At 35.8% G+C, this 144179-nt stretch overlaps 1 long non-coding RNA gene across 1 annotated transcript; it reads left to right on the top strand.

Annotated features, from left to right (window-relative positions):
* Positions 1 to 60252: 60252 nt before the first annotated feature.
* On the top strand, positions 60253 to 122332 carry LOC140509124 (uncharacterized). Its single transcript, XR_011968583.1, has 3 exons — positions 60253 to 61494; positions 108515 to 108622; positions 120607 to 122332. It is a non-coding gene; the product is annotated as an uncharacterized lncRNA (long non-coding RNA).
* Positions 122333 to 144179: the final 21847 nt, after the last annotated feature.

Raw genomic sequence — 144179 nt, 5'->3', positions numbered from 1 at the left:
TGATACCATATTTGTTTCTTAACAGCTGAAATGGATAGCCACCCCCTCTTCCAGATTTATGATACTTTAACAATCTTGAATAATTTGTCATCATCACTGACAACTACTACTCTTCCCTGGCTATTTACATCACTAATATGAGCCAGTTAAGTGCTGTAGTAGGTAGAGCTTGGAACCTGGAGTCAGAAACACCTCAGTTCAAATCCCACTGGTTGTGTGAGCATGGGCAAATCACTGAAGCTCTTAACCTCAGTTTTTTTCAACAGTCCTATTTGAAAACAAAACAAAACAAAATTCATCAATCTATAAAATGAAGATAATTAGCACCTATCTCAAAGGGTTGTTTTGAGAATCAAAATCAAGTTAAATAATGTAAACCAAGTACTTAAAATTTAAAAAAATATATATTTGTATGCACACCTCTATAGCAGCCCTGGTATCTTTCTATGTGCCAAAACAAGCCAGGATTCCTGGATATACACAACAATATGATGAAGGGTGCTGCATAAACCAAAGTCAAGAAATACTAACTGTAGGAGACATGGCCATTCCCCATATGTCCATTCTCTGTTGTATAATATTTTATCACTGCTAAGGAGATTAGTCCTTTTTGGGATATGGTCATGCAGAAGGATTGTTGAATAAGTATAGCTTTCATTTCCTACTTCAGGATCACATTGTCTTTTCCAGGTCTCTGTGGTAATGCTACTCAGAACTCATCAGATTTTGGCATATGGTTAACTCTATCTCCCAAGTCTGACATGTTTATGATTAGAAATGCAAATTCAATTTGTTCTTTCATTTGTTTCTCTGGATATCAGTTACTTCTCAGAGTGACCCTACTGAGACTGCAAATAAACATGAAATTCATTCAGCAATCTGTTAGGAAAGCTAGAATGTGTTCTATCTTTGAAAATAGACCCAATAGGAATGACTATCCCTCTGCTCTTAGGTAATCTACCACCTTATTTTCACCCCCAACCTCACCACTGATTTAATTTAGTTATTTATAGTGTTGTCCTTCATATTTGATGATGACACTGCTGATGGCTCTATCTAAGTAATGGACCTCAGTAGACTGACAGGTCAGCAGCAGTCCCTGCCAAGATGCCTGTCTGCAACACCTGTCCTCTGGATAATGACAGCAAAAACTTCTTTCAGGGTTGTCTCTCTTCAAGACCTTGCCTCTGAGCATTCTCTGCAGTATGATGTTGTTTAAGTCTATGTATCCTCCTGATTTCTTTGTGTCAATATAGCCTGTCTCTTGCTACTGTTGCCTAACCAATCAATGTTGATGTAATTTTAATCTAAATTGCTTTCCATGTATCCCTTCAGCAAATCTTTGGCACATTTAATGGGCAGTTTTCTTCCTTCATTTTTCTGTATCACAACTAGTTTGACATGCTGCTGACATTCCTGGTCATTATCATCTGACCAGGCTGGTTCACAATGGGATAGTGATGAACATACCCTAAATTTAATTCATTAAACAATATTTTACTCCAACACTGAATAGAAATTATAGTATGGAGATTTCACAGATGCAGCTCATCTGAAAATTGAGTAAAAAAGGCCAGGTCTTGAACTTTTCTGAGATATGATTGACATTATTGGTTTATAGATTTTGAGATTTTGCTAAAGCATATTTTCCTGCTAATTCTAACTGTACTTGTCATTCAAGTAATGCACCTTAGTTTTTCAACTAGTGCAGTTTTCAGTTCTTTAAATAATAGTGCAGATGAAGCAAAGCACTCTTATGAAAGTGTCAATCTCAGATATAACAAAGGGTTTACCAGTGTAAAACCTTTCCTTCAGTGGCTTTGTTCCTGCATCCTTCAGGAAGCCATGCTGACCATCCCAATTGGAAATATAAACTTGTTAGTTATTAACCTCTCTGCAAGGTAAAATTAGTATTATTTCTCCTCTCACCTGTAAGGAAGATTGACATAACACTCCACCTATTATTCATTCCATTCACATAACATTTACAAAATATTTGACATGGCAGTTCCCCATGGAGATTGGCTACTAAAGATACTAGCAATAATGAAAGAATTGAGATCACACTTTCTAGAAATATGGAGAAAGGGCAGAATTTAAAAATCTAAAAAGCATGATACTTGCCTTTCTGCTACTGAGAAGGAAATAGTTTAGACTACAAGTGTAGGCTATTGTCCATCATGGGGGAGAAATTAAAAGGATACAGAAACATCTCACCACATTCTAGGATATTGGAGAGAATGACAGTCTCCTTTAAACATGGGATAAGGGATTCAGTTTACAAAGAAATAAGAAAGAGAATCTGAAGAGGTTGAGAGAAATCTCGACCCTTCTCATGTTATTGGACAGTAGAATAACACAAAAGGGAATGAGAAGAAATATCACTAAATAATTTTAGCTAAGTGGAAAAGAAGAGAGAGATGGAACCTCAAATGAAGAACAATCTGCTTTGGTTTAAAGTAATGACTATGCATTTCCACCAGATTTTGAATCTCAGGGTGAATACTGAGGGAGAAATAGGAATGAAAGAAGTCCAGAATTACCAGATTTTAAAAACAGTATATGCTATAAAATGATAGTCACCAAAGTTTTTGGTGCCAGCTGAAAACAAAGATCAGTGGAATATACTAAATAAACAAGATCTAAAAGCAACTGAATGCAGTAATCTGGTGGTTAAACACAAGAACCCAAAATATTGAGAAATGAACTCTTTTTTGAGAACTTTAAAAAAACCCAGAAAGACGGATAGAAGAAATTTGACATTATAATTCTCCCAAAAAATACCAGCCCTGCTGTAAAATGATACTTAAATTATTTCACCCCAAACTATTTTGCAGGTCTCCTCAATGTATTTCCCAGGTTCTATTTCAATCTTTCCATGATTTTTTAAAATCTTTTTAATTTGCTTTACTGTTTCTTCTTTTAAAATATTTTATTTTGGATTAAATGTAAAAAACATTTTAGCAGGTTGTTTCTTAAGAGTTTTAGTTCCAAATTGTTTCTCTTCTTCCCTTTGCTCCCTGTCCCTGAGAAGGTACACGTTTTCATATAGAATACATAGGCAGTCACGTAAAACCTATTTCCATATTGGCTGTATTGCAAAAGACAAAGACAACCTCCCAAAAAAGAAAAATATATATATATGAAGAGGGTTACAAAAAGTATGCCTTTATTCGTATTCAGTCTCTATCAGTTGTTTCTTGGGAAGTGGATAACAAATTATTAATAAAACATGGAATTCTAGATAGATAAATATGGGTTCTGTATCTTGTATTCCAAACGTATTCAGAAAAATATCACACAACATTTCCCATTCTTCTACTTCCCTTCTTATCCAAGATTCTTTACATATTCTGAGTAAAAGATTCTCAATTTTATGGAATCAAATTACATTTTTTTATCTTTTTCAATTATGTCTACTTCTTGTTAGTCTAAGAATAAATCTATACATAGCTGTGAGAGTTATATGTTTCCCTTCTAGTGTTTAATAATATAATCTTTAAGTTTAAAGTAAAATATACTTTTAGAATGCCTTGTGGACTGTGGTATAAGGTGTTGGTATAAGTCAGATTTCTGCCACAGTACTTTCCAGCTTCCTAGCAGTTTTTATCAAATTAGTCATTTTTCCTAAATAATTTATGTTTTCCACTTCATTAAATATTGGGTTATTAAGCTGTACTTTTTCTAGTTCTCGCTTTTCAAGTCTATTCCAACGATTTATATCCATTTATCTATTTCTTAAACAATACTAGATAGTTTTCATGAATGAAGCTTAATGATATACCTTGAGATCTAGCAATGCTATTCCCACTACCTTTTCTTGTCATTCCCCTATCTCTTCACATCATTTTCTTTCATATTCTATTTATTTCCTTTATTAATGAATTTTGTTATTATTTCATCAAGTTCCCTAAAGCGTCCCCTTGGTAATTCAATTGTTATAGCACTGAAAATGTAAATTAACTGTGATACCAGTGTCATTTTAATTATTTTGGCATAGTCCATCCATGAGCACAAAAATAGTCCTGCAGGTATTAAAGTGCTTAATTTTTGTAATATGTGTTTTGTAATTGAGTCTTTTACAAGTCTTTTATCTTCTTTGCTAGATCCCGAGGTGTTCTGTCCATTTTGTAATTATTTGGAATGGGATTTCCCTTTCTCTTATTGCTTCTATAATTTTGTTATTATATAAAGGTGCTATTGTTTTTTCAGGGTTTATTTTCTTGCCTGCTATTTTGTTGAAGCTATTTACTTCTCAATCAGTATGACTATATACTATTCCCTAGGATTTCCCAAGTATACTGTCAGTCAATACAGATAATTTCTTCTTCATCTCTTTTCTAGTTATCTTCATACCTTAATAGGTTTTTCTTGTCTTACTGCTATTGCTAGCACTTCCATAACTATATAATATGAGGGGAGAGTGGATGTTCTTGCTTTGCTTTTAAATTTATTAGAACAGATTCTAATGTATTCGCATACAATATAATGCTTGTTTTTGATTTCACATACACTCTTGAATGTTATTAGAAAAATGTCCTCCGTGCCCATACTTTCTAATATTTTTAACAAAAATAATGTAGTTTTACCAACACATTTTACAGTATCCATTGAGAAAAGATCTGTTTGTGAATAGTTTGGATTTTAATGTAACAATATCGATTTTCCCCCATGTTAGCCACTCTTACATCCTTGAATCTAAATACCACTTGATTATAATGAATGTTTTCTTAGATAAACCAATAGGATTTTGTTTTAAAGTGTTGAGTTAATCTTAACTTATATTGACCTATAGTGTTTTTTTTCTGTTTTATCTTTCTCTAATTATTATTTTTGAACTATATTTGTCTCATGAAAATATCTCAGTAGGATGCTTTCTCTGTTTTTTGAGAATAATTTGTGAAGTATGGATACTAAGTTTTCTTTATTAGTTGTATTTCATATTTCTCCCTGAATTATGTTAACTAATGGTTTATTAATAAAAGGTCAATTTTATTAATTACTTCAAAGAATTGCCTTTTAGTTGTACTTATCATTTCTATGATTTTTTTTTACTTTCAATTAATTTTTACTCTATTTTTTATTATCTCCCCATATGAACTCATTTTCATTTTGTTTAAATTTTTGGCTAAATTTTTAAAATACATATTCAGTTAATCGTTTTCCCATGTTGTAAATGTATCTTTGAAATGATATGATTTTTTCCTGGTTGATTTAAATGTATTAGAGAAATTTCATTATGTTGCTTTATCACTACTATTTTATATCACAATATTTTTAACTCTTTCTCTGATCTTTTTTTTTCTTTTTTTACATACTAATCATTTAGAATTTCATTGTTAATTCTTCTTTGGGTTAATGTCTTTTCTTTGTATTGTCCATCGTCAATGACTTCTTATCGTGTTATGCTCTGTATAAAATGTATTTAGTATTTCTTAACTTTTTTTTACTTGTTTGCAATACCTTTGTCCCCTAATACTCAATTTTTTGTTGTAAATCATATGGTGCTGAAAAATTCATATGCCCTTTATTGTCTAGTGTAGTAGAATCTATATATCTTTTAACTCTAATTTCTCCAGCAATTTGTTCAGTTCCATACTTTCCCTTTTAATCTATCAGACTCATCCAAAACTGAAAAAGAGGGATATTGAAGTCCCTTTTCACTATTGTGTTATTGTTTATACCTTACATCATTTAATATTTCCTTTATAAATCTGGTTGCTAAAGCATTTGTAGTGTAACAGTTCATTACTTATATGGATTTGTTTTCTTTGGTTCTTCTCAGCACAACACAATTTCCTTATTTACTTTTAAAAATATATTTTTGCATGACATTTTTGCATTGTCAAATAGCATGATTGCAATTTCTATATTTTTTAAATAGTAGTTTCATATTTTCCTTCACTTGTTTCTAAAACAATTTTTTCAGGTTATGAGTTTTCTTTTTGCTGTTGTAAGTAAACAGAATATAACATTGCTTCAGATACCTTAACTTATTTTCAAACAAATGTATCCATATTGCCGCTGGTTCCCTTCCCTTCACTCATTGATTCCCCTCCCATTTTGCTATCCCTTTCCATTTGTAACTATTATTAATTCATTTTATTATTAATCATAAATTTATTTACTTAATTATTTTTGCCAATTAATTAGCTATGAGTTAATAATTAATATAAATTTATTATTAGTTCATTTTTTTCTGTTTTTCTATAATTATTTCTCTCCCTCTTTTTTGGTTTCTCTTTCAGTTAGTTAAACAGATTCTCCTTTTCTTTTCTCACCTTCAACTAGTCATATTTATTAGATTTGTTTGACTAATTTCATTTTTGCAGCCCTTTGCAAAGAGAATTTATCTAATTTATTCTCTTCATCATTCATCTTCCCTTTATATCTATTCTAGACCTTCTTTCTCTGATTCATGTCTGCGATTAATATCTACTCCCTCCCTATTCTCTGCATTCCTCATGCAATCACAACTTCAAATGTATCCATTTTAGTTTCTAGTTTCTCTCCCTTCCCAATCCATTTGTTGCCACTGTTTTGTCTCTACAGATTTCTTTTTCATTGTACCTTGCTATCAGGAATAAAAAATGCTATATGTGACAGAGAAGACAGGAACCCCCTTCCCTATATCCTTGTCTATGAAGCTCACCACTGACCTACAATTTCTAATTGGTTATTTTACTTTCCCACTTTCCTTAAAATTTCCCTCTTTGGGTCCATGCTTTCCCACTCCCCCAGACAAAAATTGGTCTCAGCTTTTCCAATCATTACTTCTTTTTTTCTTGCATTAAAGAGGTTTTTTTGTTTTTTGTTTTTTCATTTAAATATATTTATTTAAGTTTTCAACGTTCATTTCCATAAAATTTTGAGTTCTAAATTTTCTCCCCGTTTCTCCCCCCGACCCCTAAACGCTGATCATTCTAATTACCCCATCACCAATCTGTCCTTCCTTCTAACATCCCACCCTTCCCTTATCCCCATCTTCTCTTTTGTCTTATAGCACTAGATAAATTTCTCTACCCCATTACCTATATTTCTTATTTCCTAGTTGCAAGAACAATACTCAACAGTTGTTCCTAAAACTTTTCAGTTCCAACTTCTCTTCGTCCCTCCCTCTTCACCCATTCCCTTTGGGAAGGCAAGCAATTCAGTATAGGCCATATCTGTGTAATTTTGCAAACGACTGCCACAATAGTCATGTTGTGTAAGACTAACTATACTTCCCTCCATCCTATCCTGCCCTTGTTTCTTCTATTTTCTCTTTTGATCCTATGCCTCCCCAAGAATGCTCCCTCATCCCATTGCCCTTCTTTCCATTATCTCCCCCACCCTGCTTATCCCTTTCTCCCCCACTATCCTGTAAGATAGGTTTTCATAATAAAATGAGTGTGAATTTTATTCTTTCCTTTAGTCAAGTGTGATGACAGTAAGCTTCATCTTTTTTTCTCTCACCTCCCCTCTTTTTCCCTCCACTGACAAGTCTTTTACTTGCCTCTTTTATGAGAGATAACTTGCCCAATTCCATTTCTCCCTTTCTCCTCCCAATATGTTTCTCTCTTACTGCTTAATTTCATTATTTAAAGATATGATCCCATCCTATTCAATTCACTCTGTGCTCTCTGTTTCTCTGTCTCTCTGTCTCTGTCTCTGTCTCTGTCTCTCTGTCTCTCTGTCTCTCTGTCTCTCTCTGTCTCTCTCTGTCTCTCTCTGTCTCTCTCTCTCTCTCTCTCTGTGTGTGTGTGTGTGTGTGTGTGTGTGTGTGTGTGTGTGTGTGTAATCCCACCCACTACCCAGATACTGAAAAAAGTTTCAGGAGTTACAAATATTGTCTTTCCCTGTAGGAATATAAATAGTTCAGCTTTAGTAAATCCCTTATGTCTTCCCTTTGCTGTTTCCCTTTTCATGCTTCTCTTGATTCTTGTGTTTGAAAGTCAGATTCTCTTTTCAGCTCTGGTGTTTTTGTCAAGAATGCTTGAAAATCCTCTATTTCATTGAAAGACCATTTTTTTTCCCTGAAGTATTATACTCAGTTTTGCTGGATAGGTAATTCTTGGTTTTAGTCCTAGTTTCTTTGACTTCTGGAATATCATGTTCCATGCCCTTCAGTTCCTTAATGTAGAAGCTGCTAGATCTTGTGTTATCCTGATTGTATTTCCACAATGCTTGAGTTGTTTCTTTCTAGCTGCTTGCAGTATTTTCTCCTTGACCAGGGAACTCTGGAATTTGGCCACAATGTTCCTAGGAGTTTCTCATTTTGGATATTTTTCAGGAGGTGATAGGTGGATTCTTTCAATATTTATTTTGTCCCCTGATTTTAGAATATCAGGGCAGTTTTCCTTGATAATTTCATGAAAGATTATGACTAGGCTCTGTTTTTGTACGAGGCTTTCAAGTAGTCACATAATTTTTAAATTGTCTCTCTTGGATCTATTTTCCAGGTCAGTTGTTTTTCCAATGAGATATTTCACATTATCTTCCATTGTTTCATTCTTTTGGTTTTGTTTTGTGATTTCTTGGCTTCTCATAAAGTCATTAGTGTCTATCTGTTCCATTCTCATTTTGAAAGAACTATTTTCTTCAGTGGGTTTTTGAACCTCCTTTTCCATTTGGCTAATTCTGCTTTTAAAGCATTCTTCTCCTCATTGGCTTTTTGAACCGCTTTTGCAAATTGAGTTAGCCTATTTTTAAAGGTATTATTTTCTTCAGCATTTTTTGGGTGTCCTTTAGTAAGGTGTTGACCCGCTTTTCATGCTTTTCTTTCATCTCTCTCATTTCTCTTCCCAGTTTTTCCTCTATCCCTCTTACTTGATTTTCAAAATCCTTTTTCAGTTCTTCCATGGCCTGAGCCCATTGAATATTTATTTTGGATGTTTGGGATACAGAAGCCTTGACTTTTATGTCTTTCGCTGATGGTAAGCATTGTTCTTCCTCATGTGAAAGCATGGCATAAGATATCTGTTCACCAAGGAAGTAACCTTCCATAGTCTTATTTTTTTTCCCTTTTTTGGGCATTTTCCCCAACCACTTACTTGACTTTTGGGTCCTCTGTCAAGAGTAGGGTATACTCTGGGAATCTGTAACATCTCAGTTCCTCCAAGTTGACACAATCAAGCGTGTACTGGTCTGGATGCAGAGAGGGATTTTTGTGCCCAGAATCTTAACATTTACCTCTCCACAGCCACCTGGCCTCCAGTTCTGCCAAGTCAGCACTGGTGGCTGATTTTCAGATAAGCTGGATGAGCAGGGCCGCCATTTATTGGGAGATAAAGGCCAGCTGCCTCAGGGCCTCTACTCAGGGCTGAGGTAAGACTCAGTTCTTCAATGCCCCCAGGGGTTTTTGTGTTCCAATCATGGAGCCATCTGTAAGGGCAGCTGTGCATCCTCTGTGGCCACTGACTGCTGCTGGAGTTATGGGAAGGCTCTCCTCCCTTCCTGGCCAGCTGAAAAAACCCAGTCACTGACTTTTGGGGCCTGTGGGTTGAGGGATCTGGGAACCTGCTGCAGCTGGGACTAGGGATTCCAAGACTGGAGATTCTGTCCCCAAGAGCTCTTTGCGAGCTGCCACCCGGACAAACCTGGGCTGGACAGGGCTCTGCTGCACGTCTGGTGCAACAGACTTTTCCGTGGGCCTCTCAGGTCACCCTGGTCTAGAAATCTCCTCCATTCTGTTGTTCTCCACTTTTGCTGCTCCACAACTTGTTGAGAGTCCCTCTCTACAGGTTTTTATGGGCTGTGTGGGGAGACCCTCTGTATCTATGTCTTTCTACTGTGCCATCTTGGCTCTGTACCCCTCAATCATTACTTCTTGAGGCACAAGAAAAGATCTTTTTAAGCACCAAATCCCCAACTCTGTTCATAGAACATCTCTTTTCAGTCACAGAATACTCAGAACTATGTACCACCACCAAAACAACTACTCCTCCTTTTCCTCTACTTTTTAAAGATTAACTCCTCTGCAGCCTCTTTTTTTTTTTTCTGAAAGAATACAGGGGTTACTTTTCCTTTGTTGCTCAAAATCAATTTGGCCTGGGAACATCATATATTCCCCTTTAGTCTCATCATCACTTTCTCCCTTTCATGTTCCCTCTCATTTTGAGATATAATCACACAAAATCAATGATTCACCTGTACAAAGGGTGATTACAAGGTTCTTTTCATAATGCCCCTACCTGTTGTTACTCCACTGTTACCTCCACCTTACTGTAGCTTTCACTATTATCTCCTTGTATACATTTTAAAAGAAGTCTCTTTTGAACTCCCTGCTGTTATTCTATTGATGTTGCTGTTCTTGGCTGCTGCATTCCTTCACCCCTCCTCTATTTCTGTTACCTGAAGCATTCCAGAAATAGTCTCTTCAGGTCTGGCATTCTTTCTAATGATGTCCAAATGTCTACTTATTATTGAAAAGATCTTTTTTTTGTTTGTTTGTTTCATTTATACCTAAGTTCAGATTTGTAGTTAGGTCCCCTTAGATTGTAACCTTAGTTGAGTGCTCTTCAGGTCATATTAATTCATGAACTCATTTTCTGGTGGGTACAGAATAGTCTTGTGCTATTCAAATTCCTGGTCCTGGATATTTAAAGGGATTTTTTTTATTGTTTGCAAATTTTTTTAGTTGAATTATTGCATTTAACCACTATGTGTCTTGGAGTTTGTAGCTGTAAGCATTTTTTCCTAGGGATGATCAGTGGATTTGTTTGTTTGTGGGTTTTTTTTGTGGGTTTTTTTGCATTTAGTTCTCTGCATTCAGAAGTTCTGAGAAATATTTTAATACTATTTCTTGAATTTTGCTGTTCAGAATTTTTTTGACTCTTCATGTTCTTTTAGGACAGAGGAAGGGAACCCTATACTCTCAAAGCCACATGTGGCCTTCTAGGTGCACAAGTGGAGCACTTTGACTGAATCCAAACTTCACAGAACAAATCTCAGATTTGGATTCAGTCAAAAGGCCTCAGTTAAGAACCTACAAGGCCACATGTGACCTAAAAGACACAGGTTCTTGACCCCTCTTCTAGGAGATCTATAATCCTTATCTGATCCCTATGCATTCTGTCTTTGAGATCAGAGTGTTATACTTGAACAGAAAGAACTTTTTATTTAATGTTATTTTTTACTTCTCTTTTTCTAATTTTTCCCCATTTCTTCATACTCCCAATCAGTTGTCTTCTCTTAAGTTTCTTTGGTTAGACTTGTCATCATAGGCACAGGTTTTTATATTCTGCCAATTACTTTTGCTATGCAAGTCATAAATTCCATTCTCACAACTTCCATTTCTCTTTAGAACCACCCAAGAATAGTTTGTTGTGTCTTTCTGTTCTCCTCTGTTTTGACAGAGTCCTCTATCTCCTCAAGCGTTGTCTCATTTTCCTTTGTTTTTCAATATTTATTCACAGATTCCTGAACTTATTTACTAGGTCTAGAGGTCATATTTCCTTCTGCTTTTAAAGTTTTCTTTGCACATATATGTGATTATGCTCAAGGACTTTGGGTTTTCCCCCTTCTGATATTAATAGTCATTTCAGTGTTTTTTCTACTTGTTTTTCTCTGTTTTAACACTGTCTGATTTTCTCCCCTTCAATACCTATTTCCCTGTGGGCTTCATTTGAAAATACCTCAGCATCCTCCCACACTGGTCCATTCACAATTCACCAACACAGTTCTCTTCCCTATAAGACCTTTGGGGAGATAGAATTCACCCCCGTTGAATATTGGATTCTTTCAGGTTAGGTGGAATGCTATCCTTCACTCACTGCATACACATGATTTCCTCTTCTTTCCTTTTCCTCAGTTCACTAGCCAGGAAGTTCAGAGAGCTGTCCATTGGTACCACTGGAGCCAAGTCTGATTTCTACCTTTTGAAGTTTGTATCTCTGAGGGTCAGTAAGACGAAGGGTGTGGTGGGTGGGTGTTTCAGTTCTATTTTAAGCGCAAACATATGTGTTGCTCCTTTCCTTCTGTTCCATCACTTTCCTGCAGATATCTTTGTAGCATAGAATGCTGCCAGAGCATTGGTCACCCAGGCCCCAGCAAACATCTGCAACCTGGAGCCCAGATCTCCACGGTAATGGAAATAGAGAGTGGGCCCTGGAGCGTGGAGTTACACTTCATTGCAACCTTATGGATCTAGTGTAGCCTTGCTTAGAGTGGCATGGTAGATGGTAGGAAAGAGTTGCTGAATAGCTCAAGGTAAGTGTCAAATCATATTTCTTTTTGTTATCGTTTTTATCCTTTGTTTGAGTTCCTGGTATTCCAGACTAGGGAGATAGTTGAAGTTTCTTTTTCATTGCCACAATTTTCTTTGAGAAGCTTATGAGGCTGTGATAATCAGAAAATATGATTACTCCATCTTCTATTTAATAATTTTTTTTAAATTCTATCAAGTTATTTGTGTATATCTTCTCCTGTACTATATTGTAGCACATTGCAGAGGTCAGTGCCAGACTTGGAAGAGTTGGGTTCAAATCCATTCCTTTTTAAAAGTTTATACATAATTTATTTTCAGTTCTTTACATTCAGTTCCACAAGAATTTGAATTCAAAATTTTCTCCCCATCTCTCCCTACCCACCACCCTAGCACAGCATGCTCTCCATGCACTTGTTCCTCCAGTCTGTCCTCCCTTCTATCATCCACCCTCTTCCAACATCCTTCCCCTCTATTTTCCTGTAGGGCAGAATAGATTTCTTTACTCCATTGCTTGTATAGCTAATTTCCAGTTGCATGCTAAAACAAATTTAACATTAATTCTTAAAGCTTTGAGTTCCATATTTTCTCCTTCCCTCCCCACCCACCCTCATTGAGAAAACAAGGCATTCAACATAGGTCATACATGTGTAACAATGCAAAGCACTTCCACTATAGTTATGTTGTAAAAAAAAAAAAAAAAATCACATTTCACTCTCTCCTCTCCTGACCCTCATTTATTCCAGTTCACACCCTTGACCTGTCTTCCCACAGTAGTGTTTGCATTTTGATTATCCCTTTCCCCAACTTCCTGTTCCTTCTATTATCTTCCCTTTCCTATCCCCTTTACCCTTGTCTTCTTGCAGGGGGAAATAGATTTCTATATCCAATGAAGTGTGTGTTATTCCCTCCTTAAACTAAATCCCATGAGAGTAAGGCTGAATTATTTCCTTTCATCTCTCCCCTCTTCATCTCCCCCCTCCAGTGTAAAAGCTCTCTCTCTCCTCTTTTATGTGAGATAATTTATTACATTCTACCTCTCCCTTTCCCTTATTCCTAGTACATTCCATTCAACAGTAAATTTTATTATTTTTAGGTATTCTCCCATTATGTTAAGCTCACCCTATGCTCTCTCTCTCTCTCTCTCTCCGAGAGAGAGAGAGACATGTATATATGTACATAAACGTGTGTATGTACATATATACATACATATATACATACACATACACCCGTTATACCCATGTACATATACACACCTACGTATATAAGCATACATACCCATATACATCTACATATGTAAATCTATATCCATGTATAGATATTCCCTCTAACTACCCTAATACTGAAAAAGATCTCATGAGTTACAAATAATCTCTCCATGAAGGAATGTAAAGAGTTCAACTTTAGTGAGTTTCTTAAGGCTTCTCTTTCCTGTTTGCCTTTTTATGTTTTTCTTGATCCTTGTATTTGAAAGTCAAATTTTCTATTCAACTCTGGTGTTTTCAACAAGAGTGCCTGAAAGTTCTCTATTTCACCAAAATTTTGTTTTGCCCTGAAGTATTTTACTCAGTTTTGCTGGGTAGGTGATTCTTGGTTTTAATCCTGTATCCTTTAACCTCTGGAAAAATCATATTCCAAGTCCTTTGATCCTTTAGGGTAGAAACTACTAAATCCTGTGTTATCCTGATTTTATTTCTACAATACTTAAATTATTTCTTTCTGACTATTCGTAATATTTTCTCCTTGACCTTGGAACTCTGGAATTTGGCTACAATATTTCTAGGAGTTTTCATTTTGGGAGCTCTTTCAGGAGGTGATTGGTGAATTCTTTCCATTTGTATTTTACCCTCTGCTTCTAGAACATCTGCACAACATTTCCTTGATAATTTCTTGGAAGATGATGTCTAGATTTTTTTATGACCATGGTTGTCAAGTAGACCAAGAATTTTTATATTATCTCCCCTGAATCTATTTTCCAGGTCAGTTGGTTTTCCAATGAGATATTTCACATTGTCTTCTATTTTTTTCATTCTTTTAGTCTTATTTTGTAAATTCTTGGTTTCTCATAAAGTCATTAGGTTCCATCTGTTTCGTTCTTATTTTGAAAGAACTATTTTCTTCAGTGAGCTTTTGAATCTCCTTTTCCATTTGGCCTATTCTGCTTTTTTTTTTATTAAATTTATTTATTTAACTTTTAACATTCATTTTCACAAAATTTTGGGTTACAAATTTTCTCCCCTTTTATCCCCTCCCCCGCCCCAAACACCAAGCATTCTAATTACCCCTATGACCAATCTGCTCTCTCTTCTATCATCCCTCTCTGCCCTTGTCTCCGTCTTCTCTTTTGTCCTGTAGGGCCAGATAGCTTTCTATACCCCTTTACCTGTATTTCTTATTTCCTATTGGCAAGAACATTACTCGACAGTTGATCCTAACACTTTGAGTTCCAACTTCTTTACCTCCCTCCCTCTCCACCCCTTCCCTTGGGAAGGCAAGCAATTCAATATAGGCCAAATCTGTGTAGTTTTGCAAATGACTTCCATAATAGTTGTGTTGTATAGGACTAACTATATTTCCCTCCATCCTATCCTGTCCCCCATTACTTCTATTCTCTTTTGATCCTATCCCTCCCCATAAGTGTGGACCTCGAATTGCCTCTCCTCCCCATGCCCTCCCTTCTATCATCCCCCCCACCCTGCTTGTCCCCTTATCCCCCACTTTCCTGTATTGTGAGATAGGTTTTCCTACCAAAATGAGTGTGCATTTTATTCTTTCCTTTAGTGGAATGTGATGAGAGTAGACTTCATGTTTTTCTCTCACCTCCCCTCATTATCCCTCCACTAATGAGTCTTTTGCTTGCCTCTTTTATGAGAGATAATTTGCTCCATTCAATTTCTCCCTTTCTCCTCCCAATATATTTCTCTCTCACTGCTTGATTTCCTTTTTTTAAGATATGATCCCATCCTCTTCAATTCACTCTGTGCACTCTGTCTCTATGTATGTGTGTGTGTGTGCATGTGTGTGTGTGTACTCCCATCCAGTACCCAGATACTGAAATGTTTCAAGAGTTACAAATATTGTCTTTCCATGTAGGAATGTAAACAGTTCAGCTTTAGTAAGTCCCTTATGACTTCTCTTTGCTGTTCACCTTTTCATGGTTCTCGTCATTCTTGTGTTTGAAAGACAAATTTTCTTTTCAGCTCTGGTCTTTTCATCAAGAATACTTGAAAATCCTCTATTTCATTGAAAGACCAATTTTTCCCCTGAAGTATTATACTCAGTTTTGCTGGGTAGGTGATTCTTGGTTTTAGTCCTAGTTCCTTTGACTTCTGGAATATCCTATTCCATGCCCTTCGATCTCTCAATGTAGAGGCTGCTAGATCTTGTGTTATCCTGATTGCATTTCCACAATACTTGAATTGTTTCTTTCTAGCTGCTTGCAATAATTTCTCCTTGACCTGGGAACTCTGGAATTTGTCCACAATGTTCCTAGGAGTTTCTCTTTTTGGATCTCTTTCAGGCAGTGTTCTGTGGATTCCTTGAATATTTATTTTGCCATCTGGTTCTAGAATCTCAGGGCAGTTTTCCTTGATAATTTCATGAAAGATGATGTCTAGGCTCTTCTTTTGATCATGGCTTTCAGGTAGTCCCATAATTTTTAAATTGTCTCTCCTGGATCTATTTTCCAGGTCTGTTGTTTTTCCAATGAGATATTTCACATTATCTTCCATTTTTCCATTCTTCTGTCTTTGTTCTGTGATTTCTTGGTTTTGAAAAAAGTCAGTAGCCTCCATCTGTGCCATTCTAATTTTGAAAGAACTATTTTCTTCAGTGAGCTTTTGAATCTCCTTTTCCATTTGGCTAATTCTGCTTTTGAAAGCATTCTTCTCCTCATTGGCTTTTTGAACCTCTTTTGCCAATTGAGTTAGGCTAGTTTTCAAGGTGTTAATTTCTTCAACATTTTTTTGGTTCTCCTTTAGCAGGGAGCTGATCTGCTTTTCATGCTTTTCTTTCATCTCTCTCACTTCTCTTCCCAGTTTTTCCTCCACCTCTCTAACTTGATTTTCAAAATTCTTTTAGAGCTCTTCCATGGCCTGAGCCCATTGGGTGGGCTGGGACACAGAAGCAGCCTTGATTTCTGTGTCTTTGCCTGATGGTAAGCATTGTTCTTCCTCATCAGAAAGGAAGGGAGGAAATGCCTGTTCTCCAAGAAAGTAGCCTTCTATAGTCTTATTTCTTTTCCCTTTTCTGGGCATTTCCCAGCCAGTGACTTGACCTCTGAATATTCTCCTCACACCCACCTCGCCTCCTGATCCTCCCAGACAAAGTTTGGGGTCTGAGATTCAAATGCTGCTTCCAGCCTTAGGGCTTTTGGCGGGGGCAGGGCTGCTATTCAGTATGAGATTATGTTCAGGTGGTCAGGTCGGGGCAGGGTTGCCTCTCAGGCTCAGTTCCCTCAGGGGGTTTATGCACAGACCTTCCACAATGGATCCAGGCTCCCGCCCACTTGGGGAGCCCTGGTCTGCAGCCGCCTCTCAGCTTCTACCTCCTGGGGAGGCCTGAATTATGGGGGCACCCCACTCCCCTCTCTACCCTCCAAAGAGACTCTCTCACCGACCCCCATCACCTGTGGGTGGAGGTACTTGTGCCGCCGCTGGATACCCCGTCCCTGAAGCCTGCTTGTATCTGTATCTCTCAGTGCCACGGCCGCGGCAGTAGCATGTCTGGGCTGGGCTCCGCGTCTGCAGCGCGACGAACCTTTTGCGAGTGGTTTGCAGGTCCCTCTGTGGGTGGAGGGACCTGCGTGGCCACTGGAGATCCCGTCCCTGAACCCCGCTTGGGTCTTTTCCTCTCAGTGCCGCGGCCGCAGCAGGGCTGCAATCAGCTTCCATTCCCGTCGCCCAGTCCACAGCACGAAGGACCCCCCGCGAGAGGTTTGCAGGTCTCTCCAGAACAGAAATCTCCCTCGCTCCAATATTCCATGGCCTCTGGGTGCAGAATTCACCTTGAGTTACTTCCCTGTAGCTGTTCTATGGGTTGTGGGTTCAGAGCTATGTGTATGTGCATCTTTCTGCTCCGCCGATCCCTATTCTGCTTTTTAAAGCATTCTTCTCCTCATTGGCTTTTTAGACCTCTTTTGTCATTTGAGTTAGTCTATTTTTAAAGGTGTTATTTTCTTCAGCATTTTTTTGGGTCTCCTTTAGCAAGGTACTGAGTAGCTTTTGATGATATTCTTACATCACTCTCATTTCTCTTCCCAATTTTTCCTCCACCATTCTTACTAGATTTTCAAAATCCTTCTTGAGCTGTTCCATGGCCTGAGACCATTGCTTATTTTTTGGAGCTCTTGGATGTAGAAGCCTTGACTTTGATGTCTTCCTCTCATGTTATGCTTTGCTTTTCTTCATCCAAAAGGATGGAGAAAGATATCTGTTCACCAAGAAAGTAAGCTTATGTAGTCTTATTTTTTCCATTTTTCAGCATTTTCCCAAAAAGTTACTTGACTTTTGAGTCCTTTGTCAAGTGGAGGGCATACTTTAGGCACCTATGAGTTCTCATTTCCTCCAAGGTGCCACATTCAAGGGATAGGAGTTTACCCCTCTCCTGGTCTGAGCTCCAGTCTGGGATTAGGATACCTGCTCCAGAGCCTCTACCAGTGTCATCATGCCAGCCATCTCTCCTCCTCTCCCCAGGACTGCCACTCAGAATAGAGACTCAGATCAGCTGCTCAATTCCCCCAGGGTCTTTACGATGAGGGCTCCAAAAGTGGATACTGCTGCTGTGCCCCTGGGGCCAGGGCTGGGGCCAGAGTGAGTTTCTTTCTCACCTATGTGAAATAGCTTTCTTACTGAACTTTGAAGCTGTCGTTCATGTTTGTGGGTTGAGAAATCTTGGGATGGTAGCTGCTACCCATGATTCCATGATCTGAAGCTTACTCTAGTCCTGCCCCTGTTGTGCTGCATGGCCCAGGCTGGGCTGCACTTCACTCTGAGATCTATGCAATAGACCTTTCTTGTCGACCTTCCAGGCTTTCTTGGGCTGAAAACCTCTTTCTCTCTGTTGTTTTGCGGCTTCTGCTGCTCCATAATTTGTTTAGATCATTTCTTACAAGTATTTTATGGTCTATGGGGGTGAATCTTGACCAGGTCTGTCCTTCTACTCTGTCAGCGTGTCTCTGCCCCTCAAATCCATTCTTAGATACCTATTTGCTACACTCTGAGCAAGAAATTTTAACCTGCATAAACCTCAATGTATTCATCTTTAAAATAAGTATGACAATATTGTCCACTTTCCATTATTATCATGAGGCTCAAATGAGATAATTTGTAAAAAAAACAAAAATAAATGTTTGTATAACATTATACAATAGCATGTGAAGTCTGCATGCATATATGTAATACATTATTGGTGTATCATGTACACATGCATGTATATGGGATGTATGTAACTAATGTATTATACATATGTGCATTTATAAAATATACCAATTATATATGTACGTATAATGGGAATTTTATATGAACATGCACATATAATTTCTCCTACTGCTGCCACTTCTTCTGAAATAAGCTCCTTGAGAACGATAGCCATGTTGTTTTTACAAGTTTGTGTCTACAATGCTAAAATATTACCTTGAAACAGTAGTTGCTTATATATATTGCTATTATTGAATTATATCAAAGACAATTTCAGTCAATATTATTACATGCTATAAATGAACATGACTCACTTTAGTGCTTTAAAATGACTGTAGCACTCAAGATTGTGGAGACAAACCAGGAGGTTGCCTGAACTCTCCTCAGTTTCCCTTGGGAATAATGTTAAATTAAACTTCTAAAAGAATTCTGGAGTGACAAAATTTACAAAAAGACAGACTGAAACAATTTTCCAGCCTAAGATGACAGTGTAAATGCAAGCACCCCGACATACAGAGGAGGGCTTCTTATCACAGTTTTTAGATCTGCTTTTCTAAAAAGAAAGGCAGCTTTTGAGGGATCAACTAATACTTTAATCAAGTACATATATATCATTCACTTAGTTCAGGGGAAATATTAGCACCCTGAACTTCAAAGAAAATGCAGAAAAGTCAAAATCAGCAGACAGAGTTTTCAAATGTCTGACAGTAAGCAATACATACATCACAAATCAATCAACAGATAACTGACTGACCATACATATATAGTTACCAGAGAGGGAAGCACCCAAAAATCTGAGCTTTCAAAGCCAAGAAGCTGCTTGCTGGCTTCCCAGAGTCCCATCTGGTATACAAATCTTCTTGCAAAAACTAAGCCCCAAAGTAAAACATCATGTCAGAGTATTTACACATTTTTCAGAGTCAGTGGGCATCACCACCCTTCAGAACCTCTGCCTCATTAAGAAAAGGTGTAAGCCTTTGTACAACTCTTCCCAGACACATCAATGGGCAAGGGAGATCTTCTTTAATCATATTATTCAATCAGAGATACTTGATAATACTAAAGCAAAAAATGCATGATCAATATACTTAGAAGGTCTTCAGGAAAGCTCTGTCTCCCTTGGGTAAAACAAGAGCAGAGTCCAGTATAGGCAGTGTCTGGACAAGCCAAGAGAAGGCATTTAGCCACAGCACAAATCAGCAGTTGTGGCCACATGCATCTGGCACAGCAGGTCAGGTGTGAGGCTTCAAACCTCAGTGCAGCAGGTACAACTACGATGGACTATCACAGTGCAGTAAGCATGCCACCAGCCCCTAAGACCCCAGCACGTAAGACCAGTGAGCAGGGCACTGGCTCTCAACACATGAAGCTTATGATAGTGTCCCCTGCACTCTATTAGAGGAGACTAACTTTAAAAAAAAAAAATAAAATAAAAAAGAGCCCTGGATACAGAAAACTACTATGGTGGCTAGGTGGCAGGGAAGATCCAAACACAAATTCAGAAGGGGACAACAATGTCAAAATGCCTGGATGTGAAGCCTCAAAGGGGAATAACAATTAGTCTCAAACTCCAGAAATACTCTTGGAAGAACTTAAAAGAATTTTAAAAATCAAATAAGAGAGTTGGAAAAAATTTGGGGAAAGAAATTAGAGATATGCAAGAGAATCATGAAAAAAGAGTCAAGAGCTGGGAAAAGAACATGAAAAAATGACTGAAGAAAAAATCCCTTAAAAATAGAAATAATCAAATGGGGGGGGGGGGGGGAGTGTGGAATCCACTGAAGAAAACAAGTACTTTAAAAGTAGAATTGGCAAAATGGAAAGGAAGTATGAAAGGTAAATGAAGAAAATAATTCTTTAATTTTAGAATTAGTTAAGTAAAACCTAATGACTCTATGAGACATTAAGAATCAGTAGAATAAAATCAACAGAATAAAAAAAATGTAAAATATCTCATGGAAAATACAACCAACCTGGAAAACAGATCCAGAAGAAATGATCTAAGAACAGTCAGAGTACACAAAAGCCGTAATCCAAATTAAAATAATAAAGGCCTGGATATCATCATTCAAGAAATTATCAAGGAAAATTGACCTGATATCCTAGAATCTGAGGGTAAAATAGTCATTGAAAGGATCTAGCAATCACCACCTGAAAGACATCCCCCCAAAAAATCTTTAACCAATATTGTAGCCAAATCCCAGAACCATCAGGTCAAAGAGAAAATACTTGAAACAGCTGGAAAGACAAAAGATAAGCATTGAGGAGTCATAGTCAGGATTACAGAGGACTTAGCAGCTTCTCCACTAAAGGATTTGGAGCACTTGAAACATGATATACCAGAAGGAAAAGGACCTTGGATTGCAACCAGAAGTCAAGCACAAAAAAAAAAAAAAAATTAAGCATACATTTATCAGGGAAAAAGTTGGACAGTCAATGAAATATGGAATTTTTAAACTTTGCTAATGAAAATATCAGATTGAACAGAAATTCTGATCTTCAAATACAAGACATAAGACAGGCATAAAATGGTAAACAGGAAGGAAAAAATGTGTGTGTGTGTGTGTGTGTGTTACACAAGAAGATGAAACTGTTTACATGGCTACATGAGAAGATGATACTTGTAACTCTTAAGAATTATATCTCTAGTAGGACAGTTAAGAGGAGTATACTTGGAGGGTGTGGGTATAAGTTTACTTTGAGGTGATAAAAATTATTAAGAGGTGAAAAAAAAGGATTGTACTGGGAGAGCAGGAAAGAGGGAGACAGAATGGAGTAAATTACATTTTATTAAGAGTTGAAAAAAAGGATTGTACTGGGAGAGGAGGAAAGAGGGAGACAGAATGGAGTAAATTACATTAAATTAAGAGGCACGTAAGACCAACTAAAGTTCAGGTAAAAAGGAAGGGGCGTTCATGATTTGAACCTTACTTTCAGGAGATTTTACTAAAAGAGGGAATAGCACACTTAGTGGTATAAAGAAATACATCTTGCCCTTTAAGGAAGTACAATGGTAAGGGAAAAAGAAAAGAGGAGAGCCAATAGAGAGAACAGTATATATAGGTAGATTGCTCAGAAACAAAATATTGATGAGAAAAAAACAGGGCAAAAGCAGAGAGAAAATTATAAATGAGAGAAGAGAGGATGAAAGAAAGATACAGCTAGTAATTATAACTGTGAAAAGAGACAAACTCTTCCATAAAGCAGAATCAGATAGCAGGGCAAATCAAAATCAGAATGCTCTAATATGTTGTTTACAAGAAACACTTTTGAAACAGAGAGATACACACAGAATAAATGTAAAAGGCTAGAGAGAACATATTATACTTCAGTTGACACTGGGGAAAAAAGCAGAGGTAGCAGTCCTGATTTCAGAAAAAGCAAAAGCAAAAAGAAATCGAATTGAAAGAGATATGGAAGGAAACTACAACTTGCTAAAAAAAAGTACCAAAGAAAATGAAGCAATATCAAATACTAAATACATATGCACCAAAAGATATAGCATCCAAATTTTTAGAGAAGTTAAGTGAATTACAGGAAGAAATAGAAAACAAATCTATCTGTCTGTCTGTATTCATCCTTCTTATTCAAAGAAGACCATGACATCAGAGAAATGATGACGATTTGCATTTGACTTTGTTTTCAGTGAGGGAGGGCTGTACAAGGTCACCAACCTCACTTTCTCCTCCAGTGACCAAATATTGATCAGGTTGACTGTAGATGGCCCAGGATGCAACAGGAGACCTTGACCTTTTTAGGGTGGCATTTTCAGGTACTCATTTAGGGGAAAGTAACACCCACTGAGTTAATAGGCCTCTTTAAGAAGTAGTCAGGGAATGGCCCTTTTAATGAACAAAATAAAAAATAACTAAATCTACAGAAATTGTTACAGAAATTGATAATCACTCTAATCCAGGAGGGTCCAGATAACTGTCATTAAGTGGAGCTTGGGCAGGGACCTATTGTTGTCCAATATATGGACTTCAGAGTGCACTGGGTTTAAGATTTTAGGAAAGACAGAAAGAAAAGAAAGACAAACAGAAAAACAGACAGAAACAATCAAAACTATGGGAGTGAGGGACGTCAACTTCCCTCTGAGAAAGCTGGAGAAATCTAACTACAAAATAAACAAGAAAGAAGTTAAGGAAATGGATTGAGTTTTAGAAAAGTTTCTGGAGAAAATTGCAAGATAGAAACGAATACATACACACACACATATGTATATATATATATATATATATATATATATATATATATATATATATATATATATATATATATATATGTGTGTGTATATATATATATATATATATATATATATATATATATATATATATATATATATTCCTTAATGGTAGATGGCACCCATCTACCAGGCAAACCTGACAGTATACTACGGCATTAAAAAACTCCAATGCAGAAAGGCAGAAATGTTATATGGATCCTTTTTGGATAATGGTGCAATAAAAATTACATGTAATAAAAAGGCCAAGGAAAGACAGGCTAAAAACTAATTGGAAACTAAATAATCTCATCATAAAGACTGAGTTGGTCAAATAACAGATCAAAGAAACAATAAACAATTTCATCAAACAGACTAACAACAGAAAGACAACATACCAAACATGGGATGCAGCCAAAGTGATTCTTAGAGGAACTTTTATATCTTTAAACATTTATGTGGAGAAAATAGAGGGGGAAAAATAAGATCAAGAAATTCAGCATGCAATTAAAAAAGCTAGAAAAAAGAGCATTAAAAATTCCCAATTAAACATCAAATCAGAGGGGATGTTAATCAAATTGAAAGTTAAAAAAAAATAAAACTCCTGAACTTGTAAATAAAAGTAAGAGCTGGTAATATGAAAATAAAATAAAATAGATAAATCTTCGGTTAATTTGACTAAAAAAAAGATTGGAAAACCAAATTATCAGTTTAAAAAATGAAAAGATTGGATTCACTACCAATGAAGAGGACATTCAAGCAATATATAGCAACTATTTTGCCTAAGTGCATACAAATAAATCTGACAATCAAAGTGAAATGCATGGATATATACAAAATATAAATTTTCTAGAATAATAGAAGATGAAATAAATACTTAACCTCATTTTAGAAAATTATATTGAACAAGATATCAAAAAATCTTCAGGGTCATGTGGATTTAAACTGAATTCTATGAAACATTTAAAGAATACTTAATTCCAAAATTATATTTTTTTTGAAAAAATAGACTAAGAAGGAGTCCTACCAAATTATTTTTACGATAAAAATATGGCACTTATGCCTAATCTGGAAAGAGCCCAAACAGAGAAAGAAAATTTCCCTAATGAATATTCATGCAAAAATTTTAAATAAAAGATTGGCAAACAGATTACAGCAATTGATCACTGGCATAATACACTGTGATTTGATGGGATTTATACCAGGAATAGAGGACTGGTCAAATATTAGGAAAACTATTAGCATAATTGAACACAGTAATAATAAAACTAACAGAAATCATATGATTATCTCAATAAATGAAGATAGTTTTTCACAAAATATAGCACTGATTCCTGTTAAAAACACCACAAAGCAAAAGAATAAATGGAGCTTATCTTAAAATGACAAGTGGAAGCTATCTAAAATCATCAGCAAAGACTATCAGTAATGGGGAGTTAGAAGCTTTTCCAATAAGATCAGGGGTGAAACAAGGATGTTAGCTTTAGAAATAAAAGAAGAAAAAAAAATGAAGGGAGTAGAGTAAGCAGTGAGGAGACAAAACTATTACTCTTTACAGGTTATATGATGGCATACTTAAACAATCAAGTGGAGCTTGAAATTTTAGCACAGCTGCACGATATAAAATAAACTTACATAAATCATCAACATTTCCAACAAAGCCCACCCACAAGGGATAGAAAGTGAAATTCCATTTTAAATAATTATAGACAACATAAACTATTTGGGAGTTCTGCCAAGAAAAACCCAAGAAATATGTGAATACAATTACAAAACATTTTTCACACAAATAATGTCAGACTTAAACAATGGGAAAAAATAAATTGGTTATTGGTAGGCCAAGATAACATAATACAAATGATAAATCTGCCTAAATTTATTTACTTATTCAGTACTATACCAAACTATCAAAAATTATATAACAGAACTAGAAAAAATAATTTCAAAATTAATCTGGAAAAACAAAAGGTCAAGAATATCAAAGGAATTAATGAAAAGTAATCCCAATGAAGAAGCCTGGCCATACCAGATTTCAAACTATAATATAAAGAATCAATCATCAAAACAACTTGATAATGGCTAAGGAATAGAGTGGTGGGACAGTGGAATAGGTTGAGATTCACAAGACACAGTAGTCAATGGCTATAGTAATTTACCCTTTGATAAACCCAAAAATTCTAGTTTCTGGAATAAGAAACCTTTTCACAAACAACTGCTGGGAAAACTGAATAAGAAGATAGCAGAAAGTAGGTGTAGACCAACATCTCACACTGTATATCAACAAAACACCAAAATAGTTATATTATTTAGTCATAAAGGGTGATACAATAAGCAAATTAGTAGAGCAAGGAATAGTCAACCTGTCAGATAGAAGAAGAGAAGAATATATGAGAAAGAAAAGATAGAGAGCATTATAAAATGCAAAATAGATAATTTTGATCACATTAAAGATTTTGCACAAACAAAACTAACTCAACTGAGGTGAGAAGGAAAGCAGAACACTGCAAAACTATATTTACATCCAGTGTTTCTGATAAATGCCTCATTTCTCAAATATCTAGAGAACTGAGTCAGATTTTCATGAACAGTCATTCCCTGATTGATAAATGATCAAAGGATAAGAACAGACAGCTTTCAGATGAAGAAATTAAAGCTATCTTTAGTCACATGAAAAAGTGCTCTAAATCACTACTGATTAGAGAAATAGAAATCAAAATAACCCTAAGGTATCACACCACACCTATCAGATTTGCTAACATGACAAAATAAGAAGGGTGTAACACAAAAAGATCATAACAAAGGGAAAAGGAACTACATGTACAAAAATATCTGTAGCATCTGGTAACAAAGAATTAGAAGCTGAGGGAATGCCCACCAATTGGGAAATGGCTAAACAATTTGTAGTGTGCAAATGCAATGCTATTATTGTGCTAAAAAAAATGATGAGCACGAAGATTTCAGATAAAAGCTTCGAAAAACATGAACTGATGTGGAATAAAGTGAGGAGAAGCAGGAGAACATTGTACAATCACAACTACAGCAATATTGTGAGATAATCAACTATTGATTGACTTCGTTCTTCTCATCAATACTGTGATCCAATACAATTTCAAAAGCCTAATGATGAAAAATGCTGTCCACATCCAGGGAAAGAACTATAGAATCTAAATATAGATCAAAATATATTATTTTCACTTTTTTCTTTTTTCTTTGTTTTTTTTTTGTGACTTTTCACTTCTGTTTCTTTCACAACATGATTAATGTAGAAATATGTTTACATGATGGCAGATGTATAACCTATATCAGATCACGTGATGTCTTGATAAGAGGATGTGAGGGAGAAAGAAAAAGTTTTGGAACTTAAAATTTTATTTCAAAATGAATGATGAAAACTATTTTTACATGTAATTATAAAAATAAAATAATATTTTCAAAAAAGAATATTGTAATTGTTATCTCAAATGAGATAATAGATATCAACTGCTACTGAAACCTAAAAAACCCACAGAAAACAAAAATGAAGAAAAAAATTAAAGCTATGTTTTCACCCACATGAAATCTTTCCCTGCTGGCACACATTAAAACTCATATATAGCTTAGTGAGTAATCTTAATGAATTGAAGAAAGGAAAAACATCCCAAAATATCTATCACCTGGGAGGTGGAATACATTTGATTTGATGAGCCTTTGTAAAATTGGCTTAAGTTGTCCTTGGGAAACTGATTCAAAATTGGCTACCAGAATCATCTTCTAAGTATTCCTATATGGCAGATTTTGTGCTTTGCTGATATAGACTTAAAGAAGCCATAGTCATGTCCCCACCATCATAAAGCCTGAGAGTAATTTCATGATGGTAGTACTGTTAATTATATTCACTACAAAAGAAAAATAATAATATTTGAAACCTAGTGACCACAGTTGCCCAAAGGGCTCATGTTAACCGGTTTTGATACTGAGTGATTTTTCTTTTATTTCCTTTTTTTTGTCATTCTCTTTCTTCAATTTCCCTATCTGGAGCTAAAATCCAAGATTTCTAAAACTAAATAGTAAACTTTGTATCTAAATTTCCCCTGATGTGTAAGAATATGCATAGGCACCTGTACAGGTAGCAATGCATATGTAAAAAAATACCTTTTTTTCACCCCATAGAAAAAGAAAAAGGACAAAAAAGAACCATATAAATAGATACAGAAATATAGCACACTCAGCCTTTGGAAGGGAAAGGAACTTGAGGATTCCAGAATGGCAAATCTGACAATTTGAAGTTTCCTCTTTTTCTGGTTTTATTCAGTTACTTTTAGTTTTCAACATTCATTTACATAAGATTTTCATTTCCAAAACATTTGAGGGGGGGAGGAGCTAAGAGGGCCAAATAGAAAAAAGCACATATGCTTAGCTCTTACCCCACAGCCCACAAAATACCTGTAAAGCAGAACTCTCAACAAATTCTAGAGCAGCAAAAGCCACTGAACAATGGAGTGGAGGAGATCTCTGTCCCAGAGAGACTTGAAAGACCCACGGGAAAGGTCTGTTGCGCACCAGACACGGAGCAGGGCATAGCCCTGCCTTGGCTACGTGGCACCCAAAGGAGCGAATCTGAGCAGGCTTCTGGGATAGAATCTCCTCCTGAAAAAGACCTGAACACAGAAACTCTTAGGAACATTGTGGCCAAATTCCGGAGTTCCCAATTCAAGGAGAAAATATTGCAAGCAGATAGAAAGAAACAATTTGAGTACTGTGGAAATACAATCAGGATAACACAGGAATTCGCAGCTTCAATATTAAGGGATCGAAGGGCTTGGAATGAGATATTTCAGAAGTCAAAGGAACTGGGATTGAAACCAAGAATCACCTACCTAGCAAATCTGAGTATAATATTTCAAGGAAAAAATTGATCATTCAATGATATATATGACTTTCAATCATTCATGTTGAGGAAAAGACCAGATTTGTATAGAAAAATTTGACTTTCCAAGGCAAGAATAGAAAGAAGCATGAAATGGTAAACAGGAAAGAAAAGTCATAAAAGACTCTCTAAAGCTGAACAATTTACATTACTACAAGGAAAGAAAATATTTTTAAATCTTGAATCTTTTCTCAGTATTTGGGTATATGGAGACATTGTACATACACTCACACACACACACACACACACACACACATACACATAGATAGAAAGAGAGTACAGGGTGTGTTATATCAGAAGAGATGATATCCACACAAAAAAAGCAATAAAATAAAAAAAAAATTAAGGGGTGAAGGAGGAAAATTCTGGGAAGAGAAAGGGAGAAATGGAATGGGGCAGGCTATAACATATAAAAGAGATAAGAAAAATTTTATTCAACAGAGGAGATAAGGGAGAAGGGGAAAGGGAGGGGAAAATAAAGCTACTCTCTCCACATGTGGCTGAAGGAGGGAATAACATGCTCACTAAATTTGATATGAAAATTTATATCACACCACAGAAAAGAAGAAGAAGAGGTGACAAGCGGGGTGAGGGGATTGTTAGAAGGGAGGGCAAATGGGAGAAGGGAGTCACTAGAAATAAACACTTTCTAGAAAGGACAAGGTCAATTGAAGGGGAAAAATAAGGGTGAACAGAAGAGGACAGAGGGCAATATAATTAGTACTACACAACATGATTATTATGGAAGTCTTTTGCAAAATAACACATATTTAGTATGTATTGAATTGCTTCCCTTCTCAGTGCAGCTGGCGGGGGGGAGGGAGAGGAGTTCAAAGTATTAGAAACGAATGTTGAGAATTTTTATTGCATATAATTGGGAAATAAGAACCACAGGGAATGGGGCATAGAAATTTATCTTGCCCTACAAGAAAAGAGAGAAGATAGGGATAGGGGAAGGGTGGGGTGTGATAGAAGGGAGGGTACATTGAGGGAAGGAGTAATCAGAATACAAGGTATTAGGAAGTGGGGGGAGGAGAGTGATGGTGAGAATAATTGGACGTGTTACAAAGTGAGGTAGAAGCAATTAGTATCCAAACAATTGATTGAATTAATTACTGAGAATAAATCGATGGCATCTTTAGTTCGGGGAAAGACTTTCCTAGAGGAAGGTAGCCTGAGGTAAAATTTGGCAATGATGGAAAAGTTAAGTTTTTAATGGTAAATTTGGTTTTATGATTGCTATTTAATCAGGAACTAGAATATGTATAGAAAGGCATGTAAGTCACTTAAGACTTGCCTCAAAAGATGTTCCTTAGCCAATGTGAAAATTATAATCATATTTGAAACCTGGTGGTTGGAACTTGCTACTTTTTAGATGCTGTGGGACTGTTAAGTGACTGTTCTCCTGAGTCTAGCTCCAGATATGGGTAGCAAGAAAGACGATCTGAGCCTCCAACCCATGATGTCAGGAAACTGGTGAGATGCTGGTATGAACTGCAAAAGGTGATCTCATAGGAAGGGTGAGACAGTGGCTGTTCAGCCTGGGTTAAGGTAGGATTCTCCTGACTCAATTTCCCCACTGACACCTGGCAGACCTTAAGCCTGACTGAATGCAAGTGAATAACCTAATCCTGCCTGGAACTGACATGAAGTCGGGGAGATATTGTATCCCTGCAATGTTCCCACTCTTGGCAGCAATTTCCTATACTCAAAAGGTTTGCAAGCTTAATATCAGATATATTCAATTATAGATTATTGGTAGGAGAACATCGAAAGTTAAGTCTAAAATTAAGCTATTTGGCATAGGACTTTAGACCAAAAACAATAAGTTAGGATCCTTTAATTCTTAATAATACTGTGGAGACAATTAGGTCAAGAACTTGTGAAGTTAGCAACTTAAATATTATTTGTGTCTCAGTTGGTTAATGTTTTTAAAAAATTCTTTTGTGGTCCATATTATAAATGCTTTAAAAAGAAGTGTCACCTGACCAAAAGTTTGAATTGTTTTGTCTATTATAAACTGTGTTAAAAAATTGAAAATTTAAAAAAAAAAGATTTTCATTTCCAAATTTTCTCCCCATATTTCCCCTCTACCACTCACCCTGAGATGGGATGCATTACAATTACCCCTTCCACCAATCTGTCCTCCCTTTTATCACCCCCTCTTATCTCCTTCCCCTTAACTTTCTAGAAGCTCAAGATAGATGTTTATGCCCCATTGACTATTTATCTTACTTCCCAATTGCATGTAAAAGCTATTTTTAGCGTTTTTTTTAAACTTTGAGGTCCAAATTCTCTCCCTTTCTGCCTCCCCACCCTCCCTCAAGGAGACAGTAAGCAATTCTATATTGCTTTAACTTGTGTAGTTCTGCAAAACACCTCCACAGTAGTCATATTGTGAAAGACTATTGTCCTCCATCGTGTCTCACCCCTCAATTATTTTATTTTCTCTGTTGACCTTGTCCCTTTTAAAAAGCACTTGCTTATGACCCCCTCCCCCAGTCTGCTCTCCCTTCTGTCATCCCCCTTATACTTCCCCCCCACCACTTTCCTGGAGGGTAAGATAATTAATTGAGTGTGTATGTTATTCCCTCCTTAAGTCAAATCTGATGAGAGTAAGGTTCACTCTTCTTCTCATCTCCCCCTTCTTGCCCTCCATTGTGAAACTTTTTTCATGATTTTCTTTCATTACTATTATTTCTCTTAATAATTTTTCTTCTACTTTTTAAATGTGATTTCAAAATCCTATTTGAGCTCCTCCACGTACTGTGACTAATTCATAATTCTCTTGGAGCCTTCTATTCTTTTATTTTATTTTTAAAATTTATTTATTTATTTTTAGTTTTAAGCATTCATTTCCACAAGATTTTGAGTTCCAAATTTTCTCCCCTTCTCTCCTGTCCCTCTACAACAAGACAGCTTGCATTGTAATTTTCCCTTCCCCCAATCTGCCCTCCTTTGTGTCGTGTACTTCTGTTCCCTTATCCTCATCCTCTCTCTTTCTTGTAGGGCAAGATAGATTTCTATACCCCATTTCTATATTTCTATTTCCCAGTTTCATGCAAAAACAGTTCTCAACATTGGTTCCTAAAATTTTGAATTCCAACTTCTCTCTCTTCTTCCTTCCCCACGCATCCACACTGAGAAGGCAAGCAATTCAATACAGGTTATATATGTGTATTTATGCAAAAGACTTGCATAATAATCATATTGTGAAACACTAACTATATTTCCCTCCATTCTATCCTGCCCCCCATTGATTCCATTCTCTCTTTTGACTGTGTCCTTCCCCAAAATTATTTGTTTCTAATTACTCCCTCCTCCCATTTGGCCCCCTTTCTATCATCCCCCTATACCACACTTATCCCATTCTCCCCTACTATCCTGTAATCTAAGACAGATTTTCATACCAAACTTAGTGTGCATGTTATTCCCACCTTAACCCAAATGTGATGAGAGTAAGCTTCACTTTTTCCCCTCTCACCTCTCCCCTTTCCCCTTCATTGAGGAAGCTTTATCTTTCCTCTTTTATGACAGATAATTTGCCCCTTTCAATTTCTCCTTTTCTCCTCCCAATATATTCCTCTCTCACCCTTTAATTTTACATTTTTATATATCATCCCTTCCTGTTCAACTCACTCTGTGCCCACTGTCCACACACACACACAGACACACACTCACTCACACACACACATATATACACACATATATGTATACATGTATATCTGTATATATGTATATGCATATGTGTGTGTGTGTGTGTGTGTGTGTGTGTGTGTGTGTGTGTGTGTGTGTGTATATATATATATATATATATATATACACAATCCCACCAAGTACCCAAATACTGAGAAAATTTTCAAAAGTTACAAGTATTACCATTCCATGTAGAAATGTAAACAGTTCAACTTTAATAAGTCCCTTATGATTTCTCTTTCCTGTTTACCTTTTTATACGTCTCTTGATTCTTATGTTTGAAAGTACAATTTTCTATTCAGCTCTGGTCTTTTCATCAAGAATCCTTGAAAGTCCTCTATTTCACTGAATGGTCTTTTTCCCCCTGAAGTTTTGCTGGGTAGGGGATTCTTGGTTTTAATCCTAGTTCATTTGACGTCTGGATTATCATAATCAAAGCCTTTTGAGCCCTTAATGTAGAAGATTCTGGATCTTATGTTATTTCCACTAAACTCAAATTGTTTCTTTCTGGCTGTTTGCCACATTTTCTCCTTTACCTGGGAACTCTGGAATTTGGCTACAATATTCCTAGGAGTTATTTTTTCAAATCTCTTTCAGGAGATGATCAGTGGATTCTTTTAATATATGTTTTTCCCTGTAGTTCTAGAATATTAGAGTATATTTTCCTTGATAATTTCATGAAAGATTATGTCTAGGCTCTTTTTCTGATCATGACTTTAAGGTAGTCCCATACTTTTTAAATTTTCTTTCTGGATCTATTTTCCAAGTCAGTTGTTTTTGCAATGAGATATTTCATATCATCTTTTACTTTTTCATTCTTTTGGTTTTGTTTTGTAATTCCTTAGTTTTTCATAAAGTCATTAGCTTCCAAATATTCTATTATAATTTTTTAAGAACTATTATCTTCAGTGAGTTTTTGAACCTCCTTTTTCATTTGTCCCATTCTGCTTTTTAAAGCATTCTTCTTCACACTGGCTTTTTAGACCTCTATTGTCATTTGAGGCAATTTAAGGGTGTTATTTACTTCAGCATTTTTGGGATCTTCTTTAGCATGCTGTTGGGTCACTTTTCATGATTTTTTTGCATTGCTCTCATTTCTCTTCCAAATTTTTCTTCCACCTCTCTTACTTTATTTTCAAAATCCTTGCTGAACTCTTCCAAGTTCCAAGAATTTTGCATATTTTGGCGAGCTTTTGGATGTACAAACCACGACTTTGATGTATTCATCTGATGGTATGCTTTGTTCTTCCTCATGGAAAGGATGGAAGAAAATACCTCTTCACCAAGAAAGTAACTGTACATAGATTTTTTCCCCCTTTTGGGTGGACATTTTCAGTCATTTCCTTAACTTTTTAGTCCTTTGTCAAGTGGAAGATATACTCTAGGGACCTGTAAGTTCTTAATTCTGCCAAGGTGACACAAACAAAGGAGAGGAGTTTACTCCTCTCTTGGCCTGCACTCTGTTCTGGGAGGAACTTTTCTACCCAGGATCTGGGAGTGGAATTTCCTCTCCAGAGCCTCCACCAGATCTACCATGCCAACACTTCCTCACCCCAGGACTGTCACTCAAAACTGAGATAAAGATTAACTACTCAATTGCCCCAGGGTCTTTAGGTCAAAAGCTTCAAAAGTGAATGTTGCTGCTTTATTGGTTGCTGCCACCCTGGGACCAAGACTTGGACTGGACCCTGCTTCCTTCTCAACCAGGTGAAAGAGTTTTCTAAATGACCTTTGAAGCTGCCGTTGGTGTTTGTAGGTTGAGAAATCTGGGAACCCCAGCTGCTGCCTGTGATTCTGTGCCCTGAAGTCTGTTCCAGTCCTGTCCATGCAGTACTGTGAGGCCAAGGCTGGGCTGTTCTCTGTTCTGAGCCTGGTGTGATAGACCTTTGCTGTTGCCCTTCCAGGCTATCTTGGACTGGAAATCTTTCACTCTGTCCTCTTGTGACTTCTCCACCTCTAGAATTTGTTTAGAGTCATTTTTATATGTATTTTATGGGCTACTGGGGGGTAGAGCTAGATCAGGTCCATATTTCTACACCTCCATCTTGCCCTCCTCCCTCTTGGAAGCTTTTGATGTAGAAGTTTTGACCCTACTGTCCTCCTCTGGTTGTATGCCCTGATCTTCCTTGTCACCAAGGTAAGATTTTATAGTCTGAATTCTTTTTATGATGTTTTCCTATCTTCCCACTCAAATACTTGACTGTCTAACTCTTTATCAAGGTAGAACTCTGCTTCCGATGGGGATGGGGGTTGGGATGGGTGTACTGTCCCAGGCTTCAGGGATTTTGTATCAGCTGCTAGATCACCCCACCGTGTGCAGGCTCATAGCTCTGGAATTAGCCTCTGCTGAACCTGTAGCTGCCACTGTTGGTCTCCACCATGACCACTTCCACCTCCCTAGTGCTGAGGCAAGACCTGGTCCAACCATATATACTGTTCTTTCACCTATGTCCCACATAGTTTTCCCACTGACCACTTGGGCATTTGTCGGTTGAGAAGCCTGGAAACTGCCACAGCTGCCAATGATTCAGTAAAAAAGTAAGGATGCATGGGAAGTTTCTCAGCAGATGTACAATAGGAGAATAAAGGGGGCCACATACTATTTGGGGAGGTAGGTGAGGATTTTACTCATCAGGAGGTCACAGATTTTTTTGAATCCTTTCCCCGAATGGATGGGAGAATCCTTGGTATCTCAGGTAGTGAAAATCAGTGAAAAAGACAAATTTCCTCAGGAGAAAGAGAAGACTAAATAGTAAATAGATTCAATGTCAGAATAGATTGACAAGAAAAGAATTATTTACTGTTCTATTGAGAGCAGGGGAATATTTTGGAAGAAAATGGTATTTCAAATAATGAACTATATAAAATGTACTGAGAATGGGAATTGCTATTAGAATGAGTAGAGTAGTAAGAACTACTCCTACAGATCTTTCTGAAACACTGTATCCAAGTTCATCATACCTGCAGGGAGAATAGGAAATTGGTTAGATGTCAGCCCAGATGAAAGTATGCCTCTAGCCAGAATAATGACCCCAAAACTGCACATTAGAACATAGTAAACAGTGAATGAGGCTATGATAGTCATTTCATGGGCTTCAGAAGCATGGTTGACCCTACTGTCCCTGCTTCTATTTTCTCATTTCTTTTTGACTTTGAATGGAATGAAGTTAGTGAAGACTTCTCAGTGATTAACAAAAGGCTTTTAGTAGATGGTTAGGCTTAAGTTTCGGTTTTCCAGAAATCATATGACTTTTGGGAATATGAAACTTAAACTGCGCCCCTTGGCTTGCCACATCAACATAAAAACAACCCACCTTGAGTTGCCATATCAGCATAAAATAACCCCTCCTTGCTCCTTTGGGTTGCCATATCGGTACAATACAACCCCACCTTGGGTTGCCACATCAACATAATGCCTATTGGTTATTTCATTGTTTCTTTGTCCCCTTTTCACAGGTAGAATGTCACATTTAGATTGTGAGCCTGCCTCCCAGCCAATGGGAGTAAAAGGCCAGCAGGGGGGTGGGATCTGCGTTGAGGCTATATAATCTCTATTTTTGCCTTGTGTAATTGCTTCAGTCTGCTGATTACCAGACAGGAGATGTGATTTCTCTTGAGATTGTAATAAAATCTTGCTTCTTTGTTTCTATCTTGAGAAGTCTCTGATTTTTTTTTTTGAGTAGGTGGTCTCTGACCCACACAGCTTTTTTATCTGTTCATCTTGCTTGTCAGATTTGTTTTCTGAAGGCTTAATATCCTCCAAATTCAGATTCCTGATAACTAAAACTAAATGTTACCCCTTGTCCAAAACTGTGATGTGTTACACCTAGACCTGGCATCAACCAAGCTCTGGATACCAGCTAAAGAAGTGAAGTCTAGAAGGTGACCTCATGGAACAGGGACAGTTGTATATCCAATTTCAGCAAAAAGTGGCTATAGAAGATATGACTTTCACCACTTACTCTAAGATTTTATGTCCCATTCATTTCAGGGGGGAATGAGGGAGCGCTTGTGCTCAAGTCCTACCCTTAGATACTGTTTGATGTGCTTATTTTGTGTGATCCCAGTTATATTGTTGCAAAATTCCATTGACACCAGTTGCCTAAGATACTGTTTTAGATGATTATTTTCTGTCATCCCTATTAAAGTTCTGTTGATATGACCGGATTCTTCAATGAGTGCAAAAGATCTTGGAATCACATGTAATAGTAATTTAAATCAGAAGATCTTTCCCCTTAATTAATAGACCCATGCAATCTACCTAGGTCACATGGAAGCCTGAGTCACAGGAATTTGTGGTGGGAGAAACTTGCTGAAATGGTGGAACAGGAAAGGTGGAAAAGGAGGAGGCAGAGCTAGAGCAGAGCTGAGAGAAAATTTGGTCAGAGCTGAGGGAGAGAGAGAAAAGTAGGCACACAGTATGAGAGAGAGAGAGAGAGAGAGAGAGAGAGAGAGAGAGAGAGAGAGAGAGGGGGAGAGAGAGGGAGAGAGGGAGAGAGAGACAGAGACAGAGACAGAGACAGAGACAGAGAGAGACAGACAGACAGAGAGAGACAGACAGACAGAGAGAGAGAGAGAGTTTGTTTATGATTTTGTTTAAGGAAGCCTGTCTGTGATTTGTTTAAGGGAGCTGCTTTGTAAGAAGCCTTAGAGAGGGAAGGTTTGGGGCTGATATTGCCCTGGGCATTGTTATTGTGTATATATTTCTTTGTTACTATGACTAATTTGGCCTTCTGGTGTCTGAATAAATGCTTTGGTTCTGTCTTCCACGTGGAAAGTCTGTGTATTTTACAATTCAGAATTGTGCTCGCATATGCATGGCTGCTATAGATGCTGTGAATATCACATTGGTACTACAGCAGTCAATGAGAGAGAGATTGGAAACAGTCATAGACATCCCTCCCATCTGAATCAAGTCCACTTTGGTGTGCAGTAGCCTGTCTTCTGAACAGTACAAAGGTCAGCAGACAAAAGGTACAACTTGATTAACCTTGTTTCTTAATAATCAACAGAAAAGGATAGCTCTGTCAGCAATTCAACAACAACAACCATCACCACCACCACCACAACAATTCTTTCTCCTAAGAGAGATGATTGTCAATAAATAGTTTTGGAGACAGCCCTAGTCACTGAAAGTTAATCAAGATATCTGTATTTTTTAAAGAGAAGTGTCAATCAAACACATAACCTATGTGGCTGGCAAAACTTCTGAGTGCAGGCAAAACCAGATTTGGAAATAATTTGGAAATATAATTTGGAAATGATTAGAGAAGTAAGTAAAAAACACAGTAGAAAACATGGCATTTCAAAACTAAGGTAGCCTATGACTCACTTGAATCCTTATGTATTTTTCGTAGTTTTCCCTATTTCTATTTTAATTTGACACCATTGTCCTGATCAACACATCCATGTGCATATCCTCTATGTGGAAGATGTCTTTATGATTTTACAGAATGGCTCCTTTCTGTCAACTCAAATTGTTTAAGTAGCTCAAATCAGTTGTAGACATAAATATTGTTATGGCACATTGCAGTTATAGCATTATCATACACATTAACTCATTTGACTTTCATAACAGCTCCATGAAATAGGTATTAGAAGTATTAATTATTATTTCCATTTTATAGACCTCAGAAAGGTTGAGTGATATGATCAATGCCTTAATTTAGTGTTGAATTAAAAATGTGAAAGTTGATTATTCTATTAAGTCTATCAGGAAGTAAGAAAACAGGAACAAGAAATGGGAACAATTGACCTAGAAGTTTCATGAGTACAGTTATAGCAAGCTGTATGTCAAAATTCACATACTTGACACATGGCATCTTAATTACCTTACCTATATACTAATCAGCACATGTAACTAGAAACAACAAACCAACAGCATTTATTATTTACAAATAGCAACCCAGATTGTACATTCAGTATTCACCGCAAATACATCCTTTCACACATTTGCAGAAACAGAAGTTATAGAGCTGATTTTTACAAAATGATCCAGGAGACAAATGGTACCCTGTAATCTGCTAAAATATGTCTAGAAATACGTATATTTATTTTTTTCTGTTATACTATGTTTTCATGCCACCTAATAAATATTGCCAAGTTCTTATTTTGCTTCAACTACTTTTTAAATAAATCATTTACTTCTAAATATTTGCCCAAACGTGGCTTCTTCACTCTCACATTATATTAGTCATGTAGCAAAGTCATGGTGTTAATGAATGAAGTCCAGTTGAATAATGTAAATCATGAATGGTATTGCTAAAATAGACTTCCTAATGGCATCAAGAAGAAAGTCATTATCTATGGAAGTTAACTAGACTGCCTGGGGCCTACTCTTTAGACTAAGGAGTTACTAAGTAGCAAAGAAATTCATAATTCTTTGCTTTACTGTCAGCATACATTTATACATTCCTTTTCTAAACATAAATACTCAAAAATTAAAGAAAATAAAATAATTCAGCCAATTAATATTGAAGAGCTCTAACAATTTAATACTTTAAACACTGATTAAATATGCAATTTTTCAAACACACGTAAGAAAATAAAATTCTACGTGAAAGTTCCCCCAAATTATCCACTTTTAACTTGCTTTACAAAAATTAAATCTAAGAATGACTGACCCCACTACTGATGGGGTTATTGGGGAGACTATAACAAAATACAATCTCAACACCACTGAGTAGAAGGAAACTCAAAACTACTCTGCATGCTTTGAATGTGGGAGATAAATCAATCAATAAGCATTTATTAAGTGCATACTATGATCCAGGTACTGTAGTAATGGTGCTGCCAAAGATGGAAATAGTGAAATCAGAAGGAGAAACAGAATTAGGGAGAAATATACTAAGTTGTTTTTTATATATTTGAGTTTAAAGTACTGATGAAACAAAGAGATAGAGATGTCTTGTAGGAGAAAATGGGATTATTCCTAAAAAACACTCAGAATTTAGGAATGTGGGGGAGAAGGAAATCAGGACAAGGACAAATATAAAAGAAATATAATTCTAAGCTTGTTTCTTACAATGGTAATTTAAATGGGAAGATCTTTCCCAGTCATTAATAAGCCCATGTGACATGCCTGGGTCGTATGGAAGTCAGACTCTCATGAGTCTTTATTTGGAGGAGCTTGTTGAAAATTAGAACAGTAAGGGGTTCAAAGCAGGAAGGGTGGAACAGGAAGAGGTAGAGCTAGAGAAGAAGTGAAAAGAAATTGATCAGAGCACTCAGAACTGAGAAAGAGAGACAAAAGGGGGCAGCTGGCTACTGTGAGTGAGAGAGCTTGGCTGTGATTTTGTTTAAGAGAGCCTGTGTGTGATTTCTTTAAGGGAGCTTGTTTGTGGGAAGGTTTGGGGCTGGTGTTGCCCTCTAAATTGTTATTGTGTAATTATTTCTTTGTTACTATGAGGGATTTGGCTTTTTGGTGTTGGGCTTTAGCTTTCTAGTGTCTGAATAAATGTTTTGGTTCTGTCCTCCATGTGGATAGTGTGTTGTATTGCATGATAGAGAATTGTGCCAGCATATTCATGGCTCCGTAAGCCCTGCAAATAACGTGTTGATGCTACAAATGGCAATGGTCATGGGATTTTCAGGCTTCTATTTCTAGATAGAAGGCATTTAGAGGAAGTAACAGATATCCTAGGATGAGAGGTTTTACCTTATCCCTCTCTAGCAAGAGAATGGGCTAAAAGCACAGGGCTCTGTAAAAACTGGGAACTGAGGCTAGTCAGAGCTGGGAAGAACAGAGGTAAGCAGAACCAGCCAAACTTATGAGTGTTTGTTTGTGAGAAAGCCCTAGCAGGGGCAGGGGGTAAGCTTGGAGATGCCTTTATCTCCAGCAATCTAACATGCATTGAATTCTATGATGGATTCATTACTATGATGGATTTGGTCTTCTGGTGTCTGAATAAATGTTTTTCTTCTGCCTTCTATGTGGAGAGTCCCTTATACTTTGCAATTCAGAACTATATTGAGATATTCATATCATCACGAATGCTGTGAATACTACCTTGGGGACACATTTCTAAACCACATTACTTGTGTGACATTAGCCTTGGTTTCCCCAACCGTATAATGAAACTTCTAAGATCTCTTCCAGGTTTGTCATTCTATGATCCATATCAAGGGATTGAAAATAAATGATGAACAATCAAAAGAATCAACAAAGGATGCGAAGAGATTTCATGGCTTTGAGACCTAAAAGAGAAGAGAGTATACAGCAATAGTGAATGGAAAAAAGTCTCAAAAATTTCATAGCTGGGCAAGGAGGATGAGAGGTGGAAATGGTCACTAGATTTGACAATTATGATGTTGCTGGCAAAATATGAAAGAGAAATTTCAATAATGTTGATGAAATAGAAGTATGATTGCAAGAAAATGTAGAAAGTACAGGTAGGAAGGAATATGATGGTAGTAGGGTATGGAGATATAGAGAAGTGTATTTTTTTCTAAGAAGTTTATCAGCAAGTAAAAGGTTTCCCTCTGAATCCTGACATTGACATATTAGGTCATGGAGGTGCTCATGTGCTTGTTTGTTTTTTAAATAAATGCCCTAGATGTGTTACATAATCTACCAATAATGGAGGATATAAATCAATTTTCTTATTATCACCTATTAATACATTCAGCAGATGTTTAGACTGGCAAGGTGGCATAATATTAAATATGTGTCCTTTCTCCCTGTGTCTGTGTTTCTTTATCTCTCTCATTCAATTTCATTTTCATTTCTGAATTATCACCCTCCCACCAGCTACTCCCTCATTCACTGAAAAATGCATACACACAGTAAAGTGAAACAACCCCCCTGACACACATACACACACACACACACACACACACACACACACACACACATTTAGTGAGAAATGTGAGAAAAAAAAGGAAGAAGGAAGTAATGCTTTGATTTATACTCTGAAGATATCAGGTCTCTGTCTGGCTTTGAATAATATGTTTCATCACAAATTTTTTATAATGGTGGTTGGTCATTATGTTGATCAGAGTAACTAAGTCTTTCAAAGTTACAATTGCAATATTCACAAAATTTTGAACATAATTCCAAATCACTTTCCAGAATGACTGGGCCAGTTCACAACTCTGCCACAAGTGTACTAAAGTACCTGTTTTCATGGGTGGAGTCAATATGGTGGAATAAAAGGATGGACCTGCTCCAGCTGTTACCCCCATAGCTCATGAAATACCTCTAAAAAGGAACATAAAGAAATTCTAGAACAGTGGAAACCACAAAAAGACAGAGTGAAAGAAATATCCTGCCTAAGACATCCTGGAAGGCTGGCAGGAAAGGTCTATTGCACCAGGCTCAGAGTGGAGCCCAGCCCAGTCTTGGCTATGCTGCACAGCAGGGACAGGTGTGGAGCCGGCTCTGAAGCAGGAGCTGCGCTTCCTAGATTTCTCAACTAACAAACACCAAAGATAGTTTCAAAGGTCAGTGAGAAAGCCTTTGCACCTGAATAAGAAGGGAACAGGTTCTTCCCCTAGCCCTAGCCCCAGGTGGGGGCTGCAGCAGCAGTAGCATCCATTTTCGGAGCCCTCTAGCTTAAAGACCCTGTGGGAAATCTGAGTTTCAGCCCTGAGGGGTTGTCCTGGGGCAAGGAAGAATGCTTGGCATGGTGGAGCTGGTGGAGGCTCCGGAAAGGGAAATCCACTTGCAGATCCTGGGCAAAAAAGCTTTGGTAGCTCCCAGACTAGAGCATAGGCCATGAGAGGAGTAAATTTCTCTTGTTTGATTGGGTCACCTTAGAAAAACTGAAAATTTACATGTTCCCAGAGTATACTCTCCTCTTGACAAAAGACTCAAAAGTCAAGTAACTGGCTGGGAAAATGCCTAAAAGAGGGGAAAAAAAAGAAGACCATAGAAGGTGACTTTCTTGCTGAACGGGAATTTTCTTCCATCCTTTCAGATGAGGAAGAAGAATGTTTACCATGGGAAGAAGACATATAAGTCAAGACTTCTGCATCCAAAACCTCCAAAACAAATATGCAGTGGTCTCAGTCCATGGAAGAGCTCAAAATGGATTTTGAAAACCAAGTAAGAGTGCTGGGGATGGAAGTTCAATTCCATGTGGACAGTCTCGGGCGGGTAAAGGTGGGAACTTCTAAATCTTAGAGTTCTCATGAGGCCCCCCAGGAAACGGCTGGGAATCGAGGTGAACCGAGCTATCTCGTGTATTTCCGCCTCTTCCCGTGAGAAACGTGATGGGAGAGAGCTCTCCCCGCCCTCAAGACTGTCCCGAGTCTGGGCACACCTATTGTTATCTAACAGGCACGGTATTCAGGTGCAAACTATGCGGCTGGAGAGCTTAATTAGGATCAGGAAAGCCTGAAAGCGCTCTTAGCGCGGGAGGGGCGCGGACAGGACAGAAGGCTCTGCTTTTCCTCTCTTCGCTCTTCCCTCCCCCTCTCTCCCCACTTACACTTCTGCTTCCAGTCTCTTATTGTAAGATCTTTGCCTCCTTGGGAAATTCTTCGCTCCCTCCTAAGGAAGAATTCCCCTGCACTTGTAACCAGAACCCTGAATAAAGCTTAACCCTTGTTCGACTCTGAGAAGTCTCTTCTCTCATAAGACTATCCGGTTTGGCCAGCCGAAGACCTGCGAGAAGTAAGGTAAGAAGACTCGGGTAGCCCTCAGGCCTCTAGGCCTGGCACAAGAGAGGTGGAGGAAAATTTTGGAGGAGAAATGAGAGTGATGTAACAAAATCATGAAAAACGAGCCAACAGCTTCCTATAGGAGATCCAAAAAATGCTAACGAAAATAATACCTTCAAAAATAGACTAACTGAAATGGCAAAAGAGGCCCAAAAAGCCAATGAGGAGAAGAATGCTTTAAAAATCAGAATTACCCAAATAGAAAAGGAAGTTCAAAAGTTCACTAAGAAAATGATACTTTAAAAATTACAGTGGGGTAGATGGAAGCTGGATTTTATTAGAAACCAAAAAATTACAAGACAAAATCAAAAGAATAAAAAAATAGAAGACTATGTGAAATATATTATTGGAAAAACAGCTTACCTGGAAAACAGAGCTAGGTGAGACAATTTAAAATTTATGGGACTACCTGAAAGCCATGATTAAAAAAAGAGAGTAGATATCATCTTTCATGAAATTATCAAGGAAAATTGCCCTTATATTCTAGAACCAGAGGGTAAAATAAATATTGAAAGAAGCAACCATTCTCCTTCTGAGATTCCAAAAGAAAAACTCCTGGAATATTGTAGCCAAATTTCCAGAGTTCCCAGGTCAAGGAGAAAATATTGCAAGCAGCCAGAAAGAAACAATTTGGGTACTGTGGTACCGCAGTACAAACAGGATAACACAAGATCTACCAGCTTCTACATTAAGTGATTGAAGGGCTTGGAATATGATATTACAGAAGTCAAAGGAACTATGATTAAAACCGAGAATCACCTACGCAGCAAAAGTGAATGTAGTACTTCAGGAGAAAAAATGATCATCCAATCAAATAGAGGACATTCAAGAATTCTTGATGAAAAGAACAGAGCTGAATAGAAAATTTGAATTTCAAACACAAGAATGAAGAGAAGAGTGAAAAGGTAAACAGGAAAGAGAATCATAAGGAACTTACTAAAGTTGAACTGTTTCCATTCCTACATGGAAAGATAACATTTGTAACTCTTGATACTTTTCTCAGTATTTGGGTAGTTGGAGAAATTATACGTGTGTGTGTGTGTGTGTGTGTGTGTGTGTGTGTGTGTGTGTGTGTGTGTAGACAGAGAGCACAGGGTGAGCTGAATAGGAAAGGGTGATATCTAAAAAAAATAAAATTAAGGAGTGAGAGAGGAATATAGCGGGAGGATAAAGGGAAAAATGGAATGGGGCAAATTATTTCTCATAAAAGAGGCAAGAAAATGCTTTTCAATGGAGGGAGGAAAGGGGGGAGACGAGAAGGAAAAAAGTGAAGCTTACTTTCCTCACATTTGGCTTAAGGAGGGAATAACACACACACTAAATTTAGTATGAAAATCTATCTTACACTACAGGAAAGCAGGAGAGAAGGGACTAAGTGGGGTGTGAGTGGGTGATAGAAGGGAGGGAAAATGAGAGGAGGTATTCATTAGAAGCAGACACTTTTGGGAGGGACAAGGTCAGAAGGGATAATAGAATCAATGAGGAAGGATAGGATGGAGGGAAATATAGTTAGTGTTTCACAACATGACCATTATAGAAGTCTTTTGTATGACTACACATGTGTAAACTATATTGAATTAATTGCCTTCTCATTGGTAATGGGTGGGGAGGGAGGATGGGAGATCAGCTGGAACTCAAAATTTTAGGAAGGAATGTTGATAATTGTTTTTGCTTGCTACCGGGCAAGAAGAAATATTAGTCCTGGGGTATAGAAATATATTTTACCCTACACAAAAGAGAGAAGATGGCGATAAGGGAAGGAAGGGGTGTGATAGAAGGGAGGGAAGATTGAAGGAACTGGTATTCAGAGTGCACAGTGACTTGAGGGAGAAGGGAGAGACGGAGAGAAAATTTGAAGCTCAAAACCTTGTGGAAATTAATGTTGAAAATGAAAAGTAAATTAATTTTTAAAAATAAAGTACCAATTTTCCCATACTCCTGTCAGCATTTGTCACCTTTCTTTCTTGATAACTTCTATAACCTGTTAGATAGGAGGCCATGCCTCAGAGTTAGTTGACTTTTCATTTTCAAATTTTTAAGTACTTAAAGATTTTTTTTCATATGTCTAATGATAACATTCAGTGTTGTATTCTGAAAATTATGTATTCACAACCAGTGATCATTTATCAGTTTAGGAATAGCACTTACTCTCATAAATTTGACTCAGTACTTGATATATTTTAGAAATGAGACCTTTACTTAAGAAACTACAGATTTTCCTCAATTTCCTATAATGTTTTCATATTCAAAGTGTGGTACATTGACACCTACCAGTCTTGAAACTCTTTTATGTCCCATAGAGGTCCAACCAAGTTGCATGATATATTACTTTTTCTTGTTTGTTAAAATACTCATCATTTTTTTCCACCTACAGACATATGTGGGGGCAGATTATCTTCTTGTGCTTCAGTAAAAACATCACAACAAGGTGAATGCAGAAGCAGAAAGCAGAAAAGAAAATCTAACTCTTTTATTAAGACATACACTACAGAGATTTGTAAAATAATGCAACTTTTCTCAGTATATTGTTTGTTTTGGGAAATACAAGCATTTTTAACAAAAATATCAATGTTAATATGTGATAAGCTTAATATTTAATGCAGTGTATGTATGTGTATATACATAGGTACACACACCACATATATATATATATATATATGCACTGTACATACATATACTTGTTTATAAATGAAACACTTTTTCAGATCTTCAATAATATTGAAGAACATAATATGGTAAAGAGACTAAAATGTCTGAAAAATACTGGCACAAAATGTGCTCATTTAAAATCATGGTATTTGAGTTTGAATCCCATCTCAGACGTTTTGTTACTTTGGGCAAGTCACATAAGTTATCGAGTGCTTGGTTTCCTCATCTATAAAAATAATACTCACTTTTACCTATCTCACATCAATATCGTGAGAAAAATCTTTACAAACTTTTAGGGACTATATGAATTTAAATTATTTCTTATTTCTCTGTCACTGTACCTCATTCCTAACCTATCTTGTCTTTTGATTTTCATGAGTTGCTCTGTTGATGAATCCAAGAATATTGCTAGTTGAAAGACTCTAAGGAGTTTGATTATTCCAATTATAGACACAAATCACTTTTAAATGCTTGTAGGAAACTTACACAACTAAAATAATGACTATACAACCCATCTTCCCTATTTAATCTAGTTTTCAGGGAGCTATATATAGGAAGCATTTCAGATTATTAATAACGAAAGTTATGTGTTCTTAAGAATCTGTGTATGTATTTAGTGAACCTGTCATTTCATTGGTATAGGGAATTTCCATTTACAAAACTTCCCTATATCACTTCAGGTCAAAAACTGCTTGGCAATAATAATTTAAGAACGCTATGTAAGGCATAATGTGATTAAATGATTTGTCCAGAATGACATACAAGGTGTGGGTCAGAGGCGAAACTTCTAACCAGAGTTTCTCACTCAAAAGCTGTCCCCTATCTCCTTTTTATTTAAGTGAGTACCTGAAATATCCTGTCTGAAAGATATGAAAGCACCACGGTCTCAGAAAAATTAAAATTTTCTATTAGGTCTTGGGCAATAAAAAGTTATATAGTAAGTTTAAATAAGCCCAACCACATGGTCGTACAAGATTTGTGATCAAGAAACAGATTAAGTACATATAAAACTGGTAGCAAGACTACGATAAAATAGATGAACAGTCTAATCCACTAGTAATGATACACCTGATATACTAAGCATATTACTACCATACCAAGGAGATAATATAGTTGTCTAAATGCCAAAGAAGGGATACGAAGCAGCATATTTACACACACACACACACACACACACACACACACACACACACCACATATGCACTTTTTTTGCTGCCTCTGATATGTGACACTCATTTTCTCATCTTTGTACCTTTGCTCAGGTATCTATCTATCTATAGCTCTCTACTATCTATATCTATGTCCATATGAGCTACATCTACATGAATGATATATTTGTATCTTTATCTATCAAATGCTACCAGCTTATTATATAGCCATAGATATTTTAGTAGTTTTATTTGTATAATTACAAAACGCTCTCAAGAATGGTTGTACTAATTTATACCTCCACTTGTATGCGTTAATGTGGAGCTAGTCCCTAATCACATTAATATTGGTACAGATACCTTTTTAATGACACATTAGATTTTTAAAATATATTTTACTGGTCGTATGATTTCATTAATTTGATCACTACGTGGAATAATGATTATAACTAATCAAGGCATCTTCATAATTTGTGACACATTCATGCCTCCCCCCATAAATCCTGTTTAAAGGATCTGTCCAACCTCAATTGTGCTTATATTACATAATGAGAATTCCTACAAAACATAAAGAAATTATTCATTTTAAATATTTCTAAATTTAATTTAAAGTACTACAATGATATTTTTACATCTGATTCATTATTATGCTTGATAAAGTGACTTTGGGATATCTAAGGCTGAGAAAATCTTATATTCTCCATCCCCAAAAAGTCATTTTTAATCCTATTATGCTATCAATTTATCATCATTCATGTATAATCTCTTCATGTTAAACCCTAGAAGGGAACCACAGAGATCCTCTATTCATTTTACAAAAGCAGTCTATTTTTCTGAGTTCAGGGAATTCATAATCACAATAAAAACATATTTATATTTTTTAACTTTTAAAGGCACTTTTAAAGTTATTGTTTTAAATTTTCACATGATATAAGTGAGTCAGTTAGGAAAGACATTATATGTGTTTATCTAATAAAGAAACTAAAGCATAGAAAGATTGTCTTTTATGAGGTAATATATCAACTGAAATTGCAGAATATTCCAATCAACCACAAGATTTCATATTTCCCATTATTAATTATATATTAATTTTAAAGGTGAAGATATTCTTTTATGCACATTATGAATAGGCTGCATTAAAAATGGACCTATCTAGTGAGACTCTCATACACTATAGCTTCCATTGGGGAAATTCCAATCTGGTTGCTTTATTTGGCTTTCCTGTGTCTCCTCTCAGACAACTACCAAAAGGAATGATATAAGAAATTACCACTAAGTTCAGAGTGACTCTAACCTCAAGAGTTTTCCTTTCATACTGCTCAAGATGAACTAATAATTTACAGCTCTGAGACATTGAACTCCTTTATATTACTGCCTGAGGCTCACTAGAGATGGAGCTGGAAGAATATTCAGTAAGATGGCCATGACCCACTAACTTAGCTACCAGATGATAATTCAGCTTTCCTGCCAAGCATCGTCATTAGAGCAATATTGAGTAAAGTTTTATATATTTTTTTCTTTGCAAACTCATAAGAGACCAGTTATTCCCCAATTCATCTAGAAGCATGTACTAAAAAGTCCTGTAATCAATGGCTATTACACAAATAAGACAGTAGTAATGCTTGCTAATGATACTAAAATAGTGCTTACTTTGGTAAAATATATAAACACATATGGTAAATTACATTTGCTGTTTATGAAGACTTCTAGAATGAGCCCATTTGAGTACCATTGCATTGACTGATAGCAAAGCAACAATATCTAGAAAGTGTAATTGCCCTTCAGTGTTTAGGAATCATTTGAAGATTATGGTTTTCAAATACAGAATATCAAAGTGCAAGAGGAAAATAACATTTTTGAGGCAGTGCCACAATTACACAGTCACCTTTGTCTGAACATCAATCAAATGCTAATCACAATACTCTATGTGATAACATTCCTTTCATTCATTTAATGGCACATGGATCTACATGAATCTGGCAAGGTGTATTTGGATAACAATACAGGGCTTAAAATTAGAAGGGCAATGGACTTGAATTTTTTCCTTGACATTTGCTACATGGATATATTTTGATAACTCATGATTTCTCTGGGTCTTTTTATTCACTTTTATAGAATGAAGTTACTAATATCTATAATCCGTAACTCCCAGGGTTGCTGAGAGGACTAAATGTGATAATAAACATAAAACACTTTCATAAGTCCTACAGTTCTAGAAATTTCAGTTACTTTTGCTATAAAATCATTACCTGTGGTTTCCTCTATAGTATGCTCTACTGATTTGGAATGGATAGCTTAAATGCTACCAAATAAAAATAAATAAAAGTAAAATAAATAAAATCTCTCCAGATCTGATTACTGATGTCTTCAGACTATCATTCCACAACAAACTGGGCCTTTTCTAAAAAGTTTAAAATATGCATTCTGAAAAAAGACAAAGCATCTATCCATCTAGAAAAGATAAAGGATGAAATATTATGCTATCAAAATTACAAATATGATGCGTAACGGGAACCATGGAAAGATGTAAATATACTGATGCAATGTGAAATAGACAAAGTCAAGAAGGAGCAACAACCACTAAACAATTAAAATGAATGTTGTGTTCTGGACAATGTGAACAACAAGATGGAGAACCAAACATTTTCCATGATCCCCATGAACTCTCAAACATCTCCAAAACATAAATTGTGGGGACACAAGATAGCAGAGTAGAGGAAGTGGCTGACCTCTCCAAATATTCCCTCTAAATACCTTTAAGTGGCACCTCAACTTGAATTCAGGAGAAGGAAAACAAACAAAATGTCTACATGAGATATTTTTCTAGAATAAAATAGCTTTAAAGGGTGGAAGGAGAGGTCTGTGAAACTGAGGTAGAGGCCAGCTTGAAGCATGCGTGGTGACAACAGCAGCTATAGCTCTCACAGGTGGCAATAGCAGTAACCACAGATTTAGAGGCTCTTAGCAAAAAAAACTGTAAATGGATCAGGCAATCAGTCAGAAAGAGATTTCATGCAACACTGTGTTAGCACTGAGTGCAGGACAGGATGTTGTTGGGCATCTCCATTGCCAATACTCCTTTCTGGGTTGAAATTGCAGATAGAACAAATGATCAGGGCTGCTGAAGAGCAGTTTTGCTTCAGTCCGAAGGGAGCAGATACCCTGAACAGCACTATTGCTTCCAGCTGCAAAAGATCAAGATAAGCACCAAACCACAGACAAGAAAAGGAGTGACCAAATGTCTCCCTGAATCATACCATTCTGGAAGCACCAAAAATTTACAGGCCTCCAGAATCAGTTCTAAACACAGCAGGGCAAAAAAAAAATCACAAAGCTGGGAACAGTGATCCTGGCCCCCATCCTCAGAAGAGAGACAGATTTTAAAATAAAGTTCAAAGTCAAGAAATGGAGCAGAAAATGAACAAAGAACAAGTTTTAAAAAATGTGGCCATTAAAAATTACTATGGTGATAATGAAGATCAAGGTACAAACCTGTAAGAAAACAACAATATAAAAATAAATAGCTTTAAAAAAAATTAAACTAAAAGTAAAACATGAATTGCATACCAGTCCAACAAGTATTCCTGGAAGAGTAGAAAAAAATGATTTAAACAATCAAATAAATGAAATAAAAGACAAGTAGAGGAAAAAATGGGGAAAGAAATGAGAGTCAAAAATAACATTGGGAAAAGATAGTAGCTTGGTAAATAGAAAAGGTGTAAAATATTGGAAAAAATAACACCTTAAAACAGAATTCGCCTAATGGTAAAAGAGGCACAAAATTTGAATAATGAAAATAACTGCTTAAAAGGCAGAACTGAACAAATGGAGAAAAAGGATGTATAATGGTCACTGAAGAAAATAATTCCTTAAAATGAGATTTGGGCAAGTGGAAAGAAATGAATCAATTAGATATTAAGAAAAATAAGTCAAAATCAAGAGAAGGAAAGAGAAAAGATGTGAAATACCTCACTAGACAAACAAATGAACTGGAAAATAAAACAAGGAGAAATAATGTAAGAATTATATTTGGATGTCTGAAAGTCATGATCAAAGAAAAAGTCTAGGCATTATGCTTCAATAAATTGTACCAAAAATCATTTTCCCTAATATTCAAGAACTAAATGATAAAAAATTCTAAATAATCCACTAATCCACTCTAAATATAAAAAAGAAAACCCTCAGTAGCAAGAGACACATTCCAGATCTCTCGAACCAAGGACAAAATATAGTAACAAAGCAATAGAATTTTTAAATATTGTGTAGCCACAGTCAAGATCAAACAAGATTTAGCAGCTATCATATTAAAAGAGTGAAGGGCTTGGAAAAGCCCTTCCTTCTGGAAGAAAAAGAACTTAGAATACAAACAAGAATGGTATATTCAACAAAACTTGATTGTAAGCCTTTTGGGTGAGGGTTGAGAAGGAGATGGATATTTAAAGAAATAGAAGATTTTCAGGTATTCCTGATGAAAAGACAAGAGCTGAAAGAAAACTGACATTCAAACATAAGATTCAAGAAAAGCATAAAAAGGTAAATATGAAGTAGAAAAACATAAGGGTTTCAATAAAGTTAAACATTTTACTTTTCTAGATGAGGAAATGACATATGCAAATCTTAAGGATTTGTCATTATTTGGAAAAAGGGCAATGAAGTGACTTGACAACGTTAGGATGATTTAAAAACTGGATGAGTGGGAGTAATTGATGCCCTGGGGAAAGGGGAAGGGAAAATGGGGAATATTATCTCATACAAAAGAGGCATGTAGGGGTGGAGCCAAGTTGGCGGAGTGAGAGCATTACTCACCTAAGTCCTTAGACAAATTCCTTCAGATACCTCTAAAAAGAGAATCTGATCAAATTTTGGAAGTGCAGAGTCCAATAAGAAACAGACTGCTGGACATTCACAGCCCAGGATAACTGGAAAGTCAATGGGAAGGATTTGTTCTGCAGAGGTGGAGGAGGATACAGCACACAGCACACAGTGCAGCTTGTCCCCAAAAATTACTGGGCCCAGCAGTATAACCTTGGGGCTGTCTGAGGAAGCAGTAGCATGGTGGTGTAGCACTGTAGGGTGGGAGTCCAGGGAAGTAAGCAAGTGAAAGTTGCAGGCGGAGCCCCAAGTATCAGCAACTGTTGCTCCTGAGACTATCAGTCTGCACATTACATGTCTCCAAGTCACCTACTGGAACGTCTGGGAGCCAAAATGGCAGAGTGATTGGTAAATGCTCTCTCCCCTTCCTCTTGTTGAGCTTGGAAGAATCGTAAAATATTTCCCCAGAAAAATCCTGGATCAGTAGGATCAGCAGAAGGGGTAAACAGTCTCTTAGCACCTGAGACTATGATAATCATTAAGGAGGATTCCTCTTACTGTGGCAGAGGACAGAAACCCCAGGGGGTAGAGCCTTGCACCTGGACCTCAGACATGCCTCAGTGTTCCAGGGGAAATGGGAAGACACTAGGGCAGCCAGGATCACCAACCACTGAGCTTACCATTGCACTAGCTCACCTGAGGAGACCTCATGTGACCAGACCACCCCTCCCCCACACTTCCCAAACTAGCTCCAGAGTTAATCCAAGGAAACTCAAAAAGAATTCACCTGGCCTTTGATTTCACAGAACAGTCAGCTCAACACCAGGTTCTTCAGCTTCTAGCTGAAAGAAACAGGCCACAACACACAAAGCCTCACCATCTTGCGTAAGAACAAAGGAGGAAGGAAAAGACCGTAAAACCTTTCTATGGGGACAAGATCCAAAACAAGAATATCAAAGAAGTCAGTTTTGAATCTTCAGAAGGGACTATGAACTGCTCACATGCAGAAAGAGCACTCTTGGAAGAGTTGAAAAAGGAAATAGAAGAAAAACTAGCCAATGATTTTAAAAGTCTGAAAAAAGAATTCACTGGAGAGAGCAGCTCTTTAAAAAGGAAAACTGAACAAATGGAAAAGGAAGGACAGAAACTACTTGAGAAAATTGGACAAATGGAAAAGGAAATACAAAAATTAACTGAAGAAAATAATTCCTTAAAAGGAACAATTGGGGAGATGGAAAAGGAGATGCAGAAATTAACTGAAAAAAACAATTTGATGAAAATTAGAATTGAGCAAGTAGAAGCTAATGACTCTATGAGACATCAAGAATCAGTAAAACAAGATCTAAAGAATGAACGAATGAAAAGATAGAAGAAAATGCAAAATATCTAACTGCAGAAATAACTGTCCTAAAAAATAGATGTAGGAGAGAAAATTTAAGAACTTTGCCCTTCCAGAAATCCATGATGAAAAAAGAGCCTGGACAGTATCTTCCAAGAAATCATTAAGAAAACTTCCTAGAAGTGCTAGATCCAGAGGGCAAAATAGTCACCAAAAGCATCCACCATTCACCACCTGAAAGGGATCCCAAATGAAAAACACTAAAAAATATTATTGCCAAATTCCAGAACTATCAAGTGAAGGAAAATATACTGCAGGCAGCTGGAAAGAAACCATTAAAACATCAGGGAGCCACAGGCAGGATCACACAGGACCTTACATTAAAAGACTGAGGGAACTGGAATATGATATTCTGTAAGGCAAAAGAGCTGGGCCTAGAATCAAGGACCAAATATCTAGCAAAGTTGAATGTATCATTTCAGACAAGGAGATGGACATTAAATAAAATAATGGATTTCCAGACCTTCCTGATAAAAAGGCCAGAGCTCAATAGAAAATTCAGTCTTCAAATTCAGGTCTCAAGAGAGGCATAAAAATGTATAAAGGGGAAAAGGAAAATTTCTTACTCAATTTGGGCAAAAGGTTTACCTCCCTATCAGGGAAGATGATACTTCCTAATCTTGAGAATTGTACATCTATCATGAAATATAATAAGGATATACATAGAAATAGGGAGCATGTATGTATAAAGTAAGTGATGTGATGATACAATGTGATTTAAGCAAGCAAAGGAATTGTATCAGGAGATATGAAAAGGAGGAACCAGAAAAAGATAATTTACATCACAGGAAGAAGTACAGCACTATATTAGAGTACAGGGATAGAGGGGAGGGAAATGAGCATTGTTTGAGAGGTATTCTCATCTGATTTGGTTAAGGAGGGAAAAACAATCTTAAATAAGTATATAAATCTAACAAGCTATATAGGCAGTAGGAGGAGAAGGGAGAAAGAAAGGGGAAGGGAGACTGAAAGGGAGGGAAGAAGTAGTAAAGGTAAAGGGGTGTAAAAGGGAGGGGGGCTGAAAGACAGAAAGGAAGACTGCGGGAGGTGGTGGTCAAAAATTAAAGCTATTGTAGAGGGGAAGAGAGAAGCAAAAGTAGAAATGGTGGGAAAGAGGATGGAAGGAAAAACACAGATCATGATCATAAACAGTGAATATGAATGGGATAAACTGTCCCATAAAATGGAGAGGGATAGCAGAATGGATTAAAAGTCATAATCCAACAATATGTTGTTTACAAGAAACACATTTGAAATGGGGGTTACAAACACAGTAAAGGCAAAAGGATGGGGCAGAATATACTGAGGTTTGGTTGATGTAAGAAAAGCAGGGATAATAATCCTAATCTCAGACAAAGCAAAAGCAGAAATAGATCTAATCAAAAGAGATAAGGAAAGTATATTCTGAAAAAGGGACCATAGGCAGGGAAACAATATAATTACAAAACATATATACTCCAAGTGATATTGCATCTAAACTTTTAGAGAAGTTAAGGCAGTTACAAGAAGAAGAGACAGTAAAAGCATAATAGTGGGGGACCTCTACCTCCTCCTCTCTGCATTTGATAAACCTAACCTTAAAATAAACAGGAAAGAAGTTAAGGAGATGAATAAAACTCTGGGTGATGTAGATATGATAGATTTCTGGAGAAAATTGAATGGGAATAGAAAGGAATATAGCATTTTCTCAACAGCACATACAAAAAATAGTTGACAATGTACTGGAGCATAAAAAGGTCACAATCCAGCACAAAAAGGCAGATAGGCAATTAATCATTCTCAGATCATATTGCAATAAAAATTATATGTAATAAAAGGCCATGGAAAGACAGACCAAAAATAATTGGAAATTAAATAATCTAATCCTAAAGAACTAGTGGGTTAAACAACAAATCATAAAAACAAACAACTTCTTTTAAAAGAATGACAATAACGAGACAACCAACCAAATCTTATGGAATACTGCAAAAGAAATTCTTAGGAGAGGCTTTTATCTTGGAATGTCTACATAAATAAAATAGAGAAAGAGGAGATCAACATATTGGACATGCAGCTGAAAAAGCTCAAAAAAGAGAAAATTGAAAATCCTCAAGAAAATACCAAATTACAAATACTGAAAACAATAGGAGGGATTAATATAATTGAAATTAACAAACTGTTGAGCTAACAAATAAAACTGAGTTGGTTTTATGAAAAAACAATAAAATTAATAAACCCCTGTTCAATTTGATTCAAAAAAGAAGAAAACTAAATTAGCAGTATCAAAAATGAAAGGGATGAAGTCATCTACAATGAGGAGGAAACTAAAACAATAACTGGAAATTACTTTGCCCAACTTTATTCTAATAAATTTGATAGTCTAAATGAGATGGATGATTACTGTAAAAAATATAACTTACCCAATTTAACAGAAGAGGAATTTGAATACTTAAATAAATCCATCTCCAAAAAAGAAATTGAACAAGTCATCAATGAACTCCCTAGGAAAAATTATCCAGGGCCGGATGGATTTACAAGTGAATTCTATCAAACATTTAAAGAACAGCTAATTCCTATAGCATATGGAGTATTAGGGAAAATTGGGGAAGGAGTCATAGAAATTCTTTTTAAGACACAAATATGGTTTTCATACCTAAACCAGGAAGAGCCAAAACACAGAAAGAAAACTATAGAACAATTTCTCTAATGAATATAGATGCAAAAATTTTAAATAAGATTTTTGCAAAAAGAATATAGCAATTAATCACAAGAATAATACATTGTGATCAGGTAGGATTCATACCAAGAATGCAGGGCTGGTTCAATATTAGGAAAGCTGTTAGCATTATTGAGCTTATCAACAACAAATCTAAGAGAAACCACATCCCTATCTCAATAGATGCAGAAAGAACTTTTGACAAAATAACACACCCATTCATATTAAAAACACTAGAAAGTATAGGAATAAATGGAACTTTCCATAAATTAATAAACAGAATCTACCTAACACCTTCATCAAGCACTATATGCAATGGACAAAAGTTAGATACATTTCCAATAATAGCAAGAGTGAAACAAGAATGTCCTTTATCTCCACTATTATTCAAATTGATTCGAGTAATATTAACTGTAGCAATAAGAGAAGAAAATGAAATCGAAGGAATTAGAATAGACAAAAAAGAAACTAAGTTATTATTCTGTGCAGATGATAAGATGATATACTTAGAGAATCCAGAGATTCAAGTGAAAATGTACTTGAAATAAAAAACAAAAACAAAAACCTTTGGCAAAGTTGCAGATTCCAAAAAGAACTCACTTCTGCATTTGTATATATTAGTAGCAAAATCCAACAGCAAGAGATAGAAAGTGAAATCCCATTTAAAGCTGGGGTAGGCAATATAAAATATTTGGGAATCTACCTGTCAAAACAAATGTAGGGAGTTCATGAACGCAATTACAAGATCTTTTTGGCACAAATAAAGTAAGATCTAACTAAGTGGAAAAATCTCAGTTGCTCATGGATGGGCTGAGCCAATATAATAAAAATGACAATTCTGCCTAAATTAATTTACTTATTTAGTGCTATACTAATCAAAGGATTGTATAATTATTTTCCAGAGCTAGAAAAAAATGTCAAAATTCTTCTGAAAGAACAAAAGTTTCAGAATATCAAGGGAATTAAAGAAAAGAAATGCTAGAGAAGGTGGCCTAGCTCTACCAGATCTCAAACTATATTATAATGCAGCAATTTACAAAATCACTTGATTCTAGCTAAGAAACAGAAGGGTAGACCAGTGGAATATGCTAGGTACTCAAGACACAGAAGTCAATGAATACAGCAATCTACTGCTTGATGAACTCAAGGACTCCAGCTTCTGTGATAAGAACTCACTGCTCGACAAAAGTTACCAGGAAATCTGGACAACAGTGTTGCTGAAACTAGGAATCGTCCAATGTCTGAAACCATACACTAGAATAAAATTCAAATGGGTACATGATCTAGGTATAAAGACTAATACTATAAACAAATTAGTGGAAGAAGTAATAGTGTATTACCGTATTTATAGAGAGGGGAAGAATTTTTGACTAAGGAAGAGATAGAAAGCATTATGATGTACAAAATGGATAATTTTTATTACACTTAACTGAAAAGTTTTTATACAACCAAAGTCAATGCAAACAAGATTAAGAGGCAAGCAGAAAACTGGAAAAGAATTTTCTCAACTATTGTCTGTGATAAAGGCCTCATTTCTAAAATATATAGAGAACTGAGTCAAATGTACAAGAATAAAAATCATTCCCAAATGATAAATAGTCCAAGGATATGAACAGGCACTATTCAGAGGAAGCAATTAAAGATATCTTTATTCATGTGAAAAAATTGTTATAAATCACTATTGATTAGAGAGATGCAAATCAAAACAACTCTGTAATACCACATCACACCTACCAGATTGGCTAACATGACAGTACAGGAACATGATAAATGTTGGAGAAGATGTAAGAGAGTTCGAACACTAATTCATTTTTGCTGGAGCCGTGAGCTGATTCAACCATTGTGGAAAGCGATTTGGAACTATGCTCAAAGGGCTACAAAACTGCACACACTCTTTGACCTTCTTTGAGTTCCATAAGCTTTATTGCTGGGTTATTAAAGGAATGGGTTATTAAAGGAAAATTTAAATTAGTCCTCAAAGAAAATAGACTATATAATTACAATAGAAAGGAACCTTAACTTTCCCCTCTTAGAACCAGATAAATCGAACCCCCCAAAAATAAATGGGACAGAAATTATTAATATTATCTTATTTGTTTTCAGTATTCTACAATCACTTCCATACAACTTAGATTTCCCCCCACTCCCTCCTTCTTTCCCATCTCTCCGCTCCTCCCAAAGACAACATGCAATCATATATAGGATGAACACATACATTCCTATTAACTACATTTTTACGTTAGTCATGTTCCATACTGAATTGAAATGAAGTGGAAAATAAAACAAAATAATAAACGTAGTACAAAAGAAAATGATCTACTACATTCAGTGATCAAATTCCATAGTTCTTTCTCTGAATGTGGAAGGCATTTTGCTTTAAGAGACTACTGGGAATTTTTTAAGACCTTGCATTGTAGTGAAGTTCTAAATCTACCAGAAAAAAAATCCTCGTACACTGTGGTTGTTGCTTTGTAGAAAGTTGTCCTGGTGTTGCTATATCGTTCTTCATGAATTCATATAAGTCTTTTGAGGCCTCTCTGAAGTCTTCCTGTTAATCATTTCTTATAGCACAATAGTAAACCATTACATTCATATACCACCATTTATTTAGCCATTCATAATTGATGGACATCCCTTTGATTTCGAGGTTTTGGATCACCTCACAGCTCCTCCAATAAAGAATTAGTGTTCCAACTCTCCCACATCTTCTCTAATATTTATCATCTTTCTGTTTTGTCATGATACCCAATCTGACAGTTGTGATGAGGTATCACAGGGCTGTTTTGATTTGCTTCTCTAATCAATAGTGATTTAGAGCATTTTCTCATATGACTATAGATATCTTCAATTTCTTCCTCTGAAAACTGCCTGTTCATATCCTTGGGCCATTTGCCAATTGGGGAATGACTAGATTCAAGAAAATTTGACTCAGTTTTCTACATATTTTATTTATAACAGACACTAGGTGCAAAAATTCTTTCCCAGTTTTCTGCTTCCCTCTTTATCTTGGCTGCATTAGTTTTGGTTGTGCAAAAGCTTTTCAGTTTAATGTAATCAAAATTATCCGTTTTGCATTTTCTAATGTTTTATATCTCTTCCTTAGTCAAAAATTCTTCCTTTCTCCATGAATCTGATAAATACACTACTCCTTGCTCCACTCATTTGTTTATGGTATCAGTCTTTATACCTAGATCATGTACCCATTTGAACTTTATTCTTGTGTATGGGGTCAGACATTTTTCTGTGCCTAGTTTCCACCACACTGTTATCCAGTTTTCCCAACAATTTTTCGAAGAGTGAGTTCTCATCCCAGAATCAGCTTTCCTTGGGACTTTCAAACAGAAGATTGCTATGTTCATTTAATATTGTTTCTTGAGTACCTAGCCTATTACACTGATCTATCCATCTGTCTCTTAGCTGGTACCAAGTGGTTTTGATAATTGCTGCTTTATAATACAATTTGAGATCTGGTAGATCTAGGGCACCTTTCCCATCATTTCTTATCATTAGTTTACTCAATATTCTAGACCTCTTGCTCTTCCAGATGAATTTTGATAATATTTTTTCTAGCTCTAGAAAATAATTATCTGGTAGTTTGACTGGTAGGGCACTGAATAGGCAAATTAATTTAGGTAGAATTGTGATTTTTATTATGCTAGTTCGGCCTGTCCACTGGCAACTGATGTTTTTCCACTTACTTAGATCAGACTTTATTTGCTCAAAAAGTGTTTTGTAACTGTGTTTATCTAATACCTGACTTTGTTTTGGCAGGTAGATTCCAAAATATTTTAGAGTGTCTACCATACCTTTAAAGTGGGATTTTTCTTTCTGTCTCTTGCCAGTGGAGTTTGGTATTAATATATACAAATGAAGAAGATTTGGGTGCATTTATTTTGTAACCTGCAACTTTGCCAAAGTTATTTATTATTTCAAGTTGTTTTTTACTTGAATCTCTGAGATTCTCTAAGTATATCAATTTATCATCCACACAGAGTGATAACTTAGATTCTTCTTTGCCTATTCTAATTACTTCATTTTCTTTTTCTTCTCTTATTGCTACAGCGAACATTTCTAGTACCAAATTGAATAATAGTGGTGATAATGGACATTCTTGTTTCACCCCTGATCTTATTGGAAATATGTCTAGCTTATCTCCATTTTATGTAATGTTTGATGAAGGTTTTAGGTAGATATTGTTTATTATTTTATGGAAATTTCCTTTTATTCCCATGCTCTTCAGTGTTTTTAATAGCAATACATTTTGGATTTTGTCAAAAGTTTTTCTGCATCTGTTGAGATAATCATGTGGTTTCTGTTAGATATGTTATTCATATGATCAATAATGCTAATAGTTTTCCTAATATTGAATTAGTCCTGCGTTCCTGGTATGAATCCTACCAGGCCATAATGTATTATTCTTGTGATAAGTTGCTATACTCTTTCTGCAAAAATCTTATTTAAAATTTTTGTATCTATGTTCATTACATAAATTGGTCTTTAATTTCCTTTTGCTGTATTGGTTCTTCCTGCTTTAGCTATCAAAACCATACTTGTAACGTAAAAAGAATTTGGGAGGATTCCTTCTTCCCCTATTTTCCCAAATAAAATATATAGTAGTGAAATGAACTGTTCTTTCATTGGTTGATAGAATTCACTAGTAAGTCCATCTGGCCCTAGAGATTTTTTCTTAGGGTTTTCATTGATGGTTTGTTCAATTTCTTTTTTGTAGATGGGGTTATTTAAGTAGTAAACATCCTCCTCTGTTAATCTGAATAATTTCTATTTTTGTAAAAAATAATAATCGATCTTATTTAGATTTCAGAATTCTTGGGCATATAATTGGGGAAAGTGATTTCTAATTATTGTCTTAATTTCCCTCTCCTTGGAGATGAGTTCACCCTTTTCATTTTTGATATTGGTAATTTGATTTTCTTCCTTCTTGTTTTAGTCAAACTGACCAAAAGCTTATCAATTTTATTGTTTTGTTTTTTTTTTTTCATAAAACCAACTCTTGGGGCGGAACCAAAATGGCTGAGCAGGAAGACACATATACTCTAGCACTTTCCCCATAGCCCACAGAATACCTGTAACAAATGACTCTCGACAAATACTAGAGCAGCAGAAGCCACAGAACAACAAAGGGAAAAAGGTTTCCAGTCAAAGGTAACCTAGAATGGCAACAGGAAAGTTATGTCTCACAGGATGCTGAGAAGAGTGGAGCCCAGCCCTGGTAATGTGGCACAGAGAGGAACAGGACCTAAACAGACCTCTGGGGGAGAGTTCCCAGCAGGGAAGGTTCCAACCTACAAGTGACAAAAAAGCTCCAAAGGTCAGTGTGGGAAGGCTTTCCCAGATGGGTGAGAGGGGGCTGGGGTTCCTCAAACATTAGCCTTAGGCCATGGCAACAGCAGAAGCAGCAGACTGCAGGCAGGTATGGTGGCTGGGAATCAACCTGGGTCCATAGTCCAGGCAGCTCAGCTGAAAGCATCCGGTGGTAGGGAGCAGCTGATCTAAACCTCAGCCCTGAGTGACGGTCTGCCACCCCCCAAAGCCCCAGGGAATGGAGCAATTGAGTCCAATCTCAACCTCGAACATAAAACTGGGGAGAGGGACAATAGGACTATCCTCTTGACAAAGGATTCAGAACTCAAGTGACTGGCTAGGAAAATGCTCAAAAAAGGAAAAAAAGAAATAAGACCATCGAAGGTTACTTTCTTGGTAAATGGGTGACTCCTCCCATCCTTTTGGTTGAGGAAGAATAAGGCATCCTGTCACAGGAAGTCAAGACTCCTCCCTCCAGGACCTGCAAAGGGAACTTAAACTGGGCTCAGGCAATAGAAGAGTTTTCAAACTCTCAAGCAAGTTAGCAGCTTACTAAAGGAGAACCAAAAAATGCTGAAGAAAATAAGACCTTTAAAAAGAGGCTAACTCAACTGGAAAAAGAGGTCCGAAAAGCCAATGGGGAAAAGAAGACTTTAAAAAGAAGAATTAGCCAAATAGCAGAGAAAGTTCAAAAGCTCACTGAACAAAACAGCTCTTTGAAAGAGAGAATTGAGTTCGGGAAAATGAATGACTATGAGATAAATTAAGCAGTTAAAAAACTAAACCAAAAGTTTGAAAAAGTAGAAGATAATGTGAAACATCTCATTGGAAAAATAACTGACCTGGAAAATAGATCCAGGAGAGACAATTTAGAAATGATGAGACTGCCTAAAAGACATGATCAAAAAAAGAGCCTAGACTTTATCTTCCATGAAATTATCAAGGGAAACTGCCCTCATATTTTAGAACCAGATGGCAAAATAAATATTGAAAGAATCCACTGATCACCTCCTGAAAGAGACCCAAAGAGAGAAACTTCTAGGAATATTGTGGTCAAATTTCAGAGCTCCCAGATCAAGGAGAAAATACTGCAAGCAACTAGAAAGAAATAATTTGAGTATTTTGGAAATAAAATCGGGATAACATAGGATCTGGCACCTTCAACATTAAGGGATTGAAAGGCTTGGAATAGGATATTCCAGAAGTCAAAGAAACTCTGATTAAAACCAAGAATCACCTATCTAACAAAACTGAGTATAATACTTCAAGGGAATAAATGGTCATTCAACGATATAGAAGACTTTAAAGCATTTACGATGAAAAGACCAGAACTGAAGAGAAAATTTGACTTTGAAACGCAAGAAGCAAGAGAATCATGAAAAGGTAAGTAGGAAAGAGAAATCATAAAAAGACATTCCAAAGCTGAACTGTTTACATTCCTACATGGAAAGAAAATATAACTTTTGAGACATTTCTCAATATTTTGGTAGATGGAGGGATTATACATTCACACACATTTATATATACAAAGCGTATAAGTTGTGTTGAATTAAAAGAAATGATATCCACAAAAAATAAAATAAAATAAAAATTAAAGGGTGAGGGAGGAAAACACTGGAAGGAGAAAGGGAGAAATGGAATGGGGCAGGCTGTAACTCATAAAAGAGATAAGAAAAATCTTGTTCAATGGAGGAGATAAGGGGAGATGGGAAAAGTGAAGCTACTCTCTCCACATACCATTAAATTTGGTATAAAAATCTATCTTACACTACAGGAAAGTGGGGGAGGAGGCAAAAAGTGGGGTGATGAGAATGATAGAAGGGAGGGCAAATGGGAGAAAGGAGTAACTAGAAATAAACACTTTTGGGAAGGGAGAAGGTCTAATGAGGGAATAAAAAACATGAGGGGATAGAGTAGGATAGAGAGCAACAGTTAGTATTACACAATATGATTATTATGGAAGTCTTTTGCAAAAGGACACATATTTAGTTTGTATTGAATTGCTTACCTTCTCATTGGGGAGGGGTAGGGAGGGAGAGAAGTTGGAATTCAAAGTATTAGAAAAGAATGCTGAGAATTTTTATGCCATATAACCAGAAAATAAGAAACACAGGTAGTGGGGTACAGAAATTTATCTTACCCTACAAGAGAAGTGAGAAGATGGGTATAAGGGAAGGGTGGGATGTGATAGAAGGGAGGGTACATTGAGGGAAGGGGTAATCAGAATGCAAGGTATTAGGGGGTGGGGGAGAGGAGAGATGGAGAGAAAAATTGGACATTTTACAAAGTGATGTGAAAGCAATTAGTATTAAAACAATTGACTGAATTAATTACTGGGATCAAATCATAGACATGTTTAGTTTGGGGAAAAGAATTTTAGTGCAAGTTTCCTAGAGGCAGGTAACCTTGGGTAAAATTTGACATTGATGGAAAAGTTAAGGTTTTAAAGGTAAATTTTATTTTGTGATCGATATTTAATCAGGAACTAAAACATGTATATAACATATGTATATGCATCTAAGCCAATTAAGACTTGCTTCAAAAAATATTCCTTAGCCAATGTGAAATTATAGTCATATCTGAAATCTGGTTATTAGAACTTGCTATTTTAAGATTCTATGGGACTATTAACTGGCTGTTCTTCTTAGTCTACCTCCAGGTATGGACAGCAAGAAAGGAGGTCTGAGCCTCCAATTCATGATGCCAGTAAGCTTGTGAGATGTTGTAGGAACTGCAAAAGGCGATTTCATGGGAAGGGTGGGAGAGTGGTTATTCAACTTGGGCTAAGGTAGGATTCTCCTGATTTAATTTTTCAACTGACACCTGGCAGACTTTAAACCTGACTGAATGTGGGATGACAATCTACTCCTGCCTGGAATTGACATGAAGTTGGGGAGATATTGTTTCCCTGCAACTTCCTTACTCTTAGTGGGAATTTCCTATAGTCAAAAGGTTTGTAAGCTTAACACCAGATCCATTAAATTATAGATTGTTGGTAGGGGAACACACGAGGTTAAGTTTTAAATTAAGGTATAAGGCTTAGGACTTTGGACCAATGACAGCAAGATAGAGACAATTAGGTCAAGGGCTTGTGAAATTAGCAAACATAGTAATTATTTGTGTATCAATTGGTTAATGTTTTAAAAAAAATCGTTTGTTTTCTATATTGTAAATGCCTTAAAAGAAGTATCACCTGACCAAAATATAGAATTGTTCTATGTGAAATGAACTGTGTTAAAAATGAAAAATAAAAAAAAATAAAACCAACTCTTAGTTTCATTTATTAGTTTAATACTTTTCTTAATTTCAATTTTATTAATCTCTACTTTGGTTTTCAGTATTTCTAATTTGTTATTTACTTGGTGATTTTCAATTTGTTCTTTTTTGAGCTTTTTCAACTTCATGCCCAATTCACTGATCTCCTCTTTCTCTATTGCCTTCTTGTATTCATTCAAAGATATAAAGCCTTCCCTAAGAAGTGCTTTTGCAGTATCCCATAAGATTTTGTAGGTTATCTCATTATTTTCATTCTCTTGAATGAAGTTGTTGATTGTTTCTATGGTTTTTTGTTTAACCCACTCCTTTTTTAGGCTTAGATTATTTAACTTTTAATTAATTTTTGCTGTATCTTTCCATTGCCTTTTATTATATATACTTTTGGTTGCATTATGATCTGAGAAGGATGTGTTAACTATTTCTGCCTTTCTGTACTGTATTGTGAGTTTTTTATGCCCTAGTACATGGTCAGTTTTTTTATATGTACTATGTACCGCTGAGAAAAAAGGTATGTTCCTATCCCCATTCAGTTTACTCCAGAGATCTATCATATCTACCTTATCCAGGGTTTTATTCACCTCCTTAACTTCTTTCTTCTTTATTTTGAGTTTAGACTTATCAGGTTCAGAGAGGGGGGGGTTGTGTTGCCCCAGTAGTTGAGTTTTGCTGTCTATTTCTTCCTATAACTCCTTTAACTTCTCCTCTAAAAATTTGGATGGTATACCACTTGGACAATATATGTCTAGCAATCATATTGCCTAGTTGTCTGTGGTACCTTTTGGAAACATATCAAAAATGTATATTTTTAAGCACAAACATCAATAAAGAAAGTTCAGATCAATAAAGGGGGCATGCAACTAAAATCTAAAAACAGAACAAGACAAAAACCTTAGGGAGAGGAGCCAAGACAACAGAGTTACAGAAGGGCCTCACCTGATCTCTCCCAATAATTCACTCAGATACCTCTAGGGAGTAAATCTAATCAAATTTTTGAGTGACAGAATCCACAGGGACACAGAGAGTGACAGATTTCTAGCTCAAGACAGCCTGGAGGGTCAACAGGAAGCATCTGTTGCACATTACTAGGAAAGAATCCTAGTCTAGAGCACAGGCTGCACCAGCACAGCCTCGACCACAGCTACATAGACCCTAGATGACTGAAGTACCAGCAACAATGATGAACGTCAGAACTTTCAGTGCAGGAGGGGGATCTGTCAGAATGGAAAGAACTCAGTCTTGCATAGTGTTTTCAGCAACGGGCACAGCTACTCCTGGTGCTAGATGCTGTCAGCCCACAGACTGCTCCCAATGCCACAGCACACAAAGCCAGTAACCAGGCCCATAGTGCCCAGCACAAGAATAGTGGGACAGAGCCCCCTGCACCTCAGAAACAGATATCCATTTTGATAGCCAAGAGAAACAAAATCACAATGAGCAAGAAGTAAATTAGAAAAGCAAAACCTTAGATTCTTATTATGGGGACAAGGAATATCAAAATATGAATTTAGAAGAGGACAGCATTGATAGTATACCCCCATTTGAAATGTCAAATTGGAATGTTAACTAGTCTCAAGCCCAAAATGCATTCTTGAAAGAGTTCAAGAAGGATTTTAAGTCAAATTATAGAGGTAGAAAAGAACTGATCAGCTCTTTTATTTTATTAGTTTATTTGTGTTTAGTGTTCTACAATCATTTCCATATAACTTAGATATTTCCCCCTCTCTTCTTCTTCTTCCCCCCTTCCTCCACCCTCCCTCCCCTAGCCAGCATGAAATTACATATAGCTTCTACACATAGATTCCCACTAAATACATTTTCACCTTAGCCATGTTGCACAGAAGAATTAAAATATATGGGAGAAATCATAAAGCAAACCAAAACATAATACAAAAGAAAATTTGCTGCATTCTGCAATTGATTTCCACAGTTCTTTCTCTGGATGTGGAAGGCATTTTGCCTTAAGAGAACACTGGGAATATTGTAAGTCCTTGTATTCCAATGAAGTTCTAAGACTACCAGAAAAAATCCTCACACACTGTGGTTGTTGCTGTGTGTAAAGTTCTCCTGGTTCTGCTACTTTCCCTCAGCATCAGTTCATATAAGTCTTTCCAGGCCTTCTGAAGTCTTTTTGTTCATCATTTTATATAGCAAAATAGTATTCCATTATATTTATATTCCACAATTTATTCAGTCATTTCTGAATTGATGGGCATTCCCTTGATTTCCAGTTTTTGGCCACGACAAAGAGTGCTGCTGAAAATATTTTTTTGTATGTATGAGACCCTTTTGCATTTTTATGATCTCTTGGGGATACATTTCTACAAACAATATTACTGGGTCAAAGGGTATACACATTTGCCAGGCCTAGAGGCCTGAGGGCTACCCGAGTCTTCTTACCTCTATCCCGAGGTCTTCGGTTGGCCAAACCCGATGCTCGTATGAGAGAAAGGACGTTCCAGAGTCGAACAAGGGTTGAGCTTTATTTCAGGGTCTAGTTATAAGTGCAGGGAAATTCTTCCTTAGGAGGGAAAGAGAAAGATCTCCCAAGGAGGCAAAGATCTTACAATAAGAGATTGGAAGTAGAAGTACAAGCGGGGAGAGAGGGGGAGGGGAGAGAGGAGAGAGGAAAAGCGGAGCCTTGTGTCCTGTCCACTCCGTGCCCCTCCCGCCAAGAGAGCTTTCAGGCTTTCCTGATCCTACTTAAGCTCTGCAGTGACATAGTTTGCATCTGAATACCATGCCTGTTAGGTAACTAGGTGTGCTCCAATCCGGGACAATCTCGAGGGTGGGGAGAGCTGTCTCCCATCACGTTTCTCACGGGAAGAGGCAGAAATACACGAGATAGCTCGGTTCACCTCGATTCCCAGCCGTTTCCTGGGGGGGGGCCTCATGAGAACTCTAAGATTTAGAAGTTCCCACCTTTACCCGCCCGAGACTGTCCACATGGAATTGAGCTTCCAACCCTAGCACACATTTTTTGTAGACCTTTGGTCATAGTTTCTGGAAATCCCTTATTTCATTGAATGTCCATATCCTTGACTGAAATATTAGGCTGAACTATGATGAGTAACTGATCCTTGGTTGTAGTCCCAATTCTTTTAGCTTATGGAATATGGTATTCTAATCCCTCCAATCTTTTAATATAGAAGCTGCAAGTTCTTGTGTGATCCTGACTGTAACTCCTCGATATCTGAATTTTTTTCTTTCTGACTGACTGGAGTATTTTCTCCTTCACTTGATATTTCTGTAATTTTAAAATTATATTCCTTGTTTATTTGTAGTTTGATATCCCTTTCAGGTGGTGATGGATGGATCTTTCGATGACTATCTTGCCCTCTTGATCTAGGATTTCTGGACAATTTTTCTTGATGATTTTTTGGAATATATTGTTCAGGCTCTTTATCAAGACTTTCTGGTAGACCAATAATCCATAGATTTTTTCTCTCCTGGATCTATTTTCCAGGTCAGTTGCTTTTCCAATTAGATATTTTACATCTTCTATCTTTTCATTCTTTAGACTCCGTTTGACTGATTCTTCATGTCTTATAGAGTCATTAGCTTCTAGTTTCCTAATTCTAATTTTCATCAAATTGCTTTCTTCAGTTAACTATTGCATCTCCTTTTCCATCTTTACTATTGTTCCTTTTAAGAAGTTATTTTCTCCAGTCAGGCTTCGTTTTGCATTTGTCCCATTTTCCTTTTAAAATGTTCTGTGATTTATTTTTTCATATTTTTAAAATCATTGGTTATTTTTTCTTCACTTCTCTAATTTGGCTTTTAAAATCCTTCCTAAGTTCTTCCAAGAACTTTCACTGTTCTTCAGAATAGTTTATATTCCTTTCTGAAGTTTCAGTTGGGATTACAGTCTTTACACTGACCTCTTTGTTATTTGTGTTTTGGTCCTTGTCCACACAAAAAGTTTCTATGGTCTTTTATTTTCTGCTTTGCTTCTTACTCAAGATGATCACTCTTTTCCTGATTTTTAAAGTAGGTCTCTGCATCTGTGGCACAGCAGGCTCTGTCCCACAGTTCTTTTGCCTAAAACTTAAGGCTTTGTGTGTTGTGGCCTCTGTTTCATTCAGTTAGAAGCTAAAATGTTGCAGCTGTCCTGGTGCTGAGTTGGCTGGTCTTGGAAAGCACAGGCCAGGTGAGATCTTTTTGGGTTTCTCAGAATTTACCCTGGAACTAGTTGCATTAATTGTGGGGGAAGGGTTCTCTGGCCACATGAGGTCTCATCTGCTGAGCCTAGAGCATAGGCAAGCTCAATGGTTGGTGATCCCGTCTGTCTTTCTGATTCCCCTAGGGAGCTGAGGCACACTTGGGTTCACGGTGTTGGCGGTTGCAGGCTTCACCTCTCTGGGGCTCAGGAGCTTCTCCTGGTTTTCTGATGTGGGGCTTTCTGGGACATCTCTGGTCCTGCACTGGTCCCCTTCAGCCACAGCAAGATGGACCATCTTTAGCGATTTTCCTAGTCTCATGGGCTAAGCAATTGTTTATTCATCCTGCTGCTTGCACTGTTCCAGGATTTTTCCTGGGGAGATAGTCTCTGGGTTCTTCAAGGTCAACAAGTGGAGTGAGATAGCAGTTACTGATCACTCTGCCATCTTGGCTCCTGGAAGTCCTTCCCTATGCACCCTTTTTCAAACTGTTTTCCATACTCTCTTTTTAAAACTGGCTTACTTGATGTTTCCCTTGGATAACATTCCATTTTCCAACTCCATACCCTTGCAAACATCATCCTCCATGTCTGGAATACTTTTTCTCCCTATTCAACTCTTTTAACCCACAGTTTCTCTGAAGGCTAGGCTTTACTGACAGCAAGTTGTTAGTTCCCCTCCCTCTTCATTTATTTTTATGACTTATACATGTGCCATATCCCCCAATAGAACATAAGTTGCTTGAGGGCAGGGACCTTGTATATATTTGTACCACCTAGTGAAATGCCTTGAACACAGCAGTCAATTAATACATGTTTACAAAACAGATCTAGTTGACTGAAAGATATAGAATATATCATATCCTTCCTTTGATTTTGTCTCATTGCTTGTATTCTTAAAAACAAAACAAAATAAAAGTGTTTGTTTCAGTAGAATAAAAACCTACCTTAATATTGCAAATGAAAAAGGTATCTTCATTAAATATTTTTACATCATGCAGGATCTCTTGTTACTGATAACAATAGAAATAACTTTAGGAAAAAATTATGGTCAGTATTAAGTAAAGCATAACTTGTAGCAATACATACATAGTCAGCAAAGGCATTTCATATATGTCCAGCACAGAGTCTACAATCAGCAAGTACCTCTATATGTTCTGAAGCAGAAAGGAAAGGTCCCTTTGTTATATATTTAGGCAATATACTCATCTAGCCTCCTCACAAATCAGCAGCAAATAGAACATATTGCTCACAGTCTACTGTTTGGGCACTCATTGACCAGTCTTCTCATTATAAAAATGTCTATATACACACCAAGAATGAAAAATGAGCTGGGTCCAGAACTGAATAAAAAGAATGTAGGCTGGTTGCATATAGAAAAATGTACAGAATTTTAAATAAACCTAAGCTTCTCCCTAAAATGAAAACCATCTTCAAAATATTCATATTATTCCAATGATGCTATATAATTAGGAATCATGAAATACTGCAATCTACTGAAAAAGAACCACAGAAATATGAATGATCTAAAAATACAAAGATGATATATATGGAAGAACTAAATTTATTGCAGAGTATTGCTAACAATGGTTGAAAGTAAAAAGTTACATGAAAAATATTATCTATCAGATACATGATTAGAAAGGTGGTAAGTTGGTAATGCAACCAATAAGGGGCAAGAGAAAGACAAGGTGACTATTGCCCAATAACGATGAATTTTTTTAATAGAGGAAGGCTGGCATAATATTGGGTATACCATAGTACGAGAGCTTATTGGAGGACATGGATGAGTGTTGCACAATATGAGAATTAGAAGAGTTGCAACCTACATCATGGGTGAATTCACATGACTGAAGTCACAAATCTATTAAAGCACAGAAATGTGTACTTAACAAAATGATAAGCCATAATCTAATGTCTATTTCTTAAAACAAGAAGCAAGATATAGTAGGCTACCAACAAAGGGAAGGAAAGGCAAGTTCAATGATACTGCTGCTTCTAGCTCCTTTTTCTCATACTTTCTCCCCTTACTATTTCCTGAATTACCATAACTGCTTCAATGTACTTAATAGTACTCTTACTATGTGGTGCCCCTATAGATTGTAAACATGCTTTATATAGGCCTATGAAGGATGTAAGTTAATAGAATAATCTAAATCAATATGTTGAACAAATTACTTCCCTTAGCTTCTTCATCTGTAGAGGTGTAGAAAAATTAATTTTGAGGTGCTCACAGTTCTTAAAGTTACAGGATGTCATAATTCTAAGTCCAGAAAATTTTCCTTTTCTACTTATTTTTTTGGGTGAGGGGTTGGGGGTAGGTAGTAACTAGTCTGTTATTTCATCAGCATAGAAAGTTTCAGGTAAACAATTTCTTCTTCCAACATAAATTAACCTTGTCCCTGTAAACCCTTGAGAGTTTCATGCAGGCACTGAGGGGTTAGGTGATTTGCCCAGAATCACAGCATCTAGATGTTAAAAGAACACTTTAATGGACTTCTCCCTGACACTAGGTCTCTATATGTTATGGCACAATGTCTCTCAGTGTTTTGCCTAAGAGGCTGAGAAGTCATCTATCTTTCTGTCTTGTTAGCAGCAGTAGCATAATTCAGTGACAAGAGTACTGATTTTTCAGGCAGAAGATGGAGTTTTAAAATCCCACCTCTACCACATAATACTTGTGTGATCTGAGGCAAATCTCCTTGACTTCCTGTTAGTTTCCTCATAAAATGAAGGTGCAGTTCAAGATGACCTCTAAGATCCCTTCCAGATTGATGATCTATGAGCAGATAAAGAGATATTCTTCTAACACACAATTATTCTTCAAGCTTTTAGGAATGGGCAGGAAAACAAACATGCCGTTTTAAATGGAAAAATTCATCTGCTATTAGAATGTATTTCACAGACAGCATTAGAGGGGAAACAAGTTCCTAATGCTTGGTAATTCTCTAAGGAGTAGCACTGTAGGACAAGGCAGACTTTGGATGTCCAAATTTACCAGTCACGTTGAAATTTTTTTCCATATTGTCTTCTTCATCTCAAGTGAAAACAGTTAAAAAGATAAAAGACCACACTAGAAAATGGATAAGGAAGCTTTGAAATTCAACAAGGAGAACAAATTACCCTATCATAAATGATTAAAAAAAGATATTTAATCACCACAAACCACTTATACTTCTTAAGTATGATCTTTTTTCACCCAGTGTATATTTTAATTCATTCTATGTGAAACTGATATAAAATGAATTGGAAGCAAATGCATGAGAGGAAAAAAAATGTATTCTTATCAAACTGAACCTTTTCATCACGTACTCACTGTTCAGATAAATAATTCTTAATAGCGTATCCTTGGTTTTAGTTTCCTGCGTGATTTTCTAATTTCTCTTTTGATCACAGGGTGATTTCAGGACCTTAATACACGATCTATTTAAAAACTCTTTCCCTTTGTTCCTCATTGGATTTATTGACAAAACCATCCTGGACATGCCCTTTGCAGCTTATTTTTTTTTTCTCATCATAGAATTTTCCAAGCTTTTTAAAAAGTGCCTTTCAGGGTGATGTGGTCGACTGAACCCCACTCCAATAAATGTCTTTGTTCTAGAGGGAAAAGGATATTGAATAAATACTCCTAAGCACACTAGCTCTCAGGAAAATTCCAAGCTATTCACAAACAAGAAAAAAAAGTATAAAAAATGATTCTTATTAAATTGAAACTATCATTCCTACCAATATCCCTAAATGTACAAATACACAAGTATTTCTGAGATGACAGAGTAAAGGCAGGGACTCATCTGATCTTCCCCCCAAAGCCATTCAAATACCTTTAAAGAATGACTCTCAACAAATTCTAGAGTTACAGAACACACAAGAAGACAGAGTGAAACAAATTTCTAGCTCAGGACAATTTTGAAGGTCAGCAAGAAAGATCTATAACACCAGGGTGAGATAAGAACTCAATCCAGTTCAGGCCACACCAGCGTGGACTGAGCCCCAACAAACCAGAAACAGGCCTCAGAACAATTGAATCAATGGCAACAGTAGCAGTTTGCAGACCTGTCAACACACAGACCCTAAAGACAACTTACAACATAAGAACCCCTCCCCAAACCATTTTGAACCACCAAGACCCAAGAATAGCCTAAAATCTGGACTGGTCAATCAGAAGAGACAGTTTGACCTACTCTGGGCATAATCTACCATAATGACTTGCATACTCTGATGTAACAGACATGTTTTGTTTTTGTCTCTGAATAAACCCAAAGTGCTCCTACCTGAGTCAGCAAGTACAAAGCCAGATGATCAGGAACATTCTTTGTTTTTAATTGTCCCAGGCAGGTCACCTTGAAATGGACACTACCTTGAATAATGGTACTTTTTCTTATCTTGCTATTTTATAGATGAGTGTTTTTCTATGTTAGTCTCTATGTGTGTGTACACACAAACATATGTGTGTATATATATGCATATATGTATATACATGTGCACATATACCTATATACACATATACATATGAATATATGTATAATCATTGTAATGATAGAAGAAACACAGAAATTCTGTCAACTGACACCTTAACATTCTCTGATCTTATATTTACAATATATCCAATTAAGAAATTCCTTTCTCATATTATGGTTAACACATATGGAGACCATCATTTTGGCTGACACAAGCACCTTGAGCAAGGGAGGGAGGGCACAGTGAGAGGAATTAGCCTGAAGATACAAGATCCTCTATGTTTATCTTTCTTGGGATCATTTTCCACAGTGAGCTCCCAAGCATGTCTCTACATGCATATTCCACAAACTTTGAGAGAAATGAACGTACACATGCATGCTAATTCTGTTTATCTTTCTTAGAACACACTCATTAATAATTGACAAAGGTTAGTAGGAAAGGTCTGTTGAGTGATAGTGGAGTGCATTCTAGTGCAGTCCTGGCCATCATAGCCCCAGACTCAGCAAACCTAGAAGACCTTAGGATCCACTGAATCACCAATGCAGCAGCTGCTTCAGAGAATTAAACCCAGAGAGAGTAAAAGGGACAACTAGTCTGAAGGAAATTACAGCCGTCTCTTGGCAAAGAATGGGGGCAGGACTAAGTTGCTTTGAACATACTTGAATCTTGGTTGCAGTCCTGAGTGGTAGTGTCATGGAATGGAGGAACAAACCAGAACTTCCAGAGTTGGTGGATCTTCACAGTTCCAGAGAAGAAAAGAGTGCTTGTGGTCACTCCAAACCAAACCCCAGCCAGGAGAGAAGTAAATACCATGCCTTAGATCATCCTGCCTTGGAAGAACTGAAAACTTACAGGTCTCTAGAAGTATCTCAGAAAACAACTTCACAAAACTTCTGAAGCTTAGGACTGTGCACCTTACACTCTGGAAGCAGAGTCCTACTTTAGGAAAGAGTTAAACGTCAACTAATAGGTTGGTAAAATGACTCAAGAAAATTATTCTGACCGTAGAAAGTTGCTATGGTGACAAGGAAAATGAAAACTTTCAGAAGAAAAAGTCAGAGATAACAAAGTCTTACTTCAAAAGTCTCAAAAAAAAAAAAAGAATTAATCTCAGGCAACAGAAGAGTTCCCAAGGTATTCTGAAAATCAAGTAAGAGGAGTAGAGGGAAAATTTGAAAGAGAAATAAGAGTGATTCAAAAAAAATCTTGAATTTCAACAGCTTGGTAAAGGAGATACACACATACAAATTCTGAATGAAATAATGCCTTAAAATAGACTAAGACAAATAATGAAAGAGTTACAAATAGCCAGTGTGGAAAAGAATGCCTTAAAAAGCATAATTAGTCAAATGGAAATGAGGTACAAAAGCACATGTAAGAAAATAATTTCTATAAAATCAGAATTGAGCAAAAGGAAGTTAATGATTATGAAAATTCAAGAAACAATAAAACAAAAAGAATGTAAAAAATAAGCCAATATGAAATATCTCACTGAAAAAAACTGATTTAGAAAACTGATCTAGGAGAAGTAATATAATAAGTATTGAACTACTTGAAAGCCATGATCAAAAAAATAGCCTATGCATCATCATTCAAGAAATTATCAAGGATGATAGTGATTGTAGAACACTGAAAATAAGTTTTAAAAAATCTAAAAAAAAATAAGTTATCAAGGAAAACTTTCTAGAATATTCAAATACCAGAGGGCAAAAATGAAATTGAAAGAATCTACTGATCACTTCCTGAAAGAGACCCCAAATTGGAAACTGCCAGGAATATTGTAGCCAAATTCCACAGCTCCCAGTACAAGGGAAATATATTGCATGCTGCCAGAAAGAAAGAAAAAATTCAAGTATGGTGGAGTCACAGTGAGGATAACACAAGATTTAACAGCTTCTACACTAAAGAATAGGAGGGCTTGGAGCCAAGATTACAATCAAGAATTACCTACTCAGCAAAGCTGGGTATAATGCATTGGAGAAACAAAGCATATTCAATGAAGTAATGGACTTTCAAGCATTCTTAATGAAAATTCTAGAACTGAAAAGAAAATTCGACTTTCAAATACCAGACTCAAGAGAAACATATAAAGGTAAACAGGAAAGGGAAATTATGAGGGACTTACTGAGTTTAAACTGTTTGCATACCTACTTGGGAAGAGGACACTTGTAACTCATAAAAACTTTCTCAATATTAGGTAAGACAGAAAGAGTTAGACATAGGCAGAATTCACAGGAGTGAACTGAATATAAAGAGATGATATCTAAAAATTAAAGAATGAGACGGGAATTTACCATGAGAAAGGGAAAGGCAGAGGTAGAATGGGGTAAATTACCTCACATAAAAGAGGTCAGAAAAAGTTGTCTTGCAGTGAAAGAGAATTAGGAGGGAGGAAAGGAGAGAATTTGGAACTTAAAAGTTTTAAGAAGGAATGCTAAAAATTGTTTTTGCATATAACTAGAGAAAAATAAAGTACTAAATAAGACAGAAAAATAATTCTCTCCTTTTCAAAAAAAAAGAAAATAAAGTACTTCAACAATAGTAAATGTATATATATACAAACCCCCACTGAGATACTTTGATATGATGTCACCCAATCTCTGAATGAGAACAAGAGAATTAATGACACTCCTCTCTTTACCAAAGATCAGAGTCCTTTAACTTGTTTATCACAAGGGAAAATTAGCTTTTAAAACAAATCTCAGGCTCAATTCCAGGTCTAAGGATTATTGGTAGCACTACCTTCCTCTCTTCTCACCAGATTTATAAAGGATAGAGTAATTTTGCATGAACAAATTCAATTGTTTCAATAATAGAAGGCCACTTCCTTACTTGAGCCACATGACATTGCTTTTTTCATTTTTTATGACATCATTTTGGACTTAACATTTCTCAGATGGACTAATGCAACAGCCTTATAATTCACTGATGAGATTTTATTCATCATAACTCATTTTTTTATTATGAACTCATTTTCTTTTTTAAAATTTATTTCAGTTTTCAACGTTTACTTTCACAAAATTTTGAATTTCAAATTTTCACCCTGTCTCCCCCTTTCCCCACCCAAGGACAGTGTGTAATGTGATTACATTTTCCTCCCATCTACCTGTTTTCTATCAATACCCCCCCCTCACCCGATCGCCTTCCCTTCTATTTTCCAGTAGGGCAAGATAGATTTTCTGTCTTGTATTGCCTATGTATATTATTTCCTAGTTGCATGTAGAAACAATTTTAACAATTCATTTTTAAAGTTTTGAGTTCCACGTTCTCTCCCTTCCCTCCACCCTCCATCCTTATTGAGAAGGCAGGCAATTGTTGGGTAAATTATTTTTGCTTTTAAACCTTACTCCTTTGACCTCTAGCATATCATATTCCAAGCCCTCTTATGTCTTAATATAGAAGTTGCTAAATCTTGTGTTACCCTGATTGTGTTTCCATAGTACTTGAATTGTTTCTTTCCGGCTGCTTGTAACATTTTCTCCTCGGAGAAGTTTTCTTTTTGGGATCTCTTTCAGAAGGTGATTGGTGGATTCTTTCCATTTCTATTTTACCTTCTGGGTGTAGAATATCAGGGCAGTTTCCTTGCTAATTTCTTGAAAGGTAGTGTCTAGTCTCTTTTTTTGGTCATGGCTTTGAGTTGCCCCACAGTTTTGAAATTGTCTTTCCTGGATGTATTTCACAGTTCAGTTGTTTTTCCAATGAGATAATTCACATTATCTATTATTTTAATTTTTTTTTTGGTTTTGTTTTATACGTTCTTGTTTTCTCATAAAGTCATTAGCTTCCATTTGCTCCTCTCTAATTTTTAATGAATTATTTTCTTCCCTGAGGTTTTGGATATCTTTTTTCATTTGGCTCATTCTGCTTTATAAGGAATTCTTCTCCTCATTGGCTTTTTGGACTTCTTTTGCCATTTAGGTTAGTCTAATTTTAAAGCTGTTATTTATTTTCTTCAGCATCTGGTGGAGGAGATTCCCTTAGCAAGCTGTTGATTTGTTTTTCATGATTTCTTCCATCACGTTCATTTCTCTTCCCAATTCTTGCTCTATGTCTCTTACCTGATTTTAAAAATATTTTTTGAGGTCTTCCATGGTATGAGACCAATTCATATGTTTTGGAGGCTTTGGATGCAGGAGCTTTATCATTGCTGTCTTTGTCTGGTTGTAGGTTTTCATCTTTTTCATCGCCAATGACATAAGAAAATATTTCTTCACTGAGAATATAAGAATCTATAGTCTGTTTATTTTTCCTCATTTGCTAAATATCCTATCCAATTACTTAACTTTTGACTTCCTTGTTAAGTGTATGGCTCCAAAAACAGTCTCTGTTTCAGTACTGGCTGATGTCAGGTCTGGATCTAGGACCAGGGATGGGGCTGGTAGTGAGACCAGACTATGCTCCACTTTCAGGCAGGTGATATGACACTTTCCTCTGACCTTTGAAGCTGTCTTTGGTGTTTGTGAGTTGATAAGTCTGGAAAATTCAGAGGCCACCAGCAATTCAGTCCCCTAAGGGCTTCTCCAGCTCTGTTTGCAGTGAGTATGGCCAACACTGAACTATGCTCCAGTCCCTGCCCAGTGCAACAGATCCTTCCTGTTGATCTTCCAGATTGCTTGGGCTGGAAAGTTGCCTCATGCTGTAATTTTGTGACTTACGTTGCTCTAAAATTTGTTTAGAGTCATTTTTAAAGGTTTTTTGAGGAGTTTGGGGGAAGAGCTCTAGCACATCCCTGCTTGTATGCCACCATCTTCACTACACTCAGAAAAACTCATTTTGTAATTTTTTAAATTTGTTTTGAACTTTAAATTTTTTTAATTAAATTACTTTATTTGTTTTAAGTGTTCTATAATCACTTCTGTATATTGTAGATTTTTTCCCCTTCTACCTCCCCCTTATTCCTCCCTCCTTCCCTACGCCCTCCTTGAGGTGGTGTACAATCTTATATTGGTTCTACATGCACTTTCCTATTAAATACATGCTGCATAGAATATTAAAGGGGGAGAAGCCAGGATGGCAGAGTAGAAAGATGCATATATGCTAGCTCTTACTCCACACCCCATAAAATACCTGTAAAGAAGATCTCGCAACAAATTCTAGAGCAGCAGAAGCCACAGAACAATGGAGTGGAGGAGATTCCCATCCCAGAGATGCCTGAAAGATCAACGGGAAAGGTGCACCAGACATCCAGCCCTATCTTGGCCAAGCAGCACCAAAAGGAGCAGATCTGAGCAGGCTTCAGGGACAGAATCTCCAGAGCTTGTGAAGTTAGCAACATTAATATTATTTGTGTCTCAGTCAGTTAATGTTTTAAAAAAATTCCTTTGTCGTCCATATTGCAAATGCTTTAAGAGGAAGTATCACCTGACCAAAAGATTGAATTGTTTATCTGTTTTAAACTGTGTTAAAAATGAAAAAATGAAATAAATAAATACATACATACTGCATAGAAGAATTAAAATGAATGGGAAAAATCATAAAATGAAACAAAACATGATACAAAAGAAAACTGTTTGTTTCCATTGGCGATCCAATTCCATAGTTCTTTCACCAGATGTGGAAGGAATTTTGCCACAAGAGTCCACTGGAAATTTAAGTCCATATATTTCAATGAAGTTACTACATCTACCAGAAAAATTCCTTGCATGATTGTTGCCGTGTATAAAGTTCTCCCGGTTCTGCTCCTTTCATGCAGCATCGGTTCATAAAAGTCTTTTCAGGCTTCTCTAAAGTGTTCCTGTTCAACGTTTCTCATTTCAAAATAGGATTACATTACATTCATATATCACAACTTGTTCAGTCATTCCCCAATTGAAGGGCATCCCCTTGATTTCTACTTTTTGGTCACCACAAAGGGAGATGCTATAAATAATTTTGTACATGTGCGATCCTTTCCAGTTTCTGTGATCTCTTTGGGATAGAGTCCCAGAAGCAATATTGCTGGGTCAAAGGGTACAGACATTTTTTTTTAATTTTATTTTTCATTTTTAACACAGTTTGTAACAGATAAAACAATTCAAACTTTTGGTTAGGTGAAACTTCTTTTTAAAGCATTTACAATATGGACCGCAAAAGAAATTCTTTTTTTAAACATTAACCAAAATACAAATAATATTTATGTTGTTAACTTCACAAACTCTTGACCTAATTGTCACCACAGTATTATTAAGAATTAAAGGACCCTAACTTATTGTTGTTGTCTTAAAGTCTTATGCCTAATACTTAATTTTAGACTTAACCTCGGATGTTCCCCTACTAATAATCTATAATTTAATAGATCTGGTATTAAGCTTACAAACCATTAGACTATAGGAAATTGCCACCAAGACTAGGAACATTGCAGGGATACAATATCTCCCCAACTTTATGTCAGTTCCAGGCAGAATTAGATTGTTCACTTGCATTCAGTAAGACTTAAAGTCTTCCAAGTGTCAGTGGGGGAATTGAGTCAGAAGAGTCCTACCTCAGCCCAGGCTGAACAACTGCTCTCCCACCCTTCCCATGAGATCACCTTCTGCAGTTCATACCAGCATCTCACAGGCTTAATGGCATCATGAATTGGAGCCTCAGACCACCTTTCTTGCTATCCATATCTGGAGTTCGACTCAGAAGAACAGTCACTTAATATTCCCATGCATCTAAAAATGACAAGTTCCAATAACCAGGTTTCAAACAAGAGTATAATTTCACTTTGGCTAAGGAACAACTTTTGAGGCAAGTCTTAAGTGGCTTACATGCCTTTCTATACATATTCTAGCTCCTTATTAAACAGCAATCATGAAATCAAATTTACCATTAAAACTTTAACTTTTCCATCAATGCCAAATTTTACCTGAAGTTACCTTCCTCTAGGAAATTTAGAATAAAATTCTTTTCCCCCTAAAGATGTCATTGATTTATCCACAGTAATAATTCAGTCAATTGTTTCAATACAAATTGCTTTTACCTCACTTTGTAACATGTCGAATTTTCTCCCCATCACTCCCCTCCCCCCTTCCTCCCTCAATGTACCCTCCCTTCTGTCACACCCCACTCTTCCCTTATTCCCATCTTCTCTCTTTTCTTGTAGGGCAAGTTAAATTTCTATACCCCATTCCCTGTATTTCTTATTTCCCGATTACATGCAAGAAAAATTCTCAACAATCGTTGCCAATATTTTGAATTCCAACTTCTCTCCCTCCCTTCCCCCCTCCTCAGCCACACTGAGAAGACAAGCAATTCAAGCAATATTGCCCTCTGTCCTACTCTATCTCCTCCTTATATTTCCCCCAACAATTGACCTTGTCTCTTCTCGAAAGTGTTTATTTCTAGGGAGTCCTTTCTCCCACTTGCCCTCCTTTCTAACGTTCCCCTCACCCCACTTGTCGCCTTCTCTCTTACTTTCTTGTGGTGTGATATAAATTTTCATATCAAATTTAGTGAGCATGTTATTTCCTCCTTCAGCCACATGTGGAGAGAGTCACTTCATTTTTTCCCCTCTCTCCTCTCTTTTCTCCTTCATTGAACAAGATTTTTCTTATCTCTTTTATGAGTTATAGCTTGCCTTATTCCATGTCTTCCTTTCTCTTCCTGGAATTTTCGTCCTTCACCCCTTAATTGTTATTTTATTTCATTTTATTTTTTGTGTGGATATCATCTCTTCTGATTCAACACACCCTGTATGCTTTATCTATGTATATGTATGTGTGTGTATGTACAATCTCTCCATCTACCCAAATACTGAGAAAAGATTCAAGAGTTATAAATATTTTCTTTCCACATAGTAATGTAAAGAGTTCAGCTTTAGAGAGTCTTTTATGATTTTTCTTTCATGTTTACATTTTCATGCTTCTCTTGATTCTTGTCTTGGGAACTCAAATTTTCTATACAGATCTGGTCTTTTCCTCAACATGAATGATTGAAAGTCCTCTATATCATTGAATGACCATTTATTCCCTTGAAATATTATACTTAGATTTGATGGGTTGGTGATTCTTTGTTTCATTCACAGTTCCTTTGACCTCTGAAGTATTCCATTCCAAGCCCTTTGATCCCTTAATGTTGAAGCTGCCAGAGCCTGTGTTATTCTGATTGTATTTCCACCATACTCAAATTGTTTCTTTCTGGATGCTTGCAGTATTTTCTCCTTGATCTGGGATCTCCGAAGTTTGGCCATAATATTCCTAGGAGTTTCTCTGTTCAGGTTTCTTTCAGTAGGTGATTGGTGGATTCTTTCAATATTTATTTTGCCCTCTGGTTCTAGAACATCAGGGCAATTTTCCTTGATAATTTCAGGGAAGATAAAGTCTAGATTTTTTTTTGTTTGTTTTTTGTTTTTGATCATGGCTTTCAGATAGTCCTGTAATTTTTAAATTGTTTCTCCTGGATCTATTTTCCAGATCAATTGTTTTTCCAATGAGATGTTTCACATTATCTTTTAGTTTTTTCAAATTTTTGGTTTTGTTTACTAACTGCTTGGTTCAACTCATAGTCATTCATTTCCCTGAACTCAATTCTCTCTGTCAAGGAATTATTTTGAACCTTCTCCTCCATTTGGCTAATTCTACTTTTCAAAACCTCCTTCTCCTCACTGCCTTTTTGGACCTCTTTTTCCAATTGAGTTAGCCTCTTTTTAAAGCTGTTATTTTCCTCAGCATTTTTTTTTGGTTTTCCTTTAGTAAGCTGCTAACTTGTTTTTTAAGGTCTTCTATTGCCTGATTCCAGTTTATGTCCCCTTTGGGGGCTCTGGAGGCAGAGGCCTTGACTTCCCCTGACAGTATGCCTTGTTCTTCCTCATCTCAGAGGATGGGGTGAGACACCTGTTCCGCAAGAAAGTAACCCTTTATGGTCTTATTTTTTTTTCTCTTATTTGGTCATTTTCCAAGCTAATTACTTGACTTTTGACTTTCCTGTCCACAACCACTTTGCCTCCAGTTCTACAAAGCCAGCACTTGGAGGCTGAGATTCCAATGTGATGGTCCCAAGCCTCAGGGGTTTTAGGAGGGGGCAGGGTTGCTATTCAGTGTGAGATTAAGATCAGCTGCTCAGGCGGGGGCAGGGCAGCCACAGAGGGCTCAGTTCCCTCAAGGGGTTTATGTTGGGATCTTCAACAATGGATGCAGGCTACTGCCTGCTTTGGGAACCCTGTCTGCTGCTGCCTCTACTGCTGCCAACTGAGGAGGTCTGAGTTATTATGACAGTCTGCTACCTTCTCAGCCAGCCGAAAAGAAACTCTCATTGACCTTTGTCTCCTGTGGATTGAGCAATCTGAGGTGCCGCTGGAGATTCTGTCCCTGAGGCCTGGTCTGACCTGCTCCTTTTGGTGCCAAGGCTGGACTGGACTCTGCTCCAAGTCCAGTGCTCCACAGACCCTTCCCATTGGTCTTTCAAGTCACTCTGGGATAGAAATTTCCTCCACTCCGTTGTTCTGTGACTTCTGTTGAGAATTTGTTGAGAGTTCTTCTTTCCAGATTTTTTATGAGCTGTGGGGTAAGAGTTAGTGTGTGCTAGTCTTTCTGCTCTGCCATCTTGGCTCCACCCTGGTGCACATATTTTTGCAATCCTTTGGGCATAGTTCCAAATTGCTCTCCAGAATGGTTGGATCACCTCATAGCTCCACCAACAATGAATTAGGGTTCCAACTCTCCCACATCTTCACAAACATTTATCATGTTCTTCTTTCGTCGTGTTAGCCAGTCTGATAGGTGTGATGTGGTATCTCATAGTTGTTTAATTAGCATTTCTCTCTATTCAAAAGTGATTTAGAATATTTTTTCATATGATTATAGATAGTTTTAACTTCTTCCTCAGAGTACTGCCTGTTCATATCCTTTAACCATTCATCAATTGGGGAATTACATGTATTCTTACATATTTGACTCAGTTCTTTCTCTATTTTTTTTTTTATTTTTGGTAAATAGCATTTTATTTTTTCCAATTACATGTAAAGATAGTTTTCAATATCATTTTTATAAAATTTTGAGTTCCAATTTTTTAAAATTAAATTACTTTTTTTTAGTGTTCTACAATCACTTCCATGTGTTTTAGATTTTTTCCCTTTCTTCCCCTTCCATGCCTGCTCTCTTACTGCTCCCTGCCTGAAACAGCATACACTTTTATATAAATTCTACACATAAATTCCTATTAAACACATTTTCATCTTTGTCATGTTGCATAGAAGAATTAATATAAGTGGGAGAAATGAAAGAATAAAATAAAACATAATACAAAAGAACACGGTCTGTTTCATTCTGTGATCAATTTCCGTAATTATTTCTCTGGATGTGGAAGACATTTTGCCTCAAGAGTCCATAGGGTATTTTTTAAGTTCTTGCATTGGAATGCAGTCCTCGCATTCAGAAAAATTCCTCACACATTGTGGTTGTTGCTGTGTACAAAGTTTTCCTGGTTCTGCTCCTTTCACTCAGCATCAGTTTATATTATTCTTCTTAGTCTTCTCTGAAGCCTTTTTTTCATCATTTCTCATAGCACAATTGTATTCCATTACATTCATATATACCACAACTTCTTCTGCAATTCCATAATAAATGGGCATCTCCTAGACTGCCAGATGTTGACCACCACAAAGAGAGCTGCTGTAAGTATTTTTGTACATATAGGACCCTTTTCCATTTCTGTTATCTCTTTGGGATAGAGTTCCATAAGCTTTATTGCTCGGTCAAAGCATATGTACATTTTTGTAGACCTTTGGGCATTGTTTCAAATTGCTCTCCAGAATGGTTGGATCAGCTCAAATCTCCACCATCAGTGAATTTATGTTCCAACTCTCCCACATCTTCTCCAACATTTATCATCTTACTGTTTTGTCATGTTAGGCAATCTGATAAGTGTGATGTAGTATCTCAGAGTTGTTTTGATTTGTATCTCTTTAATCCGTAATTATTTAGAACATTATTTTCATATGACTGTAGATAGCTTTAATTTCTTCATCTGAAAACTACCTGTTCCTATCCTTTGACCATTTATCACTTGGGGAATACCCCGCATTCTTGTACATTTGACTCAGTTCTCTATATATTTTAGAAATGAAGACTTTATCAGAGACACTAGTTGCAAATATTCTTTCCCAATTTTCTGATTGACTCCCAATCTTGTTTTGGTTTTATTCGTGCAAAAACTTTTCAGTTTAATATAATCAAAATTATCCATTTTTCACTTCATATTATTTTGTATCTCTTGTTTAGTCAAAAATTTCTCCATTGCCCATAAATCTGCCAAATACATTATTTCTTGTGCCACTAATTTGTGAATAGCATCAATCTTCATACCTAGATCATGTATGCACTTGGAATTTACTCTTGTATATGGTGTAACTCATTGGTCTATGCCCAATTTCTACCACATTGTTATGCACTATTCCCAGAAATTTTTCTGGAACCATGTGTTCTTATCCCAGAAGTTGGGGTTTTTCGTTTAATCAAACAGAAGATTGCTATATTCATTTACTGCTGTGTCTTGAGTACCTAACATATTTCACCAGTCTACCTCTCTATTTCTTAGCCAGTATCAAGTGCTTTGATGCTTCCTGTTTTATAATACAACATGAGATCTGGTAGGTCTATGCCACCTTCCTTAGCATGTCTTTTCATTAGTTCACTTGATATTCTAGACCTTTGGTTTTTCAATGTGAATTTTGATATTACTTTTTCTAGCTCCACAAAATAATAATCTGGTAGTTTAATTGGTGTGGAATCAAATAATTTAACGAAGAAGAATTGTCATTTTAATTATGCTAACTCAGCTTACCCATGTGCAACTGATGTTTTCCCACTTACTTAGATCTGACTGTATGTGTGCAAATAGTGTTTTCTAATCGTATTCATGTACTCCCTGGGTTTGTTTTGGCAGGTAGACTCAACATTTCATAGGTCTACTGTAGCTTTAAATCGTATTTCTCTTTCTATCTCTTGCTGTTGGGCTTTGGTAATAATATGTACAAATGTGGGTGATTTGTCTTGGTTAATTTTGTGACCTGTAAATTTGCCAAAACTCTTTATTATTTCAAGTAGTTCTTTACTTGATTCTCTGAGATTCTCTAAGCACATTATCATATCATCTGTAAAGATTAATAACTTAGTTTCTTTGCCTCTTCTAATTCCTTCAATTTCTTTTTCTTCCCTTATTGCTACAGCTAGCATCTTTAATGCCATATTGAATATTAGTGATGAAAATGGACATCACTGTTTCATCCCTGACCTTACTGGAAATACATCTAACTTTTCCCCTCTGCATATAATGCTTGTTGATTGTTTTAGGTAGACATTGCTTACTATTTTATGGAAAGTTCCATTTATTCCTATGCTTTCCAATGTTTCCAATAGCATGGGTGCTCTATTTTGCCAAGTTCTTTTTCTGCATCTATTCAGATAATCATATGATTTCTGTTGTTTTTGTTGTTGATATTGTCAATAATGCTAATGGTTTTTCTAATGTTGAACCAGTCAGGCATTCCTGGTTTAAACCCTACCTGATCATAATGTGTTGTTCTCATGAAAATTTGCTGTATTTTTTTTTTGCTAATATCTTATTTAAAATGTCCACATCTATATTCATTAGAGAAACTAGTCTATAAATTTATTTTTCTGTTTTGGATCTTCCTGGTTCAGGTATCAGAACCATATCGGTATCATGAAAAGAATTTCATAGGACTCCTTCTTTGGTAATTTTCCCAAATAGTCTATATAGTTTTGGAATTAACTGTTCTTTAAATGTTTGATAGAATTCACTTTTAAATCTTTCTGTCTCTGGAGTATTTTTTCTAGGTAGTTCATTGATGACTTGTTCAATTTCTTTTTCTGAGATGGTATTATTCAAGTACTCAACTTCCTTTTGTCTTAACCTTGGCAACTTATATTTTTTTAAATAATCATCCATTTCATTTAGATTGTCAAATTTATGGGCATACAGTTGGGCAAAGTAATTTCTAATTATTGTTTTAATTTTCTTCTTGTTGGAGGTTAGTTCACCCCTTTCATTTTTGATATTAGTAATTTGGTATTATTCTTTCTTTTTTTTAAATCAAATTGACCAAAAGTTTATCATTTTTATTGGATTTTTTTCATATCACCAACTCTTAATTTTATTTATTAGTTCAAAGTTACTTAATTTCTATGTCTGGTTCCAGAAGCCAAGATGGCAGAGTGATTGGCAACTGCTATTGTTGACCTTGACCAGTCCAGAGATTATTTCCTAAGAAAAAACCCTAGAACAGTGGGAGCAGCAGAAGGGGTAAACAGACTCTCAGCACAAGAGACTGGAAAGATCCCTAAGGAGGACTCCTCTTGCTTTGACCAAAGGCAACCAGTGAAGGATCACAGCTGTCCCAGACAGTCCCACCTCAAAAAATGGAGTGAACATCCTTAACCCAGGGGGGTGAACACAGCAATTACAAACACCAGGATTGCTGGTGTGCCTCAGCACCCCAGGGGGATTGGGAAGATACTAGTTCAAAAAGGAAAGCTTGCCTTTGCTCTACCTCAGCAGAGGAGCCTCAGACATCCAGAACATCCCTCCTCCACACTTATGAGGGTAACTGCAGGGAAACCCCAAAAGTCCTTTCAAACACCAGCCAGCTCAACATTAGGTAAGCTGGAGCATTTAATTTCTAGCTGAAAGAATCAGAGGGCAAAACAAAAAAAGCCCTCAAAGTTTATGCACAAGAACTGGGAGACAGAGCTCCCTGTGCCATAGACACAGAGATCTACCTTAAAATTAAGAAGAAAGGTTATTATTATGAGTAAAAAGCAAAACAGAAAAAAAAGACTATAGAATCTTTCTATGGAGACAAAGATCAGAACAGAAATACAACAGGGATCAGCATTGAAACTGTAGTCCCATCTGAAACTACAGAAGAGAACATGAACTGGTCAGAAGAACAAAGATCATTCTTGGAATAGCTCTGGAAGGATTTTAAAACTCAAATTAGAGAAACAAAAGAAAAACTGACCAATGATTTTAAAAATATGAAAAAAAGAATTCACTGAAGAGAAGAGATGCTTAAGAAGGAAAATTAGACAAACGGAAAAGGAAATAAAAAAATCTAACCGATAAAAATAACTCCTTTAAAGGAACAATTGGACAGATGGAAAGGAGATGCAAAAGTTAACAGAAGACAACAATTTGATAAAAAAAAAATAGAATTGGGCAAATAAAAGCTAACGAATCTATGAGATAGCAAGAATCAGTCAAATAGAATCTAAAGAATGAAACAAGGGAAGAAAATATAAAATATCTAACTGGAGAAACAACTGGAAAATAGATCCAGGAGAGAAAATCTAAGGATTATTGGGCTACCAGAAAATCATGAGGAAACAAAAGAGTCTGGAAGATATCATCCAAGAAAACATCAAGGAAATTTGCTCAGAAATCCTCTATCTAGAGGTCAAAATAGTCATTGAAAGAATAAACTGTTCACCTGAAAGAGACCCCAAACTAAAATCACCAAGGAATACCTTTGCCAAACTCCAGAATTATGAAGTAAAGGAGAAAATAGTGTTGCCAGGAAGAAGGAAACAATTCAAATATCGAGGAGCTACAGTCAGGATCACACAGGGCATTGCAGATTAAAGATGAAAGGAATTGGAATGCAATATTCTGTAAGGCAAAGGAGCTTGGAATTCAACCAAGGATTAATTGCCCAGCAAATTTCAGCATAATATTTCAGGCAAGGAGACAGACATTCAATGAAATAAGTGATTTCCAGACCTTCCTGATGAAAAGGCCAGAACTCAACAGAAAATTTGATCTTCAAATGGAGGTCTCAAGAGGGCATAAATAGGTAAACAGGGGTAAAAGAAGAACTTGTTACACAATATGGGAAAACTTTGTACATCCCTATAATGGAAGATGATACTCCTTAATCATGAGAATTGTATATTTATTTAAAATGCAGAAGGGATATAGATAGATAGAGGACGTGGGTATAAATTAAATGATGTGCTGATAGCAAATGTGATTTAAGGGTGCGAAGGGATTGTAATGGGAGATGAAAAGGAGGAGGCAGGAAAAAAATTAAATTCCATCACAGGAAGAGGCATAAAAATATGTTAAAGCAGAGGGAAAGAACAGAAGGAGAAGAGTATTATTTGAGGGGTACTCTCATCTTATTGGATACAAGGAGGGTATAACAAACTCAGTTAAGTATAGGAATACAACTAGCTCTATAAGCAATAGGAGGGGAAGCGGGATAGAAAAGGAAAGGGAGGCTAAAAGGGAGGGAATAAGTAGTAAGGGCAAAGGGGATTAAAAGGGAGCGAGGCTGAAAGAAGGGACAGAAGACTGAGGGAGGTGGAGGTCAAAAATTAAAACTCTGTTGGGGAGGGGAAGGGAGAAGGGAGAAATAAAACAATAAACAAGGAGAAAGTGGATAGAGGGAAAGACAAATAGTAATCATAACAGTGAATGTGAATGGGATGAACTCTCCCATAAAACGGAGACGGGGAGCAGAATGGATTAAAAACCATAATACAACAATACGTTGTTTTCAAGAACATATTTGAAAAGGGGAGATATTTAGATTCAGCTGATGTAAATGAAGCAAGATTTTTGACATCTCATAAAATAATCTCAGACAAAGCAAAAGCAGAAATAGATCTAATCAAAAGATATAAGAAAGGAAACCATATCCCTCTAAAAGGCATGATAGATAATGAAGTAATTTCATTACTAAACATATATCTTCCAAGTGGTATGCATCCAAATTCTTAGAGTAGAAGTTAAGGGAATTACACGAGGAAATAGACAACAAAACTGTACTAGTGGGGCACCTCAACCTCCACCTCTCTGAACTTGATAAATCTAACCTGAAAATAAAGAAGAAAACAGTTAAGGAGGTGAATAGAACTATAGATAATGTAGATGTGATAAATCTACGGAGAAAATTCAATGAGGAATGAAAGGAATACCCTTTTTTATCCATGTCACATATACAAAACCTGACCATGTATTAGGCCATAAAAAAACCTCATAATACAGTGCAAAAAGGCAGAGATAATCAATGCATTCTTCTCACATCGAGATGCAAAAAAAAATTTATATATAGTCAAAGACCACGGAAACAAAAACAGATTAAAAACTAAACAATCTAATCCTAAAAAATGAGTGGGTTAAACAACAAATTATAGAAAAAATCAACAATTTCATTCAAGAAAACGACAATAATGAGACAATCTACCAAATTTTATGGGATACTGCAAAAACAGTTCTAGGGGAAGTTTTATATCTTTTTACATGAATAAAATAGAGAAAGAGGGGATTAATAAATAGGGCATGCAGCTGAAAAAGCTTGAAAAAGAACAAATTCAAAATCTCCAAGTAAATACGAAATTAGAAATACTGAATACCACAGGAAAGATTAATAAAATTGAAATCAAGAAAAATATTGAACTACTGAATAAAACTAGGCTTTATTGGTTTTTCCATAAAACCAATAAAATTGATAAACCTTCGTTGAGTTTGTTTAAAAAAAACAAGAAGAAAACCAAATGACCAATATCAAAAAGGAAAAGGGTGAACTCACATCCAGTGAAGAAGAAATTAAAACAATAAGAAATCACTTTGCCCAACTGTAAGCCCATAAATCTGACAATTTAAATGAGATAGATTATTATTTTAAAAGGTATAAATTGCCCAGACAAACTAAAGAGGAAGTTGAACATTTAAATAATTGCAATTCAGAAAAAGAAATTGCCCAAGCCATCAATGAACTCCCTAGGGAAAAGTCTCCAGGGTCAGTAGAATTCACAAGTGAATTCTATTAAACATTTAAAGAACAGTTAATTCTAAAACTATATAGACAATCTGGGAAAATTGGGGAAGTAGGAATCCTCCCAAAATATTTTTATGATATAAAAACAATTTTGAGGGGGTGGAGCCAAGATGACAGGGTAGAAAGACACACATATGCTAGCTCTCACCCCACAGCCCAAAAAAATATCTGTAAAGAAAGACTTTTAACAAATTCTAGAGCAGCAGAAGCCACAGAACAACAGAGTGGAGGAGATTTCCAGGGTGACCTGAAAGACCAAGGGGAAACATCTGTGGCACCAAATGTGGAGTGAAACCCAGTTCAACCTTGGCTGCACTGCATGGCTCAGCTCTAGGAGGAAGACACGAGCTGGCCTAGGGGCAGAATCTCCATTCACAGATCCCTCAGTCCACAGGAGGTAGGGTTTTTTCAGGTGACTGAGAAGGGAGAAGGGAATTCTCATAACTACAGCCTCAGAGGCCACATGGGGTAGGGGCACCAGTTCCCACAGCAGCCCCTACAGCAGCATTCATTGTTGGATCGTAAAACCCTTCGGGGCACTGAGTAGTTGATTCATACCTCAGCCCTGTGTAGAGGCCCTGAAGCAGCTGATCTCTATCTCACACTGAATGGTAGCCCTGCCCAAGCAGCTTATCTGAATCACAGCCCTCAGTGCTGGCTTGGCTGAACTGGAGGCAAGGTGGTTGTGAAGAGGAAACTCTGCTAAGATTCTGGGCACAAAAATCTCTTTTTGCTCCCAGACCAGTGTATATGCTTGATTGTGCCACCTTGGAGGAACTGAGATGTTACAGATCCTTAGAGTATACCCTACTCTTGACAAAGGACCCAAAAGTCAAGTAACTGGTTGGGAAAATGCCCAAAAAATGTAAAAAAATAAGACGACTGAAGGTTACTTCCTCGGTGAACAAATATCTTCTTCTATCCTTTCTGATGAGGAAGAACAATGTTTACCATCAGAAAAAGACATAAAAGTCAAGGCTTCTATATCCCAAATATCCAAAATAAATATTCAATAGGCTCAGGCCATGGAAGAGCTCAAAAAGGCTTTTGAAAGTCAAACAAGAGAGGTGGAGGAAAAATTGGGAAGAGAAATGAGAGAGATGCAAGAAAATCATGAAAAGCGGGTCAACATTTTGCTAAAGGAGACCCAAAAAATACTGAACAAAATAGCACCTTTAAAAATAGGCTAACTAATAGAAAAAGAGGTTCAAAAAGCCAATGAGGAGAAGAATGCTTTAAAAAGCAGAATTAGCCAAATGGAAAAGGAGGTTCAAAAGCTCACTGAAGAAAATAGTTCTTTAAAAATTAAAATGGAACAGATGGAGGCTAATGAATTTATGAGAAACCAAGAAATTAAAAAACAAAACCAAAAGAATGAAACAATGGAAGATAATGTGAAATATCTCATTGGAAAATCAACTGACCTTGAAAACAGATCCAGGAGAGACAATTTAAAAATTATAGGACTACCTGAAATCCATGATCAAAAAAAGAGCCTAGACATCATCTTTCATGAAATTGTCAAGGAAAACTGCCCTGATATTCTAAAATCAGGGGGCAAAATAAATATTGAAAGAATCCACCAATCATCTCCTGAAAGAGATCCAATAAAAGAAACTCAGAGGAACATTGTGGCCAAATTCCCAGAGTTCCCAGGTCAAGAAGAAAATATTGCAAGCAGTTTGAAAGAAACAATTCAAGTATTGTGGAAATGCAATCAGGATAACACAAGATCTAGTAGCTTCTTTCTAAATTAAGGGATCGAAGGGCATGGAATATGATATTCCAGAAGTCAAAGGAACTATGGCTAAAACCAAGCATCACCTACCCAGCAAAACTGAGTATAATACTTCAGGGGAAAAAAAGTCTTTCAATGAAATGGAGGACTTTCAAGCATTCTTGATGGAAAGACCAGAGCTGAAAAGAAAATTTGACTTTCAAACACAAGAATCAAGAGAAGTACGAAAAGGTAAACAGCAAAGAGAAATCATATAGGACTTGTTAAAGTTTAATTGTTTACATTCCTACATGGAAAGACAATATTTGTAACTCTTGAAATTTTTTTCACTATCTGGGTAGTTGGTGGGATTGCACATACTCACACACACACACACACACACACACACACACACACACAGGGTGAGTTGAATAGGATGGGATCATATCTTAAAAAATGAAATTAAGGAGTGAAAGAAATATGTTGGGAGGAGAAAGGGAGAAATGGAATGGGGCAAATTATCTCTCATAAAAGAGGCAAGTAAAAGACTTTTCAGTGGAGGGGAAATGGGGGGAGGTAAGAGAAAAAACATGAAGCTTCCTCTCATCACATTCGACTAAAGGAAGGAATAAAATGCACACTCATTTTTGTATGAAAATCTATCTTACAATGCAGGAAAGTGGGGAAGAAGGGAATAAGCAGGGTAAGGGGGATGATGCAAGGGAGGTCAGTGGGAGGAGGTAGCAATTAGAAGTCAACACCCTTGAGGAGGGACAGTGTCAAAAGAGAGAGTAGAAGAAATGGGGGGGCAAGATAGGATGGAGGGAAATATAGTTAGTCTTACACAACATGATTATTATGGAAGTCAAACTGCGCAGATATGGCCTATATTGAATTGCTTGCCTTCCCCGTGGGGATGGGTGGGGAGGGAGGTAGGAGGAGAAATTGGAACTCAAAGTTTCAGGAACAACTGTTGAGTATTGTTCTTGCATACCATTAGGAAATGAGAAATACAGGTAATGGGGTATATAAATTTATTTTGTCCTACAGGACAAAAGAGAAGATGGGGATAAGGGAAGAGGGGGATGATAGAAGGAAGGGCAGACTGGTGATAGGGGTAATTGGAATAATTGGTGTTTTGGGGTTGGGGTTGAGGAGAGATGGGGAGAAAATTTGGAACAAAAAATTTTGTGGAAATGAATGTTGAAAACTTAAATTAAAATATATATATATATATATATATATATATATATGATGTTTGCTTTTTCCAAAAGAAACAAAAAACAAATACAAACAAACAATTTTGATACCTAAACAGGTTAGAGCCAAAACAGAGAAGGAAAATTATAGACTGATTTCTCTAATGAATATAGATGCAAAAATTTTAAAGATTTCAGGAGAAAGAATAAAGCATCTAATCCAGTGAATAGTACATTAGGATCAGGGAAGATTTACATGAGGAATGAAGGGATGGTTCAAAAATAGGAAACCTATTAGCATTATTGATAATATCAACAACAAAATGAACAGAAAACGCATGATTAGCACAATAGATGCTGAAAAAGCTTTTGAGAAAATACATCACTCATTGCTATTAATAACGGTAGGGAACATACAAAAAAATGGAACTTTCCATAAAATAATAAGCAGTATCTACATAAAACCTTCAGTAAACATTTACAACAGTGATAAGCTAGATGCATTTCCGATAAGATCAGGAGTGAAACAAAGATGTCCATTATCACCACTATTATTCAGTATGGTACTAGAAATGTTAGCTGTAGAAATAAGAGAAGAAAAAGAAATTGAAGGAGTTAGAACAGACAAAGAAGAAACAAAATTATCACTCTTTCCAGATAATATGATGATATGCTTAGAGAATCCCAGAGAATCCAGCAAAAAAACGACTTGAAGTAATAAACAACTTTGGCAAAGTTGCAGGTTACAAATAAACCCACACAAATCGTCTGCATTTCTATATATTACTAACAAAGCCCAACAGTAAGAGATAGAAAGAGAAATCCCATTTAAAGCTACGGTAGACACTATAAAATATTTGGGAGTCTAACTGCCAAAACAAACCCAAGGACTATAAGAACGCAACTAAAAAGCAGTTTTCACACATATAAAATCAGACCTAAGTAAGGGGAAAAACATCAGTTGCTCATGGATGGGCTGAGCCAATATAAAAAAGATGACAATTCTTCCTAAATTAATTTGCTTATTGAGTGCCACACCAATCAAACTATCAGATAATTATTTTGTGGAGCTTGAAAAATTAGTGTCAAAATTCATCTGGAAAAACAAAATATCCAGAATATCAAGGAAACTAATGAAAAGAAATGCTAGGGAAGGTGGCCTAGCTTTACGAAATCTCAATTTATATTTTAAAGCAGCAATTATCAAAACCATTTGATACTGCATAAGAAACAGAAGGGAATACCAGGTGAATAGGTTAGGTACCCAAGACACAGTAGTCAATTAATATAGCAATCTACTGTTTGATAAACCCATGGACCCCACCTTCTGGGATAAGAACTAAGTATTCCAAAAAATTGCTGGGAAAAAATGAATAACAGTATGGCAAAAAGTTGAAATAGACCAATGCTTGACACTATGCACAGTAATGAAGTCCAAATGGATACATGGTATAGGTATAAAGACTGATACTATAGACAAATTAGTGGAGCAAGGAATAATGTATTTATCAAATTTATGAAGAAGGAAAGTATTTTTGACTAAATAAGAGGTAGAAAACATTATGAAGTGTAAAATAGACAATTTGATTACATTAAATTGAAAAGTCTTTTCACAAACTAACCCAGTAAAACCAAGATCATGAGGAATGCATAAAACTGGGAAAGAATTTTTGCAATTAGTGTCTGTAATAAAGGTCTCATATAGAGAACTGAGTCAAATGTACAAGAATACAAGTCATTCTCCAATTGATAAATGGTCAATGGATATGAACAGGCAGTTTTCAGAGGAAGAAATCAAAACTATCTCTACTTATATGAAAAAATGTTCTAAATCACTATTGATTGCCAATCAAGACAACTCTGAGATATCACATCACACCAATAAGATTGGCTAACATGATATAACAGGATAATTATAAATATTGGAGAAGAATGGGGAGAGTTGCAATGCATTGTTGGTGGAGCTGCAAATTGATGTACGCATTCTGGAGAGCTATTTGGAACTATGCCCAAAGACCTACAAAAATGAGTATATACTTTGACCTAGTAACACCACTTTTAGGACTGTATCCCCAGTAGATGATAAAAATGGGAAAAGGTCCCATATGTACAAAAATATTTATAGCAGCACTCTTTTTGGTGGCCAAAAACTGGAACTCAAAAGGGTGCCCATCAATTCAGGAATGACTGAACAAATTGTGGAATATGAATATAATGGAAAACTATTTTGCTGTAAGAAATGATGAACAGGAAGACTTCAGAGAGGCCTGAAAAGACTTACATTAACTGATGCTGAGCAAAAATAGCAGAAGCAGAAGAACTTTATACACAGAACAACCACAGTGTGTGAGGAGTTTTTTCTGGTAGACTTAGAACTTCATTGAAATGCAAGGACTTAAAATATTCCCAATAGTCTCTTAAGGCAAAATGCCTTCCACATTCAGAGAAAGAACTATGGAATTCAATCGCAGAATGTAGCAGATCATTTTCTTTTGTATTACGTTTTGATTCGCTTTATGATTTCTCCCATTCATTTTGATTCTTTTTTGCAGCATGACTAAGGTGAAAATGTATTTCATAAGAATATATAAAATTGTATGCTGACTCAGGGAAGGAGGGGGAAGGGAATTGGATAAGGAGGGGGAGGGAGCGGGAAAATCTAAGTTATATTGATGCGATTGTAGAACACCGAAAACAAATAGAGTAATAACAAAGTTTTCTGAATTTCAATTTTATTAATCTCTCCTTTGGTTGTCAGTATTTCTGATTTGGTATTTACTTGGGCATTTTCAATTTGTTCCTTTTCTAGCTTTTTCAGCTGCATGCCCAATTCATTGATCTCCTCTTTCTGCATTTTATTCATGTAGGTATTCAAACCTATAAAACTTCCATTAGGAATTGTTTTTGCCAGATCCCATAAGATTGGCTAGCTTGTCTAATTATTGTTATTCTCTTGAATGAAAATGTTGATTGTCTCTATAATTTGTTTTTTTAAACCACTCATTCATTAGGATTAGATTGTTTAGTTTCCAATTAATTTTTGGTTTATATTGCCATGGACTTTGATTACGTATAAGTTTTATTGTATTATGATCCCAGAAGGATGCTTTGTCTTTCTCTACCTTCATGCACTGAATTATGAGGCTTTTATGGCCTAGTACATGGTCAGTTTTTGTACATGTGCCACATACCACTGAGAAAAAGGTGTATTCCTTTCTATTCCCATTCAATTTTCTCCTGAGATCTATCATATCTACCTTATCTAGAGTTTTATTCACCTCCTTAGCTTCTTTCTTTTTTATTTGGAGGTTAGGTTTATCAGGTTCAGAGAGGGTGTCATTGAGGTCCCCCACTGGTATAGTTTTACTGTCTATTTCTTCCTGTAACTCCCTTAAATTCTCTTCTGAGAATATGGATGTTATACCCCCTGGAGCATATATGTATAGTGATAAAATTCTTCTCTGTCTATGGTGCCTTTTATCAGGATACAGTTTCTTTCTGTATCTCTTTTGATTAGGACTATTTCTGCTTTTGTTTTCTGAGATTACGATGTCTACCCCTGTTTTGTTTTGTTTTTTTCCATCAGGTGAAGCACGAAATATTATGCTCCAACCTTTTACCTTTACCCTGTGTCTACGCCCTTGTTTCAAATGTGTTTCTTGTAAACCACATATTGCTGGATTATGGTTTTTAATCCATACTGCTATCCATCGCTGTTTATGGGAAAATTCCTTCCATTCACCTTCACAGCTATGATTATCATCTGGGTCTTTCCCTCCATCCCCTTTCCCCATGTTTGTGCGTTTAGTTCTCCCCTCACCCTTCCCCTCCACATTAGAGTTTTAAGTTTTGACTACCACCTCCCTCAGTTTTCCCTCCCTTCTTTCACCCTCCCTCCCTTTTAATCCACTTTCCCCTTACTACTTATTCCCTTCCTTTTACTTTCCCTTCCATTCCCTTTCCCCGCTTCTTTTCCTACTGCCTATAGAGCTAGTTGTATTTCTATACTAAACTGAGTTTGTTGTTCCCTCCTTGAATCCAATCAAAAGAGAGTAACTCTCAAAGCATGCTCCTCTCTCTCCCCTCTTTCCCTCTACTGTAATATATTTTTGTGCCTCTTCCTGTAATGTAATTCACTATTTTTTACTCCTCCTTTTCACATTTCCCGTTACAATCCCTTTACACTCTTGAGACACATTTCTTGTCATGACATCTTCAGGACAGTCTGGAAATCCCTTATTTAATTGAATGTCCATCTCCTTGCCTGAAATATTATGCTTAACTTTGCTCTGTAATTAATCTTTGGTTGTAGTACCAGCTCCTTTGCCTTGTGGAAAGTCGTATTCCATTTTCTTTCATCTTTTAATGTTGAACTTGCAAGGTCCTGTGTTATCCTGCCTGTAGTTCCTTGATATTTGAATTGTTACTTTCTGGCTGCCTGCACTGTTTTCTCCTTCACTTCATAGTTCTGGTATTTGGCGACAACATTCTTTAGGGATCCCTTTTTCAGGTTGGGATCCCTTTCAGGAGGTGAACAGTGGATTCTTTTGACGACTATTTTGCCCTCTGGATCTAGGGCTTCTGAGCAATTTTCCTTGATTATTTCTTGAAAGATATTGTCCAGGTTCTTTGTTTCACTATGGCTTTCTGGTAGAACAATAATCCTTAGATTTTCTTTCCTGGATCTATTTTCCATGTCAGTTGCTTTTCCAATTAGATATGTTGCATTTTCTTCCATCTTTTCATTCTTTAGATTGTGTTTGACTGATTCATGATATCTCATAGATTGATTAGCTTCTACTTGCCTGATTACATTTTTTATCAAATTGTTTTCTTCAGTTAACTTTTGCATCTCCTTTTCCATCTGTCCAGTTGTTCCTTTTAAGGAGTTATTTTCTCCAGTTAGGTTGCATACTTCCTTTTCCATTTGTCCAATTGTCCCTTTAAATTCTTCTGGGATTTCTTTTTCATATTTTTAAAGTCATTGGTTAGTTTTTTTTTTTTAATTTGGGTTTTAAAATCCTTCCTGAGCTCTTCTGAAAAGGCCCTTTGTGCTTCAGACCAGTTCATGTTTTCTTCTGAATTTTCAGATGGGAGTACAGTCTCAATGTTGACCTCTTTGGTATTCGTGTTTTGGTCCTTGTCCCCTAGAAACATTCTATGGTCTTCTGTTTTCTGCTTTACTTCTTACTAATGATAGCCACCATTTTCCTGGCTTTTATAGTAAATAATTGCATCTGGGGCATAGGGAGGCTCTGTCCGATAGTTCTTGTGCTTAAAACTTGAGACTTTGTGTTTTGTGGCCTCTGGTTCTTTCACCTGGAAGCTAAAATGCCACAACTTACCTGATGCTGAACTGACTGGAGTTTGAAAGCAAGTGAGGTCTTTTTGGTTTTTTTGGGAGTTACCCTGGAGTTAGCTGCATTAAGTGTAGGGGGAGGGATGGTCTGGTCACAGGAGGTATTCTATACTGAGCTAGAGCATAGGCAAGCTCAGTGGTTGGTGATCCTGTCTGCACTAGTGTCTTCTAAATTTCCCTGGGTTGCTGAGTTACTCCTGGGGTCCTGGTTCCGGGCTTCACCTCCTTGAAACTGAGGAATTTCTCCCGGTTTGCTGAGTTGGTGCTTTGTAGGAAAGTTCTGGTCCTTCACTTGCCCTTCAGCCACAGCAAGAGGGACCTTCCTTAGCAATTTTCCTAACCTCATGGGCTAAGAGACTGTTTACCCTTTCTGCTACTCCCACTGTTTCATCTTTCTGCAAGAAGAGATATTCTATGGGCTCTTCAAGGTCAACAAGGGGAGCGAGATAGCAATTACTGATCACTCTGTCATCTTGGCTTCTAGAAACTGAAAAATCATAAAAATTCATTTTCAAAAATAAATTTCAGTATACAGTATAAAATGAAAAACAAGGATCATAGGTGAAACCATAAATCTATTTTATAGATATTTTTGTGATGATTTTATTTGTTTTCATTGTTCTAAAACCATTTCCATATAACTTAGATTTTTCCCCCTCCGTCCCCTCTTTTCCCCCTCCTTCCCCAAAATTGCACACAATTTTATATAGGTTCTACACATACATTCCTATTAAATACATTTTCTCCTTAGTCATGTTGCATAGAAGAATTAAAATGAATGGGATAAATCATAAAACAAACCTACATGCAACACAAAAGAAAATGATCTGCTACATTCTGAGACTGAATTCCTTAGTTCTTTCTGTGGATGTGGAAGGCATTTTGCCTTAAGAGAACACTGGGAATTTTTTAAGTCCTTGCATTGCAATGAAGTTCTAAGTTTACCAGAAAAAATTCTCACACACTGTGGTTGTTGTTGTGTACAAAGTTCTCCTGGTTCTGCTCCTTTTGCTCAACATCAGTTCGTATAAGTCTATCCAGGCCTCTCTGAAGTCTTCTTGCTCATCATTTCTTACAGCACAATAGTGTTCCATTACATTCATTTACCACAATTTATTCAGACATTCCCCAATTGATGGGCATTCCCTTGATTTCCAGTTTTTGACTACCACAAAGAGTGTTGCCATAAATATTTTTGTATATGTGGGACCTTTTCTCATTTTTATGATCTCTTGGGGATATAGTCCTAGATGCAATATTGCTGGGTCAAAGGGTACGTACATTTGTATAACCCTTTGGGCATAGTTCCAAATTACTCTCCACCATGGCTAGATAAGCTCCCTTTTTATAGATTTCTTAAGGAAAACAAGCATAGAATGAATTTAACTTGTTCCTTTCAAAGCTATCCAGTTTGTATTTCCTTTTGAACATCCTTCTGTTCTGTGCATTTAAAAATGGTTGGTTTATCCTCTTTATTCTTTTTTTTTAGATTTTGATTAACTGTATCACTATTTTCTTGACTCTTCCCAAATTCATATTTTCTATCTCCGTTGTGGTTACTATATAAATTATTCTCCTACTTCTACTCACTTCATCCTTAACCAACTTATTCAATATTTTTCAGTTTTTGTCTGAATAAATCCATTTTTAATTCAAAATATTACTCTATAATTTATTACTTGAGGCAGCTACATGGCCCAGTGGTTGGAGTGTCAGAAGTGCCAGGCCTAGGGGCAGAAAGAATTATTTTCCTGAGTTCATATCCAGACTCAGATTCTTGCTATCTCTGTTACTCTGGGCAAACAACCCTGTCTTCTTCAGTTCCTCTTCCCTAAAATGAGCTTAAAAAGGGAATGTCAAAGCACTCCAGTATCTTAAGGACCACTACTTAAACCCAAATCACTCTGACTTTCATTGACTGGCCAGCAAAATCCTAATTGTTCACTGTTTGGCCCTGATTGGCTCAGAATGAATACACACACATACATATATAAAATATACACACATATATTTACTTGTACACATATATTCACACATCTGTGTGTATGTTTGTATATGTGTATACACATATGTATTCATGTGTGTGTGTACACACACACATACATGGGTGTATACACACATGTGTATGGCAATTACTTCGGTTTTGGCCAAAAACCCTGAGGGTCTTCCTATCTCTGATCTATTTTTTTAAAAAGAGGCCATTTTTGTTTCATTTCTTGTTATGCATTAATCACCAAATGGAAATTACCTGAGTCAAACTGAGACTTATTAGAATCCTTAGCTTGAACAGGCCATGGACCTCCACTGCATCCTAGGCCATCCCTATTTGTCCTGATCTATATCTGTCCATTGGACCAAAATTAGAAGTGAAAATGAGGCTGGTAAGTTTGCACAACCACTCCAATCTTAAATCCAATGCATTTGCTTGTCATTCCACCACCTTCCTGATGTCATGGACAACAAAGGACAAACAGCAACAAAATGATCTTGATCAAGTAATTTAACCTCAGTATGCCTCAGTTCCCTCAACTGTAAAATGGGGATACCTACCTGTCATGTTACATGAGGATCAAACAAGATAATATTCACAAGGTGTTTGGCAGAGTTTCTGGCACATAACAAGTGCTTAACAAATTCTAGTTTTCTTCCTTCCTTTTGTTGTACCTTATATAAAACATTTTACCTTTCACTTAGGGGGCTTCTTATATACTGTCCTTTGTGCCTGAAATGCATTGTTTCCTTACTTAGAAATAAAAGAACGAACAAATGAATAAAGAATGAAACTGCCTTTATTAAGTTGTTTTTATGCGTATTTGTGCCCTTAGCTTTGTGCTGAGGTACAGACTAAAAAAAAAAAAAAGAAATGATAAAAGAAAAGAAATGCCTTGCTATAAAGATCAAGTGTACTTGGTGGGGAATAACATGTAAAGTAATTTTCAACCACAGAAGACCTGGAAAAAAGTTTTGTGAGTTTACTTACATAACAGATGTCATGGTTCAACGGGTCTTAAGCCATATAAACAGAAGTTCAAATTTTGCTAACGGGGATGGGGAGAAATACTTCAGGCACAGGAGTAGAGTAGATGAGGCCTGATGATTCTCCATCTCATCGGACGGATTACTTTTTGCTTCTTTGTTTGTTTTTCTACTTAATAGCATTTTTTGTCCCAATTACATTGGAATTAAGTTTGCAACATTCAATTTTATTAGGCGGTTGGGTCCCAATTTTTTTTTCTCCCTCCCTCTCTCCCGTTTAGTCTACCCAAGACAGCAAGCAATTTAATAGAGGCTTTACATGTACAGTTATATTAAATATATTTCTTCATTAGGCATGTTGTGAAAGGAAAATCAGAACAAAAAGGAAAAACCACGAGAAAAGGAAAAAAAATCATTAAAAAGAGAAAATAGTATGCTTTGATCCACATTCAGATTCCATTTTTCTTTTGCTAGATTTGAATAGCGTTTTCTATCATGAGTCTTTTTTAACTGTCTTAGATCATTGCTTTGCCAAGAATAGCTAAGTCTATCAAAGTTGGTCAACTCACAGCTTAGTCATACCAGATCTTAAATTGTATTATAAAGCAGTAACCATCAAAACTACTTGGTACTGGCTAAAGAAATAGAGGGTTAGATCAGTGGAACAGTAGTCAATGTCAATAGTACTCTACTATTTGACAGACCCAAAGACCCCAGCTTCTGGGATATGACCACAGTATTTGACAAAAACTGCTGGGACAACTGGAAAATGGTATGGCAGAAATTGGGCATAGAGAACTTCTTACACAAATACAAAAATAAAATCCAAATGGATATACAATTTATATACAAAGGCTGCTACTATAATCAAATTAGGAGAGCAAGGAATAGTTTATCTGTCAGATTTATGGAGAATGGAGGAATTTATGACCAAAGAAGTGATGGAAAACATTATAAAATGCAAAATGAATATTTTGATTACATGAAATTGAAAAGTTTTTAAACAAACAAAGCCAATGCAACCCAGATAAAAGTGAAGCAGAAAACCTGAAAAGAATTTTTTGCAGCCAGTGTGTGATAAAGGCCTCATTTCTAAAATATATAGAGAACTGAGTCAAATATCCAGGTATACAAGTCATTATCGTTGATAAATGGTCAAAGAATATGAACAGGCAGTTTTCAGAGGAAGAAATTAAAAGTATCTATAATCATAAGTAAGAATGCTCTAAATCATTATTGATTAGAAAGATTGAAATCAATACAGCTCTGAGGTGCTACATGCAACCTATCACATTGGCTAACATGACAAAACAGGAAGGTGATAAATACTGGAGAAGCTGTGGGACAGTTGGAATTCACTGTTGGTGGAGCTGTGAACTGATTCAAATATGGAGAACAATTTGGAGCTCTGCCCAAAGGGCTACAAAAAAAATGCATACACTTTAACCAAGAAATATTGCTTCTAGGACTGTATCCCAAAGAGATCATAAAAATGGGAAAGATCCCTCATGTGCAATAATATTTATGACAGCTCTTTTAGTGGTGGCCAAGAACTGGAAATTGAGGGAAGGCACAGCAATTGAGGAATGACTGAACAAGTTGTGATATATGAATCTAGTGAAATATTATTGTTATAAGAAATGACAAAGAGTTGAACTTCAGAAAAGCCTAGAATGACTTATTTGAACTGATGCTGTGTGAAGTGAACAGAACCAGAACATTGTACTGAATTACTGACTTTCATAGACTTAGCTCTTCTCAGCAATAAAACAATTCCAAAAGACAAATGATGGAAAATCTCATCCACATCGAAAGCACTATGAAGTCTGAATGCAGATCGAAGCATACTATTTGTTCTCTCTTTTCTTGCTTTTTTTCCCCATTCTCATGATTCCTCCCATTCATTCTAATTCTTCTATACAACATGACTAACGTGCAAACATGTTTAATAGGAAAGTGTATGTAGAGCTTGTATTGGATTGCATACTGTCTTGGGAAGGAGACAAGGGAGTGAAATGGAGAAAAATTAAAATATGGAAATGAATGTTAAAAACTAAAAATAAATTGATTAATTTAAGAGAGTTAAAAAAATCGGTCATTATACAATGTTGCTGTTACTAAGTCCTGCTCCTTTCACTCAGCATCAGTTCATGAAGCTTCAGGTTTTTCTGAAATCCACCTGCTTATCATTTATTATAACACAAAAATATTCTATTACATTTATATATCACAACTTGTTCAGCCATTCTACAATTGATTGGAATTTCCTCAGTTTACAATTCTTGGCAATCACAAAAAGAGGTACTATAAATATTTTTGCACATGCGGGTCCTTTTCCCATTCTTATAGTCTTTGGTATACAGACCTAGAAGTGGTATTGCTGGTTCAAATGATATACACAGTTTTGTAGCTTTTTGAGCATAGTTGCAAATTGCTTTGCAGAATCATTGGATCAGTTCATAGCTCCAGCAAAAATGTATTAGTGTTTCAATTTTCCCACATCTCCAAAATTTATCAATTCCGTTTTTGTCATATTAGGCAATCTGATGGGTATGAGTTGGTACCTTAGAATTCTTTTAATTAGCACTTCTCTAATCAATAGTGATTTAGAGCATTATTTTTCATATGACTATAAACAGCTTATCTTCTTCATCTGAAAATTGCCTGGTCAAAAAATTTGACCGTTTATTTATCAATTGGAGAATGACATGTATTCATATAAATCTGATTCAGTCCTCTATACATTTTAGGAATGAGGCAAACCTGAAGTTAAGAACTGCTGGACTAGATGATATGCAGGCCCCCATTCAACTCTACTTCCATTGATTTTGTGCCAATAGCTGATTGACCCAAACAAATTTTTGGGAGCATCTCTAATTTCCCCTCCACATTCATCAAAGCTACTGTTTGGCCACAGCAAGCATGTAATAAATATGTTGATTATTCAAAAACTGAATTAATTAATTCATTGTAAACTGGGATAAAGAATGTTTTCATATTGCTGAAAACTATCATTTAAAAGTATGTATAAATTTATACTTTAAATATTATATATTATTTATATATATTTATGTATTTAAACATATTTGTATTTAACACTTTAGAGAATATCCAAAAGTTAATAGTTTATAGTGTTCTCTCTATAATTTTCATCTTTTCTTCCTATTATAATAGAAGGAAAAGTTTGGATTGCATGAATTTTTAAGTTACATGAAACTACTTCAGGTTTACAATGATGGTCACAAAAAGTACAAGATACAAAATGCTCAATTAAGAAGTTTAATTATCGAGAATCAGTCAACCAAAACCCATATTAAACTTCATGGCATAATAGAAAGGGCCCTGGATTTGAAATCAGAAAACCTCATTTTCAATCTGTACTCTGTCACTTCCTTCCTATCTAATCTTAGGTGAGTCATTTGCCTTTCCTGGATTTCATTGTTGTCATCTGTAAAATAATATATTTAAACTAAATGACCTCTAAATGTTCTGATTCTTGAGTCAAAAGAACTGGGTCTACATCCCACCTCTGTCATTTATAATGTGACTGTGGGCAAATCACTCAAAACTTGTGGTCCTCATTTTCCTCATCTGTAAATTACAATATTGGGCTAGCTGACCTATGATATCCCTTCCATCTCTAGCTACATTATCCCAGGATCTTTCATCCACAGATAATGATTTGTCTGTCTTTACTTAGTACCATAATACTTGAGGTAAAATTATATTCAATAGAATAAGATTTGAGATAAAAATGAGATATAAAATAAAGATTTGAATTATTTTATAGTCCCTTGAGAATATGACCATATTCCTTCTGTATATAACTGACAAAAATACAAAACAAAACAAAAACCAGGCATTATTCAACAAGTTCCTAATTCTTGTACTTCCTATCTTGTACACTATCTCTTATATTTACCTGTTTCTCTCCTCAGACAGGGGTTCCAGTCTGACTCAGACCCCCATTACCTCATACCTATACTATCTCATTCAAATACAATTCAAATACTGTTGCCTCAAATTTTTTTGCACTTCAATTCATCCTCCTTTCAGATGTCAAACTGATCTTGCAAAAGAACAAGTTTATGATGTCCCAGCATCCAGATGGACAAATCCAGTGTCTTCCTATTGCCTCCAATTTCAAATATAAAATCCTCTGTTTGTTTTTTAAAGCCATCCATAACCTAATCCCTTGTTAGATTTGTACTATTCTTCCTTTTTATCACCTAAACCTTACCATGTACTCTATTTCAGATGGCCTCCTTGCTGTTTCGCATGAAACGTGCTATTCACTAACTGAATATTTCAAGAGATATTTCTAGACATTTCATCTCCAGGCTATCCCCTTGCCTTTAGCACTCTCCTTGCTCATCTGTGTCTCCTAATTCACCTGGCTTCTTTTAAGCTTCAGCTAAATTCCCACCTTCAGAAAGAAGACGTCTTTTGATTTCCCATACTAATGCCTTCCCTCTTGATTATTTCCAATGTATCCTTTATATGTGTTTGTACATAGTTGTTGGAATGTTTTCTCTTCTTCTCAACTACAAACTCCTTTAGAACGGGGATTGTCTTTTACCCTTTTTGGATGCCCACTACTTAGCACAGTGCCTGGGACATAGTAGGAACTTAAATGTTTTTTGACTGATATAATGAAGAAAGGATAGAAGATGATATTACATTTAAAAATCTATAGAATATGCATTTAGTCAACTTACAAAGGAACACACAAGACTAAACATGCCTTTATGTAAACTAGGGAAGTTAAAAAAAATCAGCAATATATTTGTTGTTCATGACTAAACTAAAATTAATTTTTATATAAGGATATTTCCTAATTAGTCTGCAGATTTGATTATGTACTAATCAAACAGTCAAGAGTTTTTAATTTATAAAGACAAAATGCTAATAAGCTTCATTTAGGAAAGCAAAATTTTAGAGAGGCCATGTATTTAATGGAAACTAATTTTTAAATGGTAGAAATTGGGTGCCATTAAGAGATCTTAATTAAAACAGTAATGATGAGAATGTTGGCCCTGGTTAAAATGTGGACAAATAAATTGGTGAGCCATCTTAATAACTAAGACTTGGCAGCAAGTGAACTGAGTATCATATTGAGCACTGATTATGAGTACTGAGGATAAAATCTGAGCCCAGATCTTTCAGTTCCAAGATTAAGGTGCTATCCACTCTATGCTTTTCTATTTGAAGTCCTAAATTTCATGACAATAACTAAGTTTACTTCTTGTTCTGATGGGTTTTTTGTTTGTTTGTTTGTTTTTAACCTCCTTCCCTATCCATGTGAGGAATATTTATCTGGACCTTTACTAGAATTAAATGGTAGATATCTCCGAGTGTTACAATTAGCTTATTAGACAAGCAGATGCAGAGATTAAGGACTTTCCTCAAAGGACTGAATATGTGGCAAAATTATTATAATGATTTTTAGAGAAAAAAAAACCTTTCAGGAAAAAGACATACACTTAACAGAGGTTTATAGGGCAGGTTATTTAAAGGTAATGCTTATTTGAACAAGAGTTATGGTTAAAATGATGCATTAAATGTGACAATATTACTAAAATTGAAGACTGGTTGTTGCATCATTTAAACTTCTAAATGCATATTTTAAAGAGCTCAGCAAAATAATTATAAAGCTCATTTGGGAGAACAAACTATAAAATATCAAGGAAAATAATGAAAAAGGTAAGAATGAAAAACAAATAACATTTATAGAACTCAAAATATATTATGAAACAGAAATCAACAGAAATTTTTGATAATTGTTAAAAAATAATATATATATATATATGTGCATATGTGTGTGTGTATATTACATACACACATACACATGGAGGCTAGGATAAGAAATGTTCATAAAATGAGGACTATAGTCTACCTGACAGGGATGTTGTAGTAGTAACTTATACAAAATAATTTGTAAATATTAAAGTTTATGTGTCAATTGTCATTTAATTGGAGATGGAACATAGTAGAGATTAATCGGTGAAAGGACACCTAGATAATACTAGATGGTACAGTAGATAGAAGTCTGGTCTTAGAGACTGAAAGAGAAGTTTCTGAATCCTACTTATGACACTTCCTAACTGCATGGTCTCATGTAAGTTCCTTAACTTTTCTCAGCCTCAGTTTTTCAACTATAAAAAGGGAATAATAAATGAATTCCTCTTCATAGAGTTATGAGAACCAAATCATATTTGAAATATAAAAGGTCCTTAATAATCCTAAAAGAACTACATAAATTTTAGCTATTATTATTGATAGTACTGAAGCAAACCTATATATTTGTCATAATTTGGGTCCCCAGAATTATGATCCAGTTTTCCAAGGCATATGAAATGTGAAGTCTCCTTGTGCTACCCTACTCTTTTCTTTAACCCCAGAAAGAAGAAGCCTAGTGTTGTGAAGCATACAAACATTCCTTTGTCCAGACTTCTAAAGGATGACTAATACAGACCTTTGGAATGTACTAATAAACTTGAGGTCATATTCTCTTTCCCATTACCAACATAATGAGACATATAGTCTCTCCTAATCAAATTAAAATTGCTTTGGGGAGTTTTTAGTCATATTCTCAAATAACTTTATGATTTGAATATGTTTCTGTTTAATTACTTTAGATTATTTTATCAAAAGCATTAATTCATCAGCAAATGCATCCTTGAGGGAACCCACGGCTGTACTTTTTGAAATATGATCCAACTTAACACTCTGATAAACTATCAGTGAAAATCCTCCCCCTTTCTTCTTGATCCAAATAGCCTTTAAAGTGAATTTCTGTTTAGCCCAAATATAAAAAATAATCAATATGTACCATACTTGACTAATTAACATGACTTAAAGAAAAAAGGAAAAAGTAAATTCATTTTTTTAATTACTTGGGAATAAGTAACGGGTAATTTAATTACTTCTTTTTATAGTCTTAACAAGGTCTTAAGAAATCAAGTCATCTTTGCTGCAGTATCACATAAACTCTGATCTCCTTCCATAGGCCAAATTTAGAGTTAGCTTAATTTTACAATTACACATATAATTATAGAATTGCAGAGGTGGAACAGAATCTGGAAATAGCCTAGACTAATCCACACATTTTACAGATGAGGAAATTGAAAATCTCAAGATATGGAATGATTTACTCAAGAATAATAACTAGTTCCTGGCAGAGCTGGAACTATTTATCTTTTTATTTAGGACACACAACAATATGAGATCGTTAAATCTCCACATAAGACACATTATGTTGTATTTAATGATAATACAGTTTTAGACAAAGGATGTAATAGATCTATGGTTACTCATGTGCATTTTAAACTCAATAAAAATTCTTTTTTTTTTCCTTCCTTAAATATATTTCTTTTCTTTGTCCAACAAGTTTCATGTTTCTTTGTCTGTCTACTACTCTTTATCTTCTCTGTGATACTTTTATTCTCTTTACTTCTTCAAGGACTAAAAGACTGAATAAATGAATGAATGAAAGCATGTAAGCCCTTACTGTTTATTCAAGTATTGGGGATGTAAAGATAAAAATAAGACAGTCCTTGCTCTCAAAGAGCTTACATTAGAGTGAGGAAGACAATGAATATATGGGAGTGGTAGTCAGGAAAGAGAGTAAACGAAGTGAAAATCACTGTGTAACTTGTTCTTTTCCATCTTTAAACTGGATTTTTAAGGAAGAAAATAAAAGCATTTTGTTGAATCTGAAATGTATATAAGAATAACTTTGTTCATGCATTCTTTCTTCCCAAACAGTTACAACATTAACACAGTATGTTGAAGTCTATGCTTGGATTTAAGGGACATTATATTGGGTGGGCTGTTATCATCATCATCATCAACATCATCATCATCATCATCGTCACTCTAGGTAGTGCAGTAGGTAGAGTGCTGGGCCTAGAAACAGGAAGACCTGAGTTCAAATATGGCTTCAGAGACTTATGAGCTGGGTGACCCTGGACAAGTCATTTAGTCCTGTTTTTGTCCTTTTCCTCATCTGTAAAATGAGCCAGAGTAAGAAATGGCAAACCACTTCAGTATTTTTGGCCAAGAGACTCCAAATAAGGTAACAAACATTTGGGAATAACTGAAACTACTGGACAACAACAAAATTATTGTTACTATTTTTGTTAATGGAATAATAGGGTTCCTGAATACCAACCATGTTGCTTGTCAGTGAAAAATCACATACTTCTGAAATACTTTTAGTCCTGATCATTCAGCATAATCCAATCTCCTCTCTGCCACAGGTTTACACAGCAAGCATCAGAAGTGAGACTTGAAGGCAGGGCTTGATAATTCTCAGCCCAATTCTTTAACTACTACACAAGCTACCTTCCATATATCTGAAGGGTATTGTGGCTGCTATTGCTTGTTCTTCATTTTCAAAGAGGATCGACGTCATCACAGAGTGATGTCATGATTTCTATGTGAATTGAATTTAAGTGGCAGAGTTGCACAAAATCATTGACTCCTCATTCTCTTACAGAGTCATCAAAGTGCAGTGGCAATAAAAATGTTAGAATGTGCTCCATAGAACCTGCTTCTTCTACCTTCATGATCATTGGAACAAATAGCATTTCCCCATTCCACCAAGGTAAGTCTTGTTCTCATTCATCCGTTCCACCAGGGAAAGTCTTCACGTGCTTGGGATAGACATTCCGAACTCACCAAAACGTTTGAGGTCTGTTAGTTATTCTCAAACTAATTTAGCCCAATTGCAGACATGATTTTACAAGGGGGTGGCTACTGTGGCATGGTAGTCTTTTGGAGCCACAGGTGGGAGTTGAGTTCCTGGAGAACACTAAAGGTGAATGAGCAGCCTGGAAAGGGCTCAGCAAGCCTTGAGACTAGAGGTATTGATTCTCTTTGAACACCACATACACCTCACTTAGGCGTGGTTAGGTGGCAAAATGGACAGTGTGATGAGACTGGAGTCAGGAAGAATCATCATCCTGACCTCAAATCTGGTCTCAAACACTTATTAGCTTTGTTACTCTGGGGAAATCACTTAACCCTGTTGGCCTCAGTGTCTTCATCTGCAAAATTAACTAGAAAAGAAAATGAAAAAACTATTTCACCAAAGGAAGGGTAAAGGTTCAATAAATACTTATTGAACTGAATTTTACTTATATGCATGTCTCATCACATCACTAGACTGTAAATCCTTTTAGGACAAATACTGTATTATTTTTCATTTTTGTATGCCTTGTACCCTCTTAAAGCCTTACAAGAAACTAAATGTCTAATCAAGACTTATTGCACTAAACTGAATGATACTACATTGAAAGTGAATTAAGTTCCAGAGTTTTAAAACATTAACACATATATTTTCTAACTAAATCTTCATACTTACCCTGTGAAGCAATGAAAATATATTATCATTGTACCTCTTTACTAGATTAGAAATTGCAGATCATAGAGGTCAGACGTATATGTTCACTTGGCAACTTTTCTGATTTGTACCTAGTCCTCTCTTCCCTACACTAAGTTTAAGATCATAATATCATTAATGTAGAGCTTGAAAGGATGTTAGGGGCCAACTTCCTTACAAAAGTACAAAGGTACAAAGAAGTTACATGACTGAAAAAGTATCATATAGCTAGTATGCATCTGAGGCATAATTTGAACTCAGGTCTTCTTGAATCTAAACCCAGTGACCTACTGTCCTCTGTCCTGTTTCGATTCCTCTCTCACAATATTTACCTATGTAGAGAGTTGTCAAAAAACAGTTTCAGCATATATTATCTCATCCTATTCTCAGAATAACAGTTTAATGAATAAAGAAAGAAAAAAAGACAAAAAAAGAAAAAAATTAATAAAGAAAAAATTTGACAATTAGGAAGTCCTTAGTCATATTAGATAATAGAGTTTCAGTAGATTAATGGAGATCAGAGTCTTATTGTCAATAAAGAGTGAATAGATGATAAGGCAAAAATGTTAACAGACCAAATATCTGAGAAAGTTGTCAAGGAATAAAAGGATAGAAATAAGACAGTAATTAGAAAGAGTAGACAGGTTCACTGAAAATATTATTTTGCTGAGTTCTGTCTTTCCATTCTGAAACTGCTGTTCTACCTACTTTTAACTCCAATAAATAAGATGTCCCTGACAGGTTAAGTTCATCACTTCTGATTTCATCATCATTCTGCTAATTTAAGCTTTGATTGACACTTCCTTGTTTGGCTTCCTTTCTCTTCTGATGGTAGGCCTAGAGAGTAGAAGCTCCAAACTCCTCCCAATGTCTTCCTTTACAGAGGGTAGAAACTAGGCTTTCCAGTTCATTTCATTCTGCATCTGTGTCTTTGTTGGTTTCAGCTCCACAAAACAAAAATGCTAGGTTCCCCCTGCTGCCTTCTCTGACTTCCTACCTTTGTTGCTAGAGGGATGGGGAGAGAGAGAGAAAATAGATAGAGAGAGACGTTCCTCTTCCCAGAGTCCTCCCTAATAGGCTGATCATTCACCTGGAAGATGATCATCTACATGAGAGACAGTGTAACTTCAGAAAGGACTGAGAAACAGTCAATATGTTGTTTGCTGCCCAAGAAATCCAGGAGATATGCCAGGAGCAGAAGAGAGGTCTGTACACAGCATTCGTAGATCTGCCCAAGGCATTTGATACCATCAGTTGTGAGGGCTTATGGAAAATTATGTAAAAATTTGATTGCCCAGAGAAGTTCATCAATATTGTATGTCAATGGCGTGATGGCATGCTCACCCAGGTTCTAGATAATGGACAATACTCTCATGCTTTCCCAGTCACCAATGGTGTGAAGCAAGGCTGTGTGATTGCTCCCATACTTTTTAGCTTGATGTTTTCAGTCATGTTGCCAAATGCTTTCAATAAGGATGAACATGGCATCAAGGTCAACCACTGGACTAATGGCAAATTCTTAAACTTGAAAAGGCTACAAGCTAAGACCAACGTGGAGGGAGTGTTGCTGCAAGATTTTCTGTTTGTATATGACTGTGCACTCAATGCAGCCTCTGAAGCTGAGATGCAACAAAGTACAAATCAATTCTCTGCTGCTTATGCAAATTTTGGCCTAACAAATAACAACAAGAAAACACAGGTGCTCCATCAGTCAACACCACACCATCCATATATGGAAGTGTAGGTTACAGTAAATGGAGAAGTTCTGAATGCTGTGCATAAGTTCACTTACCTTAGTAACGTACTTTTCAGGGATGTAAACATTGATAATGATGTTGATGTATGCACTGTCAGAAGTAGCTCAGTGTTTGGGAGGCTCTGAAGCAAAATATGGGAGAGAAGAGGTATTAGACTGCTAACAAAATGAAGGTCTACAGAGCAGTTGTGTTGACCTCATTGTTGTATGCCTGTGAAACCTGGATGGTATACCAGTGACATGCCAGAAAATTGAGTTGTTTCCATTTGAATTGTCGTAGTGAGGTTCTGAAGATCACCTGAAGGGATAACATACCGCACAGTGAGTTCCTTTCTTGAACTAAATCCCCAAGCATTCAGACTCTGCTTCAGAGAATGCAGCTTCAAAAGGATGGCCACGTTGTTCAAATGCAAAAAGCACATTTGCCAAAAAGATTATTTTATGGAGAACTTACACAGGGCAAACATTCATGTGGTGGTCAGAAGAAGCAATAAAAGGACACAGTCAAGGTCTTTCTTTAGAACATTGGAATTGTTTATGTGATATAGGAGACACTGGCACAGGAACTTTCAGCATAGCATGCCCATGGCATGCTATGCTCTATAACAAAGGAGAATTGAAAGCTCAAAGGAAACACAGGATACTCAAATTTCAAGAATCCACCCCAAATGTTCACACAGACTGTTTATGCCTAACTTGCCGTACAGCATTCTGAGCTCATATTGGTCTGATAATCTAGGATCAGACACACTAAAACTTGACTCTAGCTCAGTGATGTCATTTTGGTCCTCTTGGAGAATGAAGAAGAATCATTAGTTCCTTAAGTATATGAACTATCTTCTAATAAATTGCATCTTACCTCCCCTACCACCTCAACCCAATACTTAACACACTACCTGACACACAGTAGGTGCTTAATAAGTGTTTATTGAATTAGATTGGATTCTTAGAAATACAGAGATAGTTTTAATTTATGATTTCAACTCAGGATAACTTTCACATGGAAAGAATACAAAGAAATAGTGATCTCATTCCTATCCACCAAACAAGAAGTATATGCCAAGTACCCCCCGCCTTTGGTCTAGCAACTAGATGGTACAAAGACAAAGAATGAATCAACTTCTGCTCATAAGAAACTCCCATTCTAATAGGGAAGACCGCAAATAAACATATAGAATCAAAATAAAAAAAATAAATACAAGGTAGGGAAGGAGGCACTAGCAGGTGTTGGGGGAGGGATCAAGAAAAGCTGCTTATCAAGGGTAATGCTGAAGCTTAATCTTGAAAGAAGAGAGAGATTAGACTAGGTTGAGAAGAGGAAGGACTTCATTTCAGGCTTTGGAGTGCTACATTGAAATAAAGAAATCATGTACCATTTAAACAAATGATTTATTTAGCAATATATGTAGTTGCAAAACATACCACGTTCGAGGCTCTCAGTCATCAAGAACCCAAAACTTTGGTCTTTACCCAGTTCATGTACAGTTTGGAGGGAATAAAAAACAGAATGAAAGGGTTAAGATACCTGGTTTCTTATCTGTTGGAGGAGGGGATCAAGAGACAATGAGGTAAAGGTGATACATAGTTGGAGTGGATTAAGTGGATTCAGGAGACACTGAGGAGAGAAAGAAAACATGGTTGTTTTATGACTTTGTAAGTTGGGTGATTCTTGAAAGAGGGGAGTAATCTTGTTACTTCCCCAAACTCAGGTGACTCTAAGATTTTATTTCACAAAATGGTGGGTAAAGGTAAAATGGAGTCACTGATGCTATTTCAAAATTGTAGAGGAAAGTCCTAGTAGCAGTAAAGACATGGAAGTTGGAGTGTGTCATATAAACATCAGAAAGGCCAGCTTGGCTGGATCACAGAGTATGAGATGGAAATTAATGAGACTAGATAGATGGCTTTGTGTCCGTTACACAGACATGTGCCTATAGCTTGTTCCTTAAGGTAACTGTACATTTATGTAATATTCTTCATTTACAAATGCCTGAACGCCATTTATTCCCAATTGTTTGTATAACTCACCTAGGTTAAAGAGGTGATTTGTCTCTGTTGCTCACATACAATATTCCACTCCTTATATCCTTCATAAGCTTACACAGTCTATCTCATATTCCCACTGTGTTCTTCTTTCCTTTGTCTACTTCATGGAGTCCTTTTCTTCCTTCAAAATACAGGTCATGCATCATGTTCTACATGAAACTTTTGCTGATAGTCTCAGTTGCTGATACCCTTCCTCCCCCCCCCCAATTGTAATTAATTTCATATATGTATATATATACACACGCACATATATGTGTATATGTGCATGTATATGTATGTATACATGCACACATATGTCTGTGTATGTGTACAAACTTTATATGAGTATCCCAAAAATCTAAATGCTATAAACTTGCACACACACAAAAAGTTAGATATCAAAAATAATAATAAGAGACAGAGAACTGAGATGAAAGTGGGTGATTTCACAGAAAGAATACTTTATCTTGGAGTCTATCTTCATAGAATGCCTCTGCTAATTTGCCAACATTCTATAGGGTTTTGAATAATTACTTTTGTTGATGAAAAATAATAAAATCAAAGAAGGCATGGATTTCCAAAATTCTATGGAATATTAATCCCTAAATCATGTGAAAGGTTTAGGAAAAATATTTTGTAAAGATATTAAGTAGATAATGTAAACATACTTTTGTATCTCATCTTTTTTCATTTATTAAATTTAATAGAATTTGAAAATTCTGATATTTATGGTAAGTATCTATACTTTGAAAGAGTTCTAATTTCATCTGTATGGATAATACCAACACTGATACAGATCTCAGTCCCACATTTGCACCCATCTACTGATGTTTTCATCTCTGAACATCTTTCATCTTTTCAACATCTGGTCTTACTCTAAGCTAGAAAAATCACTCATTTGTCAAAACTCTGGTAATGGTTAGGTCCTTCTGAACTAAGTTAGACTGGGCCCACAATGGAAGAAGTCAATAATATGTTCCCAAGAAAAAAATGCTTCAAATATATGGAAAATGAGAGACCTTCCAGTGTATTAGGACCAATGAGAGCTTGTTTTATTTACCTACCATTTGAGATTCCAGGGTTATCTCCACACTACCCCGGAACAAAAAAAAAGTAAAGATAGAGAATGTAGAGGGTATCTTGTATATGTAGTATGGGTTTCTTGGATCCCCATTCTGTTCTTTAATGAAAATAAGCACTATGTGCATTGCCTCTTTGTGAATCTTTCTTAAACTTTTATTAACAATAGTATCCTTGTTCAGGATTCTCAGGATTTTTCTTTCAGTGTGAAAGAGCAGTTAGAAAATGTAATAAACTGTAATAAACTACTGATATCCCAGGAGTGCAGAATATTATTCTACCAGTCAAGAAGGACAGATTAATTACTTTTTTCCCTCAAATCAATTCCAGAACGTTAGAGTAAGAATCCAGTTACTCTAGCAGTTAAATCCTCAGTCTCTAAACATAAGAAGACACAAAAGAGAAATGCTGACACTTCCTTCCAGAATTTGATTCCAGTCATGCTTTTGCAAAGTCTCTAGATTTTCCAGTTGATTTTTATAAGAATTAGGAAACATTACTTTCTGGGTGTTTTATTTTTTTTCTTTTAAACAGGAATAACCAGTAAGATGTGATGCTGAGAGAGATCAATTAAAATGCAAATTATTTTGAATTTTAGAGTTGGAAGGTCATATGGTCATATTGCCTTCTGGTACCCAATTCAGTAGTCCTCTCTATATCATTGATAGAGCTCTACTCGAACATATCCAGTGACAGGGAGATCCCTAGCTAACAGAGACAACTCTGAAGAGCTCCATTAAAACAGGAAATTTTTCTAAACCACTTAGAGGGAAATCACTTTACCTTCCTAAACCCTCTTTTTGTCCCCATTCACAACCTCAATTGACACTTCATTCACCATTTCAGTCCTTCAATGGGTCTAATGATATCACTTATATGGACACTTCCCCATTAGTAGCAGAGATTGCAAATTATCTGTACATCTCCATCCCATAAATCTTTGATAGATGTATACCTGTACATGCTGGAGGTCTTCTTCTGAGTGGGTACAAGAGTAGCATATTACCACAATCCTGTGATGAGTCATTTTATGATGCTGTTTCACAAACATTTATTGGTAATGAGCTAGAGCCTCCACATATCCACTGTATATCTCTCTTACTATGTAGGTAACTAGTGTTTCACTAAATACTGGAGATGGAAATACTAAAGCAAGATAACCCTTGTTCTCCATAACATGTAGGATGCTTAATCAGCATGGCAGATGTCACTGCTAACAGATTTAGTAGGTGGTAATTCTCAGTGATCTTTAAGGTACAGCAGCAGATTAGATGTTGAGTGAAAAGCTGTAGTTCTGGGTTTCTTGCTCATTCAACTGGCTTGAACAGTCATAACTTCCTGGCAGCCAGGAAATTGGAAGGACTGTTCAGGAGAGGTTAGTTGGTTTGAGGATAGGAGTGTATAAGCTACTTCAGAATCCTTCTTATGGGGGTGAGGATAAGAGAGTGCTATCCAATTAAATAGAGGGGTGTATTGGCTGGAAGTTTGGGGAGAGGAGATGATCACAGTGAAATGGACTGGACTTGGACTGGAGCAGGAGGAACAGCTATTTCTCTGTCCTCGGGCTCCCAGTGGGATCTATGGGGAAGGAACAGGGAAGGCCAAGACAGCAACTCAATGGTATCTTCAAATGATCAGATCTGGAGGACTTTACCACCTATAAGAAATTCCTCATCAATCTTGACCCTAGACAAGTTATCTTCCCTTATAGTGGAATAAACTTGAGAATCTATTTTGTACCATAGGTGATATAAATTATCAGAGGATCATCAAATAAACTTAGCTATGTGACTACATCACACATCTATGGAATTTTTTGTGATTGTAACATATTCATGAGAGAAGATCAGGTTAGTAAATTTAGCAAACCATTAGTTATGTTAGAGAAAAAGGAAGAGAAAATCAAACTATTTGTTTTGTATCATTTAGACAGAAATATGATTTATGTAATAAATATTTTGCTTCCTTTTTTAGCCAACTGTGACGTTGTGTGAACAAAACCAAACATAGGTTTTACTTTCCTTGTTATAAATCTTCAATATCTACCTTAATTCTATTAAAATACTCATAGTTGATATATAAATCTGGCAGGTAAAAACTGGAATGGAAGCTATAAAAGTTCACGTTACTTAGAAAGTGATGGAAGAAGCCTGTGATAGACAAAGATTTTGTACATGATTTTATTTCTTGCTAGTTCATATAAGAAAAGATATTTCAGCTTGAAAAGGTACTGAATAAAACTGCCTGCAGAAGACAGAGATATGGCTCTCAGTGACCAGAAATCTCACATTACCTTATATAGCAATGAGAAACTGCTCCCCAAACTGATCAGTTTTCATCAGTTAAGATAATACATATAATGTTTATAGATGATGCACATATTTTTCATGTTTCTCAATTATAACATAAAACCTAATCCACATTTTATGCTTTTCCTCCGTGTTTATATATGTGTTTGTATTTGTGCATGTGTGCATGTGTGTGTGCATGTGTATGCATGTGTGTGTAAGTTTACGGCATACATAACTTTAGGGAGAAAGTAGCATTTAAAAAGATAGTATCCAACTAAATATTTATGTGAACAAATAAGGAGATGTATAATTGTTCTTTCATTGAGTATTAATAAGATTTGCTTCTACAATAAACAAAAAGATGATTATGGGACAGGGAAAAGGAGGAGACACGTTACCAGTGGTGGGACACATGAATATAGTACATAGGACATAGAGTCAATATTACATCAGTGTCACATGGGTCATTCAAGGATCATAAATCTAGAGCTTTAAGTGATCTTAGAGATGATTATTTCGTGTTTTTTTTTTATTTTATACACATACTAAAACTTAAATACATAATGAGAAAAAGAAAATTATGAACTTAAATATTAAACTTAAACATAAATAAGAAAAGAAAAAAGCATTTCATGTACACAATACAACATCAGAGAGGATTCAAAATAAATAGCAGTAACTTATCATTTTGAGAAAAACTGTATATTAAAAACTGAGCGTTAAGTTGAAAATTGTCCATCTTTTGTTTGTTAACTTGCAGGTTTTCTTTTGCTCTCTACCGTGCACTTTTTACTTTCTTCTTTGCCCGTCCTCTTTTGCTCCCTTTCCCTCCTCCCTATCCACCACCCCATGCCTATAATTGAGCATGGATAGTTTTATAAATAGATGTCTATGTCTGCATACACGTATACATTCATACTCGTATATACATATATAAATATATACTTTCCCTAAGAGATTTTACTCCTAATCTTATTTTTTATATTTGAGCATATCTCTTTTTTCTATTTATCATAACTCCTCTACTTTACTTCTACTCTTCTTGCAACCTAGCCCTCCTATTACTTAACCTACCCCTGCTCCAGTCATCCCTCCTTACCCTCTCATTCGCCTAAATCTAAACACCCTTCTATAGACCCTTTTTAACCTATTCCCTCACCCTCCACTCTAAAGATTCCCTCCTTTATCCTCTTCCATTCCCTATCCTCTTAGAATTTTCTTTTTTTTTTTAATTTAAAAGACTTTTATCCTCTTCTACATGTATATATACTTTCCCCTTCTTAGACCCATTCCCGATGAAAGTAGGCCCTATAACAAATGACTCCCCTCCTCCATCTAATTCGTCTATATTGATCCTTCCTCTTATACCTCATTTGTATAGGATAATTACTCTTTAAGCTGTTCTTCAATGGTTTTACTTTTTAAAGGTTATATCATACTCAGATCTTTCTCAAGCTTTCTGATAAGCTTCCTAATTACTAATATCAGTCTTAGACACAGGTTCTACAATTCCTTGTGTAAAAGGTAAACATTCCATCCATATTGAGTTCCTTATACTTAGTCATTGCTATGTACCTTATCTTTCTTTTGGCTCTTGTATGTCAAATCTTCCACTGCTTTCAGGGCTTTTTTTTTTTTTTTTAAATCGTTCTGAAAGTCTGACAGCTGATCAAATGTCCATTTTTTTTCATTCAAAATTGTGCTTAGCTTTGCTGGGTATGATATTTTCTGTCTTTTCACAGTTCAATATTGACCCTTCCCAAGTTTACATGGTGTGAGATCAGGGTTGCTTTACATTTGCATTTGTTTTTCCTCTTAGTGATTTGGAACATATTTTCAGTGGGTCATTTACAATTTGCAATTCTTCTTTGGAAACATATTCAAATTCTTGCAGAGTGAAGTGCCTTGAGTGAGGAAAATTAATCTTCTTGAATTCAAATAAGATTTTTGACATCTATTAGTTTTGTGACCCTGGGCAAGGCAATTAACCCTCTTTGCCTCAGTTTCTTAACGTGGAAAATGAACTGGAGAAGGATATATCAAATCACTCCTAGATCTTTGCCAAGAAAACACAAAAATGGGGTTATAGAAAGTTTAACACGACTGAAATAATTTATTGGCAACAATCAACGCTCTAAATATTTGAAGATCATACTTACACCAGTAATAATTGATGTAAATATTGTCCCACCATTCTTTTCTAATTCCGTTTTCCCTGAATTTTTTTGAGCAAAAACATTTAACCTATGTGCAGCCATAATTCTATTTTGTTTTGTGATCTTCTTTAACCCTTGATTAATTAAGAATTTGTACTCACTTTTGTCATAACTGTGAAAAATATATGTTCTTATTTTCTTAAATTTTTTAAGATGTGGCCTTTAACTTTTAAATAGTATGTTTGTCTTCAGCTGTTTCTATATACAGCTTTAGATGATAGTATAAACCTAAATTGTGTCAAATTACTTTCCAGTTTTCCCAGAAGATTTTTTTTGTTTTAAAAGTAGTCATTTATCATATAGACCTTTTTATTGCTTTTGTTTCTAGCTAGTCTAATCTGTTAAAAGTAATTTTATTAACAAAGAATAGAAATGTATGATTTGACAATTGACACAATCATAAGAATATTTCTCTTCAAATTTACTAGTAACAAAATTTTAACTTTCCTATCCTAAAACTTAACTTTTTATAGCTGTCCACTCAGAGCAATAAAGTTAAACTAGGTAAATTTTTATCCATTTGTATTTTAAAATCATCCACAAAACCCTACCATCCTGTTTGTTGTTAATGTTGGAGCAAGAAATTAAAAGATCACAAATTTATTGGGAAAGATTGATACATTCAATGAATTTATCATTTTACTATGAAAAACAATATATACTAAAAATACTGCAGTCTTAGACTGAAAAAATACAAGCATATTTATATGTATGTACATATGTGTATGGGTATCCATATGTATACACATGCTTTTTTATATGCAAATATATACATTTTATTCGTTATTAAAATTTGATGGCATTAATTTCTTTGGTTTCTTTTTTACGCCAATTTTAGTTGTACACATTACTATTGTGTGTGTTTATCTACTCCTAAGGTCTTTTAAGAATTAATAAAAGTGTATATGACAAAATTTTTGAGAAATCTGAGTTTTAGAACAAGTACTTGAAAAAACAGGGGGTAGTTGTCACAGCACTTCTGGTTGGAGTAATCAGGTCAGAATGACTAAAAGCCACTGACATCATCTTTATTGGGACATATGACCTGATATGATCTAGGGTGGTGAAGGCGGAGATGAAATATCATTGGTATGATCTGTGTAAAGCTTTGGAAACACTGAACGTATCTGTGTACTAGAACTTTCACCCCAACCCACAATCCCTCGTTCTGTAATCTACAATAAAGCTGAGGATTTTGTACCAGAAGCCCTATTACATGAAGACTGCGTCAAAGTACTATTCATTTTATAGATCTGGTCTAAAAATACTTGATCTTTTCCAGCCAAACTTTAAATATTCCTATGAGAGATTTGTAGAATACATCAACCTACACAGACAAGGAGAGATTGATAAAGGTAAGTTCTTTATGGAAATAAGAGAGGCATTATTGGCAAAGAGTATTATCTTACAAGAAAAATCAAAGTAGGTTCCATGTTAGGTAAATCAGAAACTTGAAACAGTAAGTACAAATTCAAATTTCTACTGGAAGAAAACCCCACAGGGCAAACATTTGGAGTTAGCTGAAGAACAACTAAAGACAGTATTCTTCTTAACCAAAGAATTATGCTTCAGTACATCAGGTTTGCCTGATCACTCAACAACTTTACACAATGGGTCAATGTTGAATTATTACAGTAGTAGTAGAACTGGACAAATGTTTCTTGAGTTCTGAGTGTTCACATTTGTGTTTTGTACCTTCAACTCTTTACAGACTTGATAAAACCCAAAACATTTACTTGAAAGCAGTTATGTGAACTTTTATTCTTGGATAATGCATAATTATTTATAAAACTATTTCCTCTTAAACTTATACAGTATTTTTAAATTATCTTATTTCAGAAATTATGATTGGATTTCAACATGGTGGTTTGCATTTGAAGAAGCTGTATTCTCATCTTGGAATGTGATTTCCTACCATTTCCACAACTCAGAAGGATTGTGTTTATTCAGAGTGCAAATTAGGTCATAACTCCTCTGTAAAATTTCTCCTGAATGAGCAGATTATTAATGTTTGCTCTCTCCTCAAATTACCTTTTATTTGTCCGTTAAATTCCACCACTATCTGATAGAATATAAGCTCACTGAGGTCAAGGACAGTTCCATATTTTTGTTTTGTTTTTATTTTTTACTAGTGACTAGCACTTTCTTCATTATAGAAATTGAAGAAATGTTTTTTGAATCATTGAAATGCATTGAATTTTTATTGTGAATTGTAGAGAATTGCAAAATTCTGTCAGATGCAAAAATTTCCACTTTTTAACAGACCATGATGACTCTAACGATGTCAAGGAGTTTGGTTCAAGCAACCACATGACTAATGTTGGTAAAAGCAAGTTTTACCCTAGTGCTGACAGAGGCTATGTCTCTGCTTCTTTAGTCTGATAAATACATACAAATTTCAAAGTGCACCTTGAGTTCAGCTTTTGTTTATTCTGGACTACCAGAGGACAGCAACAGTATAATACACATGCCCGGATGGAATTTATTCAGAAGGCTTCGGTTCAATTCAAGCTGTGCTACTTACTATATAACTTGTACAAGTCATTGGTTCTCAACTGTAAATTAGGAACATGATCCTAATCTATGAGATATAGTCTACAAGAATTAATTAACCTAAGAGTGCTAAGGTTTATTCATAATGTCTTTGTCAGGTGACTTTAAAAAAAGCATTTTTAAAAATAATAAGCACACCATAATTTGTTTTAAAATGTATGTATTTTTCATCGACATTTTTACATTGAAAATGAATAGTAGTTGCCCCACTATAGAAGTTTTCCAAGGAGATGTTATATGAACAAATATTATGGATATTTTCAAGTAAGTTCCTTTTCAGCTACAGGTTTGACTTGACTTCTGAAGAGCCTACCATCTCTAGGTATTCAGCACCTGTTTTGCATCTTAAGTTCATATTTTTTATCACATAAATAACAGAGATTGAGAAAGATCATATCACTGGTTTACAACTCAGGTAAACAATTCTGAAATGGCTCACTTTTAGTGAGCTAATAATAAATCAGATGAATGTGAAGTATGTTGTTCTCTATAAATTGTCCTTATTTGAGATCTGTGTGATATATGTAGCACATTAAAATGCTGGAGAGAGTGGGGGGAAGGAGAAGTGAAGATTTCCCCTTTCCCCTTTCTACACCTAACATACCTTTTCTTTCTTTCTGTTCATTCAATCTATAAATAGGATTATGTTTCCTTTCTCAAAAATGTATTTATTATCTCTAGAAAATCTTCCATTTTTATATTTCACTATCTACTCTGTATTTTACAAGTTCCTATCTTTAGGAGTCTTAAAATTTTCATGGATGAAAAATTATTTTCTTTTGATTGTGTCCAGAATAACACATTAGATTTATGTGTTTTACTTTATGTTTTAATTGTACATACACTTCACTGTCAGTATTATTTTTTAACAAACTTTCTTGGAAAAATTTATAATGACCCTGTAAATATTATTAGTTGCTTGGAAATAAGCTGCAGCTATCCAAATGACACCTTGCTAGATTGTAACTAGCCTTCTCATAAATTTGTATACAATAAAAAAATAAAAAAATAATTTCACTGTATGGTCTGTGATAACATTTTCTCTTTAAAGGGTTATTGTTATATAAGACATAAAGAGCAAATGTGATTCCTTTGACCAATCTACTGCTTTCTTTCATAAAAGATATAGGGATACTTTCAAGGGTTCAAAAAAATCACAAGGTTCTCCATCAGTGAGTAAATTTGAAATTTCAAGAGTGAATGAAAAATGGATTTTATAACTCAAATATAAGTGAAAGAAGTTGTGTGAATTGTTGGTGCTATTGTACTCCAAAGCTAAAATATAAGGGAGAGGTATTAAACAATACTAAACCCCAATTAGGATACACTAGTGAATATTTAGCAATAAGCTTAGCAGAAGAAAAAAATGTAATTACAACACATTTTTAAGTTGAATCTGCATTATTAAAGTTTTCCCTATCACTTTCTTCAGTCTAGACAATAAACAAAACAATATATCAAGCTTTATTTTGAAACATTTGCTCATTTTCAAGGCATAAATGTTCACACTGAAATTTAACAATTGGCTCTCAGAACACCACTGAGTCTACAATTTAATCTAAATTTGGTCTAAGAGCTATGAGCAAAATTTCTCAGAATTCTATTCATATCAGATTAAGAAACTCAGTTGTCAGTTCTATTCAGTTTTCAGCCTAGTTGTTAGAGTACTTGAAGTCTTATAGCTATCTTCCAGATTTCCCCTCTCCTCAAGTGTAGTCCCATATATAAACATACTAATCAAAGTTATAAATTATTGTCCATATTTTCTATTAGTGTGCATTTTGAAGTTTCATTGAAATAGCTGGAACACTGAGAGACCATGTCATTAGATGGAAATAGGTACGGACAAGAAATACAGATGCAAATTTTCCTTCTATCTTTGTCTCTGAGTAGGCATATAAATTGAGCATATCATTCAACCTCCGGCTCTGAACTTTAGTGTCCCTATTTCTAAAATTTGAATACAAGCTATATACAGCAATGTTCTCTAGAAAGTAGAATTTTGAGTCAGGGAAGCCATACTTCAAATCCAGGATTAGACATTTAACTTCCTATGACTTAAATCAAGTCATTTAACTTCTACCTGCCTCAGTTTCCTTTTCTTCAAAATGAGAAAACTAATAGCAATTATCTTCCAGGGTTGTTTTACAAAGATAAAATGAGATATTCTTGCAAAGTACTACATAAATTCTGAGTACTATTATCAATATGATTTATTTATTGATATATTTTTATTAATAGGACATACCTATTAGCTGTTGTATGAACAAATAAAATAATATTTGTAAAGTACTTTACAAACTCAAAGCAATATATAAATACTAGCTACTATTACTAATAATATGAATTACTGCTTTCTGTCTCTCATTGGATCATCTCAGTCAGTAATCATTTCTTAATCACCTAGTTATTACAGGCCAGGAATTGGACTAAGTACTTGAGAAAACAAAGAAATGGAAAAGATAGGACCTATTCAAAAGGAATTTAAATTCTAATACTGTGAGGATCTGTTGAGATAATATATGTGAAAATACTGAACTGAAAGCATATTAAAACTGGAAAATGGTTCACATAGTTGCCCTTGCCTTAAATTTGATGGAAGGAGGAGGAGGAGGAAGAGAAGAAGAAATAAAGGGTCATTTTCACATTGCAAGAATTCTAACCACTGCACCAGTAATGCGTGTACCCTAAGGCAAAAAGAGAGTAATGTCAAAGTTTGCAGTTTAAGTTTCTCTTTAGCGCCAACACTAACCACTAAAGCAAGTATTTGCTTTTTTCCTCCTTACTTTCTCAAGGAATCAAAGAAGCATTCATTACATGTGGCTGCAAGCCATTTCCAGAAATCTTCAAAAGACCATAACCAACAATGAGGTAATTTCTGCTGATGGAATTTCTTCAAGGTAGTTATGGTACCTGTCACGCCCATAGCTCTGCTTGATGCCAGGGCATTTACAGCTCCTCTTATTACCTATCATGGAGTAGTATAATGAAATATACATATTAACGTCCAGGATTCCTCTCCCTGGAAAAGCTGAATTATTTTGCGGCTTTATCTCTTACAAGAGTATTGTCTCAGTAAGATTTATATACTCTTTGAAGTTTATTTTTTCCCTCAAATTGAATAAAACCTGCCTGAAATTCTGTATAGGAGCATAGTTATAGTGTGTTGCATGTGCTATGTTTATATTTTATTTTGCTCACATGTAGTCTATCTATAGTTTCATTTCTGTAAGGAACTTCTAGTGAGGAAATGCTCCTTATCAATGATTATTAGCAAATATTCTTCGATTTTCAGTCTTAAAGATTTACCTAGAGGGATTGAGAAGTTAAATGATAAGAACTGGGTACTCAGCCTATATGTGTCAGCATCAGGACTTGAACCTAAATCTTCCAACTCTCCTGTTAACAGATATTAGATATTTGGTTTACTTACATTTTACCCATCAGAGAATCAGCCCAAAAAACCTCTGATATTCATATTAATTTAGACTTATTTGACCCAGATTTTACCTATGTTTTTCCAGGTAAAATCCTGAACTCCCCAAAATTGCAATAAAAAAATCACATCTTTTAAAACAATAACTTGTCTTATTTTGGATAATATACAGTTACTGTGTAACCAAATTCTTCCTGTTAGCAGTACCTGTAGTAACATGATTCATGGAAATTTATTATTAGGCAGACTATATTATAGATGATACAATTTTGGACTTCATAGAGTCAGAGGACCTAGATTCAAATCTGGCTTCTCATATTTTACTAACCATGTGACTTTGATCAAGTCACTGAGCCTCTTGTAACAGTAAGCATCCTAACATACACAGAGGTGCCTGCTATCACAGGTTCTTAGATATGCATAAAGGAAAGGCAGTTTAAACATGTACATATATCATTCCTTCAACCAAGCACACATATCATTTACCTAATTCAGGGTAGTCAGCACCTTGAATGTCAAAGAAAATACAGAGAAAAAGGGATCTCAAACTCAAAACCCCAAGAAATATTGTTGCCAAATTCCAGAACAATCAAGTGAAGGAGAAAATACTACAGACAGCCAGAAAGAAACCATTCAAATATCGAGGAGCTAGAGTCAGGATCACACAGGACTTTGCAGCTTCTACATTAAAAGATCAACGAAATAGGAATCTAATATTTTGTAAGGCAAAGGAGCTGGGACTAGACCAAGAATCAACTATTCAGCAACAGTCAGCATAATATTTCAGGCAAGGAGATGGTCATTCAATGAAATAAGGGATTTCCAGACTTCATGACAAAAACCCCAGAAGTTAATAGAAAATACGATCTTCAAACGCAGGTCTCAAGACAGGCATAAAAAGCTAAACAGGGAGGGAAAAAAAGCCAAAAACTGGTTACTCAATTTGGGTAAACTGTTTACCTACTACAAGCGAAGATGATACCTATTAATCTTCAGAATTGTGCATCTATTATGAAATATAAAAGGGATATGCATAGAGGGAATGACTATAAAGTAAAGGATGTGATGATAAAAATATGAATTAAGCTTGCAGAGGGATTGTAACAGAAGGTGTGAAAAGGAGGAAACAGAAAATGGTAAATTACATCATAGGAAGAAGTACAAAATTATAGTACAGGGAAACAGGGGAAGGACATGAGAATTGTAGGAGAGGTACCCTCATTTGATTTGGTTCAAGGAGGGAACAGTAAATTTAATTAAGTATATAATTCTAACTAGCTCCAGAGGTTGTAGGAGGGAAAGGCAGAAGAAAGGGGAGGAGAAGCTAAATGGGAGGGAAGAAGTAGGAAGGGTAAAGGGGAGTAAAAGGAAGGGGGGCTAAAAGAAGGGAGAAAAGGTTGCAGGAGGCAGTGGAGAAAAGTGAAAACTTTTGAGAAGGGGAAGGGAGAAGGGAGATCTAAAAGCACTAACGGTGGGAAAGAGGATGAAGGGAAATACACAGACTGTAATTGTAACTGTGAATGTGAATGGATATGGATAGCAGAATGGACTAAAAGCCATAATCGAACAATATTTTGTTTACAAGAAACTCATTTGGAATGGGGGGATACACACAGGGTGAAGGTAAAAGGTTGGAGCACAATATATTGCACTTCAGCTGATGTAAGAAAAGCAGGGGTAGCAATCCTAATCTTAGACAAAGCAAAAGCAGAAATAGATCTAATCAAAAGAGACAAGGAAGGAAACTATATCATGTTAAAAGTCACCGTAGACAATGAAGCAGTATCATTACTAAACATGTATGCTCCAAGTGGTATAGCATCCAGATTCCTAGAGGAGAGGTTGGGGGAGTTGAAGGAAGAAATTGACAGTAAAACTGTGCTAGTAGGGGACCTCAAACTCCCCATCTTGGAACGTGATAAGTCTAACTTCAAAATAAACAAGAAAGAGGTTAAGGAGGTAAATAAAACTTTGGATAAGGTAGATATGATAGGTCTCTGAAGAAAACTGAAAAATTATATGTAATAAAAGACCATGGAAAGATAAACCAAAAATCAATTGGAAACTATGTAATCTAATCCTAAAGAAGGAGTCGATTAAACAAAAAATTATAGACACAATCAACAAGTTCCTTCAACAGAATGACAATAATGAGAAAACCTACCAAATCTTATGAGATGCTGCAAAAGCAGTTCTTAGGGGTAGTTTTATATCTTTGAATGCCTACATTAATAAAGTAAAGAGGAGATCAATGACTTGGGCATGCAGCTGATAAAGCTCGAAAAAGAAAAAAAATTAAAATTCCCATATAAATACTAAATTAGAAATACTCAAAATCAAAGGAGAGATTAATAAAATTGAAATTAAGAAAAGTATTGAATTAATAAATAAAACCAATAATTCATTTTGTGAAAAAAAACTAATAAAACTGATAAGCATTTGGTCAATTTGATTAAAAAAAGAAAGAAGAAAATCAAATTAGTAATATCAAAAATTAAAGGGATGAATTTAAGTCCAATGAGAAGGAAATTAAAACAATAATTAGAAACTACTTTGCCCAACTTTATGCCCTTAAATTCGACAATCTAAATGAGATGGATGAGTATTTTAAAAAATACAAATTGATCAGAATGACAGAAGAGGAAGTTCAATACTTAAACAACCCCATCTCAGAAAAAGAAATTGAACAAGCAAATCAATGAACTCCCTAGGAAAAATCTCCAGGGCCAGATGGATTTACAAGTGAATTCTATCAAACATTTAAAGAACAGTTAATTCCAAAACTATATAGACTATTTTTGAAAATTGTGGTAGAAAGTGTCCTCCCACATTCCTTTTATGTTACTAATATGGTTTTGATACCTAAACCAGGAAGAGACAAAAAAGAGAAATAAAATTTTAGACCAATTTCTCTAAAGAATATAGATGCAAAAATTTTAAATAAGACTTTAGCAAAACGAATACAGCAACTTATCACGAGAATAATATATTATGATCACTTAGGATTCATACCAGGAATGCAGGGCTGGTTCAATATTAGGAAAACTATTAGCATTATTGATCATATCAATAAGAAAACTAACAACAGCAACACGATTATCTCAATAGATGCAGAAAAAGCTTTTGACAAAATACAACACCCATTCCTATTAAAAACATTGTAAAGCATAGGAATAAAGTGAACTTTCCACATAATAATAAGCAATATCTACCTAAAACCTTCAGAAAGCATTATATGCAATGGAGATAAGCTAGATGTATTTCCAATAAGCTCAGGGGTGAAATAAGGATGCCCATTATCACCACTATTATTCAATATGATACTAGAAAAGTTAGCTGTAGCAATTACACAAGATAAAGAAACTGAAGGAATAAGAATACGCAAAGAAGAAACTAAATTATCACTCTTTCCAGATGGTATGATGATATAATTAGAGAATCCCAGAGATTCAAGTAAAAAACTACTTGAAAGAATAAACAACTTTGGCAAAGTTGTAGGTTACAAAATAAACCCACATAAATCTTCCACGTTCCTATATATTAGCAACAAAGTCCAACAGCAAGAGATAGAAAGAGAAATCCCATTTAAAGGTAGGGTCGACACTATAAAATTCTTAGGAGTTTACCTGCCAAAACAAACCCAGGGATTATATGAACTCAATTACAAGACACTTTTTGCAGAAAAAAAGACAGATCTAAGTAAGTGGAAAAAAAACAAACAAACATCAGTTTGCTCATGAGCAGGACAAGCCAATATAACAAAAATGACAATTCTACCTAAATTAATTTACTTATTTAGCAGCATAGTAATTAAACCATCAGATAATTATTTTCTAGAACTGGATAAAATAATATCGAAATTCATCTGGAAGAATGAAAGGTCCAGAACATCAATGGGACTAATGAAAATAAATGCCAGGGTAGGTGGTCTACCAGTAGGGTTACCAGATCTCAAATTGTCTTATAAAGCACTAATTATCAAAACCACTTGGTACTGGCTAAGAAACAGAAGGGCAGACAAGTGGAATAGGCTAGGTGCTCAAGACGCAGTAGGCAAAGAATATAGCAATCTCCTGTTTGATAAATCCAAGAACCTCAGCTACGGGTATAAGAACTCACTGTTCCTCAAAAATTGCTGGGAAAGCTGGATAACAGTGTGACAGAACCTAGGCATAGCCCCAGGCCTGACACCATATATAAAAATAAAGTCCAAATGGGTACATGATCTAGGTACAAAGACTGATGTCATGGACACACTGGAGGAGCAAGGATTAGTGTATTCATCAGATTTATGGAGAACGGAAGAATTTTTGATTAAAGAAGACATGGAAAGCACTATGAAGTGCAAGATGGATAACTTTGATTACATTAAACTGAAAAGTTTTTGTACAACTAAACCCAATGCAACCAAAATTTGGAGGGATATAGTATATTGGGAAAGAATTTTTACAGCTAATCTCGGGGACAAAAGCCTCATTTGTAGAATATATAGAGAACTGAGTCAAATGTACAGCAATACAAGTCATTCCCCAATTGATAAATGGTCAAAGGATATGAACAGGCAATTTTCAGGGAAAGAAATCAAAGATATCTATAATCATATGAAATAATGCTCTAAATCCCTTTTGATTAGAGAAATGCAAATCAAAATAACTCTGAGGTACCACATCACACCTATCAGATTGGAAAACATGACAGAACATGAAAATGATAAATGTTGGAGAGAATGTGGGAGACTTGGAACACTAATTCACTGCTGGTGGAGCTGTGAGCTCATCCAACCATTCTGGAGAGAGATTTGGAGCTATGACCAAAGGGCAACAAAAATGTGCATACCCTTTGACACAGCAATATCACTTCTAGCACTGTATCCCCAAGAGATCATAAAAATGGGAAAGGGTCCAACATGAACATAAATATTTATAGCAGCACTCTTTTAGTGTCCAAGAACTGAAAATCAAGAGGATGCCAATCAATTGGGAAATGGCTGACAAAAAAAAAAAAAACAAAACCCTAAAAAACAAGACACAACAATGAAAATAAAAATAGAAGATAATGTCAAAAATCCTATTGGTAAATCAACTGACCTGAAAAATAGATCCAGGACAGACAATTTAAAAATTATAGGACTACCTGAAAACCATGATAAAAAAAAAGAGCCTAGACATCCTCTTTCATGAAATTATCAAGGAAAACTGCACTGATATTCTAGAACCAGAGGATAAAATAAATGTTAGAAGAATCCACCAAACACCTCCTGAAAAAAAAAAACTGAAAAGAAAAACTTCTTGGAATATTGCAGCCAAATTGTGGAGTTCCCAGGTCAAGGAGAAAGTAATGCAAGCAGCCAGAAAGAAATAATCCTAGTACTGTGGAAACGCAATCAGGAAAAACACAAGATCTAGCAGCTTCTACATTAAGGGATCAAGGGGATTAGAATATGATATTCCAGAAGTCAAAGCAACTAAAATTAAAACCAAGAATAACTTACCCAGCAAAACGGAGTATAACACTTCAGGGGAAAAATAGCTGTTCAATGAAATAGAGGACTTTCAAGCATTCTTGAAGAAAAGACCAGAGCTGCATAGAAAATTTGACTTGCAAACACAAAAATTAACAGAAGCATGTAAAGGTAAACACAAAAGAGAAATCATAAGGGACTTATTAATATTGAACTGTTTATATTCCTGAATGGAAAGATAATATTTGTAACTTTTGAAACTTTCCTCAGGATTTGGGTAGTTGAGGGGATTACACACAGACACACACACACACAGACACACACACATATACACACACAGAGGGCATAGGATGAGTTGAATAGGAAGGGATGGTGTCTGAAAAATAAAATTATGAGAGAGGAATATATTTGGAGGAGAAAGGGAAAATGGAATGGGGCAAATTTTCTCCCATAAAAGAAGTAAGAAAAAGCTTTTGCAGTGCAGGGAAAAAGGTTGAGGTGAGAGGCAAAAAGTGAAACTTACTCTCATCACATTTGACTTAAAAAGGGAACAACATACAAACTCAATTTGATATGGAAATCTATCTTGCATTGCAGGAAAATAAAGGAGAAGGAAAGAAGTAGGAGGGATGATAGAATGGAGAGCAAATGGGAGGAGGGAATAATTAGAAGTAAACATTTTAGGGGAGGGACAAGGTCAAAAGAGAGAATAGAGTAAATGGGGGGGCAGGAAAGAATGGAGGGAAATATAGTTAGTCTTTCACAACATTACTATTATGAAAGTCTTTTGCAAAACTACACATATATAGCTTGAATTGATTGCCTTCTCAGTGGGGATGAGTTGGGAGGGAAGAAGGGAGAGAAGTTGGAACACAAAGTTTTAGGAACGAATGTTGAGAGTTGTTTTTACATGCAACTGGAAATAAGAAATACACATAAAGGGCTATAGAAGTCTATCTTGACCCACAAGAAAAGAGAGAGGATGGGGATAAGGGAAAGGAAGAATGTGATAGAAAGGAGGGCATATTTATGGAAGGAGTAATCAAAATGCATGGTGTTTTGGAGTGAGGGAGGGGAGAGATGGGGAGAAAATGTGGAGCTCAAAATCTTGTGGAAATGAATGTTGGAAGTTAAAATAAATTTTAAAAATACAAATTAAATTCACATCCTTGAAATTCCAATAAAGGTGTGAGAAAGATATGACAAGGCATATATTTGTACCTTGTGCCAAAGGGATCATTTCTGTATTGTGTGCAGCTGAGGATTGAGGTTTCTTTGTTTTGTCCCTCTAGCTGCTGATACAGTCAGGTTCATTTCTGAGTCTCTCCTTAACTTCACTGTTAACTGATGATTGGGCTCCAATGAAATCTTTTTGTTGTTGTTGCATTTTTTGGTAACTGGAGCAGTATCTCCTGATGTTATTTTTTTTTTCAATTTTCCACAGATATGGTATATAAGCCTGCAATATGCTCATTTATGTGTTTCTTTCTAATTCTTATTGTTCTATTATCCCTAGAGCCATTGGAAGAAAAAACAAAAGTTTTTTGCTTGCTTTTGGGTTTTTTTTTTTTTTTGAGCATCTTGTGTGTTGAGCACATTTCTAAGTGTTTATACATATGACATTTTGTTTTTGCAACAGCCATAGGAGATACAAGCTATTATCTCCATTTCACAATTATGGAAAATGTATCAGAGATATTAAGTGACTTGCTCAGGGTTGCACATTACTTTAAGGCTATATAGGAACTCAGGTTTTCCTACTTCCAATCCCCTTTACTTTGGTGTACAATTGATTCTAAGCCACTTTACAAATTTGGCATTATATATGTGTGTGTGTGTGTGTGTGTGTGTGTGTGTGTGTGTGTGTGTACTTCTCTAAACATCCATCCCACTAAATGTCTACTGTCTTCACACTACTCACAAGCTGAGCATGGTTTCAGTCTGTGGTAAGTACCCCATGAAATTGAGACAGTATCTTATATGAGAACTCTCCAAAATGAGTTGATCCTGAGGCATGTGGCTAACCAGTGAGAGGATGAGGCTAGATACTATTTCCCATCTTGAGGACTGTCTTCAATACCACATCATATACCCTTCACTTCTTATTTCCCAACACTCTTTACTCTATTATGAGCTCCCAACTCTTCTTTCCTGTCAATCCTGGGTTCTTAAATACAGTTATAATATAACTGATATGCTGACACCAAAACTGGAGTAGTGCAGGTGCCCTTCGGAAATTTTCCCATTCAATTAATCAGTCTCCTACCATCCCATTCCCTCAGACCATAGCCTCCTAAGTGTTCTTCCTGTCTCCCCACTGCAATTCATTCTCTACCACATCACTCTACTCCTCAGCAAACTCCAATGGTTCCCTGTTTACTCCAAAACCAAATATAAAGCCTTCTATTTCTTATTTAAAATCTTTCACAACTTGGACTCCAGCTAATCTTTCTAGCCTTAAAACGTCAATTCTCTTGCACTTAAGATTCACACAAATTAGCATTTTTACTTGGGTTTATGCTCATACAAAAATACATACCATAATTTATTCAGCCATTCCCCACTTGATGGGAATACTGTTGATTTCCAAATTTTGACCACCACTAAGAGTGCTGCTATAAATATTTTGTACATGTGGGACCCTTTCTTATTTTTATGATTTCTTACAGATACAGTCCTAGAAGCAATATTGCTGTGTCAAAGGGTATGCATATTTTTGTAGCCCTTTGGGCATAGTTTCAAATTGCTCTCCAGAATGGTTGGATGAGCTCACAGCTCCACCAACAATGTATTAGTGTTCCATCTCTCCCACATCCTCTCCAACATTTATCATCTTTCTGTTCTGTCATATTTGCCAATCTGATAGTTTGATGTGATACCTCAGAGTTATTTTGATGTGCATCTCTCTAATCAAAAGTGATTTGGAGCATTTTTTCATATGATTATAGATATCTTTAATTTCTTCCTCTGAAAATTGCCTGTTCATATCCTATGACCATTTAAGAACTGGGGAATGACTTGTATTTTTTTTTTACATTTGACTCAGTTCTCTATATATTCTAGAAATAAGGCCTTTATCCCTGACTTTAACTGTAAAAAAGTCTTTCCCAATTTTCTACATCCCTCTGAATTTGGGTTGCACTGGGTTTGTTGCGCAAAAACTTTTCAGTTCAATGTAATCAAAATTATCCATCTTGCACTTTATAATGCTTTCTATCTCATCTTTAGTCAAAAATTCTGCCCTTCTCCATAAATCTGATAAACACGCTATCCCTTGCTCCACCAATTTGTCCATAGTATCAACCTAGATCATGTACTCATTTGGATTTTATTCTTGTGTATGGTTTCAGGTATTGGTCTATGCCTAGTTTCCTCCACACTATTATCAAGTTTTCTCGGCAACTTTTGTCAAACACTGAGTTCTTATCCCAGAAGCTGGGGTCCTTGGGTTTATCAAACAGGAGATTGCTACATTAACTGTCTACGGTGTCTTGAGTACCCAGTGTATTCCACTGATCTACCCTTCTGTTTCTTAGCCAATACCAAGTGGTTTTGATAATTGCTGCTTTATAATACAATTTGAGATCTGGTAGAGCTAGACCACCTTCCCTAGAATTTCTTTTCATTAGTCCCTTTGATATTCTGGAATTTTGCTCTTCCAGATGAATTTTGATACTATTTTTTCCAGCTCTAGAAAATAATTATCTGATAGTTTACTTGGTAGGGCAATAAATAAGTAAATTAATTTAGGTAAAATTGTCATTTTTATTTTATTGGCTCAGCCTACCCACGAGCAACTGATGTTTTCTCACTTACATGGATCTGACTTTATTTGTGTGAAAAGCGTCTTGTAGTTGTGTTCATATAATCCCTGAGTTTGCTTTGGCAGGTAAACTCCCAGATATTTTATAGTGTCTACCCTAGCTTTAAACAGGGTTTCTCTTTGTATCTCTTGCTGTTGGGCTTTGTTACTACTACATAGAAATGAAGAAGCTTTGGGTGGGTTTATTTTGTAACCTGCAACTTTGCCAAATTTGTTTATTATTTCAAGTAGATTTTTACTTGATTCTCTGGGATTCTCTAAGTATATCATCATATCATCTGCAAAGAGTGATAACTTAGTTTCTTCTTTCCCTATTCGAATTCCTTCAATTTCTTTTTTTTCTTATTGCTATAGCTAAGATTTCTAGTACTACATTGAATAATAGTGGTGACAATGGACATCCTTGCTTCACCCCTGATCTTATTGGAAATGCATCTAGCTTATCTCCATTGCATATAATGCTTGCTGAAAGTCTTAGGTAGATCCTGCTTATTATTACGTGGAAAGTTCACTTTATTCCTATGCTTTACAATGTTTTTAATAGGAATGGGTGTTGTATTTTTGTCAAAAGCTTTTTCTGCATCTATTGAGATAATCATATGGTTTCTGGCGGTATTGTTGTTGGTATGATTGATAATGCTAATAGTTTCCCTAATACTGAACCAGCCATCCGTTCTACCTCATTATAATGTATTATTCTCTTGCTAAGTTGCTGTATTCTTTTTGCTAAAATGTTATTTAAAATTTTTGCCTCTATATACATTAGAGAAAATTGTTCTATAATTTTCTTTCTCTGTTTTGTTTCTTCCTGGTTTAGGTATCAAAACCATATTTTTCTCATAGAAAGAATTTGGGAATATAACTGTTCTTTAAATGTCTGAAAGAATTCAACTGCAAATCCATCTGATCATGGAGATGTTTTCTTAGGGAATTCATTGATGGCTTGTTCAATTTCTTTTTCTGAGATGGGGTTGTTTAAGTATTCTACTTTCCCTTCTGTTATCTGAACAATTTATATTTTTTTTAATTACTCGTCCATCTCATTAAGATAGTCAAATTTATGAGCATAAAATTGGGCAAAATAGTTTCTAATTTTTGTTTTAATTTCCTCCTCATTGGAGGTGAGTTCACCCCTTTCATTTTTGATATTGGTAATTTGGTTTTCTGCTTTCTTTTTTTTAATCAAATTGACCTAAGGTTCATCAATTTTGTTAGTTTATTCATAAAACTATTAGTTTTATGTATTAGTTCAATAATTTTTTTTAAAATTTCACTTTTGTTGATCTCTCCTTTGGTTTTCAATATTTCTAATTTGCTTACAAATATTTTTACGGATTGCACACCTTACTCTGGTTTTCACTGACACTTGGCTCTTTGTTGTACCTTGAACAAGATATTGTATCTCCCAATTCCTTGGATTTTAAATTAGCGTTTCTCTGTGTCTGAAATGTTCTACTTCTTCATTTCTGTTTCCTGGCTTCCTTCAAGTCTCAGATAAAATCCTGCCCTGTATGACAAAACTCTCCCAACCTTCCTTAATCCTTGTACCTACCTGTTGTCAATGAACTTCCCTAAATTTCTCCAAAATATGAATAAAAAGAAAAAATGATGTGAACTAATGAATAAAAACTTTTTTTGTGTTACACTATAATATGTTATAAGTTGGAGATAGAAAAATAAAAATCATACTAGTCCATGACCATATGGAGGTTTTTTTTTCTTTTTCTAATGGGAGAGATAATAGGAATTGGATTGTAGCAGCCAGAAATGGATATGGAGTGCAGAGTTATATGGAAATTGGTTAGCATGTCCTTTTCAAGAATGCAGGTAAGTGAGAGAATAAGGATTTTTGAAGCACCTATTCTATGACAGGCACTGTGCTAAGTAGTTTATACACACTGTCATCTTGGTTAATTCTCATAAGTACCCTGGGAAGCGGGTTCCATTATTATCTCCATTTTCTGATGAGAAAAGTAAGGCAAATAGAGCTTAAAAGACTTCCCAAGGTCGCATAGTTAGTGTCAGGCCATATTTTTTTTTGAATGTTTATTTATTTATTTTGAGTTTTCAGCATTCATTTCCACAAACTTTTGAGTTCCAATTTTTTCCCCAATTTCTCCCCTCCTTCCACCCCATAGTGTCTTGCATTCTGATTACCTTTTCCCTCAATATGCCCTCCCTTCTATCACATCCCTCCCTCCCCTTATCCTCTTCTACTCTCTTTTCTTGTAGGTAAAGATAGATTTCCGTACCCCATTACCTGTATTTCTTATTTCCAAGTTGTATGCAAAAACAATTCTCAATATCCATTCCTAATACTTTGAATTCCAACTTTGCTCCCTTCCCCCCTCCCCATCCATCCCCACTGAGAAGGCAAGCAATTCAATATAGACTGTACATATTTAGTTTTGCAAAAGACCTCAATAAGAGTCATGCTGTGAAAGACTAACCATATTTTCCTCCATCTTATCTTCACCCCATTTATTCTATTCTCTCTTTTGACCTTGTCCTTCCCCAAAAGTATTTACTTCGGATTACTCCCTTCTCCCATATACCTTCCGTTCTATCACCCCCTCATTACACTTGTCTCCTTCTCCCCTATCCTTTTGTAGTGCAGGTAATACTTGCATACCAAACTGAGTGAGCATGTCATTTCAACCTTATGCCAAATGTGAAGAGAGTAAATTTCCCTGGATTCTTTCCATATTTATTTTGCTCTCTGGTTCTAGAACATAAGAACAGTTTTTCATGACAATTTCATGAAAGATGATGAATAGGATCTTTTATTCATCAAGGCTTTCAGGTAGTACTATAATTTTTAAATTGTCTCTCCTGGATTTATCTTCCAGGTCAGTTGTTTTTCCAGTTTTTTACATTATCTTCCATTTTTTCATTCTTTTGGTTTTGTTTTGTAATTTCTTGGTTTTTCATAAAATCATTAGCTTTCATCTGCTCCATTCTAATTTTTAAGGAACTATTTTCTTCAGTGAGCTTTTGAACCTCCTTTTCCATTTAGCTAATTCTGCTTTTTGAAGCATTCTTCTCCTCATTGGTTTTTTGGATTTCTTTTGCCAATTGAGTTAGCCTGTTTTTAAAAGTGTTATTTTCTTCAACATTTTTTAGGTCTCTTTTAGCAACTTGTTGACTCACTTTTCATGATTTTCTTGCATCGTTGTCATTTCTCTTCCCAATTTTTCCTCTATTTGTCTTACTGGATTTTCAACATCCTTTCTGACATTTTCCATGATCTGATACCATTACATATTTATTTTGGAGGTTTTGGATTCAGAATCCTTAACTTCTGATACTATGCTTTGTTTTTCCTCATCTAAAAAGATGGAAGAAAATACCTCTTCACCAAAAAAGTAACCTTATATAGTCTTATTTTTTTCTTCCTTTTCGGGGCATTTTCTCAGCCAGTTACTTAACTTTTGAGTCCTTTTTCAAGAGGAGGTTATACTCTGGGGACCAGTGAGTTCTCAGTTCCCCCAAGGTTGCACAGTCAAAAGAGAAGAGTTACACCTCTTCTGGCCTGCACACTAGTCTGGGAGCAATCAAAATTTTTCTGCCCAGAATCTGCGATTGCAATTTCCTCACCACAATGGCCTCCAGCTCCACTGCCAGTGTTTCTTCTCACCCTTGGGTGGAGCTCAGGGCTGCAAATCAGATCAGTGGCTCAATTACCCCAGGGTCTTTAGGCAAAAGTCTCCTAGGGCTGCCAATCAGGGTTCAAGTTCAGATCAGCTGCTCAGTTCCCCCAGTAGCTCTAGGTGGAGGCCTCCAAAAATGACAGCTGCTGCTGCAGTGCCTGTTACCAGGGGTCCAGACCAAACTCCCCTCTCCTGGGTGAAGGAGCCCTCCCACTGACCTTTGAAGCTATCTGTGGCATTTGTGTGTTAAGCAATCTGGGAACTACTGCCAGTGGTGCCCTGAAGCCTGTCTGGCATCCTTTCCCTGCTGCTTTGAACAAGTCTGTGCTCTACACTAGTCTGAACACTTGCTGGCCTACATTCCACACATGCTGGGCTAGTCTGAGCACCATGCACACTGGGTTGGTCTTGTAGGACCATATTTGAACTCAGGTTTTTTAGCACCAGGCTGTGTCCTCTGTCCTTTGGGCCACTTAGCTGTCACCTAGCTGGTGAAGTTAATTTGGTTTAAAGTAAGGTCCTAAGGTAGCATCTGCAGAACCAATAACAGACAATGAGATATGTAGACAGAGAATAATTTTATTTCTTTGTCAAAAATTATTTTTTAAAAGAACGTATATTAAAAACTTATTAGAACATAAGAAGACAGTCATCTACTGTAGGTAGAGCTGTGATTTTAAGCGATCAATGTAGAATTATTTGAAAAGTGGCATTGAACAATTCTTAACCTTTGACACATGATAAAACTAATTTGCATCTAATATAAAAAGATCAGTGACAGAAAAAAGTACTATATAAAACAAAATAGTCACAAGAGCACCCTTTTTGGTAGCAAAAACATGAAAGTAAAATGACTGCTTACCCATTTTGAAAAGTTCTGAATCAATTGTATTCTGAAAATGTAATGAGAATTATAATAGAAACAACATTTAAAGATTTAAGAAAACCATGAGAAAACTTGAATAAATAATTCAGAGAGAAAGGAACATAACCAAGAGAAATATACACAACACCAACAGTGATGTACACAACAACAATCCTTAAAAAAAGGCACAGTTAGACATGTAGTAAACAGCCTTGATCTTAGAGACCTGGTAAGAGATATCACCTTCCTTTTGTTAATATAGAGTTTAAGACTATAGATATGGAATGGAATATGCATTGTCTTACTTTTTGACTTTGTTTAAATGATTTTCTCTCTTACAATGAAGGATTAATTTTAGGTGGGAGGAAAGTTAGGGGTAGATACTGGTATAAAAAAACCAACAATAGGACTTCAACTTTATTTTTTTAAGGTTAGAATAAAAAAGAATATCTCAAAAAGTTTTAAGTTGCTCACTGACTAGAAATAACTTATTAAACATAAGCAATCAAAAATATATAATGTCTTAAATCTCAAAGATTTTTTTCTCAGGAGCATATATGCACTCCTGGATGCCGCTACAAAAATAATCTGATTATGCTGCTAAGAAAAAGAGAGAGAGAGAGAGAGAGAGAGAGAGAGAGAGAGAGAGAGAGAGAGACAGAGACAGAGACAGAGACAGAGACAGAGACAGAGACAGAGAGAGAGAGTCAGTTTATTACTCAGAACTTAACCTGAGTATACTAGCTATATTTCAGGTCTGCCACATAAATCTATGCGTGATCAAATCAAGAAGAAACCAATGTTTATGTTTCATGTTCAATCATCTTGTTTGTTAGGCAGAAAATGATTGTGTTGACATCAACACAACAGCTTTGATAAACAGAAAAAATAGGCTATCACAATTCAGCTTTTAAATTTGTTGAGGCTTCAATGACTTTTCTCCATGTGTCAACATTGAAGCAGACGTGTTTTGAATTTTCTGCCATATATATGTCGAAAATTATCTATTCTGTTGAAATATTTGCACAATATTCATTTCCTTAATGGTAAGATCCTGATTTGCTCATGAAATGAGAGATTTTTCTCCCCAAGAATACTTGCAAATCTCTTTTATAACCACTTTGGTTCTGAAACCATTTTATGATAATGAACTCTTCAATACTGTTTATATGAGAACACTTTGAATGGAATATAATTGAGCTCGCTATGTCAAGGCTATTTGATCATGAATGTAAACAGTAAGTCTTCACATTGACTTTTCTTAATAGTTGTCTGATGATATCGCTAACATAGGGGCAAGAATTGGCAAAGAGGAGAACAACTATTTAGAGCAAAGAGGATCAGAAGAGTAAAGAGAAAAGTAGTCTATAAATCTATTTTTTTCTAAGGTTTCAATAAAGTGTGGAACAAAAAAATGTATGCCATGTAATCCAACAATATGTCATTTACAAGAAATACATTTGAAATGGGGGAATACACACAGGGTAAAGGTAAAAGTTTGGAGCAGAATATATTGTACTTCAACTGATGTAAGAAAAGCAGAGGTTGCAATCCTAATCTCAGACAAAGCAATAGCAGAAATAGATCCAATCAAAAGAAATATGGAAGGAAACTATATCCTTCTAAAAGGCGCCATAAGCAATGAAGCAATATCATTATTACACTAATATGCTCCAAGTGGCATAGCATCCAAATTCTTAGTGGAGAAGTTAAGGGAGTTACAGGAAGAAATAGAGAGCAAAACTACACTAGTAGGGCACCTCAACCTCCTCCTGTCTGAACTTGATAAATCAAACCTTAAAATAAACAAGAAACAAGTTAAGCAGGTGAATCAAACTCTGGATAAAGCAGATATGATAGATCTCTGGAGAAAACTGAATGAGGATAGAAAGGAATATACCCTTTTATCAGCAGTGCATGGCACATATACGAAAACTGACCATGTACTAGGGCTTAAAAACCTCAAAATCCAGTGCAAAAAGGCACAGATATTTAAGGCATCCTTCTCAGTTCATAATGCAACTCAAATTTTATGTAATACAAGGCCATGGAAGGTAGACAAAAAATTAATTGGAAAATAAATAATGTAATTCTAAAGAAGAGTGGGTTAAACAACAAATCATGGAAACAATTAACAACTTCATTCAAGAGAATGACAATAATGAGACAGTATATTAAATCTTATGGGATACTGCGAAAGCACTTCTTAGGGGAAGTTTTATATCTTGGAATTCCTACATGAATAAAATAGATAAAGAGGAGATCAATAAATTGGACAAGCAGCTGAAACAGCTCGAAAAAGAACATATTGAAAATCCCCAAGTAAATGCCAAATCAGAAATACTCAAAATTAAAGGAGAGATTAAGGCAATTGAAATTAAGAAAGCTATTAAAGCAATAAATAAAAATAAGAAATGGTTTAATGAAAAAACCAAGAAAATGGATAAATATTTGGTCAATTTGATTGCAAAAAAGAAAGAAGAAAACTAAATTACCAATATCAAAAATGAGAGGGAGGAACTCAACTCCAATGAGGAAGAAATTAAAACAGTAATTGTATATTACTTGGCCTAACTTTATGCCCATAAATGAGACAATCTAAATGAGATTAATGATTATTTTAAAAAATATAAATAGCCCAGATTAACAGAAAAGGAAGTTGAACACTTAAACAGCTCCATTTCAGAAAAAGAAATTGAATGTCATCAAGGAACTCCCTAGGAAAAATCTCTAGGGTCAGAAGGATTTGCAAATGAATTTTAACAAACATTTAAAGAACAGTTAATTCAACTACTAGACAGACTATTTGGGAAAATTGTGGACCATGGAGTGCTCGCAAATTCATTATATGATACAAATATGGTTTTGATACCTAAATCAAGAAGAGCCAGAACAGAAAAAGAAAATTTTAGACCAATTTCTCTATTGAATATACCTGCAAAAATTTTAAATAAGATTTTAGCAAAAGGAATATAGCAACTTATTATCAGAATAATACATTATGATCAGGTAGGATTCATACCAGGAATGCAGGGCTGGTTCAATATTAGGAAAACTATTAGCATTATTGATCATATCAATAAGAAAACTAACAACAGCAACATGATTATCTCAATAGATGTAGAAAAAGCTTTGGAAAAATACAACACCCATTTCTATTAAAACCCTGGAGGGCATAGGAATAAATGGAACTTTCCATAAAATAATAAGCATTATCTAACTAAAACCTTCAACAAGCATTATATGCAGTGGAGATAAGCTAGATGCATTTCCAATAAGATCAGGGGTGAAACAAGGATGTTAATTAGCACCATTATTATTCAATATGGTGCTAGAAATGTACCAATAAAAGAAGAAAAAGAAATTGAAGGAATTTTAATAGGCAAAGAAGAAAGTAAGTTATCACTCTTTGCAGATGATATGATGATATAGAGAATCCCACAGATTCAAGCAAAAAAATAAACTACTTGAAATAATAAACTACTTTGGTAAAGTTGCAGGTTACAAAATAAACCAACACAAATCAATTTCATTTCTATACATTACTAAGAAAGCCCAACAGCAAAAGATAGAAAAAGAAATCCCATTTAAAATGCTTATAGACACTATAATATATTTGGAAGTCTACCTGCCAAAACAAATCCCTGGACTCTATGAATAAAATTGCAAAGTACTTCTCACACAAATAAAGTCAGATCTAAGTAAGAGGAAAAGCATCAGTTGCTAGTGGGTAGGCCAAGCCAATATAATAAAAAATTGCAATTCTACCCAAATTAATTTATTTAGTTAGTGCCATACCAATCAAACTGTCAGATAATTATTTTCTAGAGCTGGAAAAATAATATTAAAATTCATCTGGATGAACAAAAGGTCCAGAATATCAAGGGAATTAATGAAAAAAATGCTAGGAATGGTGACCTAGCTCTTCCAGATCTCAAATTGCATTATAAAGCAGCAATTATCAAAACTACTTGGTACTGGTTAAGAAACATAAGGGCAGAATAGTGCAATAGGCTAGGTACTCAAGAAACTGCAGTCAATGAATATAACAATCTACCGTTTGATGAACCCAGCAACCCCAGCTTCTGTCATAAGAACTCACTTTTTGACAAAATAGCTGGGAAAACTGGATAACAGTGTGGTGAAAACTAGGCATAGACCAAAGTGTGACACTGTGCACAAGAATAAACTCCAAATGGGAACATGATCTAGGTATAAAGATTGATACTATGGACAAATTGGTGGAGCAAGGAATAGGGTATTCATCAGATTTATGGAGAAGGGAAAAATTTTTGACTAAAGAAGAGATAGAAAGCATTATGAAGTGCAAGATAGGTAATTTTGATTGCATTAAACTGAAAAGTTTTTGCATAGCCAAACCCAATGCAACCAAGATTAGGAGGGAAGCAGAAAACTTGGAAAGAATTTTTGCAACTAGTGTCTTGTGACAAAGGCCTCATTTCTAAAATATACAGAAAACTGAGTTAAACGTACAAGAATACAAGTCAGTCTCCAATTGATAAATGATCAAAGGATATGAACAGGCAGTTTTCAGAGGAAGAAATTAAACATATCTATAATCATGTGAAAAAATACTCTTAATCATTATTGATTACAGATATGCAAATCAAAACAGTTCTGTGATACCACATCACAGCTATCAGATTGACTGACATGACAGAAATGGAAGATGCTAAATGTTGGAGAAGATGTGGGAGATTTGGAACAGTAATTCATTTTTGGTGGAGCTGTGAGCTGATGCAACCATTTTGGAGAGCAATTTGGAACTAGGTCCAAAGGGCTAAAAAATGTGCATAACCTTTGCCCCAGCAATACTGCTTCTAGGACTGCATCCCCAAGAAATCATAAAAATGGGAAAAGGTCCCACATGTACAAAAATATTTGCAGCAGTATTCTTTGTGGTGGGCAAAAACTGGAAATCAAAGGGATACCCATCAGTTGGGGAATGACTGAATAAATTGTGGTGTATGAATGTGAAAAAGTACTATTGTTCTATAAGAAATGATGAACAGGAAGACTTCAGACAGACCTGGAAAAACATTAATGATCTGATGCTGCATGAAAGGAGCAGATCCAGGAGAACTTTGTACCCAGCAACAAACACAGTGTATGAGAATTTTTTTCTGGTAGACTTAGATCTTCATTGCAATGCAAGAACTTTAAAAATTCCAAATGGTCTTTTAAGACAAAATGCCTTCCACATTCAGAGAAAGAACTATGGAATTTAAAGAACGTAGCAGATCATTTTCTTTTGTATTACGTTTTGATTGTTATATGATTCCTCCCATTCATTTTAATTGTTCTATTCAACATGACTATGGTGAAAATGTATTTAATGAGAATGTATGTGTGGAACCTACATAAAACTGTATGCCGTCTTGGGGAGGTCAGGGGAAGGAAGGGGGAAGGAAGGGGAGGCAGGGAAAAATATCTAATTTACATAATAGTGGTTATAGAACACTGAAAATTAATAAAATTTTTAAAAGTGTTCTAAATTAAAAAGAAATGTACTTTACTTATAAATGTAAGGGAAATTGAAATATTAAATAAGTTTTTAACTTCAATCTATTCCATTTCGATGATCTGCAAATTTCTGCTAGTAA

Source organism: Notamacropus eugenii, chromosome 5 (assembly GCF_028372415.1).
Source record: "Notamacropus eugenii isolate mMacEug1 chromosome 5, mMacEug1.pri_v2, whole genome shotgun sequence".
Taxonomy (NCBI): domain Eukaryota; kingdom Metazoa; phylum Chordata; class Mammalia; order Diprotodontia; family Macropodidae; genus Notamacropus; species Notamacropus eugenii.
The sequence above is the reverse complement of the archived record's forward strand: the minus strand, read 5'-3'. Positions and strand labels throughout refer to the sequence as shown.